The sequence below is a fragment of the Microtus pennsylvanicus genome, chromosome X (genome assembly GCF_037038515.1).
Source record: "Microtus pennsylvanicus isolate mMicPen1 chromosome X, mMicPen1.hap1, whole genome shotgun sequence".
In the NCBI taxonomy this organism is placed as follows: Eukaryota; Metazoa; Chordata; class Mammalia; order Rodentia; family Cricetidae; genus Microtus; species Microtus pennsylvanicus.
Genome location: NC_134601.1, coordinates 26,875,165 through 26,998,886, shown reverse-complemented (window position 1 = coordinate 26,998,886; position 123,722 = coordinate 26,875,165). Strand labels below are relative to the sequence as shown.

Genomic DNA, 123,722 nt, shown 5'->3' with positions numbered 1-123,722 from the left:
GACTTGTAGAGGTGGCTACAAGACTCTTTACTCATACCCTTACATTGGCAGAGGTGACTCTAATGCAGTGTCTCATCTGCCTTCCTCATTCTCGGTGGGTGGAGGAGGGCTTTCTGCTTCTGGGGTCCAGTATAGGCCATAGGCCTGCTCAGCTACAATATAGCATTGACAGTTCCACAATAGGGGGTCCATCATCTTACATGTCATCTGAACCCTTTGATTTCAGCATCATCCTTTGAGACAAAAGGACCCGGGAGCTTATAGCACTAGTCCATTTTTGTTGTCTCTGTAAAGAATAAACTGTATATATCTGAGTATCTTGTCTTATCTCAAGCTGACATATTGACAGCTTTGAAGACTTAGAAAAAATAGGCAAAATATTAAAATAGTCACATTAATAATAATATTAGTTATAAATCTATAGTTGGAAGGATAGTATTTGTTGAGTGAGCTAAAATATTAAAATTAATTTCCCCTAGCTAGCTTTACATTTTAGATATGTTTTAAGTATTTAAATTCTGAATGTGACTTGTATTTGTACTAGACAGTATTGCTCTGGACTGGCAAGGAAAGAAAAATTGGTGCAGGTGAAGGACTAACAGAGCTTTATTTTGCCATGAAATGGCATTAAATAAAATGAGTCACCATCAGCTCATGGGGACGTTTTAACACTATATATCTATTGTAGGTCCCTAACCCCTTATTCTCAAAGGGGTGAGAAGAAATTTCCTAGCAGAATGTTTTCCCAGGAAGATAGTGGCCTTCCCCTCTCCCACCCGGGAGATTCTGAGCACAAGGTCACTTAGCTCAGCCCAGCCAGCCACCTGGTACAAGCTGATGAAGATGGCCTAACTCAGGAATAGTGCCTTGTTCTAAGAAAAAGAAAAAAAAGGCTGACCAAAATGGGAGGGAGCAAAAGTCCTTGCAGCCGTGCCAAAGCAGCTTCAAAGATTCTCTTTGTAATTATGCCTTAAAAAGCTTACCCCACAGAGGAGATACAACTCCTCTCTCTGTCTCACATAATGGGGTTAGTAGACAGGGGTTCCAAACATGTTTGTATTATGCTGATTAAACCTTGCTTATTACAGTCTGGGCCTCTCTGGTGGACTCTCCCTGGGGGTCATAATCTGGGCACAACATATGGTGCGTTGTCCGGGAACCCCAGAGATTCCACCAGGATGATGGAAGTCCGGAGGTTTATTAGCATCTACCCATGAGAGAGCGCTCTTGGTCTTTTGTCTCTTGTCTCTTTGTCTCTGTCATTTTGTCTTGTCTGTCTGACTATGGCTGCTTTGGTTTTGTACTGGTCAACCGATTTGGGATTTTGATATTGACAGGTGTTTCCAGACAGGGGCCTTTCTGGCCCTGGGTCATTTCCAGACAGGCCTTCTTGGCCCCAGGTCATTTTTAGACAGGGAGTTTTGCTCCCAGGTCAGTAGACAGGGATGGGAATTCTCTCAGTCCTGGGTCATTTCCAGACAGGGGCCTTTCTGGCCCCAGGTCATTTCCAGACAGGGGAGTTGCTGGCCCCAGGTTATTTTTAGACAGGGATAGGAATTCTCCTATGTTAGGGATGGAGAGAAGAGAGGCAAAATCTTGGAGAGTGCCCAAAAGGAACTGGCCATAGAGAGGGTAGGGAGTACATGCCTGTGACTTGGAATGTTTTTGGGGCCACTACATCGGGTGCATGGTGATCCCCTGGAGTTCCAGAAAACTGCTGTCTCTTTGTTTATTATGTTTAAGACTGGACTGACGAGGACTAAAAAAAATAAGACAAAAATGTAAAATGCAGATGACTTGACAGCAGCCCATCTAGGGTCTGTATCCCTAGCCCTGAGCCAGGTCTGATGGCAGAGAATACACTGTCTGGGTGCTGAGAGCTAAGCCCGGAGACTGCGGGAAATACAATATGGCAGAGGATCTGGGTGGGGGCTGGGGGGCTCCGAGGCCAGGGAGCAAGGACACCTGAGATGGAGCAGGTGGCAAAATCATGCACCCAGCTGAGGGCAGAGGAATGCCTCTTCAGAAGCAGGCGGTGGAGCTAGTGACTGAGAGAGGCCGGCTGCAGCAGAACAGGGCAGCCTCCTCTCCCTTGTTCTCTCTCTGTATCCTGAGGGTCTTTGCCTTAGGCAGGAGAGAGGGACCTGCACACAGGTGACAAGAAATTGACCAATTGCAATTAAGAAACTATGCAAACGTAAAACAAAAAATCTGAGATCATGGTCAAAAAAGTTAACAAAAAAACCACTTTTTTTTTTTTTAAAAAAAAAGCATTGACAGCCAAGGACACTCTCTGTGCCTCTTTTCTTTTCTGACCCAAAGTATGATAACACTCAAGGTCTCTTCTGCTGGCCAGCAGGTTCCCGTCTTAACCCTTTCCTGTCCTGATACTGCTTATAAGAAGTTTTAAATCATATCAACCTGTAATGTTAAAAGCATTGATTTTAAAGTAAATGTCAAAGATGCATTATATTTGAAAATGCTTTTGTTTCCACAGAAAAAAAAATATATGGGTTACAAATACTTACCACCTTTGATTAAGATACATATTTCTGCTTTTGTCTTATGTACTGTTCTGCTGGATAAAATCACAGAAAAAGACTGCTAAAAATTTGCATATTGTCTAAAAAGTTTTTAATAGAGGTTTTTATATTGTCTAAAAAGCAAAAAAAGGCAGGAGACTAAAATAATAAAAAAGAAGTTTGTCTAAAAATATCTGGATTAACCAATAAAACAAAGATAGAAAAAGAGTCAAACCTAAAAATTACAAAAGGTATATAAAAAGTCACAAAAGGTATAAAAAATTATAAAAGACCAAAAGATGTTTGCTGTAATTTCTTGTACCTAAATGTTTAACAGTTTAATTCTGTTCTTTTTTTGTTTAAGAAACCTTGTTTGTCTTGTTAAAAGGTTATGTTTATTTCTTAAGAAAATTATGTATGCTTGTTTTGTTAAAAAAAATTAGTCTTTGGTAATTGTAAGTTTTGTACTTGTAATTTTTCTTTGAGCTCTGGTCATTAGATTTGGGTTCACAAAAATTTGGATGTCTTTTTGATATAGATAATGTTAAAACTGTTTTATGCTGTTCCTTATTGATATACAAGAATGTCAGTTACCACCGGGAATAGCTGGGACTAGACTCCCAAAGAAAAAAAACAGCTAGAAAGAAAAACACCAAGGCCAGGTGATAGTCACCAAAAGCGTCAGCTAATGTTTAGATTTAGCCTCACTGTCTTTGCTAAAATCATTAATCTAAAGGTTCAATCTGACAAAAATATGGTATATAGTTCTGGTCTATTAAAAATACAAGTTAATAATCAGTCATCTTCAAAGTACTAATTTAATTGCAGGGATAAGCCTTATTTAGTCCCCTGTATATGTTTTAAAGCTTAAAACAAGTAATTTAAAATAAAGTCTGTCTAATCAGAGATACCTAGACAGCCCTAAATACTTCAGAGATCTATGGAATATGGCATTTAAAATAATGTTTAAAAAGCTTGTATCAGACAGAGATTCCCAGATCTTAACAGTGATCTAAAGTCTCCAAAGAAGACTATGGGACACCACGATGTCTCCACCTGGATAACGACGATGCTGACCACTATGTGAGATGACCCCCAGTGCAACACTGGCTGCCAGGACCCGGTCCAGACTGTGGACACACAGTAGGATGTTGGAGAATTGATGTACCACTTTTGCCTAGACAGAATAAGGTCAGTCTTTTCCATGTCCCTCTTCCACAGAAACTAATCACCTTATGGGTCTGGTAAAGCCTGCTGTTCTGATCCTTCTGCCTCCAATGCTATAGAGACCTGGGTATGACTGTATATGGGCTGATCTCTGTCATTTTTATCTTTTATCTGTACTAAAGTATAATTTATTTATCCTTCTAAGATCTCTGATTGTATTAATGACTAGGCCAGCTATAATATCAGTTTAAGAGCAAAAAGAATATCCAGATCCTTCCACAAAGCTATAGCCAGCTTGTTAGCTCATTATATATAAAGGTCTGAGGATACAAAAGTTCAGAAACATTAAGGGTCTACAAAGTAATTTAAGATAATACTAATAAACAATAAAACAATGACTACATACTGTTTGGGTTACAAGCTCAGGATTTTCTGTGTTTTTACTGGTACTCAAAGGTATGAGTCTATTTTTACTGTTTTATAGATATCTGTTATTTGCTATTTCTATAATATAGATTTTAATATGGGCCTAAAAGTTTCAAATGTATTAACGTCTGTTCCTAGTTTAAATTTGTCTCAACGGGTTTCCCCTTGGTTGTCAGACACAAGCAAGCGTCAATTCCTGACTACAACCTGCTCCAAATGACTGTGGACCGTGAACTTGCTAAAAACTGATGTGGACCAGTCTAGCCTATGTGAATGCTCCCTGGCTCATCAACAAAGTCCACAAGCCAAATGTTCCTGAATTTTTCTCTTTTTGACTAGCATTTCATCTTTGTTAACCCTTGACCATGACACCCAAAGTTAGCTGGAAGCAGTTAAAACAATACATCCTCCAATAATCCCTGGTTAAAATGTTAAGTCAAAAAAAAAACCATAAAAAGACTCTGTAATTGTAAGAGACAATTTGGCCAAAGTTAGCAAAGTCAGCTCGTGATTGAGCTGAGCCGTAGGACCAAGAGGAGTGGGGAAATGTAGGACCCTCACCCCTTATTCTCAAAGGGGTGAGAAGAAATTTCCTAGCAGAATGTTTTCCCAGGAAGATAGTGGCCTTCCCCTCCCCCACCCGGGAGATTCTGAGCACAAGGTCACTTAGCTCAGCCCAGCCAGCCACCTGATAAAGATGGCCTAACTCAGGAACAGGGGCCTTGCTCTAAGAAAAAGAGAAAAAGCTGACTTAGCAAAATGGGAGGGAGCAAAAGTCCTTGCAGCCGTGCCAAAGCAGCTTCAAAAAGCCTTTTTGTAGTTATGCCTTTAAAAGCTTACCCCACAGAGGAAATACCACTCTTCTCTCTACCCCACTATAATGGGGTTAGTAGACAGGGGTTTCAAACATGTTTGTATTATGCTGATTAAACCTTGCTTATTACAGTCTGGGCCTCTCTGATGGTCTCTCTCTGGAGGTCGTAATCTGGGCACAACAACATATATATATATATATATATATATATATTCAAAATAAACTGAGTAAATATATATAAATATGCTTTATATTTAAACTCACAGTAGTAGGCTTGATTTTTCTCATATTGTTTCACCTGCTAGAAAATCTCAGATCAATGAGAAAATTTAGAAAGCATTACTTATCCTGTGAGGCAAGCTCTTCTTTTGGAAGAGGAAACTTGAAGGGGCCATGAATAGAGGTAACTGTGGCCTGTTTGACAGTGTCCCTGTGGCTTTTTTTTTTGATTTTTCGAGACAGGGTTTCTCCGTAGCTTTTGGTTCCTGTCCTGGAACTAGCTCTTGTAGACCAGGCTGGCCTCGAACTCACAGAGATCCGCCTGCCTCTGCCTCCCGAGTGCTGGGATTAAAGGCATGTGCCACCACCGCCCGGCTTCCCTGTGGCTTCTTGACCTATGCTTTGCTCTTTCCATCCTGAAAAATTGGAAGATGGCAGAATGTCATAATTGGAGAGAAGAACCAGAGGAAGCAAGGTAAACAAATACAAATTTATTCTTTTTAAAGCAGAATTCAAGGATAAAATGGAAAAAGCACCACAGTGAGTGGCAACTGAAGTTAACCCATTTTCTCCTAGCCCCAACCCTTCATCCCAAACTTTTACACAGTTGCATGCCATCCTTGACACCTCCTCCCCAACCCCCCTCCCTAATTTTCATCCTTTTGATTCGTTCTTGCAGCCAGGAAACAACAGCACAGCAGACTTCCGTCTGCCTGTAGTACTGCCTTGGGAACAGCAAGGATATTCATCAGGTCTACTTCCAAATATGGCAACCAAAGGAGGAGATGGACACTGGGAAAGGAGCCCTAGCCTTGAGTCCCCCCCCCCCCCCCCAGTCGCATGCATTAAACAGTTAGAAGTATTTCTTTGTTCCAAGTATCAGGCTTCTACAGGGAGGCCCACTGACTGGGCTACCCAGATGAGGAGGTAAATTGCCACAGCCTTAGGGTAATGCCTCCAGGTTCTCTCCCAGGACTGTTCCTAAAAAGGCAGCAACTTTGCTGGTTATCTGTCTACAGTATCAAGGGAAATTGGATGGAATTACTGACAGAAAATGGTCCCCAAAGGCCACAACTCTGCCACTGAAAATGTGAGTTCAAAAATGCTCTAGCCTGACGCTGGACATGGAACCTCCCAAACTCTTTTAAAACACATAGCCCAGGAAACAAAGGTAGTCCTTAAAACTAATCTGGTGGTCAAGATCTCCCAGGCTTGGCCTCTGCCTTTCCCCTTAGTTTCTTTTTAGCGATTGTGGTCTGCCAGACCCGTTCACAAAACACCTGAAAGCTCAGTCAGGTTTCTTCACAGGGAAATACTGCCTCACTCTAGGCCTTGAGAGAAACATCGAGAGCCATCCTCCGCATTCTGAAGAGAAGGGCACCCCTGGGTGGAAAACTCTCCAGGGAACTATGTACCACAGTCTTATGTCTTCCAGCCAGTCAGCCTTCCGGAACAATTGCCAATCATTGTGAGGCTCCCCTGCTGGCGCCAAAAGCACAACTGTCCGCCCTATGGCTTGTTGTTCTCTATCGAATTCCGTCCAGAGGAGATGGCCTACACTATTGGATAACCAGTCCAGTAAACACGTTCCTCATCACTGATCCTAATCTCCTCAGTCAGAAAGTTCTCCTTAGGCTACTAACCCAGCGATTCATCCAGACTCATCCGCTACCTTCCAGGCTAGGGCCATACATTACACATGACTCCTTTAGGAGTTACAACACACAACTTACCCCAAAACATAGAAGACATTTTTGCTAAATTCAACCCCAGTGTGGATTCACACGGTCCAAGGGGCCATTTTCATCACTGCATGGCAATTGCCAATACATGCAGCAGTGACTGCTACTGGACCCTTGAGCAAGACACTCACCTCAGGCATTGCAGGGAAACACAAGACGGCAAAGTGCCAGTGACTCCCTTAGTGAGGCTCCAACCTTGACCTGCTGTTCCGGTCTACCTCCAGCACAAATCCTACATAACAAGATCAATATCTTTTCTCCCAAGTCCAGTCCAAGGCCACTGTCACAGACCCTCAGCTGCCTAAGAGCTCTCTAGTGGGGTGGAGGCTAAAGAAAGGACTCTCCTCATAAAAGATTATCCCATAGCATCCGTGCTCCTTAGCCCTAGGGAAGCACACACTTGGTAGTTTCTGATTCTCCCGTTCCACAACAAAATGATCTGCATGCTGCCCACAATCTAGGCCTCAACAATGACGCCTCCTTCTGATGATGACCTGGCTCTCTGTTTGAGGCTTGCTTACCAAATGCTCACCAGATAAGCAGAATCTTTAGCCCAGAGATCTCCAGACATGAAATTGGACCCTTGAACCTGTGGTGTGATTGGGGAGAATGCAATCTTGATTTCAATCAAGCCCCTGCTCTGTCTCCCCCAGAATACATCAGACCAGGTTCCTAGCAGTTCCGTATGTTGGCCATGGCTTGGTTTATACCACAGAACTCCAATCATCCCACTCCCTCCTGACCTTGGTGACAACCACTGCATTCTGTAAGACCATGAGCTAGAGCTTAGGAGCTCAGGGGACCATGGGATGTATTCTGTCTTAGCCTGGCATAGGCTAGCAGATTCCTTTTGTTCCTTCTTTTCTGTGTGGAGTGGGTAGAGGTGGGATGTGCTCTACTTTGGTTCCTGAATCATTGTTAGAGAAGTTAGAAACAAAATTTCCCAAGTGTCCATGGAATGAAACTTGGAATTAGTGAAGAGAACAGAATGTCTCTTCTTGTTCGATTACTCGGTGGCCACAGACTTCCATCGCTTTGGTCTTAAGGTCAGCTCACCTCAAATATCAATGGAGAGAAACATCCTAGGCTCTATCTTCCCAGCCAGAGACTGAGGCTAACAGAGAGAGCAAGGCAGGGCGCTAATTCTTCAAGAAGTATTAGAATTTAATGTCTGGGTGAGGCTGGGGAGCACTGATAGATGGTAGATATGTAGAATAGATACGGATGCATGGATAAACTCAAAATTTAGTCAGCTGCAAGATTCTGGGGAGGAAGCGCTTGTCTAGAAAGTAGCCTAAGTGGGCTCTGTCTGTGTTCCAAGTTCCCCAGCTCTTCTCACCTCCATACTCTATTTTGAACAGTTGCTAGACAAAGGAATCATGGTATATACAGTCTAGGAAAAGTTAATTCATTTTGAGGACTGGGTTCACATTTCAGAGTTAGCAACAGTTTTATGCACAGGAAGACATTGGTGCTATATGGGTGGAATGGGGCCCATTTTCAGATTCAAGTCTAGCGGTTTTTAGGCAGGGACCACTATTCAGGCTGGTCAGTTGTAACTTTCCAGTGAACAGCCGGGGGTAAAAGAGCCACCTCACCTAATCCAGCCTATGCTACCAAATGGCTATAGCTTGGAGAGTGGCAGGCTCACACTCCCCAAGGATAGAGGGTTTCTTTTCCTTTCTCACCCACGGAGAGAGCGAACAAGGAAGGCATCCTTGCTGAAGAGGCTGCCACTCCTGCCCCGGATCTGTGGGGACAGACTTGGAAGACCAAAGAGTGGTTTCAGATGGGCTCTAGAGCCTCTCAAGGAGTCTCGTGGGATGGCAAGATCTTCAGGAAACAGGAGGATCATGGGGGAAATATAAACCCACAAGTATTTCTTTAGTGTTTCCAAATATAAGGTGGAAGCATGTCCACAATGAACTGTCCCCTCAGAGAAGTCTGATAGGTACTGTGGCGAGAGGAACTGAAGGTATTGCAGTGAGAAACATGTAGGTAGAATCTGCAAGGTGAGACCTATGCTCTGTAACTGAAGTAACAGGACATACACGGCCCAGATTTCCCTAAGGGGCACTCTGAAGGGGTGTCTCAGGGATACCCGTTCGCCTCTTTCGATCAGGCCAGGGAGTAGAACTTACCCCTCCGGGTTTCCGGAATGCAGACACCCTGAGGCCATTAGACTCCCCCCCATGATTCCACAGAGAAGGGAAAGGGACCAGTGGGCATTGCTTAGCTCTGCAAGGTCATTCTCTGCTCTTCATCTGGACGACAAGTGCAATTTGCCTTTGCCTGGGCTGCAACAGCAGGATAGAATGAGGGATGGCCTCGCTCTAACGGATTAACCGGAACATTTCTAGAGGAAGCACACCTGTCCTCCCCCATCCCCACCACATCTCACACACCACTGGATCCCTGCTGCTGCCCCAGGTCCAAATAGCTCTGGTTGAGAAATATGGGGCCAGTGGGTACTGGAATGGTTGGGCAAAGGTTGAGGGAAGGCCTTGACAAGAATCAGGAAAGGAAATGGACTACGGGATGGGGATCTGACTCCATCAAGAGGCCAACAAGGTATTGGCAGTCACATCGGAGCTTCGCACACTGGGGAAGGCATGACGGAGTTTTTCCATGATGTCTTCTAAGCATAGGCTGACATCCTGGCTCTTTGACCCCACGTCATCTAAGTTGGAAGAGAAATATCGGGAAAGATTACTTGAGATTGCCTTACATACATGCAGGCAAAACACCACTGCACATAAAATAAATAAATTCAACAAAAAAGGAAGCTAGCCAGGTGGTGGTGGCACATGCTTTTAATCCCAGCACTTGAAGTCGGCTGCTGTTGTCTGGATAGCGGGTCCAGTGTACTCTCACCCTCCTGTTCGGAAGACTAGCCTGTAGGAGTCACTCGCTAGATAGTTTCTTTTTTAGAAGATGCATATGAGAGAAACAGTTAAGAAATCAATTATACACAACCCTAGTCCCAGCCCTAGCAAAACTTTGGGCAGGCAATCTAAAGCAGGACAAATGGCTGGAGGAAGGGGGATAGGTGGGGGAACTTACCTGCTGCCTCAGTGTCTGGGGTAGTCTGGCCCTTCTCCCGGGGATGACTGCCTTCTGACTGGTGTGGCGAGGAAGCCAGGGATGAGCCTGCAGAGCCATTGCCATCTGATTCAGTAGGTGGCTAGCAAGAGTTAAGACAGGATTTCAGTGGCTTTGCCTTTCTGACCTCATAGACTCCCGACTTTGAAAGGGACTTAGAGACCTCATGCCTGTCCTTATGCCCTGGGTCTCTATGAAGCTTTTCATAGTGCCATAAACCAGGACTTTCCCCTTTAGGAAACCTCTTAGATGATCCAGGTATCAATTAAATTCTTCCTTTAACAACACGAGTCAAAGGGTCCTGGTTCTTAAGAACAACACTGCACCTAAAGGTCTCTTGCTGCCATTTCAATTATAATTAAACATTTTTAGAGTCCAATTTTCTCTGGAGTTTTCTCGCTGTATACCTGATTCCGAGTTCATGACATAAGAGTATATGTTAGGAAACTCAAGGAATTCATTAAATACTGTCCCTGAACCAGAGAGGGCAATGGAATACATGCCATAAAGAAGGCAGAATGGGGGGCTGATGAGGGGAGAAGGAAGGGAACTAGCTAGAGGGGGCATAGAGCAGGGCAATGAGGGAGAACAAAGTCTGATCACAGAAATGTACAAAGAGGCCATGATAAAAATATTACATGAATGTGAACTTAAAAACTGGTCAAGAAAAAAAAGCTGTTCTTAAGATAATGCAGAGAAGGGATGCCACTGTCTATTGCATATGATGACAATGACAGCTAACATCTATCATGAGTGTACTATATTCCTGGTATCTACCTGAATTATGCAACATGCACTATTTAATTTTGGGTTTTTTTTCTAGACAGGCTTTCTCTGTGTAGCCCTGGCTGTGGCTGTCCTGGAACTAGCTTTTGTACACTAGGCTGGCCTTGATCTCACTGAGATCCACCTGCCTCTCCCTCCCAAGTGCTGGGATTAAAGGCATGCGCCCCCACTGTTGGAGCATTATTTGATTTTTAGGATGATTAAAATCCTACGATGCTGGTGGTATTACTTTTTAAATTATTATTATCACTATTACTATGTATATGTGTGTGCTGAGTGGAGACTCGTATATGTTATGGGGCATATGTGTAGGTTATAGGAGAACTTCGTGGAGTTGGTTCTCGCTTTCCACCGTTATGTGGGTTCCAGGGATTGAACTCAGGTTGTCAGGACTGTGTGGGGAGGATTTTATTAGCTGAGCCATCTTGTTGGTCCTTTTTAAAAAAAGATGTATTTTTTATCTTTTAATTTTGCATATGCATCTGTGAGTGTATGGCACAGGTGTGCAGGTACTTCCAGAGGTCAGAAGAAGGTGTCTGATCCCTTGGACCTGGAGTTACTCCTGGTTGTGAGCTGCACTACATGGGTGCTGGGCAACTCAACTCTGGTCCTCTGGAAGAGCTGAACATTCTTAACTGTGGAGCCATCTCTTTAGCTCTGTTGTTTGTCTCACTTAAAAACTGAGCTGCTTTATCACTACCTCTGTTTTTACAGACAAGAGAACTGGGGCCAGATATGGTTACAGAACTTTCCCAGCACCCCCAGGCACTGGCTGACACCACTATATTCAAACCCAGGCTGTCTGACCCCAGAGCTGCCTGACCTCCCAGAGACAAAAAGGAAGCCCTTTATGGTAATATATTTCTCTTGCCAAGAATGTCCAAACCTGAAAATGCCACATTTTGGACTATGTGTTGGCGTGTTGCGCTCGTGAGTGTACATGTACGGCCATGACTGCGGAGGCCAGAGAACAACTTTGGGTGTCATTCCTCAGGTATTATCCACCTTGCTTTTCTTTATTTTAAGAGACAGGTCCTTCACAGGCCTGGAACTCACCCAGTAGGCTAGGCTGGCCTGCAAGCCCCAGTAATCCACGTCCCTGGCATGGCGATTCCATGTGTGTTACCACATCTGGCATTTTCTTTTAAACATGGCCTTTGCCGATCCAATCGGGGCCCTTATGCTTGGTGCTTTACTAACTGAGCCCCTTTGTCTCGGATGGGTTTTGAAGTGAGTTCTTTTAATACCAGATTCCAATGGGCTGAGAACTAGTGTAGGGATAGCCCAGCCCATTGGGAGGGGGGGGCGTGTTCACCTCTGGCTAATGTTTACGTATAAATCTGGCGGGCCTGAGCCCCGCTGGTCTCTTTTTTGTATCTCCTGCTCATCGCTGGATCCCTGTAGTAATAAGGGCAGCGGCGGGGCTGCGTCCCCAACACCCCAGCCGCCTGCCCGGCTAGCTTATGCCCGAAATAACAACACACAAACTGTATTCATTTAAACACTGCTTTGGCCCATTCCTATCTAGCCTCTTCTAGGCTAATTCTCACATCCCGATCAACCCATCTCTAATAATCTGTGAGCACCGGTCTTACAGGGAAGATTCTAGCCTAAGTCCATCCTGGGTCGGAGCTGGGGCATGGCGTCTCTCTGAAGCGTCTGCTCCGGAGAGGAGAGCTGCGGAGTCTGACCTCACTTCCTCTTCCTCCTAGCGTTTTGTTCTGTCTACTCCTCCCACCTATCTTCTAACCAATGAAATGGGCCAAGGCAGTTCCTTTATTAGCCAATGACCTTCCTCCATCAGATCCCTGGTGTTGTAAGCTATCCCTTCATTAAAATTTGCTGTTTCATATTAAGCTAGCCTGGTTATTACGCCGCTTACAAACTAGAAAGTCCTTAAAAGTCCTTCCTCTGCCTCCAGGCTGGAGGCAGTTTGGGACTCACAAGAGAGGTGGTGTGGAAGAGGATGTAGCCATACCGCCCATTTCCTTCTTCGTCCCTTCATTCCAGTTGCCCGTCAGCTCATGCCAAGAAGTCACCTGACTGCCTCAGTCAAGGGGTGCTTTCTCTTTTCTCTGCTGCACCCCCATCTCTCCATGCCCTCCTCCTGAGTCAGGGGCCACCCTGCTTCTGTATCCCCAGCCTCACCTGCAAGAGCAGCTCCCTCAGGCGCTGCAGCTGAGACTCCAGCTGCTTGTTGTGGTCTTCAAGGATCTGCATGCGTGTCTCCAGGCGGCTCTTGTGCTGCCGCAGGATCCTGGCTTCAGCCAGGAGCTCCTCATTGCGGTGGTCCGGAGTTGCTTCACTGGAGCCCTCAGTCAGGGTGGGTGCCTCCGCTGCTTCTTCGTGTTGCCACTTCAGGCGCCTCAGCTCTCCCTGGAGAATCCTGCCATGGACATGGAAGCCAAGACCTAGGGCTTTAACAGGGTCAATTGGCTATCCAGATTCCACAGGGCCCCCCCTTTCCCAGGTGTGAGGGGTCACTGGGCTCTCCTAACCCAATCCCTGGCAATGCTCTGCTTGAGAGGGCCACAGCCATTTCCTCTCCAGGCCATTTGACATTTACTGTGCCATCCTGAGGCCTCAGAGTAGTGAGCTGACATTTCACATAAGAAATGTCTTAGGGCTTTGATGCTTTGGGGATTAATTTTGACCTTCAAAAGCAGGCACGAACATGTTCTGCAAATAAAAGAGGCATTAGTGCAAATCGCTTACCTACTCCACTTATAGACTTTTAGATTCTAAGGGAAGACAGCATACATAAAGAGATCACCTATCCTGCTACTTCTCCCTACAGCCCCCCATCTGACCTGCTTCTCCTCTCTACAGCCCCCCATCTGACCTGCTTCTCCTCTCTACAGCCCCCCATCTGACCTGCTTCTTCTCCCTACAGCCCCCCATCTGACCTGCTTCTTCTCCCTACAGCTCCCCATCTGACCTGCTTCTCCTCTCTACAGCCCCCCATCTGACCTGCTTCTCCTCTCTACAGCTCCCCATCTGACCTGCTTCTCCTCTCTACAGCCCCCCATCTGACCTGCTTCTTCTCCCTACAGCCCCCATCTGACCCGCTTCTCCTCTCTACAGCCCCCCATCTGACCTGCTTCTCCTCTCTACAGCCCCCCATCTGACCTGCTTCTTCTCCCTACAGCCCCCCAATCTGATCTGCTTCTCCTCTCTACAGCCCCCCATCTGACCTGCTTCTCCTCTCTACAGCCCCCCATCTGACCTGCTTCTTCTCCCTACAGCCCCCATCTGACCCGCTTCTCCTCTCTACAGCCCCCCATCTGACCTGCTTTGAGTGCTCACAATGAGTCGAGGAAACACTCCAAAGAGCCAGCCTATTTTTAGGCCCACTACTTCCTGTTGTTTGAGCAAACAGAATCACTCTTGCTAGCATTTCCCAGCACCGGCTCCCCACTGCTCTAATGGAGCAGTTCTCCAGACCACCCCTAGTGAGGAAGCAGGGTTTTGATTTTAGTTCACACCACTGTATAATGATATGATGTCCTAATGCTTACAACCATTCACAGTTCACAACACTGCCAATCCCTGCTGCACAGGCTCTACACCACTCGAATCCATCTCCAGCCTGTTCAGGGTGATGGACCACTAGCCATGTGCTTGATCCTGACCATGTCAAGTTTGCGAGAAAAGTTTCGAAACCCCTACTGTCTATTTGTGTGCTTGTCTTTCCTGGACTGGTGACACACACTTTGCAAGCTGGTCCTCACCTGCACTCCACCACTCGAGGCACACTGTTCTAAGGCTTGCCACTCCGAGGGGGTCATGCGGACCGGGGACCCTAACAGCCCCTGACAGCTGGTTAGAAACAGAAACTCAGGCCCCACACCTTGAAGAGTCAGGACTTGTGGCTTCCCAAGCTTTGCAATGTACTACTGTGCACAGTGCTCCCACAGGACTCTACTGTGCACAGCACTCCCACAGGACTCTGCTGTGCACAGCGCTCCCACAGGACTCTGCTGTGCACAGCGCTCCCACAGGACTCTACTGTGCACAGCGCTCCCACAGGACTCTGCTGTGCACAGCGCTCCCACAGGACTCTGCTCCAAGAGGCTCTGCACTTGTTACTTGCCTCCCTCCAAGAGCTGTCAACTTTCCTCGGGCCTCTTCCTCTGTGAGATTAATGGCATCCCTGGTACTTTGTCTCTTCTGGTTCGGAAATGCTGTACGTACTGTCCCAACCCCCTGGGAAACTTTCATTCAGGATCAAGTAGTTCTTTCAAGTTTTAGTACAGAAAGTTCTTTGAGAGCAAAGACAGGTTATATTCTCTTCTGCATTCTTCTAGGGTTCTCTCTGCCTGTATCTAGTGGGTACTTGGAAAAGTCAGGGTTATATTACATCTGATCCTCAAAGTAACCCTGGGAAACTGGCATCATTATCCCTATCATACAGACAAGAAAATGGAAGGTCATAGGATGTAAATGACTTGATCCAGGTTGTATAACACATGAAGTATCAAGATTGAAACTCAAGGCACCAGCCTCTGGCGCCACACAAATTTATGCCCTGGCCACACCTACCGGTTCTCATCTTCTAAATGGGCCAGGATCTTCTCTAGCTCTCCTTTGCTTTCTGTCCCCATGCCACACGGAGCCTGCTGTCCAAAGGCTGGCTCCCTGTCTGTGATGGGGCTGGAGTGTCGCAACAGGTACTGGTCCTCATCTCTGCATGGGTGTAAAGAGAGGAAAGGAGGTGACCAGGTGTTGAACACAGACGCAAGTCAGGGAGCCAGTGCTAAGATCCTGGCTCAGTCCCCAGAAAATCTATGCTGGCCCATCCACTTTGAAGTCACGTAAAGAAAGCCAGGCCTCAAGTTCAGGCTTTGGAAGTTGAAAAAGGCAGTATCTGAGAGAGGACTGGGAGATATTTCCAGGATGCTGATGCTTCTGAGATCTTCTCAATAAGAAAATCACTTCTCTTTCTGTGCTGTTGCCATTTCGATGTCCCCTTTCTTTCTCTCCTCCCAGAAGGATCTGAGTCCCAGTCAGGACCAGATTGTCTCATATAGTCAGCTGTCCCTGGGCCTTCTTTACAGGCAAGGAACCTCCTTTAAAGATGCAAGGGCACCCTCTCTGTGCTCTAACACCAGGGCTCCCTTAGGCCAGACTTCAATTGGGAGTCTCTGCCTTCTCCTAGGGTTGCTGTAGCATTAGATGGGGTTTTGTATCTTGAGCATGAGATAACAGCTCCTTTCTGTAACTTCAGATAGGGGCTCCCACCCCCCCAAAGTTAGGCATGGAAGGATGGGATCTTGTGATAGAAGGGGCTTGGGTAGATGGCTCAGTTGACAGATGGAAAATTGCCTCTCTTACTAAACAGTGTAGTCAGGAAGCAGGCTTCCTTCCTCAGAGAATCAAGGACCCTAGCCACCAGCCTCCCATTCTCAAACAGTGGCAGAAGGATCCCAAGGACAGCTATTTCTGGAAAATTAGCAGCTGTAGAAACTCACATGCTGTCATCCGGGGACAGGCTGTCATTAAAAAAGGAACAATTTTGACTTTCCATCTCAGCAAGCCTAGAAAGAAAGAGCCACAGTAAGAGAAAAAGCAGGATGTGGGGCCTGCTTCCACCTCCAGCAATCTAATGGTGCAATCGGATAACCGGCTTTGGGGCTTTGGAAGCGGGGCCCCCACCTACCACCACTGGCCATGGACAGTTCACTCTGCATCTCCCCTGGTTCATTCCAAGTCTCCTTGCCCTTGGACTTCCGACAGTCCCCACCCCAACTCCCACTGAAAGGCAGTGGTACCTGCTGGCGAAATGCTCAATTCGAGAGTGTGTGTCCGCATGTGGCAACATCGGGGAAGAAGCCGGTCTGGGGGAAATTAGCAAAGATTAAGAGGACCAGAGGCAACTGAAAGCCTGTCTGTCTGTCAGCACTCCCACCCCTCCCCTGCCAAGATGGTAATCCGATGCAGAGAGCAGATCGAATCCTCCTCTATTTCTCAGGCCAGAGGCTAAGTCAGACTCAAGCTCAACCGCCTTGTTTGCTAGGGGCTTTCACTTGGGAACTTTCTCCAGCTCATCGGGGACTCAGCCCCTTCACAGCATAAGTGAGCTGCACGAGGCCACCCGCAGCCTCCAGCCTCCGCGAGGCCACCAGTACTCACGTCTCACTGCACTCAGTCTCCAGCACTGACTGCACAGGCAGATAGCCTCGCTGCGGGTGTTTGCTGAAATACTGCTTTGAGCGGAATTTATTCTTTAAGGTCGTGGCGAAGTCCCTCATGTTTTCACTGGATGTGGTCTGCAGGAAGACAGGACCGAGGGACTCACCCTGGTGGCTTCCACACACTATGAGGTGTGTGACTCTTTCACTGGAGTTCAGAATGTGACTGCTATCCCAATGTTGTTTGTGCCTACCATACCCCTCTCTCCAAACGTCTGTAAGACCATACCCTGAACTCAGAACTCTAGGAAGGTAGACTGGAGGGGTGAAGAGAAAGGAAGATTTTCATCTGAAACTTTAGAAGCCTCTATCTGCGGAGTTGGGAGTTTTTACAGTAAGCATGTAATTGCTGCATTTTAAGATATCGCTTTTTGTCATTATGCTGGGCTTGGTTGGGTAAGCATATTGTTGAAAGCTCATGGGTTCTTTGCTGTCGCACAGAGAAGATGTGCTCTCACAGCAGCTGTCCTGGACTTCTGGCTCGCACAATCTTCCCATGCCCCTTTCTGTGATTGTCCCTAATCTTAGGTGCATGGTTGGTGTTGCAGATCAGCCAGCTGGAGTTGGGCAGCCCACAGTCACTTATTATTTACACTTTGAGCAGTTGTGGTGCTCTGTAATAGTACCCATGGTGACAACACCAGCTGACATGCCAACACAGATGGAAACTCCACGTGGTCCCACCCCTACACGAAGAGCTACAAGGGGTGGATGCCCGCTGGGAGAGAAAGAACCATTTTTCTCCGGGGACAAGCCCCCACAGAGGTCATCACTGGACACGTGTGCACACTAGCGAAGCTAAATGGACTCAGTAGGCTGTATATATGTGCGTGCATATATATGTGTATTGTATATATGTGTGTGTATGTGTATGCATACATGTATATACATGTAACAATTAAAGAAGAGAGCATGCATTTGGGAGGGGACACAGGAAAAGTTGGAGGGGTACAGCATGTAGATGCACTGCTCATTCATGAACTCCTCAAAAAATAAAATTATCATATAAATTTTTGTAATCATTTTTTATAAAATTTGAAATTTTGTTTATTTACTTTGTGTGTGTGCACGCGCACTTGCACACACTATGATATGTACGTGGAGCTCAGAAGACAACACACAACCGTTGGTTCTCTTCTTCCACCATGAATATTCTAGGAATCAAATTCAGGCTTGGCAGGAAGTGCCTTTATGTGCTGCGCCATTGTGCTGCTTCCTTTCTATAAGTTAAAGGAATGGAGAAGCTGAACAGGAGGCAGAGGACTATCGGCTTACCTCTTCTACCTAGTTTTCTCTGTTTGCCCTTTATAATGTTTTGTGTAAGTGATAGTAAAGCAGAATTAAAGGACGTGGTCCCTACTCCCACCGGCTCACACATTCCTGTGCTAAAACAATTGGAAGATAACACCTTGGGAAGGTGGATTATATAGAAACAGGTTGAAAACGGAGCAGCGGATGGGAGAGAGAGCCAGTGAGAGCGGACCTGGGCTTCTGGATGAATCTAAGGGAACAGAAACGTGTACAGACACTGAGGGTGGTACTGGACTGATGGCTCTGAACTTAAGAGCGCTGCAGGTCGAGAGGCTGCGGTTCGAGTCCCTGTACCCACACGGCAGCCCACGTTGTTTTTTTCACTCTAGTTCCAAGGGACCTGACACCCTCTCCTGGCCTCTTCAGGCACCAGGCATGCAAGTGGTCCACAGACAGAAGTGGGGGCAAAGCACCCAGACGCATAAAATGAAAAACGAATAACTCTCAAGGACATCAAGGGAAGGAGCTCAGGAGGCTGCACAAGTAGGGGAACCGTGTGGCTGAGCTCACAGGCACGGAGGGAGCTGCTTGGGCAGCTGCGAAGCGAAGGCTGCCCGTCGAAACTTGGGACAATCTGTGAGTACAGGTTTAAAAACCTATCTTTTTTCCTTTTAATTGACTGAGCAATTTGAGCACAGGCTTTGGTACTGGCAAGGGGGTAGGAAAAAAAAACAACAAACTAAAATTACAAAGTAGCAAGAAAAGACCCAGTGATTCAGCACAAAAGCCATACAAGAAGCTGCCCAGGAAAAACTCGCAAGATAAGAGGAGGGGGTACCTGGAACCACCTTGCGCTTTTATTTCCACATAGGGACATTATTTCTGCAGCAAAACAGCTAATGACAATTAAAGGGCTAAGAGGGCCCTCAGTCAACTGTGGACCCAGTGACAGGAAAGCTATGATGGAAGACTAGGGGGGCCTGAATCCCAAAACGAGTGAATCCCTAATGTTTGGAGAATGTTCCATGAGGAGAGCTGGCATGTGTCAATGCTACACAAAGAAAACCAAAGCCTACTGTGTGAGAGGCCCATCCCTCCTACCTGGTGAAGAAGACCAAAGCCAATGCCCACCCCTCCCATCTAGTGTCTGAGAGATGCCCACACCTCCAACCTAGTGTCTCAGAGGGGCTCACTCCCCCCACCTAGTGTGTGAGAGATGCCCACCCATCCCACCTAGTGTCTGAGAGATGCTCACCACTCCCACATAGTGTGAGAAAGATGCCCAACCCCCACCTAGTGTCTGAGATATGCCCACCCCTCCCACCTATTGTCTGATAGATGTCCACCCCTACCACCTAGTGTCTGAGGGGTGCCCACCCCTCCCAACTGATGTAGAAGACCAAGGGCTCGTGTCTGAGAGATGCCCACCCCTCCCACCTAGTGTCTGAGAGACGCCCACCCCTCCCACCTAGTGTCTGAGAGATGCCCACCCCTCCCACCTAGTGTGGAGAACCAAGGCCTTGTGTCTGAGAGATGCCCACCCCTCCGACCTGTGTCTGAGAGGTGCCCACCACTCCAACCTAATGTATGAGGGGTGGACACCCCTCCCATCTCGTGTAGAGGTCCTTGGCCTCGTGTCTGAGAGATGCCCACGCCTCCTACCTACAGTCTGAGAGGTGCCCACCCATCCCAGCTGGTTTAGAGGACCAAGGTTTCGTGTCAGAGAGATGCCCACCCCTCCAACCTAGTTTCTAATAAATGCCCACCTCTCACACCTAGTGTCTGAGAGGTGCCCACCCCTCCCACCTTGTGTCTGAGAGATGCCCACCCCTGCCAGCAAGTGTCTGAGAGATGCCCACCCCTCCCACCTAGTGTCTGAGAGGTGCCCACCACTCCCACCTAGTTTTGAAGAGATGCCCTCGCCTCCACCTAGTGTCTGAGAGATGCCCAACCCCTCCCACCTTGTGTCTGAGAGGTGCCCACCCCTCCCACCTAGTGTCTGAGAGATGCCCACCCCTCCCACCTAGTGTCTGAGAGATGCCCACAACTCCCACCTAGTGTCTGAGAGGTGCCTACCCCTCCCACCTAGTGTGTGAGAGATGCCCACAACTCCCACATAGTGTCTGAGAGATGCCACCCCTCCAACCTAGTGTCTGAGAGATGCCCATCCATCGCACCTAGTGTCTGAGAGAAGCCCACCCCTACCACCTAGTGTCTGAGTGGTGCCCACCCCTCCCAACAGATGTAGAAGACCAAGGGCTCGTGTCTGAAAGATGCCCACCCCTCCCACCTAGTGTCTGAGAGATGCCCACCCCTCCCACCTAGTGTCTGAGAGATGCCCACCCCTACCACCTAGTGTCTGAGTGGTGCCCACCACTCCCAACTGATGTAGAAGACCAAGAGCTGGTGTATGAGAGATGCCCACCCCTCCCACCTAGTGTCTGAGAGATGCACACCCCTCCCACCTAGTGTCTGAGAGATGCCCACCCCTACCACCTAGTGTCTGAGTGGTGCCCACCCCTCCCAACTGATGTAGAAGACCAATGGCTCGAGTCTGAGAGATGCCCACCCCTCCCACCTAGTGTCTGAGAGATGCACACCCCTCCACCTAGTGTCTGAGAGGTGCCCACCCCTCCAACCTTGTGTCTGAGAGATGCACACCCCTCCACCTAGTGTCTGAGAGGTGCCCACCCCTCCCACCTAGTGTCTGAGAGAAGCCAACCCCTCCAACCTTGGGTCTGAGAAGTGCCCACCCCTCGCACCTAGTGTCTGAGAGATGCCAACCCCTCCCACCTAGTGTCTGAGTGGTGCCTACCCCTCCCACATAGTGTGTGAGAGATGCCCACCACTGCCACCTAGTGTCTGAGAGATGCCCACCCCTCCAAACTAGTGTCTGAGAGATGACCACCCCTCCCTACTAGTGTAGAAGACCAAGGCCTTGTGTCTGAGAGATGTCCACCCCTGCAACCTAGTGTCTGAGAGATACCCACCCCTCCCACCTAGTGTCTGAGAGAAGCCAACCTCTCCAACCTTGGGTCTGAGAGGTGCCCATCCCTCGCACCTAGTGTATGAGAGATGGCCACCCCTACCACCTAGTGTCTGAGAGATGCCAACCCCTCCCACCTAGTGTCTAAGATGCCTACCCCTCCCACATAGTGTGTGAGAGATGCCCACCACTGCCACCTAGTGTCTGAGAGATGCCCACCCCTCCAAACTAGTGTCTGAGAGATGACCACCCCTCCCTACTAGTGTAGAAGACCAAGGCCTTGTGTCTGAGAGATGTCCACCCCTGCAACCTAGTGTCTGAGAGATACCCACCCCTCCCACCTAGTGTCTGAGAGGTGCGCACCCTTCCACCTAGAGTCTGAGAGATGCCCATCCCTCCCACCTAGTATCTGAGAGATGCCCACCCCTACCACCTAGTGTCTTAGAGATGCCCACCCTCCCCACCTAGTGTAGAGGACCAAGGGCTAGTGTCTGAGAGATGCCCACCACTCCCACCTAGTGTTGAAGAGATGCCCACTCCTCCACCTAGTGTCTGAGAGATGCCCACCCCTCCCACCTTGTGTCTGAGAGGTGCCCACCCCTCACACCTAGTGTCTGAGAGATGCCCACCCCTACCACCTAGTGTCTGAGTGGTGCCCACCCCTCCCAAATGATGTAGAAGACCAAGGGCTCGTGTCTGAGAGATGCCCACCTCTCCCATATAGTGTCTGAGAGCTGCCCACCCCTCCCACCTAGTGTGGAGAACCAAGGCCTTGTGTCTGAGAGGTGCCCACCCCTCCAACCTAATGTATGAGGGGTGGACACCCATCCCATCTCGTGTAGAGGTCCTTGGCCTCGTGTCTGAGAGATGCTCAAGCCTCCCACCTAGTGTCTGAGAGGTGCCCACCCATCCCAGCTGGTTTAGAGGACCAAGGTTTCTTGTCTGAGAGATGCCCACCCCTCCAACCTAGTTTCTGATAAATGCCCACATCTCACACCTAGTGTCTGAGAGGTGGCCACCCCTCCGACCTTGTGTCTGAGAGATGCCCACCCCTGCCAGCTAGTGTCTGAGATGTGCCCACCCGTCCCACCTAGTGTCTGAGAGATGCTTACCCTCCCACCTAATGTCTGAGAAATGCTAACACATCCTACCAGTGTAGAGGACCAAGGGCTCGTGTCTGAGAGATGCCCATCCCTCCCACCTAGTGTCTGAGAGATGCCCACCCCACTCACCTAGCGTCTGAGAAATGCTAACCCCTCCCATCTAGTGTAGAGGACCAAGGGATCGTGTCTGAGAGATGACCACCCCTCCCACCTAGTGTCTGAGAGATGCCCACCCCTCCCAACTAGTGTAGAAGACCAAGGCCTTATGTCTGAGAGATGTCCACCCCTGCAACCTAGTGTCTGAGAGATACCCACCCCTCCCACCTAGTGTCTGAGAGGTGCGCACCCCTCCACCTAGAGTCTGAGAGATGCCCATCCCTCCCAACTAGAGTCTGAGAGATGCCCATCCCTCCCACCTAGTGTCTGAGAGATGCCCACCCGTGGCACCTAGTGTCTGAGAGGTGCCCACCCCTACCACCTAGTGTGTGAGTGATGCCCACCCTCCCCACCTAGGGTAGAGGACCAAGGGCTCGTGTCTGAGAGATGCAAACCCCTCCACCTAGAGTCTGAGAGGTGCCCACCCCTCCCACCTAGTGTTGAAGAGATGCCCACTCCTCCACCTAGTGTCTGAGAGATGCCCACCCCTCCCACCTTGTGTCTGAGAGATGCCCACCCCTCCCACCTAGTGTCTGAGAGATGCCCACCCCTCCCACCTAGTGTCTGAGAGATGCCCACCCCTCCAACCTAGTGTCTGAGAGGTTCCTACCCCTCCCAACTAGTGTGTGAGAGATGCCCACCACTCCCACCTAGTGTGTGAGAGATGCGCACCCATCGCACGTAGTGTCTGAGAGATGCCCACCCCTACCACCTAGTGTCTGAGTGGTGCCCACCCCTCCCAATTGATGTAGAAGACCAAGGGCTCGTGTCTGAGAGATGCCCACCACTCCCACCTAGTGTCTGAGAATGCCCACCCCTCCCACCTAGTGTCTGAGGTGCCCACCCCTCCCAGCTGGTTTAGAGGACCAAGGTTTGGTGTCTGAGAGTGTATGAGATATGCACACCCCTCCCACCTAGTGTCTGAGAGATGCCCACACCTCCCACCTAGTGTCTGAGAGATGCCCACCCATCCAACCTAGTGTCAGAGATGCCCACCCTCGCACCTAGTGTCTGAGAGAAGCCCACCCATCGCACCTAGTGTCTTAGAGATGCCCTCCCCTCCCACCTAGTGTGTGAGAGTTGCCTACCACTCCCACCTAGTGTCTGAGAGATGCCCACCCCACCAACCTAGTGTCTGAGGAATGCTCATCCATTGCACCTAGTGTCTGGGAGATGCCCACCCCTACAACCTAGTGTCTGAGTCGTGCCCACCCCTCCCAACTGATGTAGAAGACCAAGGGCTCGTGTCTGAGATATGCCCAACCCTCCCACCTAGTGTCTGAGAGATGCCCACACCTCCCACCTAGTGTCTTTAAGCTGCCCACCCCTCCCACCTAGTGTGGAGAACCAAGGCCTTGTGTCTGAGAGATGCCCACACCTGCAACCTAGTGTCTGAGAGATACCCACACCTCCCACCTAGTGTCTGAGAGGTGCGCACCCCTCCACCTAGAGTCTGAGAGATGCCCACCCCTCCCACCGAGTGTCTGAGAGATGCCCACACCTCCAACCTATTGTCTGAGAGGTGCCCACCCCTCCCACCTTGTGTCTGAGAGATGCCCACCCCTCCCACCTAGTGTATGAGAGATGCCCACCAATCTCAGCTAGTGTCTGAGAGATGCCCACCCATCCCACCTAGTGTCTGAGAGATGCCTACCAATCCCAGCTAGTGTCTGAGAGATGCCCACCCTTCCAACCTAGTTTCTGATAAATGCCCACCTCTCACACCTAGTGTCTGAGAGGTGGCCACCCCTCCCACCTTGTGTCTGAGAGATGCCCACCCCTGCCAGCTAGTGTCTGAGATATGCACACCCCTCCCACCTAGTGTCTGAGAGATGCCCATACCTCCCACCTAGTGTCTGAGAGATGCCCACCAATATCAGCTAGTGTCTGAGAGATGCCCACCCGTACCACCTAGTGTCTGAGAGATGCTTACCCTCGCACCTAATGTCTGAGAAATGCTAACAACTCCCAACCAGTGTAGAGGGCCAAGGGCTCGTGTCTGAGAGATGCCCACCCCTCCCACCTAGTGTCTGAGAGATGCCCACCCCTCCCAACTAATGTAGAAGACCAAGGCATTGTGTCTGAGAGTTGTCCACCCCTGCAACCTAGTGTCTGAGAGATACCCACCCCTCCCACCTAGTGTCTGAGAGGTGTGCACCACTCCACCTAGAGTCTGAGAGATGCCCATCCCTCCCACCAAGAGTCTGAGAGATGCCCATCCCTCTCACCTAGTGTCTGAGAGATGCCCACCCATCCACCTAGTGTCTGAGAGGTGCCCACCCCTCCCACCTAGTGTTGAAGAGATGCCCACTCCTCCACCTAGTGTCTGAGAGATACCCACCCCTCCCACCTTGTGTCTGAGAGATGCCCTACCCTCCCACCTACTGTCTGAGAGATGCCCGCCCCTCCCACCTAGTGTCTGAGAGATGCCCACCCCTCCCACCTAGTGTCTGAGAGATGCCCACCCCTCAATCCTAGTGTCTGAGAGATGCCCACCCATTGCACGTAGTGTCTGAGAGATGCCCACCCCTACCACCTAGTGTCTGAGTGGTGCCCACCACTCCCAACTGATGTAGAAGACCAAGGGCTCGTGTCTGAGAGATGCCCACCTTTCCAACCTAGTGTCTGAGTGATGCCCACCCATCGCACCTGGTATCTGAGAGATGCTCACCTCTACCACCTAGTGTCTTAGAGATGCCCACCCTCCCCACCTAGTGTAGAGGACCAAGGGATCGTGTCTCAGAGATGCACACCCCTCCCACCTAGTCTCTGAGAATTACCCACCCATCGCACCTAGTGTCTGAGAGATGCCCACCCCTACCACCTAGTGTCTGAGTGGTGCCCACCCCTCCCAACTGATGTAGAAGACCAAGGGCTCCTGTCTGAGATATGCCCACCACTCCCACATAGTGTCTGAGAGATGCCCACCCATCCCACCTAGTGTCTGAGAGATGCCCACCCCTCCGACCTGTGTCTGAGAGGTGCCCACCCCTCCAACCTAATGCATGAGGGGTGGACAACCCTCCCATATCGTGTAGAGGTCCTTGGCCTAATGTCTGAGAGATGCCCACGCCTCCCACCTAGTGCCTGAGAGGTGCCTACCCATCCCAGCTGGTTTAGAGGACAAAGGTTTCTTGTCTGAGAGATGCCCACCCCTCCAACCTAGTTTCTGATAAATGCCCACCTATGACACCTAGTGTCTGAAGGTGGCCACCCCTCCGACCTTGTGTCTGAGAGATGCCCACCCCTGCCAGCTAGTGTCTGAGATATGCACACCCCTCCCACCTAGTGTCTGAGAGATGCCCACCCCTCCCACCTAGTGTCTGAGAGATGCCGACCCCTCCCACCTAGTGTCTGAGAGATGCCCGCCACTCCCACCTAGTGTTGAAGAGATGCCCACTCCTCCACCTAGTGTCTGAGAGATGCCCACCCCTCCCACCTTGGTCTGAGAGATATCCACCCCTCCCACCTAATGTCTGAGAGATGCCCACCCCTCCCACCTAGTGTCTGAGAGATGCCCACCCCTCCCACCTAGTGTCTGAGAGGTGCCTACCCCTCCCACCTAATGTGTGAGAGATGCCCACCACTCCAACCTGGTGTCTGAGAGATGCCCAGCCCTCAAACCTAGTGTCTGAGAGATGCCCACCCATCGCACCTAGTGTCTGAGAGATGCCCACCTCAACCACCTAGTGTCTGAGTGGTGCCCACCCCTCCCAACTGATGTAGAAGACCAAGGGCTCGTGTCTGAGAGAGGGCCACCCCTCCCACCTAATGTCTGAGAGATGCCCACCTTTCCAACCTAGTGTCTGAGAGATGCCCACCCCTACCACCTAGTGTCTGAGTGGTGCCCACCCCTCCCAACTGATGTAGAAGACCAAGGGCTCGTGTCTGAGAGATGCCCACCCCTCCCACCTAGTGTCTGAGAACTGCCCATTCCTCCCACCTAGTGTGGAGAACCAATGCCTTGTGTCTGAGAGATGCCCACCCCTACCACCTAGTGTCTGAGTGGTGCCCACCCCTCCCAACTGATGTAGAAGACCAAGTGCTCGTGTCTGAGAGATGCTCACCCCTCCCACATAGTGTCTGAGAGATGCCCACCCCTCCCACCTAGTGTCTGAGAGATGCCACCAATCCCAGCTAGTGTGGAGAACCAAGGCCTTGTGTCTGAGAGATGCCCACCACTGCGACCTGTGTCTGAGAGGTGCCACCCCTCCAACCTAATGTATAATGTGTGGACATCCCTCCCATTTCGTGTATAGGTCCTTGACCTCGTGTCTGAGAGATGCCCACGCCTCCCACCTAGTGTCTGAGAGGTGCCCACCCATCCCAGCTGGTTTACAGGACCAAGGTTTCGTGTCTGAGCGATGCCCACCCCTCAAACCTAGTTTCTGAGAAATGCCCAGCTCTCACACCTAGTGTCTGAGAGGTGGCCACCCCTCCCACCTTGTGTCTGAGAGATGCCCACTCCTGCCAGCTAGTGTCTGAGATATGCACACCCCTCCCACCTAGTGTCTGAGAGATGCCCACACCTCCCACCTAGTGTCTGAGAGATGCCCACCAATCCCAGCTAGTGTCTGAGAGATGCCCACCCGTCCCACCTAGTGTCTGAGAGATGCTTACCCTACCACCTAATGTCTGAGAAGTGCTAACACCTCCCAACCAGTGTAGAGGACCAAGGGCTCGTGTATGAGAGATGCCCACCCCTCCCACCTAGCGTCTGAGAAATGCTAACCCCTCCCACCTAGTGTAGAGGACCAAGGGCTCCTGTCTGAGAGATGCCCACCACTCCCACCTAGTGTCTGAGAGATGCCGACCCCTCCCAACTAGTGTGGAAGACCAGGGCCTTGTGTCTGAGAGATGTCCACCCCTGCAACCTACTGTCTGAAAGATACCCACCCCTCCCACCTAGTGTCTGAGAGGTGCGCACCCCTCCCATCTAGTGTCTGAGAGATGCCCACCCCTCCCACCTAGTGTCTGAGAGATGCCCACCTTTCCAACCTAGTGTCTGAGAGATGCCCACCCATTGCACCTAGTGTCTGAGAGCTGCCCACCCCTCCCACCTAGTGTGAAGAACCAAGGCCTTGTGTCTGAGAGATGCCCAACCCTCCGACCTGTGTCTGAGAGGTGCCCACCCCTCCAACCTAATGTATGAGGGGTGGACACCCCTCCCATCTCGTGTAGAGGTCCTTGGCCTCGTGTCTGAGAGATGCCCACGCCTCCCACCTACAGTCTGAGAGGTGCCCACCCATCACAGCTGGTTTAGAGGACCAAGGTTTCGTTTCTGAGAGATGCCCACCCCTCCAACCTAGATTCTGATAAATGCCCACCTCTCACACCTAGTGTCTGACAGGTGGCCACCCCTCCCACCTTGTATCTGAGAGATGCCCAACCCTGCCAGCTAGTGTCTGAGAAATGCACACCCCTCCCACCTAGTGTCTGAGAAATGCCCACACCTCCCACCTAGTGTCTGAGAGATGCCGACCCCTCCCAACTAGTGTGGAAGACCAAGGCCTTGTGTCTGATAGATGTCCACCCCTGCAACCTACTGTCTGAGAAATACCCACCCCTCCCACCTAGTGTCTGAGAGATGCCGACCCCTCCCAACTAGTGTGGAAGACCAAGGCCTTGTGTCTGAGAGATGTCCACCCCTGCAACCTCCTGTCTGAGAGATACCCACCCCTCCCACCTAGTGTCTGAGAGGTGCGCAACCCTCCCATCTAGTGTCTGAGAGATGCCCACCCCTCCCACCTAGTGTCTGAGAGATGCCCACCTTTCCAACCTAGTGTCTGAGAGATGCCCACCCATCGCACCTAGTGTCTGAGAGCTGCGCACCCCTCCCACCTAGTGTGGAGAACCAAGGCCTTGTGTCTGAGAGATGCTCACCCCTCCGACCTGTGTCTAAGAGGTGCCCACCCCTCCAACCTAATGTATGAGGGGTGGACACCCCTCCCATCTCGTGTAGAGGTCCTTGGCCTCGTTTCTGAGAGATGCCCACGCCTCCCACCTACTGTCTGAGAGGTGCCCACCCATCTCAGCTGGTTTAGAGGAACAAGGTTTCGTGTCTGAGAGATGCCCACACCTCCAACCTAGTTTCTGATAAATGCTCACCTCTCACACCTAGTGTCTGAGGGGTGGCCACCCCTCCCACCTTTATCTGAGAGATGCCCACCCCTGCCAGCTAGTATCTGAGATATGCACACCCCTCCCACCTACTATCTGAGAAATGCCCACACCTCCCACCTAGTGTCTGAGAGCTGCCCACCAATCCCAGCTAGTGTCTGAGAGATGCCCACCCGTCCCACCTAGTGTCTGAGAGATGCTTACCCTCCCACCTAGCGTCTGAGAGATGCCCACCCCTCCCACCTAGTGTCTGAGAGATGCCGACCCCTCCCAACTAGTGTAGAAGACCAAGGCCTTGTGTCTGAGAGATGTCTGCCCCTCCAACCTAGTGTCTGAGATATACCCACCCCACCAACCTAGTGTCTGAAAGGTGCGCACCCCTCCAACTAGAGTTGAGAGATGCCCATCCCTCCCATCTAGAATCTGAGAGATGCCCATCCCTCCCACCTAGTGTCTGAGAAATGACCACCCATCCAACCTAGTGTCGGAGAGATGCCCACCCATGGCACCTAGTGTCTGAGAGACGCCCACCCCTCCCACTTAGTGTTTGAGAGGTGCCTACCCCTCCCACCTAGTGTCTGAGAGATGCCCACCACTCCCACCTAGTGTCTGAGAGATGCCCACCCCTCCAAACTAGTGTCTGAGAGATGCCCACCCATCGCACCTAGTGTCTGAGAGATGCCCACTCCTACCACCTAGTGTCTGAGTGGTGCCCACTTCTCCCAACTGATGAAGAAGACCAAGGGCTCGTGTTTGAGAGATGCCCACCCTTCCCACCTAGTGGCTGAGAGATGCCCACCTTTCCAACCTAGTGTCTGAGAGATGCCCAACCATCGCACCTAGTGTCTGAGAAATGCCCACCAATCCCAGCTAGTGTCTGAGATGTGCCCACCCGTCCCACCTAGTGTCTGATAAATGCTTACCCTCCCACCTAATGTCTGAGAAATGCTAACACCTCCCAACCAGTGTAGTGGACCACGGGCTCGTGTCTGAGAGATGCCCACCCGTCCCACCTAGTGTCTGAGAGATGACCAACCTTCCCTACTAGTGTAGAAGACCAAGGCCTTGTGTCTGAGAGATGTCCACCCCTGCAACCTAGTGTCTGAGAGATACCCACACCTCCCACCTAGTGTCTGAGAGGTGCGCACCCCTCCTCCTAGAGTCTGAGAGATGCCCACCCCTCCCACCGAGTGTCTGAGAGATGCCCACACCACCAACCTATTGTCTGAGAGGTGCCCACCCCTCCCACCTTGTGTCTGAGAAATGCCCACCCCTGCCAGCTAGTGTCTGAGATATGCACACCCCTCCCACCTAGTGTCTGAGAGATGCCCACCCCTCCCACCTAGTGTATGAGAGATGCCCACCAATCTCAGCTAGTGTCTAAGAGATGCCCACCCATCCCACCTAGTGTCTGAGAGATGCCTACCAATCCCAGCTAGTGTCTGAGAGATGCCCAGCCCTCCAACCTAGTTTCTGATAAATGCCCACCTCTCACACCTAGTGTCTGAGAGGTGGCCACCCCTCCCACCTTGTGTCTGAGAGATGCCCACCCCTGCCAGCTAGTGTCTGAGATATGCACACCCCTCCCACCTAGTGTCTGAGAGATGCCCATACCTCCCACCTAGTGTCTGAGAGATGCCCACCAATATCAGCTAGTGTCTGAGAGATGCCTACCCGTACCACCTAGTGTCTGAGAGATGCTTACCCTCGCACCTAATGTCTGAGAAATGCTAACACCTCCCAACCAGTGTAGAGGGCCAAGGCCTTGTGTCTGAGAGATGCCCACCCCTCCCACCTAGTGTCTGAGAGATGCCCACCCCTCCCAACTAATGTAGAAGACCAAGGCCTTGTGTCTGAGAGTTGTCCACCCCTGCAACCTAGTGTCTGAGAGATACCCACCCCTCCCACCTAGTGTCTGAGAGGTGTGCACCCCTCCACCTAGAGTCTGAGAGATGCCCATCCCTCCCACCAAGAGTCTGAGAGATGCCCATCCCTCCCACCTAGTGTCTGAGAGATGCCCACCCATCCACCTAGTGTCTGAGAGGTGCCCACCCCTCCCACCTAGTGTTGAAGAGATGCCCACTCCTCCACCTAGTGTCTGAGAGATACCCACCCCTCCCACCTTGTGTCTGAGAGATGCCCTACCCTCCCACCTACTGTCTGAGAGATGCCCGCCCCTCCCACCTAGTGTCTGAGAGATGCCCACCCCTCCCACCTAGTGTCTGAGAGGTGCCTACCCCTCCCACCTAGTGTCTGAGAGATGCCCACCACTCCCACCTAGTGTCTGAGAGATGCCCACCCCTCAATCCTAGTGTCTGAGAGATGCCCACCCATTGCACATAGTGTCTGAGAGATGCCCACCCCTACCACCTAGTGTCTGAGAGATGCCCACCCCTACCACCTAGTGTCTGAGTGGTGCCCACCACTCCCAACTGATGTAGAAGACCAAGGGCTCGTGTCTGAGATATGCCCACCTTTCCAACCTAGTGTCTGAGAGATGCCCACCCATCGCACCTGGTATCTGAGAGATGCTCACCTCTACCACCTAGTGTCTTAGAGATGCCCACCCTCCCCACCTAGTGTAGAGGACCAAGGGATCCTGTCTCAGAGATGCACACCCCTCCCACCTAGTCTCTGAGAATTACCCACCCATCGCACCTAGTGTCTGAGAGATGCCCACCCCTACCACCTAGTGTCTGAGTGGTCCCACCCCTCACAACTGATGTAGAAGACCAAGGGCTCCTGTCTGAGATATGCCCACCACTCCCACATAGTGTCTGAGAGATGCCCACCCATCCCACCTAGTGTCTGAGAGATGCCCACCCCTCCGACCTGTGTCTGAGAGATGCTCACCCCTACCACCTAGTGTCTGAGTGGTGCCCACCCCTCACAACTGATGTAGAAGACCAAGGGCTCCTGTCTGAGATATGCCCACCCCTCCCACCTAGTCTCTGAGAATTACCCACCCATCGCACCTAGTGTCTGAGAGATGCCCACCCCTCCCACCTAGTGTCTGAGAGATGCCGACCCCTCCCAACTAGTGTAGAAGACCAAGGCCTTGTGTCTGAGAGTTGTCCACCCCTGCAACCTAGTGTCTGAGAGTTACCCACCCCTCCCACCTAGAGTCTGAAAGGTGTGCACCGCTCCACCTAGAGTTGAGAGATGCCCATCCCGCCCACCTAGTGTCTGAGAGATGCCCACCCATCCAACCTAGTGTCTGAAAGATGCCCCCCCATGGCACCTAGTGTCTGAGAGATGCCCACCCCTACCACCTAGTGTCTGAGAGATGCCCACCCTCCCCACCTAGTGTAGAGGACCAAGGGCTCGTGTCTGAGAGATGCACACCCCTCCACCTAGTGTCTGAGAGGTGCCCACCCCTCCCACCTAGTGCTGAAGAGATGCCCACTCCTCCACCTAGTGTCTGAGAGATGCCCACCCCTCCCACCTTGTTTCTGAGAGATGTCCACCCCTCCCACGTAGTGTCTGAGAGATGCCCACCCCTCCCACCAATTGTCTGAGAGATGCCCACCCCTCCCACCTAGTGTCTGAGAGGTGCCTACCCCTCCCACCTAGTGTGTGAGAGATGCCCACCACTCCCACCTAGTGTCTGAGAGATGCCCAGCCCTCTAACCTAGTGTCTGAGAGATGCCCACCCATCGCACGTAGTGTCTGAGAGATGCCCACCCCTACCACCTAGTGTCTGAGTGATGCCCACCCCTCCCAGCTGATGTAGAAGACCAAGGGCTCGTGTCTGAGAGATGCCCACCCCTCCCACCTAGTGTCTGAGAAGTGCCCACTGCTCCCAGCTGGTTTAGAGGACCAAGGTTTCGTGTCTGAGAGATGCCCACCCCTCCAACCTAGTTTCTGATAAATGCCCACCTCTCACACCTAGTGTCTGAGAGGTGCCCTCCCCTCCCACCTTGTGTCTGAGAGATGCACACCCCTGCCAGCAAGTGTATGAAATATGCACACCCCTCCCACCTAGTGTCTGAGAGATGCCCACCCCTCCCACCTTGTTTCTGAGAGGTGCCCACCCCTCCAACCTAGTGTCTGAGAAATGCCCACCCCTCCCATTAGTGTGTGAGAGATGCCCACCCCTCCAACCTAGTGTCTGAGAGATGCTCACCCATCGCACCTAGTGTCTGAGAGATGCCCACCCTTACCAACTAGTGTGTGAGTCGTGCCCACCCCTCCCAACTGAGGTAGAAGACCAAGGACTCGTGTCTGAGTTATGCCCACCCCTCCCACCTAGTGTTTGAGAGACCTCACCCCTCCCACCTAGCGTCTTTGAAATGCTCACGCCTCCCACCTAGTGTGGAGAACCAAGGCCTTGTATCTGAGAGATGCTCACCCCTGCTACCTAGTTTCTGAGAGATACCCACCCCTCCACCAGGTGTCTGAGAGGTGCGCACCCCTCCCACCTTGTGTCTGAGAGATGCCCACCCCTGCCTGCTAATGTCTGAGAGATGCCCACCCCTCCCACCTAGTGACCGAGAGATGCCCACACCTCCAACCTAGTGTCTGAGAGATGCCCACCCATGGCACCTAGTGTGTGAGAGAAGCCTACCCCTCACACCTAGAGTCTGATAAATGCTAACCCCTCCCACCTAGTGTAGAGGACCAAGGGCTCTTGTCTGAGAGATGCCCACCCCTCCCACCTAGTGCCTGAGAGATGCCGACCCACCCCAACTAGTGTGGAAGACCAAGGCCTCGTGTCTGAGAGATGTCCACCCCTCCCACCTTGTGTCTGAGAGATACCCACCCCGCGCACCTAGTGTCTGAGAGGTGAGCACCCCTCCCATCTAGTGTCTGAGATGCCCACCCCTCCCACCTAGTGTCTGAGGGGTGTGCACCCCTCCCATCTAGTGTCTGAGAGATGCCCACCCCTACCACCTAGTGTCTGAGAGATGCCCACCCTCCCCACCTAGTGTAGAAAACCAAGGGCTCGTGTCTGAGAGATGCCCACCCCTCCCACCTAGTGTCTGAGAGGTGCCCACCCCTCCCACCTAGTGTTGAAGAGATGCCCTTCCCTCCACCTAGTGTCTGAGAGATGCCCAACCCCTCCCACTTCTTGTCTGGGAGGTGCCCACCCCTCCCACCTAGTGTCTGATAGATGCCCACCCCTCCCACCTAGTGTCTGAGAGATGCCCACCCCTCCCACCTAGTGTCTGAGAGATGCCGACCCCTCCCAACTAGTGTAGAAGACCAAGGCCGTGTGTCTGTGTGATGTCCACCCCTGCAACCTAGTTTCTGAGAGATACCCACCCCTCCCACCTAGTGTCTGAGAGATGCCCACCCCTCCCACCTAGTGTCTGAGAGATGCCCACCACTCCCAACTAGTGTCTGAGAGATGCCACCCCTCCAACCTGGTGTCTGAGAGATGCCCATCCATCGCACCTAGTGTCTGAGAGATGCCCACCCCTACCACCTAGTGTCTGAGTGGTGCCCACCCCTCCCAACTGATGTAGAAGACCAAGGGCTCGTGTCTGAGAGATGCCCACCTCTCCCACCTAGTGTCTGAGAGTTGCCCACCCCTCCCACCTAGTGTCTGAGAGATGCCCACTCCTACCACCTAGTGTCTGAGTGGTGCCCTCCTCTCCCAACTGATGTAGAAGACAAAGGGCTCGTGTCTGAGAGATGCCAACCCCTCCCACATAGTGTCTGAGAGATGCCCACCCCTCCCACCTAGTGTCTGAGAGCTGTCCACCCCTCCCACCTAGTGTGGAGAACCAAGGCCTTGTGTCTGAGAGACGCCCACCCATCCCACCTGTGTCTGAGAGGTGCCCACCCTTCCAACAGAATGTATGAGAGGTGGACAACCCTCCCATGTCGTGTAGAGGTCCTTGGCCTCATGTCTGAGAGATGCCCACACCTCCCACCTAGTGTCTGAGAGGTGCCCACCCATCCCAGCTGGTTTAGAGGACCAAGGTTTTGTGTCTGAGAGATGCCCACCCCTCCAACCTAGTTTCTGATAAATACCCACCTCTCACACCTAGTGTCTGAGAGGTGCCCACCCCTCCCACCTTGTGTCTGAGAGATGCCCACCCCTGCCAGCTAGTGTCTGAGATATGCACACCCCTCCCACCTAGTGTCTGAGAGATGCCGACCCCTCCCACCTAGTGACTAAGAGATGCCCTCCAATCCCACCTAGTGTCTGAGAGATGCCCACCCATCCCACCTAGTGTCTGAGAGATGCTTACCCTCCCACCTAATGTCTGAGTAATGCTAACACCTCCCAACCAGTGTAGAGGACCAAGGGCTCATGTCTGAGAGATGACCACCCCTCCCACCTAGTGTCTGAGAAATGCTAACCCCTCCCAACTAGTGTAGAAGACCAAGGCCTTGTGTCTGAGAGATGTCCACCCCTGCAACCTAGTGTCTGAGAGATACCGACCCCTCCCACCTATTATCTGAGAGGTGCTCACCCCTCAACCTAGTGTCTGAGAGATGCTTACCCTCCCACCTAATGTCTGAGAAATGCTAACACCTCCCAACCAGTGTAGAGGACCAAGGGCTCATGTCTGAGAGATGCCCACCCCTCCCACCTAGTGTCTGAGAGATGCCCACCCCTCCCACCTAGTGTCTGAGAAATGCTAACCCCTCCCAACTAGTGTAGAAGACCAAGGCCTTGTGTCTGAGAGATGTCCACCCCTGCAACCTAGTGTCTGAGAGATACCGACCCCTCCCACCTATTATCTGAGAGGTGCTCACCCCTCAACCTAGAGTCTGAGAGATGCAGACCCCTCCCACCTAGTGTCTGAGAGAGGTCCACCCCTCCAACCTAGTGTCTGAGAGATGACACCCATCGCACCTAGTGTCTGAGAGATGCCCACCCCTCCCACCTTGTGTCTGAGAGATACCCTCCCCTCCCACCTAGTGTCTGAGAGGTGCGCACCCCTCCCATCTAGTGTCTGAGAGACGCCCACCCCTACCACCTAGTGTCTGAGAGATGCCCACCCTCCCCACCTAGTGTAGAAAACCAAGGGCTCGTGTCTGAGAGATGCCCACCCCTCCCACCTAGTGTCTGATAGGTCCCCACCCCTCCCACCTAGTGTTGAAGAGATGCCCTTCCCTCCACCTAGTGTCTGAGAGATGCCCAACCCCTCCCACTTCTTGTCTGGGAGGTGCCCACCCCTCCCACCTAGTGTCTGAGAGATGCCCACCCCTCCCACCTAGTGTCTGAGAGATGCCCACCCCTCCCACCTAGTGTCTGAGAGATGCCGACCGCTCCCAACTAGTGTAGAAGACCAAGGCCGTGTGTCTGTGTGCTGTCCACCCCTGCAACCTAATGTCTAAGAGATACCCACCCCTCCCACCTAGTGTCTGAGAGATGCCCACCCCTCCCACCTAGTGTCTGAGAGATGCCCTCCACTCCCAACTAGTGTCTGAGAGATGCCACCCCTCCAACCTGGTGTCTGAGAGATGCCCATCCATCGCACCTAGTGTCTGAGAGATGCCCACCCCTACCACCTAGTGTCTGAGTGGTGCCCACCTCTCCCAACTGATGTAGAAGACCAAGGGCTCATGTCTGAGAGATGCCCACCTCTCCCACCTAGTGTCTGTGAGTTGCCCACCCCTCCCACCTAGTGTCTGTGAGATGCCCACTCCTACCACCTAGTGTCTGAGTGGTGCCCGCCTCTCCCAACTGATGTAGAAGACCAAGGTCTCGTGTCTGAGAGATGCCAACCCCTCCCACATAGTGTCTGAGAGATGCCCACCCCTCCCACCTAGTGTCTGAGAGCTGCCCACCCCTCCCACCCAGTGTGGAGAACCAAGGCCTTGTGTCTGAGAGATGCCCACCCCTCCCACCTGTGTCTGAGAGGTGCCCACCCTTCCAACCGTATGTATGAGAGGTGGACAACCCTCCCATGTCGTGTAGAGGTCCTTGGCCTCATGTCTGAGAGATGCCCACACCTCCCACCTAGTGTCTGAGAGGTGCCCACCCATCCCAGCTGGTTTAGAGGACCAAGGTTTTGTGTCTGAGAGATGCCCACCCCTCCAACCTAGTTTCTGATAAATACCCACCTCTCACACCTAGTGTCTGAGAGGTGCCCACCCCTCCCACCTTGTGTCTGAGAGATGCCCACCCCTGCCAGCTAGTGTCTGAGATATGCACACCCCTCCCACCTAGTGTCTGAGAGATGCCGACCCCTCCCACCTAGTGACTAAGAGATGCCCTCCAATCCCACCTAGTGTCTGAGAGATGCCCACCCGTCCCACCTAGTGTCTGAGAGATGCTTACCCTCCCACCTAATGTCTGAGTAATGCTAACACCTCCCAACCAGTGTAGAGGACCAAGGGCTCATGTCTGAGAGATGACCACCCCTCCCACCTAGTGTCTGAGAAATGCTAACCCCTCCCAACTAGTGTAGAAGACCAAGGCCTTGTGTCTGAGAGATGTCCACCCCTGCAACCTAGTGTCTGAGAGATACCGACCCCTCCCACCTATTATCTGAGAGGTGCTCACCCCTCAACCTAGTGTCTGAGAGATGCTTACCCTCCCACCTAATGTCTGAGAAATGCTAACACCTCCCAACCAGTGTAGAGGACCAAGGGCTCATGTCTGAGAGATGCCCACCCCTCCCACCTAGTGTCTGAGAGATGCCCACCCCTCCCACCTAGTGTCTGAGAAATGCTAACCCCTCCCAACTAGTGTAGAAGACCAAGGCCTTGTGTCTGAGAGATGTCCACCCCTGCAACCTAGTGTCTGAGAGATACCGACCCCTCCCACCTATTATCTGAGAGGTGCTCACCCCTCAACCTAGAGTCTGAGAGATGCAGACCCCTCCCACCTAGTGTCTGAGAGAGGTCCACCCCTCCAACCTAGTGTCTGAGAGATGACACCCATCGCACCTAGTGTCTGAGAGATGCCCACCCCTCCCACCTTGTGTCTGAGAGATACCCTCCCCTCCCACCTAGTGTCTGAGAGGTGCGCACCCCTCCCATCTAGTGTCTGAGAGACGCCCACCCCTACCACCTAGTGTCTGAGAGATGCCCACCCTCCCCACCTAGTGTAGAAAACCAAGGGCTCGTGTCTGAGAGATGCCCACCCCTCCCACCTAGTGTCTGATAGGTCCCCACCCCTCCCACCTAGTGTTGAAGAGATGCCCTTCCCTCCACCTAGTGTCTGAGAGATGCCCAACCCCTCCCACTTCTTGTCTGGGAGGTGCCCACCCCTCCCACCTAGTGTCTGAGAGATGCCCACCCCTCCCACCTAGTGTCTGAGAGATGCCCACCCCTCCCACCTAGTGTCTGAGAGATGCCGACCGCTCCCAACTAGTGTAGAAGACCAAGGCCGTGTGTCTGTGTGCTGTCCACCCCTGCAACCTAATGTCTAAGAGATACCCACCCCTCCCACCTAGTGTCTGAGAGATGCCCACCCCTCCCACCTAGTGTCTGAGAGATGCCCTCCACTCCCAACTAGTGTCTGAGAGATGCCACCCCTCCAACCTGGTGTCTGAGAGATGCCCATCCATCGCACCTAGTGTCTGAGAGATGCCCACCCCTACCACCTAGTGTCTGAGTGGTGCCCACCTCTCCCAACTGATGTAGAAGACCAAGGGCTCATGTCTGAGAGATGCCCACCTCTCCCACCTAGTGTCTGTGAGTTGCCCACCCCTCCCACCTAGTGTCTGTGAGATGCCCACTCCTACCACCTAGTGTCTGAGTGGTGCCCGCCTCTCCCAACTGATGTAGAAGACCAAGGTCTCGTGTCTGAGAGATGCCAACCCCTCCCACATAGTGTCTGAGAGATGCCCACCCCTCCCACCTAGTGTCTGAGAGCTGCCCACCCCTCCCACCCAGTGTGGAGAACCAAGGCCTTGTGTCTGAGAGATGCCCACCCCTCCCACCTGTGTCTGAGAGGTGCCCACCCTTCCAACCGTATGTATGAGAGGTGGACAACCCTCCCATGTCGTGTAGAGGTCCTTGGCCTCATGTCTGAGAGATGCCCACACCTCCCACCTAGTGTCTGAGATATGCACACCCCTCCCACCTAGTGTCTGAGTGATGCCCACCTCTCCCACCTCGTGTCTGAGAGATGCCAACCAATCCCAGCTAGTGTCTGAGAGATGCCCACCCCTCCCACCTAGTGTCTGAGAGATGCGCACCCCTCCCACCTAGTGTCTGAGAGATGCCCACCCCTACCACCTAGGGTCTGAGTGGTGCCAACCCCTCCCAACTGATTAGAAGACCAAGGGCTCTTGTCTGAGAGATGCCCACCCCTCCCACCTAGTGTCTGAGAGATGCCCACCCCTCCCACCTAGTGTCTGAGAGCTGTCCACCCTTCCCACGTAGGATGGAGAACCAAGGCCTTGTGTCTGAGAGATGCCCATCCCTCCCACCTGTGTGTGAGAGGTGCCCACCCCTCCAACCTAATGTATGAGAGGTGGACACCCCTCCCATCTCGTGTAGAGGTCCTTGGCCTCATGTCTGAGAGATGCCCACACCTCCCACCTAGTGTCTGAGAGGTCCCCACCCCTCCCAGCTGGTTTAGAGGACCAAGGTTTCGTGTCTGAGAGATGCCCACCCCTCCAACCTAGTTTCTGATAAATGCCCACCTCTCACACCTAGTGTCTGAGAGGTGCCCTCCCCTCCCACCTTGTGTCTGAGAGATGCACACCCCTGCCAGCAAGTGTATGAAATATGCACACCCCTCCCACCTAGTGTCTGAGAGATGCCCACCCCTCCCACCTTGTTTCTGAGAGGTGCCCACCCCTCCAACCTAGTGTCTGAGAAATGCCCACCCCTCCCATTAGTGTGTGAGAGATGCCCACCCCTCCAACCTAGTGTCTGAGAGATGCTCACCCATCGCACCTAGTGTCTGAGAGATGCCCACCCTTACCAACTAGTGTGTGAGTCGTGCCCACCCCTCCCAACTGAGGTAGAAGACCAAGGACTCGTGTCTGAGTTATGCCCACCCCTCCCACCTAGTGTTTGAGAGACCTCACCCCTCCCACCTAGCGTCTTTGAAATGCTCACGCCTCCCACCTAGTGTGGAGAACCAAGGCCTTGTATCTGAGAGATGCTCACCCCTGCTACCTAGTTTCTGAGAGATACCCACCCCTCCACCAGGTGTCTGAGAGGTGCGCACCCCTCCCACCTTGTGTCTGAGAGATGCCCACCCCTGCCTGCTAATGTCTGAGAGATGCCCACCCCTCCCACCTAGTGACCGAGAGATGCCCACACCTCCAACCTAGTGTCTGAGAGATGCCCACCCATGGCACCTAGTGTGTGAGAGAAGCCTACCCCTCACACCTAGAGTCTGATAAATGCTAACCCCTCCCACCTAGTGTAGAGGACCAAGGGCTCTTGTCTGAGAGATGCCCACCCCTCCCACCTAGTGCCTGAGAGATGCCGACCCACCCCAACTAGTGTGGAAGACCAAGGCCTCGTGTCTGAGAGATGTCCACCCCTCCCACCTTGTGTCTGAGAGATACCCACCCCGCGCACCTAGTGTCTGAGAGGTGAGCACCCCTCCCATCTAGTGTCTGAGATGCCCACCCCTCCCACCTAGTGTCTGAGGGGTGTGCACCCCTCCCATCTAGTGTCTGAGAGATGCCCACCCCTACCACCTAGTGTCTGAGAGATGCCCACCCTCCCCACCTAGTGTAGAAAACCAAGGGCTCGTGTCTGAGAGATGCCCACCCCTCCCACCTAGTGTCTGAGAGGTGCCCACCCCTCCCACCTAGTGTTGAAGAGATGCCCTTCCCTCCACCTAGTGTCTGAGAGATGCCCAACCCCTCCCACTTCTTGTCTGGGAGGTGCCCACCCCTCCCACCTAGTGTCTGATAGATGCCCACCCCTCCCACCTAGTGTCTGAGAGATGCCCACCCCTCCCACCTAGTGTCTGAGAGATGCCGACCCCTCCCAACTAGTGTAGAAGACCAAGGCCGTGTGTCTGTGTGATGTCCACCCCTGCAACCTAGTTTCTGAGAGATACCCACCCCTCCCACCTAGTGTCTGAGAGATGCCCACCCCTCCCACCTAGTGTCTGAGAGATGCCCACCACTCCCAACTAGTGTCTGAGAGATGCCACCCCTCCAACCTGGTGTCTGAGAGATGCCCATCCATCGCACCTAGTGTCTGAGAGATGCCCACCCCTACCACCTAGTGTCTGAGTGGTGCCCACCCCTCCCAACTGATGTAGAAGACCAAGGGCTCGTGTCTGAGAGATGCCCACCTCTCCCACCTAGTGTCTGAGAGTTGCCCACCCCTCCCACCTAGTGTCTGAGAGATGCCCACTCCTACCACCTAGTGTCTGAGTGGTGCCCTCCTCTCCCAACTGATGTAGAAGACAAAGGGCTCGTGTCTGAGAGATGCCAACCCCTCCCACATAGTGTCTGAGAGATGCCCACCCCTCCCACCTAGTGTCTGAGAGCTGTCCACCCCTCCCACCTAGTGTGGAGAACCAAGGCCTTGTGTCTGAGAGACGCCCACCCATCCCACCTGTGTCTGAGAGGTGCCCACCCTTCCAACAGAATGTATGAGAGGTGGACAACCCTCCCATGTCGTGTAGAGGTCCTTGGCCTCATGTCTGAGAGATGCCCACACCTCCCACCTAGTGTCTGAGAGGTGCCCACCCATCCCAGCTGGTTTAGAGGACCAAGGTTTTGTGTCTGAGAGATGCCCACCCCTCCAACCTAGTTTCTGATAAATACCCACCTCTCACACCTAGTGTCTGAGAGGTGCCCACCCCTCCCACCTTGTGTCTGAGAGATGCCCACCCCTGCCAGCTAGTGTCTGAGATATGCACACCCCTCCCACCTAGTGTCTGAGAGATGCCGACCCCTCCCACCTAGTGACTAAGAGATGCCCTCCAATCCCACCTAGTGTCTGAGAGATGCCCACCCGTCCCACCTAGTGTCTGAGAGATGCTTACCCTCCCACCTAATGTCTGAGTAATGCTAACACCTCCCAACCAGTGTAGAGGACCAAGGGCTCATGTCTGAGAGATGACCACCCCTCCCACCTAGTGTCTGAGAAATGCTAACCCCTCCCAACTAGTGTAGAAGACCAAGGCCTTGTGTCTGAGAGATGTCCACCCCTGCAACCTAGTGTCTGAGAGATACCGACCCCTCCCACCTATTATCTGAGAGGTGCTCACCCCTCAACCTAGTGTCTGAGAGATGCTTACCCTCCCACCTAATGTCTGAGAAATGCTAACACCTCCCAACCAGTGTAGAGGACCAAGGGCTCATGTCTGAGAGATGCCCACCCCTCCCACCTAGTGTCTGAGAGATGCCCACCCCTCCCACCTAGTGTCTGAGAAATGCTAACCCCTCCCAACTAGTGTAGAAGACCAAGGCCTTGTGTCTGAGAGATGTCCACCCCTGCAACCTAGTGTCTGAGAGATACCGACCCCTCCCACCTATTATCTGAGAGGTGCTCACCCCTCAACCTAGAGTCTGAGAGATGCAGACCCCTCCCACCTAGTGTCTGAGAGAGGTCCACCCCTCCAACCTAGTGTCTGAGAGATGACACCCATCGCACCTAGTGTCTGAGAGATGCCCACCCCTCCCACCTTGTGTCTGAGAGATACCCTCCCCTCCCACCTAGTGTCTGAGAGGTGCGCACCCCTCCCATCTAGTGTCTGAGAGACGCCCACCCCTACCACCTAGTGTCTGAGAGATGCCCACCCTCCCCACCTAGTGTAGAAAACCAAGGGCTCGTGTCTGAGAGATGCCCACCCCTCCCACCTAGTGTCTGATAGGTCCCCACCCCTCCCACCTAGTGTTGAAGAGATGCCCTTCCCTCCACCTAGTGTCTGAGAGATGCCCAACCCCTCCCACTTCTTGTCTGGGAGGTGCCCACCCCTCCCACCTAGTGTCTGAGAGATGCCCACCCCTCCCACCTAGTGTCTGAGAGATGCCCACCCCTCCCACCTAGTGTCTGAGAGATGCCGACCGCTCCCAACTAGTGTAGAAGACCAAGGCCGTGTGTCTGTGTGCTGTCCACCCCTGCAACCTAATGTCTAAGAGATACCCACCCCTCCCACCTAGTGTCTGAGAGATGCCCACCCCTCCCACCTAGTGTCTGAGAGATGCCCTCCACTCCCAACTAGTGTCTGAGAGATGCCACCCCTCCAACCTGGTGTCTGAGAGATGCCCATCCATCGCACCTAGTGTCTGAGAGATGCCCACCCCTACCACCTAGTGTCTGAGTGGTGCCCACCTCTCCCAACTGATGTAGAAGACCAAGGGCTCATGTCTGAGAGATGCCCACCTCTCCCACCTAGTGTCTGTGAGTTGCCCACCCCTCCCACCTAGTGTCTGTGAGATGCCCACTCCTACCACCTAGTGTCTGAGTGGTGCCCGCCTCTCCCAACTGATGTAGAAGACCAAGGTCTCGTGTCTGAGAGATGCCAACCCCTCCCACATAGTGTCTGAGAGATGCCCACCCCTCCCACCTAGTGTCTGAGAGCTGCCCACCCCTCCCACCCAGTGTGGAGAACCAAGGCCTTGTGTCTGAGAGATGCCCACCCCTCCCACCTGTGTCTGAGAGGTGCCCACCCTTCCAACCGTATGTATGAGAGGTGGACAACCCTCCCATGTCGTGTAGAGGTCCTTGGCCTCATGTCTGAGAGATGCCCACACCTCCCACCTAGTGTCTGAGATATGCACACCCCTCCCACCTAGTGTCTGAGTGATGCCCACCTCTCCCACCTCGTGTCTGAGAGATGCCAACCAATCCCAGCTAGTGTCTGAGAGATGCCCACCCCTCCCACCTAGTGTCTGAGAGATGCGCACCCCTCCCACCTAGTGTCTGAGAGATGCCCACCCCTACCACCTAGGGTCTGAGTGGTGCCAACCCCTCCCAACTGATTAGAAGACCAAGGGCTCTTGTCTGAGAGATGCCCACCCCTCCCACCTAGTGTCTGAGAGATGCCCACCCCTCCCACCTAGTGTCTGAGAGCTGTCCACCCTTCCCACGTAGGATGGAGAACCAAGGCCTTGTGTCTGAGAGATGCCCATCCCTCCCACCTGTGTGTGAGAGGTGCCCACCCCTCCAACCTAATGTATGAGAGGTGGACACCCCTCCCATCTCGTGTAGAGGTCCTTGGCCTCATGTCTGAGAGATGCCCACACCTCCCACCTAGTGTCTGAGAGGTCCCCACCCCTCCCAGCTGGTTTAGAGGACCAAGGTTTCGTGTCTGAGAGATGCCCACCCCTCCAACCTAGTTTCTGATAAATACCCACCTCTCACACCCAGTGTCTGAAAGGTGCCCACCCCTCCCACCTTGTGTCTGAGAGATGCCCACCCCTGCCAGCTAGTGTCTGAGATATGCACACCCCTCCCACCTAGTGTCTGAGAGATGCCAACCCCTCCCACCTAGTAACTAAGAGATGCCCTCCAATCCCACCTAGTGTCTGAGAGATGCCCACCTGTCCCACCTAGTGTCTGAGAAATGCTAACACCTCCCAACCAGTGTAGAGGACCAAGGGCTCGTGTCTGAGAGATGCCCACCCCTCCCACCTAGTGTCTGAGAGATGCACACCCCTTCCTCCTAGTGTCTGAGAGATGCCCACCCCTCCCAACTAGTGTAGAAGACCAAGGCCTTGTGTCTGAGAGATGTCCACCCATGCAAGCTAGTGTCTGAGAGATACCCACCCTTCCCACCTAGTGTCTGCGAGGTGCGCACCCCTCAACCTAGAGTCTGAGAGATGCAGACCCCTCCCAACTAGTGTCTGAGAGATGCCCACCCCTCCAACATAGTGTCTGAGAGATGCCCACCAATCGCACCTAGTGTCTGAGAGATATCCAGCCCTCCACCTAGTGTCTGAGAGATGCCCACCCATCCCACCTAGTGTTGAAGAGATGCCCACCCCAACCACCTAGTGTCTGAGAGCTGTCCACACCTCCCACCTAGTGTAAAGAACCAAGGCCTTGTGTCTGAGAGATGCCCACCCCTCCCACCTTTGTCTGAGAAGTGCCCACCCCTCCAACCTAATGTATGAGGGGTGGACTCCCTTCCCACCTTGTGTCTGAGAGATGCCCACCCCTGCCAGCTAGTGTCTGAGATATGCACACCCCTCCCACCTAGTGTCTGAGAGATGCCGACCCCTCCCAACTAGTGTAGAAGACCAAGGCCTTGTGTCTGAGAGATGTCCACCCCTGCAACCTAGTGTCTGAGAGATACCCACCCCTCCCACCTAGTGTCTGAGAGGTGCGCACCCCTCCACCTAGAGTCTGAGAGATGCCCACCCCGCCCACCTAGTGTCTGAGAGATGCCCATCCTCCCCAACTAGTGTAGAGGACCAAGGGCTCGTGTCTGAGAGATGCACACCCCTCCCACCTAGTGTTGAAGAGATGCCCACCCCTCCCATCTAGTGTCTGAGAGGTGCCCACCCCTCCCACCTAGTGTTGAAGAGATGCCCACCCCTCCCACCTAGTGTCTGAGAGCTGCCCACCCCTCCCACCTAGTGTGGAGAACCAATGACTTGTGTCTGAGAGATGCCCACCCCTCCGACGTGTGTCTAAGAGGTGCCCACCACTCCAACATAATGTATGAGAGGTGAACACCCCTCCCAGCTGGTTTAGAGGACCAAGGTTTCGTGTCTCAGAGATGCCCACCCCTCCAACCTAGTTTCTGGTAAATGCCCACCTCTCACAACTAGTGTCTGAGAGGTGCCCACCCCTCCCACCTAGCGTCTGAGAGATGCCCACACCTCCCACCTAGTGTCTGAGAGATGCCCACCCCTCCCACCTTGTGTCTGAGAGGTGCCCACCCCTCCCACCTATGTCTGAGAGATGCCCACCCCTCTCACCTAGTGTCTAAGAGATGCCCACCCATCCAACCTAGTGTCTGATAGATGCCCACCCTTGCACCTAGTATCTGAGAGAAGCCCACCCATCGCACCTAGTGTCTGAGAGATGCCCACCCCTTTCACCTAGTGTGTGAGAGTTGCCTACCACTCCCACCTAGTGTCTGAGAGATGCCCACCCCTCCCACCTTTTGTCTGAGAGGTGCCCACCCCTCCCACCTAGTGTCTGAGAGATGCCCACCCCTCCCACCTAGTGTCTAAGAGATGCCCACCCATCCAACCTAGTGTCTGATAGATGCCCACCCTCGCACCTAGTATCTGAGAGAAGCCCACCCATCGCACCTAGTGTCTGAGAGATGCCCACCCCTTTCACCTAGTGTGTGAGAGTTGCCTACCACTCCCACCTAGTGTCTGAGAGATGCCCACCCCTCCAACCTAGTGTCTGAGAGATGCTCACCCATCGCACCTAGTGTCTGAGAGATGCCCACCCCTACCACCTAGTGTCTGAATCGTGCCCACCCCTCCCAACTGATGTAGAAGACCAAGGGCTCGTGTCTGAGAGATGCCCACCCCTCCCACCTAGTGTCTGAGAGACGCCCACCCCTCCCACCTAGTGTCTTTGAGCTGCCCACCCCTCCCACCTAGTGTGGAGAACCAAGGCCTTGTGTCTGAGAGATGCCCACCCCTCCGACCTGTGTCTGAGAAGTGCCCACTCCTTCAAGCTAGTGTATAAGAGGTGGACACCCCTCCCATCTCGTGTATAGGTCCTTGGCCTCGTGTCTGAGAGATGCCCACGCCTCCCACCTAGTGTCTGAGAGGTGCCCACCCTTCCCAGCTGGTTTAGAGGACCAATATTTTGTGTCTAGAGATGCCCACCCCTACAACCTAGTCTCTGATAAATGCCCACCTCTCATACCTAGTGTCTGAGAGGTGCCCACCCCTCCCACCTTGTGTCTGATAGATGCCCACCCCGGCCAGCTAGTGTCTGAGATATGCACACCCCTCCCACCTAGTGTCTGAGAGTTGCCCACCCCTCCCACCTAGTGTCTGAGTGGTGCCGGCCCCTCCCACCGAGTGTGAGAGGTGGACACCCCTCCCACCTGTTGTAAAGGGCCAAGGCTTCATGTCTGAGAGAGGCTCAATCCTCCCCACTATTGTCTGAGAGGTGCCCACCGCTCGTACCTAGTGTCTAAGAGATACCCACCCTTCCCACCTTGTGTCTGAGAGATGCCACCCCTCCCACCTAGTGTCTGAGAGATGCCCACCCCTCCCACCTTGTGTCTGAGAGATGCCACCCCTCCCACCTAGTATCTGAGAGATGCCCACCCCTCCCACCTAGCATCTGTGAGATGCCCACCCCTCCACCTAGTGTCTGAGAGGTGCCCACCACTCCTTCCTAGTATGTGAGAGATGCCCACCCCGCCCACCTAGTGTCTGAGAGATGCCCACATTTCCCACCTAGTGTCTGAGAAATACTAACCCCTCCCACCTGGTGTAGAGGACCAAGGCTTCGTGTCTAAGAGATGTCCACCCCTACCACCTACGTCTGAGAGATTCCCACCCCTCCTATCTAGTGTCTGAGAATTTCCAACCCCTCCCAACTTGTGTAGAGGATCAATGCCTCATGTATTAGAGATGCCCCACCCCTCCCATCTAGTGCCTGTGAGATGCCCACCCCACCCACCTGGTGTAGAGGACCAAGGACACGTGTCTGAGAGATGCCCACCCCACCACCTAGAGTCTGAGAGATGCCCACCCCTACCACCTAGTTGAAAGAGGTGCCCACCCCTCCCTCTAAGTGTCTGAAAGGTGCCCACCCCTCCCACCTAGTGTCTGAGAGATGCCCACCACTCCCACCTAGTGTCTGAGAGATGCCCACCCCTCAATCCTAGTGTCTGAGAGATGCCCACCCATTGCACGTAGTGTCTGAGAGATGCCCACCCCTACCACCTAGTGTCTGAGTGGTGTCCACCCCTCCCAACTGATGTAGAAGACCAAGGGCTCGTGTGTGAGAGATTCCCACCCCTCCCACCTAGTGTCTGAGAGATGCCCAACCCTCCCACCTAGTGTCTGAGAGATGCACACCCCTCCCACCTAGTGTCTGAGAGATGGCGACCCCTCCCACCTAGTGTCTGAGAGCTGCCCACCCCTCCCACCTAGTGTGGAGAATCAAGGCCTTGTGTCTGAGAGTTGCTCACCCCTCCCACCTGTGTCTGAGAGGTGCCCACCCCTCCCAGCTGGTTTAGAGGACCAAGGTTTCGTGTCTGAGAGATGCCCACCCCTACCACCTAGTGTCTGAGAGATGCCCACCCCTCCAACCTAGTGTCTGAGAGATGCCCACCCCTCAATCCTAGTGTCTGAGAGATGCCCACCCATTGCACGTAGTGTCTGAGAGATGCCCACCCCTCCCACCTTGTGTCTGAGAGGTACCCACCCCTCCCACCTAGTTTCTGAGAGATGCCCACCCCTCCCACCTAGTGTCTGAGAGATGCCCACTCCTCCAACCTAGTGTCTGAGAGATGCCCACCCTCGCACCTAGTGTGTGAGAGTTGCCTACCACTCCCACCTAGTGTCTGAGAGATGCCCACCCCTCCAACCTAGTGTCTGAGAGATACCCACCCATCCCACCTAGTGTCTGAGAGATGCGCACTCCTACTACCTAGGGTCTGAGAGATGCCCACCCCTCCCACCTACTGTCTGAGAAATGCTAACCCCTCGCAACTAGTGTAGAGTACCAAGGGCTCCTGTCTGAGAGATGCTCACTCCTTCCACCTAGTGTCTGAGAGATGCCCACCCCTTCCACCTTGTGTCTGAGAGATGCCCATCCCTCCACCTTGTGTCTGAGAGGTGCCTACCCCTCCCACCTTGTGTCTGAGAAATGCTAACCCCTCCCACCTGGTTTAGAGGACCAAGGCCTCGTGTCTAACAGATGCCCACCCCTCCCACCTAGTATCTGAGAGATGCCCACCCCTCCAACCTAGTGTCTGAAAGATGCCCTCCCCTCCCCCCAGTGTCTGAGAAGTGCTCATCCCTCCCACTGGGTGTAGAGGACCAAGGCCTCATGTCTGAGAGATGCCCACCCCTCTTACCTGGTATAGAGGACCAAGGCCTCATGTCTGAGAAATGCCCACCCCTCCCACCCAGTTTCTGAGAGGTTCCCACCCCTTACACCTAGTGTCTACGAGATGCCCAGACTTCCCACCTCGCGTCTTTGAGATGCCAACCCACCCACCTAGCGTCTGAGAGATGCCCACCCCTCTCACCTGGTGGAGAGGACCAAGGCTTCGTGTGTGAGTGATGCCCACCCCTCCAACCTATTTTCTGTGAAATGCCCACCCCTACCACCTAGCGTCTGAGAGATGCCCAGCCCTCCCACCTAGCGTCTGAGAGATGCCCACCCCTCCCACCTGGTGTAGAGGTCCAAGGCTTCGTGTCTGAGAGATACCAACCCCTCCATCTAGTGTGTGACAGGTGCCCACCCCTCCCACCTGGTGTAGAGGACTTAGTCCTTGTGACTGAGAGATGCCTACACCTTCTACATAGTGTCTGAGAGGTGCCCACCCCTCCCACCTGGTTTAGAGAACCAAGGTGCCCAACCCTCCCACCTATCGTCTGAGAGATGCCCACCCCTCCCACTGGCACAGAGGCTGCATACCGGCGTGTAATACTCCATGATGGGATAGTGGAGCTTATTGCCTTTGCTGGCCCTGCCTGTCAAGAAGCAGGTCTGACAGATATCCACGTTAAACTGTTTCAGACTCCGGTACCTGAGGAAGAGAAGTCGTGGTCACAAAGACAATCCAGTGGACCACAGTGACCTCACCATTTCCCCATTCAGATACGCATACATAAGGGAGTGGGACGCAACCGGCTATACCTAGTCTTGTGAAATCGTCAACCTGTGAAATAGCCTTATTCCACAGACCACCAATCCCCAATGTAATGCCAAGTCCCAGATCCCAGGAAGAGTGGCAAAGGGCATTGCTTCAGCCAGGGTCAAAAGGGGGCCAGGAGGAATAAACTTGTCATGTGGTAGGTTTCTAAACAAGGATGGCCCCATGTACCCTCCCTACCCTGGAGAAGTCAGACCTCCAATATGAAGGTACTTTATTCATTAGCTGTGCCTAAGTTGGCTGAAGGTTGTTTTCAAAGGTTTTCTATAATAGCTCTACTTATATTATGACAGAACAAAGAACAGTCCTTCCCATCTTTGGCTAAAGGCAAGCTAAACTCCCCCGGTCCTAGCAGCACCAAAGAATGCCCAGACTCTGACAACCCAGTGTTTACAAGCTCGGTGTTTACAGCTAAACAGTCAGGTTATTTTTGGGCAGTCATGTTTTCCCTCTGGGTCTAGTTCGCTCAAGTTAAAAGAAGCACAGTGTTTGCAGGGACAGTTGCATGCTAGTAGTCTAAAAAGCTAAAAGGCTGACTGGATTGAGACCGGCACTCAGTGCTTGCCTAGCATGTCCAAGACCCTGGGTTCTGTCCTCAACAGCATACTGACAAACTGTAGGCATTTTATGAGCTCAGTTAGCTTTGCAGAGGAAGGAGTAGGCTATAATCAGCGAGGCTTCAAATGAATTTCAATCGCGTTTCATCCCCTAAGCTTGGCTGTGCATTAAGGCGCGCTGTGGGTGCTCGACACTGTAACCTATTGCCATTGATGCTGTTCGTAGCTGAGAGGAATGTGTACTTACAACAAACCTCATGAAGTTTGGGGGTTTATGATCTTGTGTCGGGCTGCATTTGTAGCCATCCGCAGCTGTATAGCTGCTGGTCGTTTGCACCTATGAGACCATTTACATCTATGGCACTGGTTGGGTTTCTTCTATGGGAAATGCTTGCCATGTTTGCTCAGGTTTTGCTGGCAGAGTGTCTGCTAACCCAGAAATTCGTGATGGGGCATTGCCAACAAATCTCAGATTCTTAAAGATTTATTTATTACGTATTTTATGTGTATGCGTTTTTTGTCTGCGCACCAGAAGAGGGCATTGGATCCTAGGATAGATGGTTATGAGCCAACATGTGGGTGCTGGGGAATTGAACTTGGGACCGCTGGGGGAACAGCCATTGCTCTTAACTTCTGAGCCATCTCTCCAGTCCCTCAGAGTTTTAGATTAGGGAACTCTTTTAGATTTTGTTAACTTCATCTGCATGGTAGAAATGCTATAAACTGCACACGTGAATCTGTCTCTTTCCAATTCTTCACTGGGATCTTTTGCGTGTACCCTGTTGTTCATTTGTGATGGAAATATTTATATTACAAATGCTCTAAATTAGGGTTCTTTTTTCCCCTTCTTTCTTTGCAGTTGATGGTGAAATATCTGCTGACTCAACATTTGGTACATAGATTTTTTTAAATAATGTTTACTATATATTTCTAAAAACCTGTAGTACTTTGTATTACATCTAGAGCAAAAATATTTCCTTTTTAATTTCTCAGAAGTTAAAATTTTTTCAATAAGAATCTTACAATAATACACCAATAACACAGCATAGACAGACTGTAAAATATAATCATTAACCAATGCCATTTTGTAGCCATTGTTGCACCCCATGGCATTTTTCTCACCCCAGCAGGTGTTCAGTCCCATACCTGAACCCCTTGATGGGGCACTGCCTACAGATAGAGCACTTGGTCTGATGCTTTACTTGCTCAGCGATGGTGACCCGATGCAGAACGGCCAGCCACACCATAGACTGCGGCTCCAAGTTGACCCATTCTAGGAACTCGGAAGCTTCAATGACTGGCTTGCCAGTGCTCTAGAGGAATAAGAAATCCAGTGGATATGACTGGGTTCAAGTACCGCGCTGCTTGCATGCCAGGCAGCTCTTAGTGAAGCAGGGGAACCAGCACCCCTCCAGAAGCTTGTCTACCTTCTGCCTTATCTTAACAGACAATCTTCCTTGCAGGACCCTAGCACCATACTCCAGAGAGCCGTTCGTTCTCTTGTCCCACCTCAACAAAGCTCCTTTACCTCGGAGCACTTGGCACCATGAGATGCTGGCCTCCCCCCTTCCATTCTCACCATCCCTTTCATCTCGCATTCCTTCCTTCTCGAGTCTACAGCTCCATACTTACAAAACGGAAGCAACTACGGACACTGGGCTCCACGTTGCTGCCCCCAAACGCTGCCACTTCGCCCAGCTGACGGGGCACTTGAATGGCTTCATGAAGCAGGGCACCAAGATGGCGTTGGTCACACTGGCTGCCTGAATTGGCCACTTGGCTGAAAAGGTCTGCTGGGCCCATCATCAACAATAGCCAGCCCCAATTTAGGAATGGCCAGAGAATGATGTGAGGAGGAAGAACCGGAAAAGGAAGACAGGGAAAAAGCACATTGCTGAACTAATGATTTTTGAAACCAGAAAATCCAGAAATTCACCTCCAATCTCAACTTCAAGGGTTTTAAAAAGAGCATTCCTGAGTTTGGGGTAGGGGAACTAGACAGACACAAATAGGGCAGCGTCAATGGGAGAGGAAGGGAGGGGGAAAGCGACAGAGAGGGAGAGAGCAGTGGAGAGAGTGATGAAGAGGTAGAGCACAGGAGGAGAACAGAAAAGAGAAAGAAACTGACAGATAGATATTGATGGGGAGGTGGGGGGAGATAAAGAGAGGGGGAGGAAAGAGAAAGAAAGAAAGAAAGAAAGAAAGAAAGAAAGAAAAGGGAGAGGAAAGGAGGTCTGTGTGTGTGGGGGGGGGAGGGAGGGACAGAGAGAAAGAGAGGGAAAGAAAGGAAAGAAACAAAGGAAGGAAGGAAGAAAGAAAGAAAGAAAGAAAGAAAGAAAGAAAGAAAGAAAGAGCGCTAAGTAACACAGTCAGTACCGGGCACAGATGTTACAGTACTGGGAAAGCGGATGCCTCCTGGGTGTGGGAACACGCACTAGGCAGCTTTCCCCACCCTCAAGATAGGACAGCTCTTCTAAAACCTCCTCTAGCCCAAGCCAACAACCTTAGCAACCCACCTCTGGCTGTATCATCCATTGCTTTGAACCTCACCTAAGGCCTAGAAAATACACAGGGGGACTGAAAACATCACCAGGTGGTGCGAGTACTCCTCTGCGGAGTCCAAAGACAAAAATTCTGTGTATTTTCTGGTCTCCCTCCTTCCTCTCCTGCAACCCCCCCCCCCAGCATCACTGCAGATGCTGGAGTTACACTCACACTGAAGTTTTTCTTTCACTTCGGTGCCACACAGGCACGCGATGCCAGTCTTAAAGGACAATGCTCTCATCTTCCCACTGCGACCACTAGGTTTAAAGGAAGAGACAGAGGACATGGATATACGAAGGGTGGATATGTTGGCAGTCTTTTCCCTCACTGATTTGACCCGGCAGCCAACCATGCCCTAAGCTGAACCCATCCAAGTACACCATGGGAGCAAGCCCTTCCCACCACAGCCAGTGGACATGCCCCATTGGATTGATTTGGGAGATGGTTTCCAGGGCCAAAAGCCTTTACCTATCAAAAACATTGAGAAGCCAGTTCAGGCTCATGTCCACACACAGTGGCACATTGACTAGGATGCCTCTTTCCTCCTCCAGTCGCTCATACAAGGCGGTCAGGCAGTGAATGACCTCCACCACGTCCATCACATGTTCACTGGCCTGCAAATCATGCTCATTGAAGACCTCCAGAGCTGTAGTCAAAGTTACCAGATCCACTGGAAAGGAAGGAAGAAAAGGAAAATGCAGCCCCAAGAAGAAGCAGGGAACTGATGAGGCAAGGTGTCACCCAATCTGGTACCAGCTCCAGACCAATCATTCGCAGATATGCCATAAACTTATTCTTTACCATGACCCCCCCCATCCCATGGAAGAGCAAGGCAGGAGGGGTCACCCCACTGTAGCACATGTCTGTGTACATCAGGTCTTTCACACCAGTTTTGAGGAAATGGCGAAATGTGAATAAGCGCACCGCCTGTGTTGTACTAACTCCCAGGGGATCACATCCCCGTTTAAGTTTCTCTGTTTGCAAAAGGTTTTTTTCTTTTTTTTAAAATATTTATTTATTTATTATGTATACAATATTCTGTCTGTATGTAAGCCTGAAGGCCAGAAGAGGGCACCAGACCTCTTTACAGGTGGTGTGGTTGCTGGGAATTGAACTCAGGACCTTTGGAAGAGCAGGCAATGCTCTTAACCACTGAGCCATCACTCCAGCCCAAAAGGTTTTTTTTCTTATCTTTTAAACTAATTTCAGAGGTACAAAGGACTGAGGCCCTGGTCTCGCTCATAATGGGCCCTCTATCCCCGAGCTCAACCCTCAGCCCAACATCAGTTTCATCTGAAAACAGGTTTGTCCATGAGCCCTGTTCTAGGAAGCTTAGTCTTGCTTGGAAAGGGTCATGCACAGCTGAGTGAATATGAAAATATTCACCAGGAAAATATTTTGATTACCTGTGATGTCTAACTAGACACCTGGGACAGGCAGTTTGACTCTTGGGCAAGGCCAGAAGGGACAGGACATCCGCAGCACGCTGACAACCAACTACGGACACTTGCTTTTAACCCTTCTGTTGCTATATCTAATAACCCCCAGATGGCAAACCATGAAGCAGACCCTGTCTGCTGCAAAGCAGTTTCTTGATTACCTAAGCTGGCTAAGGAAAAGGGACTAGGAACTGGATTGCTGTGGGGTTACTTTGAACACAAGGCTGGGCCTTGGAGTCAATGGAAAGATCACGTTTTCACAGCCAATATGTCCCAGTATTTTGGAGAGTTCCCATCAAAGCAACCAATGACTCGGGCCAGCCAGGGTGGGATGCAAATAGCAAGAGGCAGCCAGGCGAGGAAGAGGAGTACAAGGGTGAAAGGCACGAGGAAGAACAACTGAGGACATACGGCGCAGGGCCTTCTGGACTCTGCGGAGCTTCATGGCCGTCCGATAAGCTGAAAACTTAATGTTGTTCAGATCAGCTGCAAAGAGCAGAAAGAGACTCACTTAGATCAGAGAAGTGTAACGAAGGCCAAATGTCAACCGTGAGATACAGGAGTGAGGGTTGTTAGTAAAATTGTGCTCTCGTGTGGCCACCAGGAGCACAGCTTCGTGTTATCCAGTAAAGTGGAGCACATTTGTCTTGCCGTCAGAGCAGCTATATTCTACAGAAGTGATATGCGAACACTTCTTTACTAAGGCTCACAGTAATAAATGGATTTTATATCATGATCCAACATATACACATTTCAGAAAGCAATTCTTTCCTAGATTTAATAAAATAAAAACATAAAATTAATATCAAATCTGACCCTTGCCCGCTGATAGTTCCTCATCTATTTCAGTTTTTGAAGATTAATGTAACATGCTAAAATAATGTTATTACCTACATACTAAAAGCATGCAAAGCATGCTCTGGAAAAAGCTCTGCACACATGTGCCAGAAGCCATGTACAGGAAATCTTCTGAAGCATTGTACATATTCACTCTAAACTAGGGACCCATGTGCCCGCCAGCAATATAGTGGGTAGAAAGGCTATGTCCAAAGGCATCCCCTATAGCAGTGAAAGCATTCTAACTGTAGCCACATGGATAAACTTGTGACATACGCTCTATTTCTCCTCGTAAGCAAAGACAAGGCAGGAACGAGTCTCATGATTGCAGACCAGAGTGTTGTAGGAGCTGCCGTGGGCTGCTTTCCCACCCAGCTCCGCACGGCTAGCTTTACCCGAAATAATTACACAGAAATTGTATTCTTTTAAACACTGCTCGGCCCATTAGCTCTAGCCTCTTACTGGCTAATTCTCACATCTTGATTAACCCATTTTTTAATAATCTGTGTACTACCACAACGTGTGGCTTACCAGGAAAGATCTTAACCTGCGTCTGTGTCAGGTGGGAGAATCATGGTGACTGCTTGACTCTGCTTCTTTCTCCCAGCATTCTGTTCTGCCTACTCCACCCACCTAAGGGCTGGCCTATCAAAGGCCAAGCAGTTTCTTTATTAATTAACCAATGAAAGCAACAGATAGATGACACTCCCACATCACCAGAGACTGCTTTTCTAATCAGATTGGAATTCATGTCTTCAAGACTAGCTCCCTAATGATGCTAAACTGGTCCAGGCGAACATGGAGACTGTGCTGTAGAGGAAGATGCAGAGGAGCTGTTCTACCCTTTTAAAAATGACCTTACTGAAGTACAGTGGGCATGCAAGAAGCAACATGGAAAGTGGCAACTAGAAAGCAGGCATGTATTTAATATATATAGCTTGATAAGTTTGGTGGTAAGTATACAGCGTAAGCTATCACAACAATCTGTGCCATAAACCTATCCATTCTTACCAAAGTTTCCTTCCACCTTCTTATTTATCAACCTTACTACGAGTAGTGGTGTGTTGCTGGTAAGAACATCTTAACGTAACATTATTCTCTTCCACTTTGATACATGAAAATAGTACTATTAACTATATTCACTATGTCATATAGCACATCCCTAGGACCTATTCTTGTGGCATAATTGAAACTGTGGCTTATGACCAATTACCTCTTTGTTTCCTCCTCTCCTAGCCTCTGACAGCCACCATTCTCCTCTCTGAGTCCATGAATCTGACTATCTTAAATTCCTTATATAAGTGGGATCATTCAGGGTTTGATCTTCTTTTCAAGCCCTTATTTCAGTTAGCATAACATTCTTTGGCCTTATCCATATCATCCAATGGTGTTGTTTTAAGACTAAAGAGTATTGTTCCATTTTGTGCATCAGTACATGTTCTTCATGCACTTATACATTGATGGTGTATAGGACAAAGATAACTGTACACATTCCCACCCCATATAGGAAGCTTGCATTCTCACCTAGAGTTTGGTATAACTCAGTCATCTTGGGATGGTCCCAGCACGTGGTCTGAGCCTGGTGGCTGCAAACAAAAGCATCAATAGCACCAACATCACATTCCCAACACTCTTTGCAGGCACACACCCATTAGTCAGTGAAGGGTGGGTTGCAAGAAGCTGCACAGAGCAACGATGAACTCTGAAGACCCTAATACACCAGAGTTCATCATCAACCGGGCAGAACCTTAAGCACTTCTGACAAGTTGGAGGAAACATTAGACTAAGCAGGGGAAATTCAAGGCACAGAGTTAGGAAAGCAAAAGGCAGGTGATGGAGGGGACAGGCAGGTGACTGACCGGCTCCTGGTTCTGATGATCACTCACTTGATGTAGTAGGGGACTTTATTGGGAGAAATTGCTCTTTCCCAGGGAACCTGGACAGAAGCTGGTAAAAGACAAGAGAAAAACAAAGCTGGCCACTAGTATTCTCCAAGCATCCTGACCACTCTTAAATTTCTTAATTAGATGAATTCATTTTATGTGAGAGCTTTGCCTGCATGTATGAATGAGTTTGCACCACTTGTGTGCTTAGTGCCACAGAGGCCAGAAGAGGGCATTAGATCCCTTGGAACTGGACTTAGAGGTGGCTAGGCCTTGCCATGTGAGGGCTAGGAATTGAACCTTTTTCCTCCACAAAAGGCAGTACTCTCCAGTCCATCCTGCCACCCCCCCCCACCAACAGCCCTGACTGTCCTGGAACTCACTCTGTAGACCAGGCTGCTCTCGAACTCACAGAAACCCACCTGTCTCTGCCTCCTGAGTGCTGGGATTAAAGGTGTGCGCCACTGCCTTGGCCATTCTTATGTTCTATCCTTCCTCAAAGGTAGTTAAACATAAAAGGAAGTAACATTCACTTCCAACTGTTAACAGCTCCCAGGGAGAGACACTGTTCACAAGAAACACACTGCTCCTTGATGTTGGGACAAGAGAAGGGGAAGAGGTTGTCACTGATGCCCTTTTGAAGTAGACACAGGGCTGGAATAGAACCTTAATATTCACCTTAAGCAAACTGTCTTTTTTACCTGTCCAGCTGCAGGTTACTGGACTGCCCTTGTGGCTATGAAATACAATTGTGTCACGAGACTTAAAGCCTTTCCCCTCTCAGATCTGGGGTTGGGGGAGAGGAGGCGGTACTGCCCATCTATCTCTCTTTTATAAAGCTCTCTTTCAACCCTCTGTCTATGTCACTGAGATCTTAACGGGAAGGCTCAGCTCACCTGGCTTACCTGCTCCCTCAGTGCAATTTTTCTGAATATAGGAATCCTCTGCAGATACAACTATGTGGAACCAGCTATAAGGCAATAGTTCTAACCCTGTTTATTGAGCTCTTTCTACATGCCAAATACTATGTTCCTGCCTTGTATGGACACCTAACTTTCCTTTTTGTCTGTCTATTTTTGTCACCTCCATTCCTACCTCCGTGGTCTAGGCCAGTGTCACCCTTCACACGGACTATCGTACAGCACATTTTGAGAGCTCTCTCTGTTCCCACTCTGGTCCCCGACAATGTATTCTGAACATCACGCTGAGATGGAAGTCAGATCATGTCACCCCCACACTTCAAACCCTATCAAGAATTCTCTGTTCCATCTGGAATAAAATCTCAAGGTCTTAACTTTTACCTGCAAGGCCTCCTGAGCCATTTCTCTGGTCTTTGTAATGCGTTTTTCTCCAGAGGTCTCCTGGCTTCTCCTTAGCACACCTCCAGATCTCCTGCTTTCAAAGCCTTGCATTTCTGCCTCATGTGCTCCTTCAGCTATCCATGTGGTTATTCTTTCACTGCCCTTAGAACTCTGTAAAGCTGCCACCTTCTCAATGGGAGCTCTTCCTACTAGACACATGCTTTATTCTCTCCTTGCCTTTAGGACGGTAAGACTGTCACCCTCCACTTGGGACCTCTTCAGCGGCTCTTTCCTTTAAGTCTATTCCTCCCTGGGCATGCCTTTCTAGCTTTAGCCATATTTTCCATAGCACTTGCCACAGATTTCTCTTACACTTGTTTATTGATTCACCTATGACCTGTTTCCTCCACTAGAATGCAAGCTGTCCAAATCTAAGGTTCCTGTCTGTGTGTTTTTTCCCACCAGCATGGCCCCTGTGCCCAGAAAAGTACCAGGTTCACAGCAAAACTGTTGCACAAATAACCTTATTTAATATTTAAAACCTTATTTAATATTAAAAAATTAATAAAAATATATTAAAAGAACAAGGAAATCTCCCCCTTTTCAGATGGGAAAGGTGAGGTTAAAAAAGATTACACCTTTTTTTTTTTTCAGATTTGCACAGCTCTTAAGAGTAAGACTCAGCTCTCTCCGACTGGGGAGGCTGCTCTTCCTACCACCACACGACACAGCCTTTTCCTTATTGCTTCTTGGATGCCGAGATATACTGGGCTTCCACCAGACCCCCTAGTGGACAACAGCAGATTCTCTTGTCAAATGGCTGAGGTTCTGCTACATGAAGTCTAGTTTGTCTCACGTACTCGAGAGGAAGTGCTGTGACCCAGGCCCAAAGTCCCGGTGGGCATCCTGGAGCTGCTTAAGCCTCTCAGCAACTGACGCCTGCGGAAAGAACAATGGGTTACTTCCAGCCATTCAGTGTGGAAACTGCAGGTGCCTCCAAGAATCTTTATGAGCTCCCTCACAGGCCGCCCTTTCTCCTGGTCCAGTTCCATCACAGCCACCCAACTCCCATCCTCCTCTCGCATTGCTAAGGATGGGAGAACAGCCTCGCTAGTTCTGAGCTGTGGTAACTCTCTCCAGTCTAACCAGTGTACTGAAATCTAGACAAGCGCCTCTCATTCTTCTTTTTCAACCACTTCCTGCAACTTAGAGGTTGAGCAGTTTATTTCCTGACTCCTAATTCTCTACTATTCTTTTTTTTCTCTACTATTCTTTTTCTGTGTAGGTTTCACTTCCAAACCCATGGTATCCTTTGGGCCTGTGTACACTTCCCCCCAAATCCTGGCCATACCAAGATGCCTCCCCAAAGCTCATTTCAGGAGGCTCCTCTACCTGGAGCTGCTTCCACCGCATGTTGATCTGTTCCAGAGCCCTCGAGTTCTCCATTGACAGGTGCACATCAGAAATGGCAAGCTGGTGGGCCAAGTCATTCACTAACTTCACTCCATCTTTCACAGGAGAGAATTCTTCTTTGAAAAGCTAGAAAGCCAGAACCCAAGTACCACAGCAGACAGAGAGTAGGAGAGAGGACACATTACTCATTGACCAGCCTTTCCCATGGAGAGCTCGAGTCTCAACCCCACCACCCAGCTACTTGGCTGTTTGTGCAAGAGACTAAGATATGAATGCTCACTAGCCTTACCCTTTGATTCTATTCATTTCAGAAAAGCAGGGAAAGAGAAAACAGAAGCACAGAGGTGGCGACAAGCAAACTAGCCCCCAATCTAGCCCAGAACTAAAAGAGGGTCAGCTGCGGTCCAGACCAACAAGTCTCAGCAGAAGGTGAATCGGCACTGTGAAAGGACTTCGGGTCGTGCAGCAAGGATTGTAGTCCGGGAAGCAGACCTACATTACATACCTTGATGGCTTGGATATGGTCTGGGAGGGAATCAATGAAGAGATCCCCAATGGGCTCCCAAGTGGCTCGGACTCCCTCTGCTTGGGTCAGAGTACTGCTCAGTTCCTCCATTGTGCCTTGAATCTCCAACAGATGTTCCAGAGTATGCTCAATGTGGCGATGCTGGTCCACACAGCGGGCTGTCAGCTTCTCCCACAACTCACTAGCCACTGTTGCCTGCTTCCACACAAAGCGGCTAAGATTCTGAATTCGCTGTCTGGGGGAGTTATCTGTGAGTACAATCAGGAAGCCAAGTCAAGCTATCTTGACAGAGGCAACCCAGAGAAAGACTAAAGCAAAGTCACCTTTTATACATGTGCACGCTTGCCTGTAATGTGGGGTTAGGGACACCAGTGTGTGCCTGTTTGTATATGAATATTCATATTTACATATATATATTTCCATGGCTGAGCTCCTTTTGTATATTCAGAAATTTAAATTCTTACTACATTTACTTATGTACTTATGCATATATATTTATTTTGCCTGTTTGTGTGTGTGTGTGTGTCTTCTACACGCCTGTGTGGAGGTCAGAAGTCAGTGTGCTGAAGTTGCCTTTCTCTTTCTACAAAGTGGATCCCAGAGCTCTAACTCAGGTTGTCAGACTCTGGGGCAAGCACCTTTAACAACAGAGTCATCTCACTGACCCACATTCAGTGATTTTTTTAAAAAAATTAAACCATTCATCTTGAGATTATTATAAATTAGCTTTTGGTCATAAGAAAAACCACGGCACTGGGTGGTGGTGGTGCATGCCTTTAATCCCAGCACTCGGGAGGCAGAGGCAGGAGGATCTCTGTGAGGTCGAGGCCAGCCTGGTCTACAAGAGCTAGTTCCAGGACAGAAACCAAAAAAAGCTATGGAGAAACCCTGTCTCGAAAAATCCAAAAAAAAAAAAAAAAAAGAAAAGAAAAAAAAGAAAAAGAAAAACCATGACTGTTTCCTGCACCACCCTTGACGACATGGTAATGTCCGTAAAGTGACAGCATTATGTCACAGCCAGGGTTTGGGCACTGATATAATCTGTCAATTTTGTTCAGAGTTCCCTGGTTTTACTTTTACAGGTATTCATTTTTGTGCAAGTGCACGTGCATGCGCGCGCGCGCGCGCACACACACACACACACACACACACACAGAGTTCTATGCAGTTTTATCATGAATCTACTGCCACATGAAGCCATTTTAGTCTCCTCCCACTTTTGCATTAAGGTTTTCTCGCTTTTAAATGGTAAAGTAAATAATGAAGAACACATTTTAAGAGGTGTGATGAGGTAAATCATCCAGTCCTATTCACACACCCTAGGGGATGATTGAGGCACTGGTGTCTGCTGCTCACCAAAATCCAAAGAAAGGCAGCCCCAGCCCAGGAATCTGGTATAACGTGCCAAGCTTTTCTACTCGGACTCCTCAGTTTTAGGTTTCCTCCTGGGCCCTCAGACTTCCTGCTGGAAGAAGACTCAGAATCTATCGTCGCAAGTTATGTGAACTTGCCTTATTCTCTCTGGAGCTTGCCCTATTTGAGGCCCATTGAGCAGCAAGTTATGTTCTAACCGAGAGACCAGAAATCAACTGAGCCTGTGAACAGAATCTACAAAGGACTCCACTAATGAAGGCTTCTTTCTGGTCTATTCACTTCGTGTGGCTGGGCTAAGGATTCTTCCTGGAGGTGTTTGCTAGACTGCCACTCAAACTTAATTTCCATGGATGTCACACTGGCAGTTTGTTGGAATCAGGATGGAAAATGGCCCTCCCTATGAAGTCAGACCCAGAAGTCACCAAGTCAGTATTGACAAGCCACAATCAATTTTTATCTCAAAGGTCATCATTACCTAACTTCTTCAGCTTTAAGACTGCTTTGTAGTTGCTGGCTGATACCAGCATTGCCAATGTCCCTCTATGTCAGAATAAATCAGATCTTTTCCCTAATGTTTTCAATTTGTGCTACATTCATTAGCATCTTCTGCAAATGTGAGGACGAAGGTGCAAATCCACATGGGTATAAGTACATACCTGGGTTGTCACTCAGGGGACAAACAATGTTCCAAAAGGATACAAGGATATAGTCCTCTCATTCCCTTAAGTTGCTTCAATTCACTTGAGGTTTTCCTTCCTTCCTTCCTTCCTTCCTTCCTTCCTTCCTTCCTTCCTTCCTTCCTTCCTTCCTTCCTTCCTTCCTAATATCTCATTGCAAGGCCACAAATGATACTCTGAAGAGCGCATACAGCTTTAGGGCACACGTTGGCAAGACCTGCTTCAGGTTCTTTCCGTTTTCTTACAGCTGTGATTCTTATCCCCTTTTGACTTTGAGCTTACAGGAAAAACTACCTTTCTAAGTATCGGCAAGAAAGGAGCCAGCGAAAGGCACAAAGTGTTTGCTTAGTAGTACTTACCGCTCAAGAAGAAGCGAGGGAAGACAGCAAGGCCACCTACCTTTACTCTCAGAATCTCCCTCCTCTAATTCCTCAAACGGGTGCTGGGACAGGAAAGCCTGAGCCGATTCCAGCACGGAGTAGATATAGGGGCCCTTAGACTTGACCTCTTCCATAAAGGCCTGGAAAGGTTTGCAGCCAACCAGAAAAGAAAGCCTTTCAATCACTTCTATTTTATCTTGTGCCAATAACCTTTCTTCTCAAGATAACTTGGTCCTGTGGCATTACTAAGTATTTTAGGGTTACCCGGGGTGGAGGAGAGAGTATTAATCCTCCCCCTAGGCTAGGAAGTCTACTAGTGTTCAAGGAGTCTGGCTATGCCATAGAGTAGAAGAAACGCAGAGTGGATCTCAGCTTTCTAGAAGACTCATTGTGAGACCAGCCTGGCTTTTGTAATCAGTTTGAGTCCAGTCTGAGCTACATAGTAAGAGGCTAGCCAAGTCTAAGTAGTAAAATCTTGTCTCAAAAACAAACAGAACCAAGGGATATTGATCATTTTCTGATTATAGAGGTGATGTCACAGGGATATTTAAAAGTTCAGAAAACTATAAATTAAAATTTAAAACTATAATTTATAACTTATAGAACATTACAAAATTAAGGAGATGTACAGTTTTATCGTCTTGCTGTACTCCCCCGCCATGCCAGCTCTGTATACACACACAGCTATGCACATTTTAGGGAACAGAGACCTCGAGTTATGTAGTTTGCATTTTAAACATCATATTACGCTTATTTGTCCATGTTCTCCTTATAAATCAAGGCAGGTTTAAATTGGATGACAAGACGTGGCGCACTCTGCGGATGGAGTGCGGGCCCTAGACTAGGACGCAGACCATCACCTACTGCTTTAGGTGTCTGAGGAGAACTGAGGGCCTATCTGTCAGGGTACTGGGAAGGGTACTTCCTGCCGAGAGGCTCCACAGCACACCTCCAGGAGTCCGACTTACCGCGTGTGTCTCCTTCTCCTGTTGTACCAGGGTCACATCCCCTTGTAGGGGCAGCTGAGTCGACAGCTCCTCATCCTTTTGACTGAGCCAGTCAATAATCTCCTGGAGCGGGAGCTGAAGCTTCCCACTGTGGTCTGAGAAGGCCTCTAGGCGAGCGCTGCGTGGAGCAGTAAGACCAGCGATTCAATCACCTTTTAAGTAACAAAATCTATTCTTCCTTTAATACACTACATGGATTCAAAGGAACTTCTCTAGTTGCAATGGAAGGAGGCCCAGGAGCCCCTTCTCCTTGTATCTACTTATGAACATTCCTGAGGTCCCACCACAAGTGTGAGTATTTGAAACAGTGGTTGGGAGCAGTCCTATATTAATTAAAAACGTTTAAACCATCACTTTGTGGGTCTTGGTCACTTCAACTGCAAGTCCAGCACCATGCCAGGAAAGGTAAGAAACTCAGCAAGGACATTAGGGGTGATAGCAATCTGGCTGCCCCCTTGTCCTGACAAATCTGAATCCGCTCAGCCACATAGGATGCTCTGCCCAGGACAGAATACAGCTGGTGGGAAGGGCAGGATGGATGGTTGAATACGGGCACAAACATGAGCAAGGATGCAAGCGAATCTCACCAGCCCAAAGAGGCTCAAAAGATGACAAAAAACACTGGCTACAGGTTGGAAATACAGAAGAAAAAAAGGCATTATATAATCACATATCTGTTTGCCCCCAACTCCCAAAGGTCTAATGATAGGAAGTTAGAGGCTGGTCAAGGCCTGCAACAGTTGCTAATCCCATTCTAAGCTCTTAGTTGGCACTAACAACTATCTTTGTTCACTGCTTCCCTGTACCTGAAAATAAACTTTTTCTAAATTATGGTGTCAACTAGTTCTTTCAACAATCTTATTGGGTGGGCATTGTTATTTCCAAAAATGACTGTTCATAACTCAGACTTAAGTGACTGATGCAGTTCCGTGATCGGAAACAGGTCTACCTAGCGCACAGCTCTGTGATCGGAAACAGGTCTACCTGGCACTCCAGCCTTCTTCCTTCCAGCTTTTCAACACTGCCTCAGCTCATCACAGACCCCTGGAAGCCACACTTTTGGGCTTTGGTGGTAGGAAATGGAGGTTTGGAAAGAATGAGACATACATAGAAGGGCAGAAAGAGAACATCATATAGAAATTGCCTTTAGGTTCTTACTGTCTTGCACCTGCCGGAGCTACTAAGCCATGGATGGAGAAGAGGACACAAAAAGACACAAGTGGGCTGGAGAGGCAGCTCAGTCGGTAGACTGCTTGCTTAGCGGACACCAGTTGGATTTCCGTGACCACATGAATTGAACACGGTAGTTTATGCCTGTAATCTGAATACTCAGATGGTGAAAACAGGAGGAACACAGGCTCTAGGTCCTCAGCTACATAGTGACTTTAAGGACAGTCTGGGATACGTGAGACCCTGTATCTAAATAAAAAATAAAACAAAATACAAGAAAGGGGTGGGAGTACACAGATGAAACCCTCCATGGCTGGACAGTCGTGAGGAAGGAGAGGCAGGGACAATTGCTTCATTTTTTTTTACATATCAACCCTTTTAAGTTTAGAAAGCATTTTTCCATGTTATTTGGATGTTCATGACAACCTTGCGAGGTATGGAGGACAGGTATTATTTATCCCGCCACTTATTTCATTTTCTTAAGAAACAAAAGAACAAAGCCAGGTGTAGTAGTGCTGGCCTATAAGCCAAGCACTGGAAAGATAAAGGAAAGGTGATTCCGAGGTTCAAGGCCAGCCTGCACTCTACAGAGATTACCGAAAGTGCCAAGCCTGCCTCAGCTGCAATCTCCAGACAAAACCAAACCGAGTGGAAGCTAAAATTCAGAGAACTTGAGCAACTTAACCCAAGATGACACATAAAACAGGTCAAGATAGAAATGTCCTTACTTCTAACCTAGGATTCTTTCTCTGGTTCCAGAGAAAGATGGAAAGAAATAGCTAGCGAGGTTGACTGGGGGGGGGGGGGGAGGGCACGCGAACTGCAGTGACCAAAGGAGCCCAATACTGTCCCAGTCGATCCCTAAAGTAACTGTTAATCCTTACCGGAGGTTGTGGGACTTCTTTTTTATTTCATTCCAACACAGATTCATGGCTGATGATTCCAGGTGGCCAATGGCTCCAACAGACCCGTTCAAGAGCTTTGGACTTAGGCAGGGATCCCCAGCACCATCCCAAGGAGGTACAGGGATGGTGACCGCAGCTCTAACCTGGACAGAAACACAAGAAGTCTGTGGTCCCTGGTCTTTTCCATGCCCTGTTCTGTGCTAAGCGTGGGACACGAGGGACCAAGATGAGAGAAAGTCTGGTCCCAGGGTCCAGAAATCCTGTCCCACTTAGTGTGGGTGTTTATTCAAGGGGTGAACTGCAGAAGGACTCTAGGGTCCCACTCACTGGGAGATCTCTTAACACAGGCACAGAAGTGCCGAGTACTGCTTCCTTCACTACCCCTTCCACCCCTGGTGCAGCTAGAAATTTTGCCGGGATGACTGTGCAAATGGGCTCCTCATCCACTATGAAGCTGGTGAGATTTCTCCAAACATCAGTTTTAACCCACACTACAAACCACAGTCAAGAAGCCCGGAAATCTTCCAAAAGGGCACTGGTCAGGAAGGTGAATATGGACTGAGAAAGATAGAAAGGAACATTCTGGATTTTGCACTAGAAAGGACTCTGACCAGGCTCGGCAGTCGAGAGGCCCAGTCTGGAGATTGGGTTCTCAGTCTCCGTTTCTACTGCTGCTGTCCTGGGCACTGGCAAGACCCAGTGAGAGTACTACTGACAGGTCGAGGGGATCTGGATCAAATCACCCATTATGAGCATAGAGCCCCAAACACCCAGCCAGGGGGCAGCAGAGGGTGGAGGGAGGGGGATTGTTGGAGGAGGGGGATCTTTACCTGATCCATCCTACCCAGAGAGACTAGCATGCTTGTCTGGGGGTCTACCTGTGTTTGCCTACCTAGCTGGCCCTCCTAGAGGCTGGGACTCCCCGATTCTCCCCTGATTCTCCCCCGATTCTCCCCCGATTCTCCTCTCTGCCTTAAAATCATACTTCTTACAAGACTCTTCAGGAGATTTAGGATACTAATCACCCCAGTAAAGTCCCAGTTCACACCACAGCATGAAAGGAAAGCGAAGGAGCTGCCAAGTTCCGGGGGACAAGCTGGGAACTCAGTCACCCTGCAGCCTGAGTGCTGACCCTACCTGTGCTGCCGGAAGTGTCCATGGCAGGACCGCGGAGCTCCATGACTTTCCCTCAGCGGGAGTCTGGACCCTGTGACTAGTGACTGCAGACAGGCAGAATCCCAAGGAGCTCTGAGCAAGCCCACTCAGGGAGACAGGCAGAGCTGAGCCAGGTCAGGAGGCGGGCTGGGGGGCTGCTACCCTGTTTGTTTACTGACCCCCCAGGAATCTGGAGGGGGCGGCCATGTCAGAGCCTACCCAGTGAATCAGAGCTTTGTTGTGGGGAATTCCGGCTCGCTCCCAGGCTGGCATGAGATGGGCAGAGTGGGACTGGGCATTCCATGGTGCTGAGGAGAGGCGTGGAGAGGGCAGCCCCTGTTGACTAACTTTCCCTTTCTGTGGAAGACACAAAGCACTCACTGCCTCCGAGCCCAGCTCTGCCCTGAAGTGGACGAAAAGATAAGACAACTTTAGCAATAAGCCTTATTGAAGGCAATTTCTCCAAGCACTGATGGAGAGTGAGCTTGGGAAATAAGCCTTGCTCTGTCACAGAATGTCTGTATTGGGAAGCTGGGGTGGCGGAATCCCTCTGCATTTGATTATCTTCCATGAGTGCAGAGGCCAGAAGACTCGCTGGAGGCCAGGGTGAAAACAAGGGAGTGCTTTGCCCTGCTTCGGAGGGGCAGAGGGAGAGCCATGACCAGTAGACCTCTGTACCCTGAGGACACTCTGATGGGCTCTGGGCATCCCTTTGAGCTCTCTAATGGAGGAAGAGGACAATGAAATGTAGCAGCTCTGTGAATAGAGCCGGGGATGGAGACGCCCCTGTGCCAACCTGTGCTATACTGGGTGGGATTGAGGGAAACCCTTTCCATTAAGGCACTGACTGAGGGAGGGGCAGAGGCTCTACTGGAAATGACCCCTAGTTTCCCTCTTTAGCAGACTTGCCTGGAAAAGGCTGACATTCCGGAGCTCAGCCCCCACCCCTGAGCACTTTCGGAAAACACAATGTTTATACCAAAAAGCATTCTGTTCCCATCCCTGTTTATCTCCCACAGTCTTCTAGGCTTTCCACGGTTTCGCATTGTTTCCGTGCTGAGGGCCACCTACAGGAATAGCTGCAACAGCTGCCTGACCCTTTCTAGGGGCCCGAGTGGAGCCAAGCGAGATGACTGGGGGATGGCAGGGGAGGACAAGCCAAGAGCAGGGAGTGGCTTCTAGTTACAGGCATTGCTTGTGTTAGGATAACTGGGTTAAAGCCAGTGTCAGAAAGTCCTTTGGACTGGGAATGCCCCAGAGTTGGGAACAGCCCCTTGTGACCCAGCAGTGACCAAGCTGTCCTGGCTGTGTTTGGGAGAAGAACACACAATGAGCTGGGTGCCATGAGTGTTAGCCTTTCATGCCCTTCAGCGCTTTCTTCTTAATCCCCGTCCAGCTCCTGCATTGTTCTCTAGCGCCCTGTTCTCCCCTCATTTCCCCCCTACCAAGGGCCAAGGACACTTCCTAGGCAAATCACGGAGAGGAATTGCTTTCTTCCCTTTCCCTATCACTTGCTTTCCCCTTGTGGTTTTTGTGGCTAAGATACCTGCTGCTCACGCCACATCCACAGGATCTCTACCCACACCTCTAATCCTTGAGACAACAGCAGCGCAGGAAACCTACAGCGAAGCAGGACAGACTTGCTGTGCCATTCACAACCACACACTCAAGCCCCCATGTGCTCTGCCGGTGTAAGGAAGCTTGTTGGGAGGTAATGGGCAAAAGACGTCTTTCGGAAAGACTCGGGCTTCTCAACACTGCAACACTATGAGAGCCACACTCCAAGGAAGAGGTAGATTTCTGGGTGATTCTAAATTGACTCTGGCTTTGAGAATATATTAGAGGAAGAAATTTTTCTCTGGCTAAATTCAAAAACAAAAGTGACTAATAAAGACCATCTCCTCATTCCTGTCTGGATCTTGACTTTTCCTTAGTTTTCTCCCAAATGATTTCCCTAACAGCTGGATTCTCTCCCTATTGCTGTTCTCCCTCTTTCCTGTCACCCTACAAATGAACCTGCTACCTGTGCCCCTAGAAAGGACTCAGCCGGGCAGTTTGTCTGTACTCTGTAGAATACATTGTGCTTCCTCATGGCTGACAGTCTCCGGAACCCAAAGCATGGCGCGAAAACCCAGAGGAGTGCCTATGTCTCCCTCGTTTCCAGACAGTTTCTCCGAGAGCTCCTTCATCGTCAGGAAAGGTGGGTTCTCTCTCTAAATTACTACCTCTCACCCACCTACCAATATACAAACAGGCAGACAGACAGATACACATACACACAGACATACATACACCGCCACTACCGCTAATATCACCAGACTCCTAGCTGAGAAGAGAAAATTCTTAACAGGGCTGAACCAGGAGCTGCAAAGAAGATTGGAGACTTGAGATGACGAGCCAAATGAGAGAGAGAGAAACCAGAAGACTATAAAGAACACTACTTAGACCCCAAGGCCAGGGAAGGATCTCTTTCTGCCCTAAGCCATGCCCTGAAGTATCATTCTCTTTTAGGATCTCCTCCAGACCTCTAACCCGCAGAAGGTTAACATGGGATCGGTCCCCATTAGTCATAATGGGACTTTGGATTGCCTAACCTGATAACTTCCTTCGCTGTATGCCTCCACCCCCCCCCCTTAACTAGCTCATGGCTGATAAGGGGCGGGCTGCAGGAAGCTCTGTGCTATCTAAGGCTTTTCATTTACATGTCTTTCCTTGCACTGTAGAAAATACAGGGATCACATAGATTCACACAGATCCCACCTTTAGTCTTCTGACACAGGCGTTTCTTTTACTAATGGACACTTACCTGAGGCTGGGGACAGGTATTTCTGAGGCTGCTGCCGTGATGAAACCTGTCCGCAGCACGCCACTCATGACATCGTGGGAGGGTATAAGGGCATCCCTGCATGACCAAAGGTTGCATCAGAACCAAGGCTCATGGAGGGTGAGGGTTGCCAGTAGACCAAGTCTTGAGCATCAAGCACCTGGAAGAGTAATATGGAGATATTTAGAGACAAGACTAGAAAAAGCCAATGAAGTCAGCATATCCTAACAGCTGTATGGACCAGCCAGCTGTGCACATAAGTAGTCACAGATAACTGTGACTTATATGCTAGTTCATCGCAGGCTACTGTGTGCCATAAAAGATTAATCACTAGCCAAGGAAGTACTATTGTTACCTCTTCTGCTGTGTGCTGAGGCCACAAAGATGAATGACTATGACATAGGCTGGAGAAGCAGCTAGTAATTATAATAAAATCCTCATGTGCCAAATACTAGAATTAAGGCTAGACTAGGTTAGGGGAGCACAAAGCGTATCTGGGACCACCCAGATTCAGAGAGGCTGCATTTGAGGGCCTAAGGAGGTAGCTCAGTCAGTTAAGTGCTTGCTACATAAGCATGAGGACTATAATTTGGTCCCCAGAACACACACTTTCAAAAAAGTTGGGGGGCGGGGGGTGGGGTTGGAGGGATGGCTCAGCAATTAAGAGCACTGGCTGCTCTTCCAGAGGACCTGAGTTCAATTCCCAGCAACCATATGGTGGCTCACAACCATCTGTAATGAGGTCTGGTGCCCTCTTCTGGCTTGCAGGCAGACATGCAGGCAGAACACTGCATACATAATAAATAAATCTTTACAAAAGTATTGGGTATGTTAGCATGTGTTTATAATCCTAACAATGGGGAGGAGACACAGAAGATCACTGGGGCATTCCAGCTAGCCAGCCTAGCATACTTCCTGAGCTCTGGGCCAATGAGAGACTCTGTCACAGAAAAAGAACAAGAAAAAAGCGGCTCCTGAGGTTGACTTCTGGCTTCCATACAAATGTGTGCATATATGCACATGCTTCTGCACATACACATGAATCCACTTGAAATCACATGCATGTGTGCGTACACACACACACACACCAAACAGAATTCATTTGCAATGAGCATTGGAGGCAGAGTTGCCTATGTAGCAAAGGGGAGAAAGGAAGACGGGCACTAACTATTGACACCCCTATTTAAAGGGTGATCTCACAAACAGGGTGAAGCAGACTCAGGTAACAGTGGGCTCAGTATAGCCAGAGTGTGGAAGACCCAATGCCGGCTCCAAGGAGTTCCCACTCAGAGAAAAGAAATAGGGAGAATAAAGAGCATAAATTATGTGCTTTAATAGTAGAAGTAGTGATGGGATGGAGGAAAGAAATAGATGAGGCCAAGGAGAATCCTTCCTGGTCATGTCAAGAAAATTTCTCGAGAGAAAATGTACTTTAGATGAATCACGGAAGAGAAGTGGGATTGCATTAAGTAGAAAAGATAAAACCAAAAAGAATTCTCCAAACTGCACATAAAAAAGGCGTAGTGTGAGCAAAGAAGAAGATAGGTGCCTGAGTGGGCTGTGTCCTGAATGACAAACAAAAGATTCTCGCTTTGATCTTGTAGACAAGAAGGAGGCACTGAAGATTTGAGGCAGCAGAGTGACACGGCCAGATTTTTCCCCGCTTGCCTTGTGTGGCGATTCTTCCAGGGGAAGGACACACTGAAAAAACTAGTCTCGGATAAATAGGTAGGCCGGATGCACGAGCAGACCGCAGGCTTTGAGGCACACTGAAGAGGAAAACTGTTTGGGACTCCAAGGCCAAGTGGATGTGAAAGGTGAGGGAGCTGAAGGGGTCAACATGTCTAATTGGGGAGCTAGGTGGGGAACTTTGCCAACAGTGAGAGCAGGGACACAGGGAAAAAGCACCCATTTGGTGTGGGAAGAGGTGAGGGCGGTGGTACATAATCAGCTGTGCTGGAGACATTTAGCTTTACACATCAGGACTGACGAGCTTTGAAAGGGAGATATGGGAGCTAAACATGTGGTGTCCAGATGAATTGATGGTTTAATAAATGTACACAGCATGAGGGTAAGCAGCAAGGATGACGCTTGCAAATGAAAACGGTGGCCTCTTTCAGTGTGTGGCCAGAGCAAACCGCCCTCCAAAGGGGAAGAAGCAATCATCTTTGCTTCCTGGGAGTGATGATTAAATAGTGACCCTTTTTAGACTCTATTCCACCGGTTCGCAACATTTTACATATAAGGGTCCCCTCCTAAGATAAAAAGAAGTCTCACTTCACCCACTCACACCCACAGTAGTAGTTGTACTTTTAGAAGTTATGGAATGAGAAAACCGCTTAACACATTTAGACATCTGTAGACTTCATGCATTGAGTACCCACTTCTTCAAGGGATCATGGTCCCAACATGGAGGGCTATTAACAGATTCTGGTGCTTGTAGAGTGAAGGGCATTTTATTATAGCTAAAAATTCCTGGCAATTATACAGCTACACAGTTTTCCACCCACAAAGAGATTCCCCCAAAGGATGGCTGAAAATTTGATTTCCCCAACCAACTACCAAGAGAAAAATATCAGTCACTCAGATAAAATATAAGGTATTGAGCTGGGTGTGGTGATGTAGCCTTTAATCCCAGAATTTAGGAGGCAGAGGTGGGCAGCTCTCTAGAAGCCTGATCTACATAGTGTGTTCCAGTCCAAATGCTCATATTTTTGTTGAATTCACAAATAATTCACGATCTTAAAATTATAAAAAAAAATTTCTATGGTGTTAGCAACTGAATCCGGGGACTTGAGCATACTAGACAAGCCCTATATCGCTGAACCACATTTCTAGCCCTTAACACATTTTTCATTTGAGAGCTGAGTGGTGGTGGCGCACGCCTTTAATTCCAGCACTTGGGAGGCAGAGGCAGGTGGATCTCTGTTCCAGCATGGTCTACAGAGATGTTCCAGGACAGCCAGGGCTACACAGAGAAATCCTGCCTTAAAACAAACAAAAACCAAAAAAAAAATCTTTTTCACTTGAAATTTATTTATTTATTTACTTGTAGTGCCGGGGACAGGACCCGGAGCCTTTCAAATGCTAGGGAAGAGCTTTACTGCTGAGCTGAGTCTTCAACTTTCATGAACACTCTGTACAGAAAAACTGAATGGATCTGAAAATAATTGCCATGTCACTACAACCCAGAGACAACAGTCACTAACAGATGTAAAGATGTAGTACTTTGTCTTTGAAATAGAAATCCTGGTACGTTGCAGGTAATCTGGAGGACACGAAGCTGGGCGCACGTGACCAGGAGGAGAGTCGGAATAACTAAAAACAGAGTGTTTCAAAGAGAGGAGAGGAAGAGCTTTGGAAACTCAGGAAGGTAGTAGCAGTAAAGGAGAGAAAGTGAAAAGTACTCTAAACTGAACAAGCTTCAGCCATGGGGTTCTCTGACGAGGGGAAGGGAAGCAGAAATCCCATCCAAAAGCACTTGTTTTCTCCTCTCTGTGTTGTCCTAGGAACTGAGCCCTCCAAAGAAGGCTATGCAATCAAAACATCGCCAAGTAAAACTGAAGAGATAGGCACACAACAGATGTGCAAATTTAATCACAGAAACTCAAAAGGGCACAGCTCCTCAGTTATTTAATTAAAAGATAAAAGAGATGGGCAAATGCTAGGGAAAGATTTTCAAGTTTACGACTAAAGATGATTGGTGACCCCAAAGAGGCTACAAATAAGCATATAGCCCTTATCTAAGACCTACACAAGGAGTCAGTAACGTGCAGGGACAATTCATCAAGGAAGTTGAGAGTTTGAAAATAGGAGACCGTAAAATAGAAATGGTAGAAACAGGGCCAGTGAGATAGTTTAGTGAGTTAAGTTGTTTGTACCACTGACAGCCTGCATTTGAGCAATGGGAAATATTCGGTAGATGAAGAAAAATTACTCTCAGAAATTCTCCCCCACAATGAATAAATAAAGTTAATAAAACAAATGTTAGAAATGAAAAATCAATAAATCCAAAATTTAAAAACAATTTAAAAAACACCACCAATAGACTCAACAGAGCAGATGGAAGAGAAGGTTAACAAGACATTACATTTACAAATAAGAAGAAATAAGAAAATAAATATCCAGGCATCAAGTGTACAGCATTTGGGAGGCAGAGGCAGGTAGATCTCTGTGAACTCAGGGCCAGCCTGGTCTACACAGCAATTTCCAGGACAGCCAGGGCTACACAGAGAAACCCTGTTTCAAAAAAGAAAGAAAGAAAGAAAGAAAGAAAGAAAGAAAGAAAGAAAGAAAGAAAGAAAGAAAGAAAGAAAGAAAGAAAGAAGAGAGGGAAAGAGGAAGAGAAAGAAAGAAAGAAAGAAAGAAAGAAAGAAAGAAAGAAAGAAAGAAAAAAAGAAAGAAAAATGACTATGACCAAACTTCCAAGAATTCTGGATCAAAAGACCAAACCCAAGAATCCATAGGATGGGAGTTGAAACGAAAACAGAACACACTGAGAATCTAATCAATAAAATAGCAGCATAAAATCCCCAAATCTAGAGAAATAAAGACATTTGGACCCCAAAATAGGCATGACAAAGTAAGATCCTCTGCAAGGCAGGCTACAGTCAAGAAGTCAAAAATACAAAACAAAGAAACAATGTTAAAAGATTTAAGGAAAACTACCACTTACTTACAAAAGCAAACACAGCATAAAAACATCAGGTCTTTTATCACAACCCTAAAACTAACCAGAGAAAAAGGAGGTTAGGGAGGAGGAGCCTTTTCAAGTTCTGAATGTAAGTAACAACCAACCAAGACTCTTCTATCAAACACAAAGCTATATTTTAAAATTGATGGAGAAATAAGGGCATTTAAAGACTACTACAAACTAAGCCAGCTCAAGCACAAACTAACCACGGAGGAGAAGATAATCTTTATGTATTCTTTGTGTTGTCTTTCACATCATGCATCTCCATCCCATTAATTTCCCTATCCCTTTGTACCCACCCTCTGCCCTTGCAACTTCTACTCTCCCCCTGCACAAATAAAACAAAATTTAAGAGAAAAAAGAAAAACAAACCAGAGAAGGAAAAACATCATTCTTGTCATGGAAGCTGCAGTGTGACACAGTGAGTCAAGTCATGCAGTAACCCTTTTATCCATACATCTTTACTTGCCAGTGTTCATTGCAAAGTGTCCTTGGTCTGGTTCGAGGCCTCTGGTTTCTGCTACACTATTGATGCTGGCCCTCACTGGGATGCCTCTTGGTTATCCTGCTGTTGTCCTTTGTCTTGGAGATCCTTCAGCGTTGGATCTAAAGGACTGGTGTGTCTTCACTTGCTCCATCAGATCACAGATGGGGTGGATGTTGGAGTGGGCCAACACATAGCCCTGGTTCTGGCCCTGGATAGTTGGAGGGTTGGTCAGACCACCAGCTCTTCCCTGTCTTCACCACCAGGGTGAGCTTTCCTGCATTTTCCTGGCGAGTTCAATACTTGCAGCAATGAGTAAGGGACTGGCCAGTTCTCCCACTCTCAAGTCCTCAGGGTCCGCTTTCCACCTCCACCTTCAGGGCCAGCTCTACTGTGTTACCCAGGTGTGCTATAGGGGCCACTCTCTTGAGTGCTGCAGCTGATGAAGGGCAGGAACAGCTCTCTCACTTGCCTTGGGCATTGATGGGGGGGATGACGCATCTCTCTCTTGCCCATGCTGACAGATGAGTAATGGGGACAGCTCTACCATGCTCACAACTTTGGGGCTGGCTTATCCACACCTATGCCAATGGGGTTGGCTCTATTGTGCTCTACTGTGTGTAGGGCCTAGCAGACAATATTTAAAGGAATACTACACACAAAGGAGAAAGAGAAACAGGAAGTCTCAATCATGAGAGCACAGGAGAGAACAAACTTCCTGAGAGGAACAGATGAACAATGAAAAATTAAAGAATCAATTGTGGCCAACTCAGCGAACCAGCAAACCTCTAATGCTAATAAAAGATAAAGAAAAGAGCAAGTGATAATCAAATACCCCCCCAAAAAAACAACCATAAAAATGACAAGAATTCATTTTTTAAAATCTCTCAACAATAATCTGAAATGTAAGTGACCTCTGCTCATCAGCAAAGAGATGCAGAATAGCTGACTGGAATAAAATATTATATCTAACTCGTCTAACTATGCATTATCAAGAAACAGACTGGAAAAGACACAGATGCATCAAGGAATGGAAGTCAGCCTATTAAGTGAACGGAAGCCAAAATTCAGTGGCATAGATAGTCTAGCACCCGACGATGAAGATTTCAAATTAAGTCAGAAGATATAAATAAATGCATAATAATAAAGAGACTACAACAATCATAAATACACATGCATAAATATTAAGGCTCCCAACATCAAAAAACAAACACTAATGGGCACAGAAGGCCACGTGGGTCTTGATATAAACATAGTGGATGACTTCAGTACTCGAGTCTCCCCAAGATATGACTTATAAACAAACAAACAAGCTAATAAATATTTGGAAAAAAATGAACACAGCCATTAGGGGAATTCCAATGAAAACTGCTTTGTGATTTCATCTTAACCCCTATCAGAAAAGGGATAAGCAAAGGACTGGATGGAGGCAATGAGGGAGGGCTGTAAATTAGAATAAAATATAGTGACACACAGAAAAATGCTACAGCGGAACTCATTAACTTGCAGGCTAATTGAACATTTAACTAAAATGTTATTGCTTATTTTTGAGACAGGGCTTTTATATGTTGCTCAAGCTAGTTTAGACCTTGTATTTCTCCTGCTTTTACCTCCAATGTGTTGGGATTATGTAGAAGTTATCTCTATTCAGGAAATAACCACGCTAGTTAAAAGATAAACAATTATATTTTTAGTTATTATAAGGGGAAAACTCATGAAACCGGAATGAAAAATCCAAGCTCAGCTGTGCAGTGAAGGAACCACAGAGAGAGTGCACCTGGGCTTCAAGCCCGTTTTTCTCCATGTCCCAGAAAGCCACATCCTAACTTGGTCCCACCTCATAAAGATAATTGGTTAACAAGGCTTCCCCATCACTTACTTCCCCTGTTATCTAAACAAGAGTGATCCAAACCCAATACCAAACTATATACAATAGGAACAGATATCAAGTATAAAATTACAAACAACATAAACAATATTAAACAAGGAACACATGACAAATGTTTTAATAAACATTCTATTCCAAAAAGTCTAAGTCTTGCATCAGAAATAAGCTTGGCTAAATCATAAGAGGAAGGTAACTACAACTATCTAATCTTTAGCCCCACCAAAGGCCTGAGAAAGGAGATAATATTGCTTGAGTAGGCAGGAAGTGCAATCAAGTAGCTTCCAAAGCAAGCAGTATATGACAGAGACAATTGGCTACCTGAGTAATCACCCGAAGTCTCATTTGCAACTTTGAAGCAACCAACTTTGGCTAAGGCCTAGCATATCTGACAGACCATTTTCAGAGGCAAGGAATTTTTCAGAACCATCTTACCCTGTTTTGGCAAGGTTTGACAGTCCTTTTCCTTGTGTCCTGTGTATCCAATCTGGATACCATGTACTTTGTCAGTGGTTGAGGCATGGACAGTTCCTTGCCCAAAGGCCAATTGTGCCAAGAAGAAAACAAACTCCGAATGGAGTGTCTTTGGTGTTCAACATTCTCTCGGGAATAAATTGAAGCTGTCAGGAGCAATCATGTCTCATGTCAACAGAACCCTAAGTTATTTAAATGTCATGTTTTACAGATCCTTGAAGTGGTTGAAGATTACCTATCTAGGCAGAAAGAATACAGTTTCTATGTATCTAAAGAACCTAATTAATCTGACTATATGTATACCAAACACAAACAACTATTGACCTATAATATTTAACACCTATATAACTTAAAGACTAAAACTTCATGTAAGAATATTAAATAATCTGTAAATAAATGTGCAGCAAATGAGGACAATGACCTCAAAATCTGAAAAATGTATAAGTATCTTGATCAGAAGTAAGAATAATATATAATGCAATATGAAAATATATCCTAAAATTTGTATCAATATACGAAATGTCCTAAACAGAGGTAGAAACATACATGTATACAATCTGACAAAATAACTTTGTATAGGTGCTCAAATATTGTAAACAGAAATAACAAATATAATTTGAACTTGTATCAATATACGAAAAACAATACCAATGTAAATTATCCGTAAATAATTGTTCACAAGTATTCACTCTATCATCCACTATTATGATCCCTTTTTATTTTATTTCTGAACCTACATAGTTTCCACCTCTACCTGATACAAGTAATAAGCAACAACCCCTAAACGGTGTTCCCAACCCTGAGGACAAACTTTGTTGGGAGAGGGGACATCGTCTCTAGAATTGTTTCCTGCTGTCATGGGGGTGTGTTCTCTTTATGGGATCCTGCAAAATTAAAGTGATGGTTAAGTTTCAAGATTACTGTCTAGCATAGTTGCAAATGATTTCTGAGCAGTCGATAGGGTTTTTTTTCCAAAGTTCTTATTTGGAGTTCTGGTCAGAATGTCATAAGAAGGTGCACCATGTCAGTTCCAGGACAGCCAGAGCTATGTAAAAAAACCATGTCTCAATAAATAAAGCATAACAAAAAATATTAATTCCTCCTGGTCCCAGTATTAGGACCCTCTGTTTTCACCTTTCATTCTATGGCCTTGAGTCAATTCGCCTCTCTAAGCCTTATGTCTCAAATTTATTACTCATTGTCAATTCATACATGTATATAATGTATTTTGATCCTGCTCGTTCCCCTACTACCCCCTCTTCCTCCAGTTCACCCTCTTCCTCCCAACAAATTCTCCTATGTTTGTGTCTTGTGTTGTGTTGTTTGGAGGACCTCAGTGTGTTTGACTAGGGCGTCTGCATAAGCAGATGGAAGGTTATTTACTGGAGCATGGGCAGCTACCCAGAGACAACAGCACTGAAGACAGTGATTCCTTCTACCCCAAGCAACCATTAACTACCAAGAACTCTTCAAGGATAGGTGGGGCCCCATGAGCCCCTTCTCCACCTATGATTGAATGTTGAAGGGCCCCAGCTTGCAGGCCTTGTGTAGGTAACCACAGTTGCTGTGGGCTCATGAGCATGATGGCTGAGGACTTATTTTGCTAGTCTTTCACATATAAGTGTTTGAGATTGGCAGACATCAAAACACTATTACTCCCACACTTCATACAGCATGAACTTGAAGCCCACTAAACTGTCTTTCAAGATCATCTACACATAAGGCAGGCTGACCACGGTCCATGCCTATAATTCCAGCAATTAGGAGGTGAAGAGAGGAGGATGGAGATTTCAGTTATTTTCGAGTACATAGCACTTAGATGGCAGCCTGGGATGAGTGAGACTGCCTCAAACAAAGAAATAAACAAAAGCAAGCAAGCAAACAAAAGGTTTTTTAGAATAATCTGGGCAAGGTTTTCCCAGGGAGAATTAGAATTTCATTTTCAGGTGAACATGCTGAAACATACTGAACCTATCCAGGGCCCTTGTTTTCTGGGCCAGTGCTTTGCTCTATGATGTGTGTGTGTGTGTGTGTGTGTGTGTGTGTGTGTGTGTGTGTGTGCGTGTGTACGTGTAACTGGCGATTCAGTTTCATGCATGCTAGGCTAGTGCTCTACCTCAGAGCTCCATCCTCAGGCATTTTCATTTTTGAGACTGAGGGGTGCTGTTTCTCTTTCTGTCTCATCATCCTAAGTAGCTGAAATTATAGGCATACTCCACTGTGCACGGCTACAATGCAATTTCATGCAGCAAAAAACAAGAAAGAAACCAAGATGCTTAGTCTGCATTTGCTCACAAAAAAATGAAAAAATGCATTTCTACTTCTAATAAAATATCTTTGGAAGTACATAAGATAATTTGTTACCATTGGAGAAGGGAAATGAGTGTAATTACAGACCAGGCTGAAAAATAAAACTATAATCCACATCACAAAAAGCTCATGTCATCAATAGGAAATATGGGTTTTGTTTATTTTTATGTGTATGAGTGAATGTCTTCATATATATATATATGTGTGTAGCATGTATGTACTATGGAGGTCAGAAGAGGACATCAGATCCCCTGGAACTGGAGTTACAGACTATTGTAAGCTCCATATGGGTCAGGAGGTGATGGCGCAGGCCTTTAATCCCAGTACTCGGGAGGCAGAGGCAGGTGGATCTCTGTGAGTTTGAGACCAGCCTGGTCTACAGAGTGAGTTCCAGTACAGCCAGGGCTGTTATACAGACAAATCCTGTCTCAAAAATCCAAAACCAAACCAAACCAAAACAATCAAGGAAAAAACAAAAAATTTTAAAAAGCTCCCATGTGGGTGTTGGGGACTGAAGCCAGGTCTCTGCAGGACAGACAGGTGCTCCTCACTGTTGAACCACCTGTGCAGCTTAGAAATCCAGATTGCACACTCCATGTTTGTTTGGACTTTTTGAATTTTAACCATGTAAATATATTGAGTATTCAAAGGCAGCCATTTGCTCCTTTCTCCCCACTGTCCTTCAAGATACCATGGAAGTCTGTGACAATCAGTGTTAACTGTGAACAATCACCTGGCAGGCAGTGAAAAATTATCTCGATTAGGACGAGGACTAGGCTTTGGGAATGTCTGTGAGGGGTTGCCTTCATTGTGTTCATCTGTGTAACACAAAAAGACTTGTTTTAACTGGGGGGGGGGCATTGCTCGTGTGGAGAATCTTGGGCTGAATCAAATGAAAAGGAGAACTGAGCATGTGTTCACCTTTCCCTATTGTCTGATTCTGGATATGATATGAGAAGCTGCTTCAGGCCCCTGTGGTCTTGACTTCTGTGCTGTCTTAGTTAGGATCTCTATTGCTCTGGTAAAGCGTTGTGACCAAACGCAGTATGGGAAGGAAATGGCTTATTTAGGTTAGACATCCTGAATCACAGTCCACCACGGGAAACCGAAGCAAGAACCTGGAGCAGAGGCCATGGAGAGGTGCTTCTTACTGGCTTGCTCCTCATGACTTGCTTGGCCTGCTTTCTTATAGAATCCAGGACCTCCAGCCCAGGGTAGCACCACCCACATTGGGAAGGGCTGCCCCCCCTTCAATAAGTAATTAAGAGAATGCCCTATAGACTTTCCTATGGGTGATCTGATGGAGGAATTTTCCCAGGATTCTTTCTTTCCAGATACATCTAGGTTTGTGTCAAGTTGACAAAAACTAACGGGCATTCTTACTATGATGTTGATGTGGGAGTGTCATATATCAATCTGTTGCTTTCATTGGTTAATCAATAAAGAAACTGTTTGGCCTGATAGGTTAGAACATAGGTGGGTGGAGTAAACAGAACAGAATGCTGGGAGGAAGAGGAAGTGAGGCAGACGCCATGCCTCTCCTCTCCAGGGCAGACGCGATGAAGCAAGCCGCCAGGTCAGACATGCTGAATCTTTCCCGGTAAGACTGGTACACACAGATTACTAAATATGGGTTAGGCAAGATGTGAGAATTAGCCATTAAGAGGCTAGAACTAATGGGCCAAGCAGTGTTTAAAAGAATACAGTTTCCGTGTTATTATTTCGGGGCATAAGCTTGCCAGGCAGCCAGGAACTGGGCGGCAGGAATGCTGCCTGCAACTCCTACTACTTGATGCAATGCCTGAACTGTGAGCCATGACAATCCCCTTTCTCTTCCAGTTACTGTCCTTCAAGTATTTGTAAAAAGATTCATTTGTTTTCACTGTGTGTCTGTACGCAGGCATACCCTAGTGCTTGGAGGTCAGAGGGATTGCATGCCCTGGAGCTGGAGTTACAGGCAGTTGTGAGTTGCCTGATGTGGGTGCTGGGAATTGCTCTTGGATCTTTTGGAAGAGGAGCAAGTGCTCTTACTGCTGAGACATCTCTCTAGCCTCTGTCCGAGTATCATATCCCAGCAACAGGAAAAGAACTAGAACAAGGTCTTTAGTTGCTTTGTGGGGAAAAGCGATGTGGTAGTTTTTTCGTATCCAAATGAACAACAACAGAGATGAGGCATGGGGGTGCATACCTGTAAGTCAGGAGTCTGGCCAGGCGGTGGCGCACGCCTTTAATCCCAACACTTTGGAGGCAGAGGCAGGTGGATCTCTGGGAGTTTGAGGCCAGCCTGGTCTACAGAGTGAGTTCTGGGGCAGCCAGGGCAGTTAAACAGAGAAACCCTGTTTCTTAAAAAAAAAGGAAAAAACCCTGAAGAGTGCAACAGGAGGATTATGGGTCTAAGGACAGCCTGGGTTACACAGACAGACACCGTCTCAAGAGAAAGTAACCTATCAAATTCATCTATCTATCTATCTATCTATCTATCTATCTATCTATCTATCTATCTATCTACACACCTACATTTAGACACACACACATATATATTCTATATATCACATATATTATATATAACATATATGAGTTAACTAAATGTTAACATATATAATCCTTACATCAATCCTATAAAAACGTTGTAATTGTCTTAAAAATGCAATGAGAAAACAGGCACACAAACAGAAAGTAATTTGTTCAGTCCTACTAAAGTCATGTAGCAAAGAGCTGAAATCTGTACTTGGGCAGTTCTATCCAAGAATGCAAGTTCTTCGCCCTTACATGATGTTGTCTTTGTAAATTCTAGAAATCACACTATGAGGTACTATTGTCCCTGGTCTCCTGAAAGCAGAGAAGGGGAGCTGGTTGGGAAGATGAAAGGGATTAGATGAAAGAGGGAGGGGAACAAGAGAGAGGAAGAGTAATGGACGTGCACATGTGTGTGCAAATTTGAGATCTGGATACATTGTGCACATGTATGAAAATGCCATAAATTACACACACGTACACACATAACAATAATAAAGAAAATGAGGCTATCAACTTGAGAGCGTGGGGGTGAACACAGGATAGGTTCCAGGGAAAGTAGCTAGAGGGAGGAAGGGAGGAAGGAAGGAAGGAAATGATGTAATTCTATTTCAATTTAAAACAGTATTTTTAGGCTGTGTGTGGTAGCACACCCCCTTAATCCCAGCACTAGGGAAGCAGAGATAGATGGATCTCTGTCAGTTTGGGGCCAACCTGGTCTACTTAGTGAACTCCACGCCAGTTAAGACTACGTAGAGAAACCTGTCTTAAAAACTAAAAGCAGAAAACAAAACAACCATTTTAAACAATTTTAAATTGTATTTAGTTCACAGTTTTAGAAGCTATGAATTCAAATGAACAGTGTGACACTGGTCCAGGCTGTGTCACATCATGGTGGGACTTTTGCATCTCTCTACATGTATGTTCTCTTCTTCCTCCTCATTCTTCCCTCCCCTAGTAGTGCCAGTAGGATTCAGGCATTATAACTTCACCCTAATGATCTAAACTAACCACTTTCCAAAGGGCTATTGTTTTTAATGTTTTATTAGCATATGTGTATTTTTCATAATGTATGTTTGTGTATTCACAAATACATAACTATAACCTGCTAAGTCTGTTTTTGTTGCTAGTATGCATATAGTTTCAGGGCTGACTGCTCCGTGTTGGACATCCACTAAAGGTGCACATCCCTGGAAAGGGTAATTTTCCTTCTCCTAGCTGCCTGTTAGTTGCCTGCAGTACTTTGTAACAGGGTGGCAGCTATACTTTTGTGTGTGTGTAAGGATAGTTTTAGACTGTAGTAAGAAATTATGCTGGTCTAGCCAAGTGGCAGATTCTTTTCCAAGGTCCATGACCTCACTAGCCCCCAAAAGTTGGCGCGGTTTCCAGTACCGGGCACTATTTCCCTCCTGTTGAGTGGGCCTCATCAAAGAAGCCTCTCTTTACAGCAAATGGAAACCATCACAGGAAAACATGACTGGACACAATGCAGACAAATCAACTTTACACACACACACACACACACACACACACGCATGCACACACACACATGCACACACACACGCATGCAAGCAAACAAAGGCAGAATGCAGTGAATCTGTCAGGGGTAGTATCAAGCTGAGAAACCCTGCAAAGCACTTAAATGCCCTTTGCAGGATATCTTAGAAATAAATTTCTGGACTGACAAGCTTCTCGGTTTGAGCTCAGAGCTTCCTCAATATCTAGCACTCAATCAATACTTTAAAATGAACAAATAAACTCTTTCCACCTAAAAGCTGATGGTTAGCAACTTGCCCGACTGAGAGAGCTAGAGAAGTAGACAAGCATGTTGATTAAAGTGTAATGTGAGAAGCAAAAAACGTGCGAGTGACTCAAGTGTCCATCAACAGGAAACTGCTCTGTGGCCTGTGCCTGAGAGGAGGCCCAACACGATGGGCAAGGGCATAGGCCCAGAGCCAGAATGCTCGCCTCTGCATCTGGCTCTGCCACTTACTAGAGAAAATCGGCACCAGCTTTCTAACCTTATTGTACTTCAGCTGCTCGAGCTACAGAACAGGAAACAAAAAGACCCTGAGCGTGTGCCTCCTCTTTTACTGCCACGCTGTCCAGTACAAAAGCCACACTGTGAGAAGAAGGGTGGTCATGCAGTGTCACCTTGGACTGCGGGAGAGAAGTCAGCAGCCATGGGAAAGAGCGCTATGTCTCATCACTTTGTTGCAAGCAGTGAATTTCTATGTTCTGGTGTTTAGCAAGTACTCAAGTGTTTTCATTGCAGCTACTCATACGGAGCTGCTAAAAAGACTTATCAGATGCTATCTTCATTTGCTTTCTATTGCTGTGATAAACACCATAACCAAAAGCCACTTGGGGAAGAAATGGTTTATTTCACCTCACAGCTTCTCGTGAAGGTATTAGGGCAGGGACTCAAGTAAGGAACCTGGAGGCAGGAACTGACACGGAGGCCATGGAAAAATGGTGCTTTCTGGCTTGCTCCTCATAGCTTCCTCAGCCTTCTTTCTTATACAGGACCCCCTGTCCAGGGGTGCTCTGCCCACAGGGGTTGGACTCCCCCACATCAATCATTAGTAAGGAAAATTCCCCATGGCCTTGCTCACAGACCAGTCTTCCAGAGGTACTTCCTCAGTGGAGGCTCCTTCCTCCAACATAGCTCTAGCTTGTATCAAGCTAGACTAACCACACTAACCACCACAGATGCCAAACATACATTTTAGGTCAAAGCAAACATCTGTTAGAATGCTACACTTGATAAAAGTTCAATTTTCTAAGTGCATTTATAAATCTACGTGTGAAAATGTGCAGAAAGAAAGCCTAGACAAATATACACCAAACTGTTTACTGACACTGCTGGGGAGCTGCATAAATGGAATTCTCTCTTTTTTTTTCTTTACCCGCCCCCACTTTTGACAAACTATTTATTATTCTCAGAAGAAAAAACTTGGAGTTTTAAGGTGGACAAGTGTAGGGAAGAACAGAATGAGACGTCTTCCTGTAGCTACCGATGCCTTGCCTCAGCCCGAGGTGACCTGGCATGACCGTCTTTCCTCTCCCGGCGTGACCTTCCTACTAGACAACATGGTAGCAAGAAAGGAGGCACACATGACGTATGTGCCCCTAAAATCAATTCCTACAGCATAGCCAAAGCCAAGTGTCTACTCCTGATGCACCTGACATCATGAATAAACCCAAGAAACTCCCTGTCAAACAGGAAGAGACCTGTGAGATCATCTAAGCAACCCTTAATTGGCAGGTGGAAATTGACAAGGAAAGGCATTCCTGTGATATGACCTATCATGCACTTTTGAGAAATACAATTTATTACCCACCTGAAGGCTTAAAGATGCATTGTCATAGGTGAGAATTTTATGCCAAGAGCCAATTAACTCAATAAAGCTGGAACTTTCCTACTAGTAGTGAGATCGTAAGCGATTTTGGAGAGAAAATTGAGACTATGTCTTAAAGCTGCTGCTGCTCATATTTTATGAGTGGACAATTTCATTCCAGATAATCTTCCTGACGGAAGCATTCACCTAAACGTAACTACCTAAGAAGGAACACAGAAGCTCTGGTGGTCAAAGCTCCGAGCTGGAGGTTGTCTAAACCATCAGAAGTAGAATGTGGTAAAGAAATTCTGCTTAGGTTCATAAATACATTACTGAAAAATAAGTGAATTTGAGCCATATATTACAATATGGACAGATTTTGTAAGTATAATATTGACTAAAAAACAAGTTGTAGAATAATATATACATTGAATGCCATTGATACAAAATATAAAGAGCAGCATATGTTTTTAAACACACATATATACACATATATGAATATATCTATACACAGAGAGAGAGAGAGAGAGAAAGAATTAAGGTATGAATGAATGAAAGAGAGTAACAAAAACTGCATCAAGGATAGTATTCACTGTGGAGGGAGGGAGCTTTAATTATGAAAGAATTGACTATTAGTAATGTCTTTCTGGACATCACATTATTCTTGATGCTGCTTTGAATGTGCAAAACATTTCATAACATAGTGCTTTTAGAAATTCAACAAATCCAGTGCCGAATGGAAAGCTGATCATTTTCAGATATACCAAGACACTAAATGCAGTGTAATAAATATAGATGCTGCATTTAAAATTAGAAAATCGGTCCTTAAAGCTTCTTCATTTTTTTTTCTGGGATCAGTTCCACAGGAGGGACCCTTCTAGAGACCTAGCAGTTGGGTGCAGTAGGTGGAAATCAGGAGATAATCTCTCAGCCTTTTGTTAGCTATAGGAAGGAGAGCAATTTGGTTAGACTCTTGGGTTTGCACGTTGAAGCTACAATGCTGGAGCAGATTGTCTTAGAGACTTTTGTTTTCAGATGACTGCTTCTTTCAAGTTTTTGTTTCTTTGTTTGTTTGTCTGATTAATTGGTTAGTTAGCAACAATGGCTAAACTCATCCCTGCAAAATGCTCAAGTGTTTCCTATGTCAAAAAATATTCAGATTTATTCTTAGCCGTTTTCCTCAGAGCCTTTAATATTATTTATGTATGTTGTCACACTCCAAGGGGAAAATTCAGTTAAGAAGCATTTCCAAAACATTGCTTGTACCCCCACACACAGACACACACTTTAAACCAGAATCTATTAATATTCTCCTAAAACTGTTGCCCTGGAAAGGTTTTCTTACTACTTTAGCTGTCATTGTTTGGAATCCTTTGGAAGGACTAGTCAGATGGCTCAGTGGGTAGACACCTGCTGCCAAGCATAAGGACCTGAGTTTGATCCCTGGGACCCACATGATGGAAGGAACAGAGCTGACTTTTGCAAGTTGTCCTCTGACCTCCACATGAATCACAGCACGTGCCCCCTCTTTCCACACGCACTTGAGATAAAATAAAAGGTAATAAAAGATTAAAAAAAAAGACTAAGACTCCCTTTGAAGGGAAGACTGTGATAATGTTCTGTAACATCCACTGAGTGGGGTTTCTCTCAGTGGATGTCCTTGATCAGTTTTGAGATCTAGCCTCCCCAGTATAATGGCGGATCGAACACCAGAAACTTCTGAGCATTGGTGATGGGAAGGACTATATCCTAAATGTGTTCTTTTCCCCCCTGGATTTTGGGTCTATCCTAAGTTTGCTGCTTCAAGGCAAGCACCCTTCTTTTAGGTGACAGCAGAGTGAAAGGTGTCCCTGGTGGCAGCTCAAAGCCGCTCAGCTAGGGCCTAATCCGGAAGGTACAAGTCTCTCCCTCTGTGCCTTCATCTCCCACATCAAGAGTTGGCAGGGGTCAGCACTTCAAGGCAGAGAGACCTGCTCGCCCAGGGAAGGAGCGGCATCCTCTTCCTTCAGGGACAGGACATTTACTTCAACTTCCAGCACTGAGATTCCTTGGACCCTTCTCCCCACCCAAACCTCAGCCCAAGAATCGCTAAGGTGTGTGGCTTCCACCAGACTTTCTTGGAGGTGACTTACTTGGGGGCCTCTAATTTAGAAATGAAGATTCGTCTGTAAAAGTGTACATAGAGATGTTTAATGCCTTTGTCCTTCTGAACAATGGAAAGGAAAGCACAAAAGTGTGTTCTCTTTCTGGCTGCAAACATCATGCTCTAATGGCAGCTAACAGGAGCTGCTCCTGAGATCTCCCCCCCCCCCCCCACAGCTACCTCACCTGTTTGGAACCCTTGAGATCTGTCCCCACTTATCTATCAAAAGAAGGATAAACAGCATTTACCCATCCAGTCCCAGCCCCACGTACCAGGTTGGGGTACTTAGCCTGGGGCTAGGAGAGGCAGGGACTATAGAAGGAAATGGGGTGTTGGACTCTGGAGAAGTAAGCTCTGTGTCAAATCACTCCAAACTGTGCTCTAGAGAGGTAAAGGCTGCCTGCCGGTTACAGGAGGCAAAGAAGGAATCAGAAAACAGAGCAGACAATGGGGAAAATTGCATCAGGGAAAATGAAGGGGGTCAGGAAGTCAGTGCAGAGATGCTATGATCCCTTAACTGGGGGCTCTGAGGCCTGAGCCCAGTTTACTTCAGGGAAAAACTCCCGTGTCCTGTCTCCTGGCCAGAACACTCATTTGCTCAGAAAATTAGAGGTCTAGTATTGCCTCTCTCCTCTTCCCAGCAAATGCTTTCCACACATACGCCTTCCCTCTCACCGGTAAGCCTGCCCTTAGACAAAAAGCATGCCACTGAAAAATCTAAGTTAAATAAATAAACACCCCATTCCTATCAAAGAAACAAACCATGGACCTTCCTCTTACTCATCTTTTAGATCACAATTGCTCAAATTGGCTTGAGTTACTAGTCTTCTGTGTCTTCTTTCTCCTTTATGAATCCAATCAGTGACTACTTCATTAGAAAGCATTTTTAATGCAAGTTTCCCCGCAGAGGCACATGCAAGCGGACAAGAACAGGCGGACCGACACCCCCTTAGACAGTGCTAGCCCTGAAGCTTCCCTTCTTTCAGCCAGCTGAATGAGGGCGAGGCTTGGGAATAATTGCTCCGTGGCCTACCTTCGGATTCCGTCAGGTCTGTGAAGCAGGCGGGTAGCTTGGAGGCTGGGAGGCCCGGGCTAAGCCGCCTCTGTGAATCAGCAAAGAAGTCCCTGAGACAGGGATGCCGACAGCTGCTGTGTGCACACTCTCCCTCTGTCTCTCCCACCTCCCTGTCCTCCTTCTCCTTCTCCTCCTCCTCCCCTCTCGGTGCAGCTCTGTGTTGCTATGCAATCATCCCCAGTACTAACAGCACCGTTCCGACCTCCGGCAAAGATACCCTTGACTGGACGAATGTCGAGAGAGCAAGGACAGTTTTCTCAAAGTACCAGAGCCGTGGTGGCAGCTCTCGGAGATTTTCAATTCATTAGGAGCAGAAGAGCAAAGCGGAAGAGCCTGAAAGGCAGAGGGGGAGAGGGGGAGAAGGAGGAGAGACTTCCACTGGGAGGAGGAGACAAAAGAGCCCTGGAGATCAATAGGAGCTGCTGAGCCGAGCAAAGTGTCTGGCCCCCAACTTCCACATATCCAGCCCAGAGCCAAAACCAACTTTGGAGCCAGCAGCTGGCAGGGGCCCCTCAGTAGCCAGTCCAGGATCCAATTTCTGTTCCGGGAGTGTTCTGAAACACTCTTCTCTCACAATTGTCATTGATACTCAAGGTGCAGTCTGGGGCACAGCACAGTCTGCCAGTGACCTCTGAGCTCTTGGAGTCACTCCCTCTTAGCCCTTCAGTGTGTGAAACTCAACAAGTAAAGGAAAGAAAAGGGACTTTGAATGATTTGAGAGAACACAGCTCCTTCCTGGTGCACCTCACTGGCTTCCCCACTTACTGCCATTGATTTCGTCCACACCGGCTCTTTTAACTGTGAAAGATTTAAGTTGCCCACACCCCGACAGATCTGGATGCAGGACATCACATTCCTTTACTGAGGGCTCAGCGCACAGCAGGTCACGTAACAGATTTGTTGAGAGAGTGAGCAATGCATGGGAAATGCATAAAGGCTGTCGGAAAATGCTCACCGCCATCCTCCTAGCCCTAAGAGACTAAGGATTGAAGCCCTTGCAGCTCCAGGCCTTGGCAAACAGACCCCTTCCTTCCTCCCTCTGCTTCTGAGAACTGTACAGGAGAAGGGGACTGCTTTGCGGTGTTACTGAATTCCGCTGAGGATGGGAACTATGTTCTGATGGCAGTGGAACTTAAAACAGAAAAACGCTTCTGAATTAGTGGGATCTGGGACTGGTGTTCGTATGTTGAAAGGACTGGGAACTATTACAATGACTATTATCTCTGTTTTATTATTATTATTTATTGAGTTTGTACTTCATTTTGCGATTCTTTTAAATGGTAGAAGTTTTTTATTTGTTTTTTTTTTATTTGAGACACGATATTATGTATCCCAGGCTGACCTCAAACTTGCTATGCAATTAAGGGTGACCTTGAATTTCTGATCCTTCTGCCTTCACCTTCTGGTCCTGCCATTACAGGCCTGCAGTACCATGTTGGTTTATGTTGTGGCAGAGGACAAATCTAGTCAACCACATCACCAACTGAACTTTATCTCAAGCCTTGAGAAAAATATTTTAAAATAATTTAAGTTGAAAAATAGTAATGGTGCTTATTCAGTGGGGTGTAATTGGATGCTTTAATCAATCTATATTTACACTGTAGAGATGCTCAGCTAATTAATATAGCACATCTCACCAGCTTAGCATCTTTTCTTGGTGGAAATGCTATAGCCTTTTAGCAATTTGGGAAGAAGCTCATTATTATCTGTGGTCACGTGGTGCAATATTATCATTATGAATGTTTTCAATATGATTATTAATCAAGAGTCTCTGTTAGGAAAAAGTGTGTGTGTATGTATGAGTGTGTGCACATGCGTTTCAGAATAAGATTTTAAAAACTGAAGTTGCTGGCTTCAGCAAATGGCTAGAAATAAGGCCTGGTCCCTTTGAAGGAAACAAAATGGGAACTAACTGCTCTTCCCAGAAGCTTTTAAAAATATTTATTTTATTTTTTTTTTTTTGTGTGTGTGAGTGGATTGCTTACATAAATGAATGCGCACCATGTGTATGTATGTCTGGTGTCTGTGGAAGTCAGAGAGGGGTGTCAGACTCCCTGGAACTGGAGTCATTAGGAACAGTTATGAGCCACCATGTGTATGTTGGGAACTGGATCTGGGTCCCCTGCAAAGAGCAGTAAGTGCTCTTAGTCACAAAGACACCAGGCCCCAACCAGGTTCAAGAAATGTCACTAGTTTCTGGGCTGGTAGAGTGTTTGCTTCACAAGTGTGGGGACCAGAGTTCGGTTTTCAAGCGCCATGTAAAAAAGGCCCAGAGACTAAATGCCGAGTCGGCAAGACGGGCAGCAGAGGCAGTCCCAATTGTAGAACTTGTTGGCCAGCTGACCGCGCACTCGGTCAAGTTCCAAGTCAATGACCTTGTCTGAAATGAAAAGAAGGACCCTTGAGGTTGTCCTTTAACCTCCACACCAGGACCCACCACCACCTCCTTCCCCAAACACAAACAAGAATGGGCGCTCCCACACTCACACTGTGCTGGAAAAGTTTTGGTTTGGGGTGATTGGCTTTTGTCATCTCCGCACAAGCTTGAGTGATCTGGGAAGGGGGAGCATCCGTCAGTAAGGAACTGCTTCCAAGAGACAGGCGGATCTCTGTGAGTTCAAGGCCAGACTGGTCTACAAGAGCTAGTTCCAGGACAGGCTCCAAAACTACAGAGAAACCCTGTCTCGAAAAAACCAAAAAGAGAGAGAGAGAGAGAGAGAGAGAGAGAGAGAGAGAGAGAGAGAAAGAAAGAAAGAAAAAAACAGAATTAAAAAAGGGGGAGGACTGGAGAGATGGCTCAGTGGTTAGGAGCACTGACTACTCTTCCAGAGGACCTGGGTTCAATTCCCAGCCCTCACATGGCAGCTCACAACTGTCTGAAGATCTAGTTGCAGTGGATCTGACACCTTCACACCAATGCACATAAAATAAAGTTAAATAAACTATAAAAATATTTTTTTTAAAAAAAGGAACTGCTTCCATCAGATTGGCCTGTAGGTGAGTCTATGGGGCATTTTCTTAATTAATGATTGACTGTGGGCAGTGCCATCTCTAGGAAGGTGAACCTGGGCTTTATAAAAACGCAAGCTGAGTGAGCCATGAAGAGAAAGCCAGTAAGCCATGTTCCTCTACAGTCTCTGCTTCAGTTCCTGCCTCCAGGTTCCAGCTTTGGCTTCTCTGGTGAAGGGCCGTGACCTGTGTCATGTATGTCAAATCCCTCCCTTCCCTTTTGGTCACAATCTTCTACCACAGCAATAGAATGTAAACTAAAACAAAAACTACCATCATCAAAATAAAATGAGTGGCCCGTCTCTGGAGGAGCTTTTGAGAACATGCCCAATTTCTCAATGTTCTTCAACAGAACTGGTAGCCAGATAGTGCCACCCAGGCCTTACTGTGTGCTTGGCCCTGGATTTACCACTACATTCTGATTCTGAACCTTAGCAGTCCTTAACACTTGACTGGGAAAGCTGGGCAGTGGTGGTGCACACCTTTAATCCCAGCACTCGGGAGGCAGAGGTGGGCAGATCTCTGTGAGTTCGAGGCCAAGCCTGGTCTATAGAGTTCAAGTTTCAGGACAGGCTCCAAAGCTACAGAGAAACCCTGCCTCAAAAAACCAAAACCAATCCAAAACCAAAACAGCGGACTGGGCATGCTCTGAAGAGGCGATAATTAGAATGGAGACCAGAGGGAACGTTCTGAGAATGTGTGTGGGCTGCCATGGACATAGACTAAAATGTACATACACAGATAGGGAGCCTGGCTCATTCCTGACCCTTGGCACCACCTCGCTAGCATGCTCCACAAATCTCAGCGAAGGAAGGTCTGGAAGGAGGAAGATGAGGGAGCCTGATGGGGAACATGCTTTTCACTTTGATGGCACTTGGACTTGCCCAGGTCACAAGAAGCACTTGTAATAATCCTTTACATGTCTCTTTCCTGTTTCCAAAGCAAGCATCCAGACTGCAACTACAAAAGTACAGTGCCAATCTCAGGGAAAATAAACCTGTAGAGGGTATCTTGAGGGGGGCAACAAAATGCTTTTCAAAATTTCTTTCTCACAGGCTAGGACAGCAGAAAGGATCTTCACCCTGCTCTTTAGAGGGTTCCTATGAGACAGAAAACACTAAGCCGCCATCGGCTGATGTCTTGCTTTTCTCATTGCTGTGACAGAATATTTGATGACAGCCACTTAAGGAAGGAAGAAGGCTGGGGAGATGGCTCAGCAGGTAAGGGTGCCTGCAGCCAAGCTCAATGAGCTAAATTCAGTCTGGAGACTCTGCTGTATAACAGTTTCCTCCAAGATTGAAACCTTCCAGCATGCAGGGAAACCCTTTAAAGATAAACAAGGCTAACTAGCTTCAGGAAGTCCCTGAAACTGAACAGACTGACTAGATCCCTCCCTGCTAGAGTAAACCTAGCCAAGCTGCAAAGAAGAATTGCAGAGCTGCTGAGCTGTCCAGAAGACTCAGTCAAGCCGAGCTGCAAAGAAGACTGAGATCAGACCACCTGCCTGGAAGAAGCAGAAGTCAGTTGAACTGCCTGGAAGAGGTTTCGATCAACTGAGGTGACACTATTCAACCTGCTGAGCTGCCTGCAGACTGTGCGACGTGCTCCCAGATTCCCAGCGTTGTGAACTGTTACCCATTCTTGTGTGGGCTTTGGTGACGCAGCTGTCTTTGAATCATTTCTGCGCCTGTAAGTGACCCTCATCCATGCTCCTGTCAGTAACCCCAGTCAAACTCATTGGTCCCAGTTAGACTTTGGTGGTGTCTGTACTTTGGCCTGTCCCACACTCCCTGTCTGGGGTGAGTAGATCTGCGGGCTGCATCTCCACAGGTCAAGTTTTGTCACATTGTGGAAAGGGAGAACTGACTCCTTCAAATTGTCCTCTGAGCTCCACACATGTGCTGTAGCTGGTGGGTAGCCCGTTACACAAAACAAATCAATGTAATTCAGGAAGGAAGAGTTTGTTTTGACTCACAGTTTAAGGATGTAGTCCATCATGGCAGGGGATGTGAAGCAGTGGATCCTATTGTATTCACAATCAGGAAACAGAGTGAAGAATGCTGTTGCTCGATTCACGTTCCTCTTTACATTCAGTCCTGGATTCCAGTCCATGAAATGGCATCATTTACATTTAAGATTGAGTTTCCCACTTTCGTTAGCCCCATTTAGAAACTCCCTTACAGGCACATCCCGAGTTTTGTCTCCTAGGTGTAATGATTGCTCTGTCTCTTTAAGAGACAAGCCACGCCCATTCCCTCCCCCTTCTGCTGAGACAGGCTGATCTTCAGCTTCCAGCCTGAGTTCTCTCTGTTCCATCTCCTTCTCGGAGATGCAGCTTTGGTCTCTCCTCCCCCGCCCCCCGTTCTTCTCCCTTTCTCCCTTTCCTTCCATAACCACCTTTGTCTCTCACCCGCTGCAGCGTGGCTCACCACCCAGGACCAGCCACCTTTGGAGACCAGCAGCAAGGTCTCATGCGCAGTCCCTGCCTAGGACTGGCTGCTCTCGGGACCTGCTGCCCGCTGCCTGCCGCCACATGGCCTGCTACCACTGCTTGGGGACCCGCAGCATTTCCGCTGCCTGCCACCGCCAGGGATTCTGCAGCATTTTTAATTTTTCCATTACACCAGGTGATTCTCAATCCTATTGGCAGGCAATATTACCATCGCAGCTGGGAACACCTAAGATGCAATTAAACAACAGTTTATTATTATAAATATTATTACTATTATTGTTAAACATTTACTATGAACAAGGTATGACTCATATGTATTGCTTTGTTCAGTTACTAGTCCCAGCAAATAGTTTTCATTAATACTTCTACTTTACAGCGTGAGTATTATGACACAGTAACATTAAGCAATAACCCAAGCAAGCCCAAGGTCACATAACTAATAAATTATGAATCTAAGGTTTAACAGACCACATTGGCAAATGCTTACATGATTAACCATGATGCTTATATGCACGGTCTAATCCAGTGTCCGGCTTAGTAAGTCACTGAGACAAGTGTGGCAAGGGCAGATAAATTCCCAGGAGAGCTTCTATCTCTTTCATGCTTTCCCTCAAGCTATTTTACCTACTCAAAATAATGTTTTCTTCTTTTGTAGGTTAGAGATATAAGGGACCTTAGCAATCATTCTTAGGAATTGAGGAGTGCCAAGTTGAGCTGGCTCTACAAACACTTGGTTTATACTGTGATTGAGTTTTAAAGGGGGAAATATTATGGTGACTTTTATATGAGGTAGACATTCCCAGGTTGCCATGATCCCCACCCTGCCCACTACTCAAATCTTCTCCCTGTGCTACCTGCTTAGCCCTTGGAAGTTGTGGAGAATATGTTGTCTCCTAGGGCAGTGAGGGCTCATTTATTGCCGCTGTTGGTCTTTTGGGATATTTGAAGGAGGGTTAAAGGTTTTGGTTTTGCCACGGGAGTTGGAATGAAAAGAGCCTCTAGGCATGTTTCAGGAGAGACAGCTTGTTTGCTTACCATCACACCACAACTGGACAGTAAGTTTACTTTGCCATCTGAATGCCAAAAACTTACTTTCTTCAATAAAAATTTGGAGCAAGCAGAACAAGCATACAGCCTAGTCAACTATATTTCTGAGGCAAACAGACAAAGAAGGACATGTCCACATACAAGCTTTGACTTTACCCAACACCAGTAGCTATAAGAGAATGTGTGATGCCCACTCTAGTATCACTGAGCCACACTTTACAGGGTAGACTCGGGCAGGAGGGGCATTTCAGGTAGAGAGAAAATGTGTATAAGAATACAAATGCCAAAGAACATGATTTGCTAAGGGACTACAAGTGCTTGTTAAGTACATAAGTTTAAGATAGATCTGCAGGTGTGAAAAGGGAGAAGGTTCCAGCAGGAGCTGAAGCTATGAAGGCGCACGATCAGGCCATAGAAGGAATGGAATCCTATGCAAAAAGGAATTAAGAATTTTAAGCAAGAAGTATTGGGGGAGGCTGCTTATTTGTTCCCTGCTTCCCAGACCTGAAATAATCACTCAGAAACTGTATTAGTTAAATCACTGGTTGACCTATTAGCTTCAGCTTCTTATTGACTAGCTCTTATATCTTAAATTAACCCATTTCTATTAGTCTGTGTATTGCCACATGACTGTGGCTTACTGGCAAGGTTCCAGTGTGGCTGTCTCCTGTGGGTGGCTACATGGCTTCTCATTGACTCCACCTTCTTTCTCTCAGCATTCAGTTTAGTTTTCCTGCCTAGCTCTAGTCTGCCAAATCACTGGCCAAAACAGCTTTATTCATTAACCAATAAAAACAACACTTATACAGAAGGACTTCCCACACCAAAAATGTAATATGATCAAATTTTGTCTTTAGCAGTATTTCTTCCAGTGGCTTTTGTTCACACAACCATTACCGAGGGCCTCCCATACACTGAGCTCTTTGCTGCACCACAGGGCCATACCAAAAATTATGAAATGACTTTCAGGTTGTTCATAGTCAAATAAGTGAGGTAGCTAATGAGACATAAACACAATGGAGTGGTGAGCAGAATGAAGGCTGTACCAAAAGAGAGAAAGACCAAGAGCTTGGGATGCAGTTGTAGTTTCTAACTGATGAGGGCGTGAAGCAGGGCATTGGGGCTGAGGGTGGAAAAATGGGCATTGAGCACCATCGTGGAAAAAGTGTCTTATTCCCCCTAATGGCTCTTCTTCACACTACTTTTCTTCTTAACATTTCTTTCTAGCCTGGTTATTTGCTAAGTGTCTGAAAGCAAAATAAACTTTGAGTATAGTTTTTTTTTTTTTTGGCCTTTGGGCATGGGAAAGTTAGTGTAGTTAATTTCCATTCCCTTCTGCCATTCCATGGCCCTGTTCATTGACTCCATGACCAACTTTACCACAGTACTACTTCAAGTCATTTCTATTCTTCCTAAACAGGCAATGCCAGGCACTTGTATCAGCAAATCCTTGTTTTTCTTGGCTGAATAGGTCTATGGTCCCTATGCAAACTTTTTTCTTCCTCATAATTTCTTAGTCTTTTCCATCATCTTCAGGTAAACCAAAATTAATTTTTCTTTGAGATCAATATCCATGACCTCACAGCATTTTATTGTCAATGCCCATGCCCTCATGCATTCACTCTGTATCACCCCTAAATACCACTCTCCGCTTCCCCCTTCCCCTGTCCCTATTCCCTTCTCTGTCTCCATCTCTTTATTATCTTCAGTACCTTCATGGCTGCTCACTCTTCCCTTGTTGCCTGAAAAGATGAGAGGGTGAAAAGCTTGCTGACTGCGGTGGTCTGGGAAGTGGAAAGTATAACCACCTACTAGAGAAAGTCCCCTGACACACCCCACGCACTTCCCACACACAGCCAGTTTCGGAGGGAAGAAACATCATCAGAGAAGAGAACTCCCAGATCTCAGGTAAGCCAGAAAAGTGGAAAAGTAGGACTAAAACCGCAGTGGACAAAAAAATGATTGTGAATTGTCATTTATTATTTGCAAAATGTCTCCTGACATATTTTATTCTTACAGAAGAAATTCTTTCCAAGGAATGGAAATCCTATGCAGTAAAAATCAAATTGGCTAGCAGAGAAACAGAGAGATGGAAAATATCTTGAGACAGTCAAGATTAATAGGGATTGAAATGGGAGGAGTGAGACACACAGGAGGGAGGGATTTTCATCAAGTATATATAACATCGAGGAAGAAACCAACAAGTTGGGAGATTGGCTGTAAGTTTAGGAAGACAGTGTCACAAGGCTGAGAAGGCTTGCTTTTGTCACTTGAGTTGGTAAAGACTAATGCAAATCCACAATTCACTAAAGGGTGAATTAACGTTCCAGCCAGTACCCCGAGCACTCCATTGGGGTTTGCTGAACATTTCAAGATGCTGAACTCATTTTACACACTTGGCTACCTCCCACCCGCTTCTCCTGTTCTTCAAGCTTCTGCTAAACCAGACCCAGCAGCTGGGATGTTACATAACCAAATAGTATGTTCTATTTATGTTCTCAAATATATTCTCTTTAGACCCAAACCACTCAATCTGCAGTTAAAGCGGTAGAAAGAACACTGAATGAGGAGTCAAAGGTTCTAACTCCAATTTTATTACAAAATTATTGTTAGTCCTTTTGAGCCTTGAGATTTTTTGATCTTTCACCAAAAAGTAGGTAATAGCTGCCCTGTTTACTTCACTCATTAGGTGGACAATCCGAGAGAAGGGTAGGTGTGAATATACCTAGTGCATATATTGAAATCATAAAGTGCTTTCCAAACATAAGAGGTTACTATTTCCATTATTTCAAGGTCCTGGTGCTTTCCTTCTCTAAAGAGGACACAAAGCCCTACAGCAGATGATAGCAGCCAAGAGAGCATGCCAGGAACCTATTTAGCTCCCTATTTCTATCATGGATCAGACACTATAGTTCTTCAACTACAGCGCTGAGCATTCAATTTCAGATCATCCTTCATAGTAGCCACCTTTCAGCCCAGACTGTTAAACATATGCGCATTTCTGTGTGAGCTTCCAGGATAAGGTGTACAACTCAGGGAGAGCTACAGGCTCTCTGGGCCACACAGAACTGCTATTGATTTGTGCTTTCATAGTGCTCAGGCAGACGAGGCAAGGCAGGCACCAGCATTTGCGAAAAGAAGGGGATTAATATTTTAGAGGATTATATTTTGTGCCAAACACAGCATAAAGCACTTGATATCTGTTACCTTTCAGAATGCCTACAGCACTCCAGCAAGGTAAGGACTGTTGTCCCCAATTTTACACAGAAGGCAACTGCAGTTCCACGAGGTTATGTGAAATGCAAGCTTGGAGTCCACTCCAAATCCACCCAACTTCAAAGCTGATGTTCTTTCTCACGTCTTGCCCATTGCCAGGCAAGCTCATAGCGTTAAAAGGGGGTGGGGCATGTCCTAAGACATCGTTTTATTATTTTGGCACACTTGATTGCATGCACTGCCATGACATCTAGCAAATGCCTTGGTTACCAACTGGTAAAGGACCTTTTCTAGCATGCCTTTGAAACCTGACATTGCCTTAGGAAAATAAGCAAGCCTGGGCGGAAAAGACAAGCGATGTCTGTCTTTTACATGTTGTAGCAAACTCTACATGTAGAGCCAATGTGACGGCTGCAGCCTGAAAAACTGTCACATTCCTGCCTTGCCAGTCACCGACCAAACCCAGAGCTACCACACTGGCCCTTAGACTGAATTCTTGGATTCAACCTTAGGTACATGTTACAGGAGTGGACTGTCAGTAGGTACCTCCTGAGTATAACTTGAGAAAGTGAGAAAGGCTGACTCATCAAAATTATGCCCTCCACCTCCCCCCCCCCCCCCCCGCCCCATGGGCCCTGCCACAGTGCTGACAGTTCCTGACTAATCCCTTGCTTCCCGTGAAGGCACCTGGCAAAATGTAAGGGCTGCCTTCAGTGGGCACACACCACACCACATTAGTTTCTCACTTCCCTTGTAATCACCAGACTCGAGACACAGAGCAAATGATTTCAAAAGGGGAAGACCTGGCCGGGCAGTGGTAGCGCACACCTTTAATCTCAGAACTCAGGAGGCAGAGGCAGGCGGATCTCTGAGTTGGAAGCCAGCCTGGGCTACAAGAGCAAGTTCCAGGACAGGCTCCAAAGCTACAGAGAAACCCTGTCTCAAAAACAACAAAAAACCCCAAACCCAAACAAAAGTGGAAGATCCAATGTGATACACACACACACACACACACACACACACACACGCACGCACGCACGCACGCACACACGCATACACGCACATGCACACTGCACAGATAGACAGCAGGTTCAGGTCAAAATATTTAGGAATTCTAAGCACCAATGAGATAACAGTGCAAAGCCTAAACACCCATGTAGTGTTCAAATTAAAATAAAATAACCTGTAAACAGCCCAAAAGAGACAACAGAACTCGCTTTTTAGCACTGCAATCCTTTCTTGTCGCCACACAGCTCAATGGCTTCCTCTGAGTTTAGGGGTAGGCAACCATCATTACAATCAAACATTTTGTTTGGAATTTTTAAATGAAACTTTCAATTCAATTGACACACAAACCAAATGGCGTGGATAAAAACAATCTTTATAAATTAATAACTGTCAGTAAGTGGGAAAGAGATCCAGGTCACAGCAAAAGGAGATTTCATCTTCACCAGTCTTTCCTTCCTCTCTCTCCCTCTCTCTCCCTCTCTCCTTCTTCCACCCTCCCTCTTGCCTATCTTGCTCCTTTTTTGAGACAGGGGCTCCCTCTGAAGTCCACAGCAGCCTGGAACGTAGATCGATCAAGCTGACTTTAAACTTGCAGAGAGCTCCCTTGATGAGGCTCCAGAGCTCATCTATCCTCTGGGCTATCTTTCTGTAAGGGGTCACGTGACACTTAACACAGCAGAAACAGGATGAAAACTATAATGAGGTATGCTTCATACAAATGAGTAATGGTGCTAGGTCTGAGTATAAAATAAGACTTTCTTTAAAAATACATTTAGTACATTTTTTAAACAGCATGTGTTAGGAAATTTTTATTTTAGGTCTGTACTGTATTTTTATATATTATACTAAATTCTGCATATCCCACTGAAAGGCTCCTCTTTTGATCTAGTTTGCACAACTTTTTAACATTTCATCCATCACCCTCCCCAAAATCTCCAAATCTAGCATCAGTCCTTTCCCCATGTCCTCCATACCCCTTGGAGCTCTGGGAGAGCACTATTTCAATTTATGTCTCAACAGAGTATCCCATTCCAGACATTTTACATGCATGGAATCATACATACTGTGATCATCTGTGTCTGTATTCTTTCACTTAGCAAAATGTTGCCAACATTCTTCCATGTTCTCCCAGGGTATTGGTATTTCATTCCTTTATGGCTGAATAATAATCCATTGTATGGCCGCATCACATTTTTCTTTGTTTTTATTTTTTGACAGTCTCATGCACATATGCAACGAACTTTAATCCTTTTCAGTAATTCTTGAGGTTTGGAAGAATGACTTAAATATAAAGATTTTATGGGGCATGGGGTGGCGGCTGGTAAGATGACTCATTAGGTAAAGGTACCTGCTGCCAAGCCAGATGACCCCAATTTGAGCCCCAGAATCCACATGGTAGAAGGAGAGAACTGCCTACCCCAGGTTGTCGTCTGACCTCTACACAAATGCTATGGCATGCTTCCTGCCTCCACCACACCAACTACTAAAAGTAGAATTCTAAAATGATAAGTAATCAGAAGGCAGCCTGAGACCATGTCTGATTAGCAGAACAATAGTAGCAAGCTCTCATCTAGGGTCTATGACCTTTTCCACCATGAGTTCTTGGTCAGATTTATAGGATCAATCATAAGTACTCTACCGTGGAGTAAGCCTTAAATACTCAGAAGCTGTTGGTTGCCCCTACCTTTGTGCCGCTATTCTATCCATGGGCATATCTCAGCAGGCTGGTCGTTATTGTATGTAGTTCACAGGAAATAAGACTTCTGGTTACTTCTCTCCCCCTGCGTCCTACAGTCGTGTGATAACTAGGCAGCTGGGAGGAAACCTCCAGGTCAGCACAGCTCCATCTCTCTGTGCCCTGTAAGCAAACTGAGCACCGTTTTCAGCAACAGGATTCTACCATTAACTTCGGGTGGGCAACTAACACCAATAGGAATAGCCTGAGTAGACCACATTTTCCTCATCCCTTCATCAGTTATAGACATGTGGGCCACTTCCAGTTTTTCATTACTATGAATATGACAAACATCCATGTACAAGTTTTTGCGTGGACACATGTTTCCACTATTTTGTTAACAGGATTTTTCTATGTCAATTAGGTTGGCCTTGAACCCACCACCTTCCTGCTTCAACCTCCCAAGTGCTGAGGATATTGTTTTCACTTTTTTCAAGTATATACATGAGAAAAGACTTTCAGAATGATCAATTAACCGAGCATGGTGGTGCATACTTGTTACCCCAGCAGAGCGGGCAGATGGATCTCTGCGAGTTCAAGACCAGCCTGGTTCACACAGTCATTTCCAAACCAGCCAGGGCTACACAGTGAGAGCCTGCCTTAAAGAAAACAACAGATGAGGGCTAGAGATGTAGCTCAATGGCAGAGCAATTGTCCGTCATGTGTCAGGCCCTGGGTTCCATCACTAGCCTTTAAAATGGAAAAGAAGAAGAAAAGAACGAAAAGAATTTCTGAGTTATATGGTAACTCTATGTTCAACATGTTGAGAATTACTAGGTTTTTGAGCAGTGTTTGTACTACTTATATCCTCACCAGCAAGCATAAAATTCCTAATTTTTTCTATAATCAATATACAGGGTCTATCTTTTATAGTACAGTTAACCCTTTCCTTTATGAGATATCAAATAGCAATTCTTTTTTAGAGGGAGTAGTCTTTAGTTACAGTATATAGATGGATTCCTGAATACGTGATTGATCTGCCTATTAGGCCATCCACGATATGGACCAGCTGAGTTGATTAGGTTAGTAGGGCCAGACTACACATCAGGAAGGACCTCATTTGTGATAAGACATTTCTAACACTGAGCCAATTTTTCCTGTTTTGTTTTGTTTCCTTATTTTCATGGGTATGAGTGTCTTCCCCAAATGTATGCATGTGCACCATATGCGTGCATGGTGCTGGCGACCAGAAGAGGACATCAGATCCTTTAGGACCCTTACAGACAGTTGTGGGTGCAGGGAATTGAACGTGGGTCCTCTATAAGCTTAACTGATAAACCATCCATACAGCCCCAGCAAGCCAAAACTCAAAGACGGCTAATACAGTTCCTGACTGACAGGGGAAAAAGAGCTCTATTCCAATAACTGCAGCACAAAGGAGAGTGCCAAGTGCACTATGGTAAGGCCATGGCCGAACCAAGGAGTGTTGGGGCCAAGCTGCCCCTACTCAGCAGTGCACTGCATAGCGGCTCCCACATGCCATAAAACAGCTCAGATTTTCACGACTCTGCCCAGCTTCCCTAAGAAACCAAGGCCTTCTGGAAGAGCACCAAATGAGATGCTCAGAAAACTACTGTCCTGGGCTCCAAGGTTTATTTGTCATTTTCTCATTTCAGTGGCTAGCTATACTTTCTGCTCACTGGCTGGCTCTTTCCAGCCTGGCCTCATTACTTTTAAGTCCATGTCAATTTGTACAGCTGCACTGAAAATTGGCTACAAAGTGCCTTGTAATTTTAAAGTACATTTTAACTAATAAACCTGCAATGCAATCTTTTTACCAAAAACCAAGCGAACCTCACATTAGTAGCTCCGCAATGGCCCCTTGCTAATCTCTGTTACCCGAATCGGTCCCAGTACACCTCTTTGCATGAATGCACCCTAACAAGTGGAGATAATGCTGATAACTGCGTATGCCTTTAGAGAATCTTTACAATCCGACAACCGCTTTGCTGCAGTATTTTGCTTTGAATATAAAGAGCAGACCAGGAGAGGTTGTTTCTGTGTTAGTCAGCTTCACGTTACTGTAACAAACTGTTTGAGATAATTAACTTATAAAGAGAAAAAAGTTATTTGGACACAGTTTTTTAATGTTTTGATTGACATGCATTAATTATACATACTAGCCGGTCTCATCATGACATTTTCATTCATGGTTAGGAAGCATTTCGATCACATTCACGGGCCTCTGCTCCCCCTTGCTTTCTTTCCACTTTCGCCATTCCTTTTCCTCTTTCCAACCAGCTCCCCTTCTGCTGTCACATCCTTTTTGTGTGTCTACGAGACTCAGTGAGTGTCATTAGGGTTGCTTACAGTAGCATGGGCGAGGACATGTTTACAGAAGCAATGGGGCCTTACCAGTGACTACAACACTGACTACTTTCTCTCCTCCCCATTAGCCGTTGTCTGTGTATAGATCATTAGAGAAGTGGGGCCCCATGAGCCTCACACTCCATGACAGGTTGATGGCTGGCCTGACCTTGTTCAGATCCTATGCTGCTGTTGAGTTCAATAACACAACAGCTATGGCCTGACCAGACATCAGTGGCCTGCACTGCTCCCCACCTGCTTTCCCAGGCTCTTACATTCTTTCTGCTCCCTCCTTCATGATGCTCCCTGAGCCTTGGCGGGGGTGGGGGAGTTAATAATAGATGTCACAGTTGTGCCTGGGTATTCAATGGTCAGTTATGCTCAGCATCTGGACCAGTTACAAGTCTCTGTAGTTATTGCTTACCACTTCCAAAACAACTCCCTGTAACCAAACCTGACAGCAGCAACATCCTATGGGCATAAATATGGTTATTTAGAAAGCAACTTGATGGGCACATGGTGGAAGCATATGGTGGAGCTAACTACCCACCTTATTGACAGGAAGCAAAAGAGAGGAGAAAGAGACTAAAGTCTCATAGTCACGTTCAAGGGCACACTTCTAATGAATAAGGTCCTCCAACTAGGACCTCCCTCTCAAGGGCTCCACCACCTCCCAGTACACCACTCTGGATGCTTTTCACATGTGCGCCTTTAATGAATAGTTGAGATCTAAACTAAAACACATCTGTTCTGTAGACATAGACACTGAGGGGCAGACAGATTAGTGATTCAAGAATTTAAAAGAAACCACACTGTCAGATTCAATTTCTCTGTGTCCTTCCTACCTTACTCTTATTCCTCACAGGAGAAAATTGAAGTTATTAAAGTTATGTTTTTAAGCTGGCTGTGGTGGACACACCTACAGTCCTAGCACTCAAGAGGCTGAGGCAGGACAATCACAAATTTGAAGCCAGCCTAAGCTGTCTAGTGAGATTCTATCTCGACACAACCACAAACTAAAAGGCTAGGGTGTAGCTGATTGGTAGAGCACTTGCCTACAATATGGAAGGTCCTGCCTAGGACTGACCTTCAACACTGCAAAAAGAGAAAGGAAAGCAAATATGAATAAATATAAAACTCCGGGTTTGGGGTACTTATTCCTCAGTCCTAAGCCTTTCTTCTAAGAGTGAGCAGCCTAGCAGAGCATAGCTAACTAGTATTCCACAGACCTGAGCATGTAACTTCACTTTGAACTCTCTACTTTCCTGAAGTGAGGCTCAATTATTCTTGAAAAACATCAAGGTTTGGGAGGTTATGGATCTTAGAAAGCCTTCTTCCAAACAAATAAATTGCTAACGGCATTCTAAATACTTTGTCTTATACCCACGGTATAAGGGTATAGCTCTCACCCTTCATCAAAGAAATTTCTCTTTGCAATAGACAAATACCATTACAGAACACTATAACTGTTCAAAATGCAGAAAACAACTGACCTTGCGGTAACCAGCCACAATGGATATATCTATTACATAGTATGTTCTAAAGGCAGTGGTTCCTAAATGCAAAGCCTAGAACTTAATGCATGAGGTCAGTTTTCCCAAGCAACGTTTTCTGTGGAATTAGACCAACACCAAGACAAGTTAAATGAGTGGCAGAGAGAAAAACCAACTGACCAAGCTTACTTGGGAAGACTGTTATATAGAGGTTATATATCCTCTAGGTTATATATCCCTTTTACTTGGATATAAAGTTCAAAAGAAGGCTGGGCAGGGTGGTGCACACCTTTAATCCCAGCACTTGGGAGACAAAGGCAGGTGGATCTCTGAGTTCGAGGCCAGCCTGGCCTATGAAGCAAGCTCCAGAACAGCCAGAGCTGTTACCCAGAGAGACTCTGTCTTGGGGAAAAAATTCAAAAGAAGTATAGGTGAAGGAGGCAGAACTCTGTTTTGATTATACTAATGGCAGTCATGCAGGACTCTTTAACCCCATTTCTGGCTTTTATGTGTGTGAGTGTCTCTTCCGGTCACAGTACTGGCAACTATTGCCAGGGACACAAAAGAAGCAACAAATGAGCTTCCCGCCTCCCAACTGTGATTAAATTGAAGTGAGAAAAATATTCCACATTTTGTGCCTGTAGCTTAATTCCAGATTGGAGAATGCAATGGCAACAGCTGCACTAATTGCTTTTATTTCACACACAGAGCTTCGAGTCGGGCTCTCTTGAACTCAATTCACAAGCTGACATAAAAACATGTGCGTGGGCACTTCTGTTTGTTAGAGGAGTGTAGCCAGGACGGCATGAAATTCTATGTTTATGCTCGCTGCTGCAGCGGTCCTTCAATGAGCTGGCATTCGACAGTGTTTAAACAGTAACCCATGTGGGTTAGCAACACAGGGCACTACTGGGACAGGTCACTCTGTCATCTGTTTCTGTCACTCTGTTTCTGTTTTCCACTCCCCACAGGTTACTCTTCAGAAACAGAAGGTTGAGGAACAACCCTTTGTGAGCAATCTAATTATGCAGGAGCCAGAGCATTGGCAGACTTCGCAGAATGAACCTTCAGCACAGAGAGCTACTAAGCCACGCATCACTACAGTCTTGCTACGTCCTTCCAACTTCCTTGGTCAGAGTTCCTTGTACTTCGTATGTAAGGTAAGGAGACTCACGGTGACGGGGGAGGAAGGCAGAAGCAAGCAATGTTCTAAGATTATTTCCCCCTTTCCAAGACATGCTCAAATATTTCTCCATCACTCGTCTTGAGTGGGTTATGTACAGGTCTGCCTGAAAGCAAAGAAACAGCCTCTTCCAGTCATGTGTGTCTCTAGCTACATGTACATCCTGATTCCCCCAGAGATGAGGCAGGTTTACACCCATGCTGTCCAGTCTTTCATCAGTTTCAACATACTCGGGCCCAAACGTGACCGAAGATCTCTGATCTTTGAAAGCTTGGAGCTACCACTGCAATACATTTTCACACTGTTCCTTGCTTTGGAGCAGCTCTGCCTGATGGCGTATGGATAAAAAAGTGTATTGTGACCTCAATGAAAGAGCATCTGGGAGACTTCTAAGAGGGGCTGATTTTAAATTGGTCACCTGGCAAGGAAGGGCATTTACAAGTCGCAAGTAAGGATACAGAGGAAGTCAAGGGTATTGCTCACATATTCAAAAGTGTGAATTGCGGGGTTGGAGAGATGGCTCAGTGGTTAAGAGCACTGACTGCTCTTCCAGAGGACCCAGGTTCAATTCCCAGCACCTACATGGCAGCTCACAACTGTCTGTAACTGCTGTTCCAGGGTATCTGACAACTTCACACCAATGCACATAAAATAAAGTTAAATAAATCATAAAAAAATTTCTTTTTTAATAAAAGTGTGAATCGCTCAGGGAGTATAGTTGAGGCTGCCAGAGCAAGGAATAAAATAAGGTGTGGCAGATTTGAGGGCATTGAATGCCATGTTGAGGTGGTAAAGGTGCTTCTCTAAGGCACAGGTCCTTCTAAGCAGAGAAAACCCAATCCAGTGGACATTTACAAAGAGAACTGTAGTGCGACTGTGAAGGCTTGATTGGCAGAAGTAAGGAAATCATCTAGGAGGTTCGAGCAAATGTTTCAACAAAATGAAGAGCTGGCCAATGAGATGGCTTAGCAGGTAAAGGTACTTGTTACCATCCTGGTGACCTGAGCCTCATCCCCAGGACGTACATGGTGGAATGAGAGAACTGACTCCAAACCTTCACACATGCATCACACATTCACACACACACACACACACACACACACACACACACACACACACACACACACTGTATTTTTTAAGCCTGAAGGGTTGGGATGTAGCTCACTATGGAACTGTAAAAACAGCTGGGTTTGATCCCCAGCACTGCATAATCCAGTCATGGTGATACATGCTTCTAATCCCAACACTTGGAATGTTGAGGCAGGAGGATCAGGAGTTCAAGGCCAACTTAGGCAACGTAGTGAGTTAGAGACCAGGCTGGGATACAGGAAATATTGGAAGGAAGGAAGGGAGGAAGGAAGGAAGGAAGGAAGGAAGGAAGGAAGGAAGGAAGGAAGGAAAGAGGGAGGAAGAGAGGAAGGGAGGGAGGGGGAGGAATGGGGGGGGCAGAGGGACGGATGGAAGAAGGGAGGAAGAGAGAATAGGACACAGTTATGGACATAGTAGGAAGAACTGAACAAGAAGAAACAGTGGGATGTTGGTGAGCAACTGGCCCTCTAGAGAGAAAGAAAAGGGATTCTAGAATATTTGCTAATTTCTATGGCATCCATAGTTGTACTCATTGGTGATTTCAAGCTACTAAATGGGTATTGCTAGAGGTAGAGTTGGGAAGACATGCTCAACTCTTCCAAGTCAGTTTGAGCAAGCCGCAGCACAGCACCACGAAATGACCAACTAGACATGAGGAGAAATAAGATACATCCTTCAAGTCAGTAGTAAGAGGGAACTCAGGTGGAAGAACAGATTGGGTGAGAGAGGAATAAGAGATAAAACACCCAGTGCATGATTTTAGACATGCCAAGTCAGTAGCGCTGGCCATGGAGTTTAACCTTCAGTGAAAACTAGTAACATTAATGGAATGCTTACGTTGGGCTGAGTCCATCTTATATATGTAGATCTTACAGCTTTTCGATTTTGTGGGTTGAGCAGATAAATGACATAAATAAGGAATTCAACAAGTATCCACTAAATTAATGAATGACTTTAAAGGACATACTATAAAGAGCAATATTGTTTTCTTTGTTTTATAAATAAGGCAAATAGGGCAAAAACTGGACAGCGTCACAGGCCTGTGGTTCTAACTGAAGCCCATGTGACTCCCAAATCACCACACTGTACTATAACAAACAAAACAAAACATGGCCCGCCTAACACTATAGGATCAGAATGCCTACATACAGTGCTATGCTGGAGGCCTAATAGCCAATGTGACTGTCTTTGGGACCTTTATGGAGTGCTTACAGCTAGACGAGGTCATAGGGAGAAGCACCCTAATCTTCTAGGATTAATATCTTTGTGAGAAGCAGCAACCGGAGTGCTCTATCTCCACTTATACACAGAAAGAAAAGAGAGTATCCACGAAGTCAGTAAAGAGGCTGTGAGTAGGGCAGGAGAAGAGACCTCACCGGAAACCAGGGGGCAGGCATTTTGACCTTGGAGGGTCTTCTCAGCCTCCAGAACTCTGAAGAAAATTTTATTTGTTCCTTAAACCACATAGTCTATGGTATTTTGCTATAGCATCCCAAACACAATATATGTAGTATAGTATCATAAAACATTTGTTGGACGAATGAGGATAAGTCCTGATGTTTATACTTGAATTACTATTTTTCAAGGGTAAGACCTAATAACACCTAAAGGATACATAGGAGTAAAAGGGAGACCTCTGGTAGAGGACCCTTCTTTGGTGCAGTATTTTCTCCTGAGGCTGAGGGTTTCCAGCTAGGGTTTATAATAGTATCACTAGATGATCTTTTCCTGCGGATAACATTATTGATTTACCTATAAAATTAGGAGTACAAAAACAAAATTTGAAAACTATGTACTATGTACTAGCTGATCTGCTACATGCTCATTAGCTTCATGTGTGGGTGATGCACACATGCGTGCATGTTTGTATGTGCAAACGTGTGTGTACATGAATGTGTGTGGTGGGCCAGAGGCCTCTTTCTCTAACATTCGCCACCTTATTTTCTGAGGGACTGATCCACTCGGTGAACCTGGAGCTTACCAATTCTGCTGGCCAGAAATTCCCAGGGATTCTTATGTTTCCATCTTGGTGATGTGAACTCAGGGCCACATGTTTACATCACAAGCACTTCTTTGAAAAAAGCCACCATCTTTTTACTGGATTATTTGTTCTTTTGATGACCAATTTCTTGAGTTCTTTATATATTTTGGAGATCAGACCTCTGTCTGATGTGAGGTTGGTGAAGATCTTTTCCCATTCTGTAGGCTGTTGTTTTGTCGTGTTGACCATGTCCTTTGCTTTACAGAAGCTTTTCAGTTTCAGGAGGTCCCATTTATTGTTTCTCTCAGTGTCTGTGTTGCTGGGGTTATATTTAGGAAGTGGTCTCCCGTGCCAATGTATTCAAGTGTATTTCCCACTTTCTCTTCTATGAGGTTCAGTGTGGCTGGCTTTATGTTGAGGTCTTTGATCCATTTGGACTTGAGTTTTGTGCATGGTGATAGATAAGAATCTATTTTCTTTTTTCTAAATGTTGATATGAGTGAGGTTACCCAGACCCAGAAAGACAATTATCACATGCACTCACTCATAAGTGGTTTTTAAACATAAAGCAAAGAAAACCAGCCCACAAATCACAATCTCAGAGAACCTAGACAACAATGAGGACCCTAAAAGAGACATACATGGATCTAATCTACATGGGAAGTAGAAAAAGGCAAGATTTCCTGAGTAAATTGGGAGCATGGGGACCATGGGAGAGGGCTGAAGGGGAGGGGAGAGGCAGGGAAGGGAGCAGAGAAAAATGCAGAGATCAATAAAATTGATAAAAAAAAAGCCATTATCTCCCCAGTCCTAATTTTTAAAAATTTTACTACAACCCCAGTTGTGTTGTTTATGTTATTTCCATTTTTCAAATGAAGTTGAGAATAGTCACCTTTAAATTTGCACAAGATAAGGTGTGCTGTATCCCAGGCTGGCCTCAGATTCACTAGGTAAACAAGGATAACTCTGAAGTCTTTATCCTACTGCCTGAACCTCCTGAGTGCTGGGATTATAGGTGTGTGCCAACAAGCCTATTGTATGTGATCCTGAGGATTGCACTCAGGACTTCGCGCTTGCTAGGCAAACAATCTACCAACTGAGCCACATCCCTAGCTCCAAGTGGCTATTTATCTTGTAGGCGATATTACAAGTTGAAATGTCTGTCTTTTAAATAATACATGTAAAGCTAAAACAAAATAAACATCCCCCTTTACCCTTGCCAACCAGCAGGGTGCATCCTTTGCTCAGTAGATCATTTCTTTGTCTGGTATTGGCTTATTTCCATATGAGAGTATCAGGCTGAATATTTTATACAGATTTTCTTTTTTTATTCTCATCACAGCCCTAGGCATCTAATGTATTGTCTAGTACATAGTATTCACTAACCATGTTTGAAAAATGACTACCATTTAGTAACTCTCATTTAGTATTCAATGGGTCAACATCCATTCTTTTTTTAATTTTTTATATGTTTTGTTGATTTTTATTGAGCTCTACATTTTTTCCTGCTCCCCTCCCTGCCTTTACCCTCTCCTTCAACCCTCTCTCAAGGTCCCCATGCTCCCAATTTACTCAAGAGATCTTGTCTTTTTCTACTTCCCATGTAGATTAGATCCATGTATCAACATCCATTTTTAACTCATTACATGCATTAACTCGTTTAATTAGGACAATGTAATGAGACAGTGACTCTAGCACATACATTTTATACTTTTATTTTTAAATATATTTGAATTTTTAAAAATTTCATACATGTATACATACAATGACATATGATCATGTCTACTCATTTCCCTCTCCAATTCCCCACACATGCCTTCCAACATACCCACTCCCACTTCACATCTCTTCTTATAACTCACTAAGTTCAGTTAATGCTGCCCATATATCTGTATTGCATGGGTATAGGGTCATCCACTGGATTGTGGGAAATCTACCAATGGCTAGATCCTCAACAAAGAATGATTTTCCCCACTCTACCAACTATCTACTCTCAAGAGGTCCTCAATATGGGATGGGGCCTGGAAATCTATCCCATCTATGCTGGGATTTTGGCTGGCTTGATCTTGTGTAGGTATTATGCAGGCAAAGATTCATCCTAAGGTTAAATCTGGGGGTGTTTCACAGGCATCTAAACCTGAACGTGCTTAAACTTGGGTTCCTGAAATCCTGCACATTCTTCTCCAGGATCTAATCAGGTGAGCCCTTCTGACCCTCCCTTCTACACACCCTTCTCAACACCCCAGTTCTAGCATGAGTCCCACATCCAGTGTAGCAGCCTGGTCTGGCCACCCTTGCCTGCAATACCATAAACCTCTAGGCTTTCACCAGGACCTGTCTTACCTGTCCCTGACCCACAGGTCCTCCCACACCACATTCAACCTCTTCACCCAGCCTGCACCTCTTTCTCCAGAGCCTAGCAAGGTAAGCCTGTTTTAGATTCCTCTACACATATCTACGCCCAAACCCTAGGCCTGGACTGGGACACACATCCTGCATATTAGTCCAGTCCTATGTCCACCTGACTTTATTTCACCTAAGCCATATCCAACCTCTAGGTCCAACCTGACCCACATACTGTCTCTTCTACCCCAACATACTGTCTGTTATTGGCCGCAAAATTGATAAAAGGGGTCCACGTGCCCGCGGTCATTGTTCGTGTTGATTTTGTTACATGGTCTATAGTTCTTGGGGGAGCGTTGTTATCCCAGATGGAAATTTCCCATTAAAACTGCATACTAATATTGATATACACAGACTTATGTTATTATAGGTATCTTATGTAGTTAATGATTCTTTATGACTGTCTCAGATATCTTATTGCAAAAAATATGAGAACAATATGAAAGATCAAGGCAGTGTCTTCTCTCTAATCCTGTAGAACTGTTTGCCAGTGAAAATTACTTAAATGAACCCCAGGGCACAGAATTTAAAAAGAATAATCAAAAATTAATTTCAAAATTCAAGAAGTTGAAAAGAAGACACGAAGACACAGCTCGACAACATCAGGAGGAAGAGCTCAAGAAAGCACACCTCTGAGCTGACAGAAATGACTTCTCATTATTTCTAGTGAAATCACCAGCCACAGTGCCTCCAGCTGTCCGCCACAGCAGTGGGGACTGCTCCAAGCCAGTGGGATTCTCTTTCCTTAGGAATCTGAATCTCAAGGGCATATGAAGATGGCGTTTGGTTTGCACTTGGTTATCTAACGACACCATCCTGCAGAGACATCTCCATTTTCCCGCTGCAGAAAAGCCCACTACTCTACTCCTCGTCTTGCTAAATTCTGGGAGCTCACTCTCATTTCAGGCATGACATATTTCATGTCCTTCCAATAAATTTCATTTAGGGCAGGCTCATTTAGAGTCTTTTTAACTGCTTGTAGCCAGTGGACTCTAACTAATTAAATCAAACTCAGTGGTGCTACCATTTTCTTTACCAGTAGCTTAGGCTAAACACTGAACCCTATATGCGTGTTCAGTCAGAAGGTTCAAGATGGGTTCAACTTCCTAAATCTTTCCACACTGCCTCCCTATTCTTATTGTTGCTGTCTTGACGCATCTCACATTAATAACAGCACAAGCCTGAAATTGATCTCACTATCTCTAGTGTAATCCCTTCCAACACACACCCTGCTGAGTCTACATTCCATCACCCTGCAAACCGAATCTGACCCTGTGGTTCCACTGGGTCATGACTTTCATGACTCCACCTACCAGTTAAGATGGGATTAAGGCCTTCGATTTAGCTCAGAAGGAAATTTATGATGAAATCTCCACTTGCCATTTTCTTCTTTGACATAAATGCAAAACAAAAGCCCAGTATGAAGGATCATGCCTGTAAAGCATGGGCAGGAGACTGAGATAGGAAGGCTGAAGTTGGAAAGAACCCTGGGCAAGCTAGTGAGGCCCTGTCTTAAGAAAGAACACAAGATAAAATCGAAGGGTAAGTTTATCTCTGTCAAGTTTATAAGATTAGGAACAGCACAGATTATGGGATTTTACCAAACATGGGCTTGTGATGAAGCAACCGTCTCATCTTTTCCCAGTCCAGTCTAAGTGTCTTACTGTCAAATTCTGGTAGGCAGCCTAGATCAATAGCAGGAGTTTGTGTTGTTTGGGGGGACTTCTGGGAGCTTTTATGAACCACCACTCAGAAGAAATATCACACCTGGTTTGGACATTTTTTTTAATCATCCATGGCTTTCAGGATTGCTATTATCTAGTCCATGTAGAGGCCTTCTGAAGCATGAATCTAATTATTCAGGGTTTCTCAGTGTAACAGCTCTGGCTGTCCTGAAACTTTCTCTGTAGATCAGGCTGGCCTCCAACTCACAGAGATCTGCGTGCTTCTGCCTCCCAAGTGCTGGAGATTAAATGCGTGTGCCACCACACACAGTTCAAAATGTTTTTCTTTTTTTAATTTTATTTATTTTTTATTTTTTAATTTATTTATTTATTAAAGATTTCTGTCTCTTCCCCGCCACCACTTCCCATTTCCCTCCCCCTCCCTCAATCCAGTCCCCCTCCCTCATCAGCCCAAAGAGCGATCAGGGTTCCCTGAAGGCATTTTTACTTTCATTTGTGTAGAGATGGGTGGGTGCGAGCGTGAGTGGGTGCCTGCAGAAGCCAGAAGAGGGTTTCAGTTTCCTGGAGCTGTAGTTCCAGGTGGTTGTGAGCAACCTAACATGGACTCAGGGAACCAAACTAGGGTTCTCTTGGAAGAGCAGCAACAGCTCCTAACTGCTGAGCAATCTCTCCAGTCCTCAAACTCTTCTTTAAAAAAAAAATATTTTAAACTAGCTTTTAGAATACGTTTCCATATGTCTTTTTTTGTTTGTTTTGGTTTTGGTTTATGGAGATAAGGTTTCACTATTTAGCCTTGGCAGTCCTGAAACTCACTCTGTAAACCAGGCTGGCCTTGAACTCACAGAGATCTGCCTGCCTCTGTCTCTCATTCAGTATAACTTTTTCCAGTTCCTTCTATTTTCCTCCAAATTCCACAATTTCATTTTTCTTCATTGCTAAAATAGAATATACTGTGGAAATGTACTACATTTTCACTATCTCTTTTGGTTTTTAACCTTGAATTTGCTATGAACTCCATGCAGGCCTTGAACTTGTCATTCTCTTGTCTCAGCCACTTGAGTGCTAGGATTACGGTTGTACACCACCACACCAAACCTAATCATTATATTCCAAGAGGGTAAGCTAGTAATTCACTCCTCATCCTTCAACTCTGCCTCCCACGGTCCATCCTTTGATGTGTGAAAGTCCTAGGCTACCTTGCCAACTTCACTTTCTGTTAAGGTCTGCCTGTAAGAAGCAGTGGCATGAGATCAGAAGGCAGGAGAAAGATGGTCTGTGTTTGGTTGACAGTATATTGGTTCCCAAAAAGAGCTGCACAGTGGCAGCCACAGTAGTTTCCTGCCATCGTCAGTGTAGGCCTTACGACTACATCAAATCTCTATCTGACGGTAGTAACGTCTCTAACAGAGTAACAGCAGGCACATGCTTGTCGGCTGTACCCCAGGAATATTAATTCCCAATCTGTAAGTATCATCTTTTACTATTGCCTCTTTCCTTCTCCCTGCTGCTCTACTGTTCCTTCCAAATTCTTGGTAACTATATTTACTCAATTCCCTATTTGAAACACAGAGAGTAATTTCTCTTGGTGTCTGTCCTGGGTGGTTTTTATGTCAACTTGATACAAGCTACAGTCATTTGAGAGGAGAGAACCCCAAGTGAGAAAATGCCTCATAAGATCAGGCTGGAGGCAAGTCTGTAGGGCATTCTCTTAATTAGGGATTGATATGGGTGTGCCTAGTCCACGGTTGGTGGTTCTGGGTTCAATATGAAAGCAGGCTGAGCAAGCCATGAGGAACAAGTCAGTAAGCAGCATCCTCCACGACCTCTGCATCAACTACTGCCTTCAGGTTCCCATCTGGTGTGAGTCCCTGCCTTGGCTTCCTTCAAAGGACTGAATTTCAGGATATGTAAGTCAAATAAACCCTTCCCTCCCCAAGTTTGCTTTTGGTCATGAGGTGTCATCACAGCAATAGTAACCTGAACTAAGACACTTGACTAGACCTCACTAATTCCAAAGAATTTAGGATGATGTTACTCAATTCCCATGGATTATCTTTCAGAAGAAATGATGAAGGAATAGCATCAGAAATCTGAATACATCGAAACATTGTACTTAAACAAAGACCCTAGAGCCAGGTGTGATGGTGCATACTTTTAATCCCAGCACTCCAGAGCCTGAGGCAGGAAAATCTCTAAGTCAAGGCCAGTCTGAAAGTTTCCAAACACTCGAGGCCTCGCCTTGTAATCAGATTGATGACTAACATCACAGAATCTTCATCCAGCAACTGATGGAATTAGGTGCAGAGATCCACAGCAGAGCACTGGGATGAGCTCCCAAAGTTCAAAGAGAGCTAGGAACAATATGAGCAAAGGGGTCAAGATCATGATGGGGTGGTGTGGGAGAATTGTCTGTATTCTGTCAATCATATTTTAAATAAATGCTGATTGGCCGATAGCCAGGCAGGAAGTATAGGCAGGAAAACCAGACAGGAAGTAGAGGTGGGGTGATGAGAACAGGAGTATTCTGGGAAGAAGGAAGCTTTTCCCACAATCCTTCCCAGGTCACCAAAGAAGCAGGATGTGACCTGCCCTGCTGAAAAAGGTACCAAGCCATGTGGCTAACATAGATAAAATAATGGGTTAATATAAGTTTAAGAGCTAATAAGAATCCTGTGCTAATGGGCAATCAGTTTATAACTTATGAAGACCTCTGTGTGATTTTCTTTGGGGCTTACTAGCTGTGGGAACTAGGCAGGACAGAAACCCCAACAAGCAGGCCCCTCATGTTACAGAATGGCACCAGAACATATACTAGAATAATGGGCCAAGCAGTGTTTTAATGAATACAATTTCCATGTGATTATTTCAGGACTAAGATAGCCGGGCGGCCGGGATGAAAAGCAAGCCCGCTCCTCATGTTACAATGGGGACACCCACTGAAACTGCTTACTTACCTGAGCTAATGGGAACTCACTGACTCTGGCCTGACAGCAGGGAAAACAGCATAGGACCAAACTAGGCCCTCTGTATCTGGGTGACAGTTTTATGGCTGGCGCAGTCTGTGGGGCTATTGGCAGTGGGACCAGGATTTATCCCTAGTGCTTGAACTGGTTTTTTGGAGCCCATTCTCTTTGGAGGGATAACTTGCTCATCCTAGAGATAGTGAAGAGGGCTTTGGTTCTGCCTCAAAGCAATGTGCTAGACTTTGTTGACTCCTCATGGGAAGCCTTACCCTCTCTGAGGAGTGGATGGAAGGGTGGAATGGGGGGTTAGATGATGGGAGTAGGATGAGGGGAGGGAGTGGGAACTGGGATTGGTATGTAAACTTTCAATTACATAATGTTAAAAAATAATAAAAAATGTCTTGTTCTAGATCATGCTATGAATCTTTCTGAGAAAAATGTGAACCTGAGTATATTAACAGATAAGACAGCCAAAACTTCTGAGAGCTTGGTAAGTAGGTGCAAAGAGTTTGTACATACATGCTGTTTTCTGATCAATTATAAAGTTCAAACAAAGCAAGGAAAATGCAGACACTTTGTAAATTCTAAGGCACACTACGCTACAAGATGTATGGGGGCAAGTACAGGATTTCAAAGACCCTGAGAAGAATCACCTTCAAATTTCAAACCAGTGCCTACTTAGGTGGCAGGATTTTTCACTTTTTCAAATTTTATTTTATGTGTATGGGTGTTTGCCTGCATATATGTTTGTGCACCACATGCCTGTGGTGTAGTGCCTGTGGAGGCCAGAAGAGGGCATCGGGTCCCCTGGAACTGGAGTTACAGATGCTTGTGAACCACCATGCTGGGAATTGCACCCAGGTCCTCTGCAAAAAAACAAGTGCTCTTAACCCCTGAGCCAATCTCCCTAGCCACCAGGCAGCACAATTTTTAAGAAATAAAATTCTGAAAAATTCACGGATGAAATTATTGAACAAAATTAAAGACAAAATAAGAATTTACATCTGATGAATCTGGAGTTAATTTTATGAGTAATGAACAAACATTAAAAATGTATACTGGTAGATTTTAGATCCCCAAGTCAAAGTTTTGCTATGAAAACACCTTTTCTAGTTTTAAGTCTCTTTGAGTGCATTGCCAGAGGATTTCCTTTTACAGGCTGGCAAACATGAGTGGGAGCTGCAGAGATGACTGATAATTCATATTGGCTTTACTAAAATTTCTAAGCATATTCAGGAAAGAGGTGTGGAATTTCATATTAGCAGTAAATGGTGGGATTAAGAAGGTCTACTAGAGCCTCCAGATTCCATCTTAACATATTGGTGATAAGTTTGTAATGTGTAAGGATTTCAATTAGCCCTTCCTCAATTCACTATTAGACATAGTACAATGACATAGTACTTCTGTGGGAGGTAGAGACAGAAAAAACACACTATTTAAGAAAAAAATCTCAGTCTAACAAAAATTAGCTGTGGTTGGATTTTTTTTGAGACTAGAGGGAATGAGGATAGTATAGAATTTTGTAATTTTTTAAAGACATAGAAGAAAAGTATTGATACAGTTTATAAATATATAGAAAATCCAAACAAATGGATGAATATATTCATTGACTAAAAATTCATATAATATGTTAATTTTATCCAAATTGATACATAGATTCACCACAATCTGAATAGAAAATGGCAGATTTGATGTGGAAATCAACAAGATGACTTGTTTACCTTAATCATTCTACATTTTATACACAATATCAAATATCACATATATCCTATAAATACAAAATCATGTTTTTTAAGTGAAAACAACATTAGTTTTAAATAAATACAGATATAGAAATGCAAACACTCTGGAAGGACCAAAACAATTTTAAAATGACAAGAGAGCAGGGGAGTTTGCAATATCAGAGACTTTCCCTAACACTACAGCAACTGAACTAATGTGGCATTTGTGTCAGGACCATCCAAAAACCAATGAAAGAGGATAGAGAGCACAGAAATGGATGTGTGTTCATCAGGTGCCAATGAAGATGCCATAAAACTCAATGGGAAAGGTCAGCCTTACAATAAATAATGGAGTGTCCACTGGACAGCTATATAGAAAAAAACAAACTATTTCAACACACACAAAATTAATTTGAAATGGATCACAGATCCTTAAGTAATGTAGGACAGCCATCTGCAAACATTTTGTGTCAAGAGCAGGATAGTAAGGATGGTGGGCTTGGCGGGCCATACTGTCTGTCATACTACATTGGTTATAGTGTGAAAGCAGCTATAGATAATGTGGAAATGAAGAGTCACAGCTGCATTCCAACAAAAATTATGTGGGCCAGATGTGGCTTTCAGATTGTAATGTATGACTCTACTGTACTTGCTCTACAGACCCACATAGGAGAACGCCTTCTTGTTCATAGGAATAGGCACATATTTCTTCATGTAGAAAACCAAGAGCATTAACTTCATTAAATGGATGAATTAAACATCATTAAAACTAAGAATTTCTTGCCCGGTTTAGTAGTTCATACTTGTAATTCCAATACTCAGGAGACTGAAACCGGTAATTGCGGTACGTGTGAGGCCAGCATGGGCAACATGCTGTCTCCAAATACCAAAACTAAAACAATAATTTAAATCTTCTAATTAAAAGCTCCTATTAAAATATGAAAACAGCATAGTCACTCATACCTTTAATCCCAGCACTCAGGGTGGAGGCGGGCAAAGGCAGGTGGTTCTCTGTGAGTTCCAAGTCAGTTAGGGCTACACAGACCCTGTCTCAAAAAAGAAAAGCAAGGTGGAGACTGAAGAAGAAACATGACAGTGACTTCTTTCTTCCACTTGCATGCACAAACAAATTCACACGTACCCCTTACACACATGTGTGCACATATAGACACTTAAAAGTCTACCCTGTTCAGCTGGTCTTTTGAATGATGCTGGCACAAATACCTTAATCGCTATAGTGTTAAGAAAAGCCTCTGGTAGTGCAAGCCCTCATGTTTGGGTATTATTTTAAGATCTCTTTGGCTCTTCCAGAAACTTCGCTGTAGAACATAGTTATTAAGGCTGGCATAGTTTTAGGCATATACATTTCTAAAGTTCTGCAGTTTCTGCTAAAGCTAAACATACATCTACTCTAAAATTAGGAAACCCTTTGGGTTAACGTAATATAGGTGCTAATGTTCCCTGAAAGGCACATACAAGGTTACTCATGGTTTGTTTTTTTTTTGTCCATGACTCAGAAACCAGAAAGTCAAGATGTTCTTCTCCTCTAGAATGGATAAGCCAATTGTGGTAAATTCTCATAACCAGATCAGTACATAGCTTCAAAAAAAGAAAAAAGGAAAAACAGAACTAGAAACATGTACAGGACATAGATCATATAAGCGTAATGCTGAGCAAATCTGAAATACATAAGTTCACAGTTTGATCTCACTAAAGACAGGCACATTAAAATATCCATGTTGGGGGCTGGAGATGGATCATTATGTAAGAACACTGGCTGCTCTTCCCCGCACCAGCATAGCACACAACTGTCTGTAACTTCAGTTCCAGGAGATCTGACCCGATTCTGACCTCTGTAGGTGCTGCATGTACAGTGGTGCATTTACATACACCAGGCACATACATATACAAATTAAAAATATTAATATCTGTGTTGATAGATCTTAAATCCGTGCCCCCTTTAGATTACTGATTGGGAGGGGCAACTAAGTCTTCTGATGTTCTAGAAATGCCCTACATCTTGATCTGTGTGTGGAATGACGATGTCTTTGCCTGTGCACATGTATTAGCATGGATGTAAATTAAGTGTCTTATACTTACAATCTCTGAACTTTAGTGTGTAAAAGAAAGAATATTTTAGAAAGAGAAAATATGCTATCAATTTAAAGAGGATATATTATCACACCAGTATTTAATAAGTAAATTATTTCTTCTCCCTCTAATTGGCAGTTGCAAAAGAACAAATATCCATATTTCTAAACAGATAATTCTATTTTTCGTTAGCTTATTATAAAAAGTTTCTGCCTTGAATGCAGTATCTAAGTACAATACAGTGAGAATTTTGTTCCTATTTCTGAATTTTATTATTAGATCATATACTCATGATCTTTTTTATTCAGAGGACTCACTCTGGCAGAATTCAGTATTCTGTAGTTTTGGCAAATCAGCAGTGTGAAAAATGTTTCACTCTCCATTGTCTGGTTTTACATTCACCTAGGGGTACCAGTTGCCTTTGGGTAGCCGATAAAATCACAATAACTAATAGGCAAGAAAAGTCCTAAAGTGATGTGGGATTCCCCTCTGTATGCTGTGAATACCATTGGTTAATAAAGAAACTGGCTTGGCCTGATAGGGTAAAACAGAGCTAGGTGGGGAAAAACTAAACTGAATGCTGGGAGAAGGAAGGCAGAGTCAGGAGAGAAGCCATTAAGCCCCACAGCCTCATGGCAATACACAGATTACTAGAAATGGGTTAAATTAAGATATAAGAATTAACCAATAAGAAGCTAGAGCTAATGGGCCAACCAGTGTTTTACAGTTTCGGTGTGATTATTTCGGGGCTGAGCTGCCGGGCGGTCAAGAAACAAATAAGCAGCCTCCTTTACAACACTAAAGTGCTCAAAAGAACCATTGTCCCCTTTTCTTAGTGATGAGCAAAGATATCATTATAGGCAATGAAATTATGACTCTGACTTGGCTTGGTGGCACACACCTTTAGTCCTAGTGCAGGCTGATCTCCGTGCAGTTCCAGGCCAGATTGGTCTACATGGTAGTTCTGAGCCCATCAAGGCTACATAGCAATCATCTGTGCCCAAACCCCCATAAGAAACTGTAATTCTAAAATCCTCCCTTTATTCACTGCTAGTATTGGGCTGTGATGGTTTTCCTGGAGCAGGTACCATAGAGGTGAGGGAAGAAGCACACAATGCCTACAGCATCAGTAACAAAGTAGCCATTTGCCAGGCGGTGGTGGCCCACACCTTTAATCCCAGCACTTGGGAGGCAGAGGCAGGAGGATCTTTGTGAGTTCGAGGCCAGCCTGGTCTACAAGAGCTAGTTCCAGGACAGGCACCAAAAACTACAGAGAAACCCTGTCTCGAAAATCCAAAAAAAAAAAAAAAAACAAAAGCAAAAAAACCCCACAAAACAAAGTAGCCATTATCTTCTGCTTCAATAAGAGGTTTTTATATCCTTTATCATGAACAGAACCAGTGTGCGTATACACGGGTACACGCATGCATGTGTATGACTGTGGAGGGCAAGGGTAACCTTAGGTGTCACCCACAGAAACACCATCTCTTTTGAGAGTCTCTCATAGGCCTAGAGCTCACCCATGGGCTGGGCAGCAAGTCAAGGATCTTCTTGACCCCCTCCCTAGGCCTGAGATTACTACTGTCAGTCATCACACCTGACACTCTTATATATAGATCTTCATGCCATGGCCCCTCAGCCTAGGAAGTGGTTTTCTTTTGCGGGGGTGGGGGTAGGGAGGTCCCCGCAGGCTTTACAGCTGGCAGGGAAATGATCCAGCTGCTCTCTGCGTTCTTTACCCAGTTTTCAAATATATTTTCCTTTGAAGGAAGCTTGGGTGTTTTGTTTTCCACCAGGGCTTAGCACAGGGCTATAATTCAGAATGTTTGAATTATGTATACTGCTTGGTTTTAATTTTCCATGTGAGGAAGCGGTAACTGGAGATGACATTAACTTAGCAATGTAAAAAGTGTTAAATAGAGAAGAAATTCAATTTTCGCTACACTTGTATGATTTATTATGGCATGGCTCATACTTACAGCATGTATTTCCCCTATTACAGGGCTAGTTTTTATGACACTACTACTCTTTGAAAGGAGGTATTTTTCTGAAGAAAATGCACAGAGTGGTTTGCAGAGTCATATGGTTTTCTTCTGAACAAGGTATAATAAAAAGTAGAGAGTCTGTGACAGCAGACGTGAAAAGGCTAGACTTGGCTCCATTATGAATGACTGTGACAATTACTTAATCTTTCAAAGCTTATCATTTCTTCACCTGTGAAATCAAACTATTAGCATAATGGCTGCCATAGTGAAGAAATGAAATCAGCCATATAGGATCTTAAACTATGAAATGGATATGACACTATTCTTTAAATTAGAGCAAAATTAGAGATTACAAAGATTTAGGGTTCTGGTTTCAAAGAATACTGCAGCGAAAAGCTCATTATAAAAATTTCCATAATGATGGTAATAGAAATGTATACTTTAGTGGGAGAAAGGTACTTTCAGGTTCCGTGGAATAAAAGACTTTATTACTGGGAAGATGGGTATGAATCAGTTTTGGAAGAAGGGAATTCATAGCAGTAAGAGATTAGCATTACACCTTTATGCTGTAAGCCATTTATAAGGGCCTAGGACAAGAACCAAAAGATATTCATACACTATAAGAAAAGTGAGAAGGAAGCAACATCATAGGTGAAATACTCTTGCAAAAGATCGAATGAATGGCCTTTAATTAATACTGAACGGACACAGCAGAACATGTTACATACTAGCATGGAAACTGAGTCAGAAAATCTAGACTGGGAGGGACTCGATAGGAGAAACAACCAGTTTCTTCAACAGATGAATTGAAAAATAAAAAAGGAGCAAACGGGGCTTGCCTAAACAGCATGAAGCTCTGGCTCCATCTGCAATACCACATGCATGCAATACCACATGCAATACCATCTGCAAAACCAGCATGGTGTTGCACGACTGTAATCCCAACATTTGGGAGGTAGAGATGGGATAATCAGAAGCTCAAGGCCATATCATGCTCCATAATGACAATACATTGTGTATATGCACGAAAACGTCAAAACAAGAATAATGAAATTTCAATGTCATTTTAGCCTATTCTACTTCTGTTTTCCACTCTCCAGCTGTGTGAAAGTCTTAAAAAAATTACAGGCCACATTTGTGAAGGAAAGCATCAGTGTGGCAGACACATAAGGAGGAAGAATGGAGCTGGCAATTTTTCAAGCCTCAGTCCTAGACAACTGTCACTGTTGTTTAGGTCTAGATGGTTCCCTAGAGGATGCTGAAAAGGCTGAGGTGTACCTTACCTGATGCAGACCTAAAGTAGTGCAAAATGCATCCTCTAGGGGGAGCCTTTGTCAAAACCAAATAGAGGCAACAGTTTCAGCTTTTTAGCTGAGGCAGAGGAAACATTAAGACGGTCTTCAAAGGTGTGTGTGTGGTGGTGGTGGGGGAAGCAGGGTTGAAGACATCCCTTTTGAAAAGGTTTTGAAGCCCAGAATGGTGGTGCACACCTTTAATCCTAGCACTTAGGAGGAGAGGCAGGCAGATCTCTAGGTGTTCAAAGCCTGCATACCCTGGGGTTTCAGGCTGGCCAGAACCACATAGTGACACCCTGTCTCAAAAACAAAAAACATCCCACATCTTCCAGGGAACCCAGAAGGTCACAAGCATGATGACTTTGGGTCTACCAAAGAAATAGCTCAGGAAGCCCCTCTATTTTTGTCTGTCTGATGTTGAGCTTCTACAGAAGCGGTCAGTGGTTGAGCTATGTACTGAAAATGTACTTCAACGCTTCTCCAACCAGAGTAGACTTACTGGTCCCGGGTAATTAAGAAACATCCAATCATGTGATAACATCCAAACTAACAAACTAGACCATCCAGTGGCCACACATGACAAAAAATACAAATGTTGCCGGGCGGTGGTGGTGCACGCCTTTAATCCCAGCACTCGAGAGGCAGAGGCAGGCAGATCTCTGTGAGTTCAAGGCCAGCCTGGTCTACAAGAGCTAGTTCCAGGACAGGCACCAAAAACTTCAGAGAAACCCTGTCTCAAAAATCCCCCCCCCCCTAAAAAATACAAATGTTAAAAAAGAATTTAGCAACATCACTAAACAAACTGCAGTCAAAATCAGCAGAAGCAACATACTGGGTAAGGACATGATTTCTAGAGCTGCCAGGTCAGATTATTCCAAATGTCCACCCTCTGCTGTAGCTCCGCGAT

The 123,722-nt window shown here is 47.3% G+C and overlaps 1 protein-coding gene across 2 annotated transcripts; it reads right to left on the bottom strand.

Moving 5' to 3' along the window:
• Positions 1–5,624: 5,624 nt before the first annotated feature.
• On the bottom strand, positions 5,625–88,566 carry Drp2 (dystrophin related protein 2). 2 transcript variants are annotated; one of them, XM_075957369.1, is made up of 23 exons: positions 88,111–88,566; positions 69,216–69,393; positions 65,234–65,397; positions 63,141–63,297; positions 62,192–62,312; positions 59,721–59,989; positions 59,195–59,341; positions 58,663–58,741; positions 56,505–56,565; positions 56,143–56,204; positions 54,193–54,267; positions 52,811–53,012; positions 52,514–52,599; positions 51,431–51,588; positions 50,945–51,111; positions 49,004–49,115; positions 16,911–17,047; positions 16,550–16,615; positions 16,250–16,315; positions 15,321–15,464; positions 12,927–13,164; positions 9,954–10,074; positions 5,625–9,570 (listed from the first exon to the last, which is right to left on the bottom strand). In XM_075957369.1, exons 2-23 carry the CDS (start codon positions 69,330–69,332, stop codon positions 9,446–9,448), a joined length of 2,874 nt encoding a protein of 957 aa, XP_075813484.1. In that variant the 5' UTR covers positions 69,333–69,393; positions 88,111–88,566; the 3' UTR covers positions 5,625–9,445. The 2 variants fall into 2 exon arrangements, with proteins under 2 accessions (XP_075813484.1, XP_075813485.1); XM_075957370.1 differs by lacking the exons at positions 69,216–69,393; positions 88,111–88,566 and adding an exon at positions 66,392–66,472.
• Positions 88,567–123,722: the final 35,156 nt, after the last annotated feature.

Excerpts from the sequence above, each read along its gene's own strand:
- Drp2 (XM_075957369.1), bottom strand. The coding sequence starts at position 69,332 with ATGCAACCTTTGGTCATGCAGGGATGCCCTTATACCCTCCCACGATGT. Across the intron at positions 65,398-69,215 it reads ATACCTGTCCCCAGCCTCAG|GTTAGAGCTGCGGTCACCAT; the intron begins GTAAGTGTCCAT and ends GTTTCTGTCCAG. Across the intron at positions 49,116-50,944 it reads TGCCCCATCAAGGGGTTCAG|GTACCGGAGTCTGAAACAGT; the intron begins GTATGGGACTGA and ends TCTCTTCCTCAG.